The 144,179-nt window shown below is 39.8% G+C and overlaps 2 protein-coding genes and 2 non-coding genes across 4 annotated transcripts; 3 read left to right on the top strand and 1 right to left on the bottom strand.

The window, feature by feature from the left end:
- Positions 1 to 32,599: 32,599 nt before the first annotated feature.
- On the bottom strand, positions 32,600 to 57,675 carry GPALPP1 (GPALPP motifs containing 1). Its single transcript, XM_020290367.2, has 9 exons — positions 57,470 to 57,675; positions 53,374 to 53,506; positions 52,435 to 52,530; positions 48,943 to 49,027; positions 44,522 to 44,650; positions 43,929 to 44,093; positions 43,133 to 43,231; positions 36,547 to 36,765; positions 32,600 to 35,852 (listed from the first exon to the last, which is right to left on the bottom strand). The coding sequence occupies exons 1-8, from the start codon at positions 57,555 to 57,557 to the stop codon at positions 36,547 to 36,549; spliced, it is 1,014 nt and encodes a 337-aa protein (XP_020145956.1). The 5' UTR covers positions 57,558 to 57,675; the 3' UTR covers positions 32,600 to 35,852.
- Positions 57,676 to 57,742: 67 nt separating this feature from the next.
- Positions 57,743 to 104,385, top strand: NUFIP1 (nuclear FMR1 interacting protein 1). The gene is made up of 10 exons (XM_012782734.2): positions 57,743 to 58,183; positions 64,040 to 64,122; positions 65,103 to 65,201; positions 65,966 to 66,028; positions 66,675 to 66,751; positions 77,302 to 77,394; positions 82,778 to 82,971; positions 91,842 to 91,958; positions 98,892 to 99,124; positions 100,490 to 104,385. Exons 1-10 carry the CDS (start codon positions 57,778 to 57,780, stop codon positions 100,610 to 100,612), a joined length of 1,488 nt encoding a protein of 495 aa, XP_012638188.1. The 5' UTR covers positions 57,743 to 57,777; the 3' UTR covers positions 100,613 to 104,385.
- LOC142875268 (U5 spliceosomal RNA) lies at positions 94,725 to 94,835 on the top strand. The gene has a single exon (XR_012922664.1). It is a non-coding gene; the product is annotated as a U5 spliceosomal RNA (small nuclear RNA).
- A 21,422-nt stretch (positions 104,386 to 125,807) lies between the features above and the next one.
- TRNAE-UUC (transfer RNA glutamic acid (anticodon UUC)) lies at positions 125,808 to 125,879 on the top strand. Its single transcript has one exon. It is a non-coding gene; the product is annotated as a tRNA-Glu (tRNA).
- The last annotated feature ends 18,300 nt before the right edge of the window (positions 125,880 to 144,179 follow it).

Below are 144,179 nucleotides of genomic sequence, written 5' to 3'. Positions count from 1 at the left end.
ATAGATTTGTTCAATCATGATCATGTCTAGAACATTTTCATTACCCCCCAAACTTTCCTGTTCCTTTTTACCATTCATTTACACTCTACTATAGCCCTAGGCAACCATGAATTTGCTTCTATCTCTATAAATTTGGAAGATAGGGGTTTTGACTGTTTTGTTCGCTATTGTATGTCCAGCATCTAGAAAGCCCCTGGAATATAACAGACACTCAATAAATATTTGTTAAATGAATGTTTCATAACCTTTTTTTTTTTTGCCTGTATGAGCTATTAGTTTCTAGAGAGATTGTGTTAAAAATCTCCAAAAGTATTTATTGACTCATCTGTTCTCTCTGTGATTCTGTCTATTGATGTTTTACATATTTTAGAGTTGTTTTTGTTATAGACAATATGTTCATGATCATTATATCTTCTTGATCTATTGTTCCTTTGTTCACTATTTAATGTCCTCTTTATGACATTTTAACTTTGAATCCTATATTTTCCAATAGTAGAATTGCTGTCTTGGTTGACTTTTAGCTCCCATGTCTTCATCTTTTTCCACCTCTTCATGTTTTATTTGTCTATATTCTTTTTGTTTTAAGTGTGTCTCTTGTAATGTATACATTACTAGATTTTGTTAATTTAAAAAAACTCAAAGTCTTTATCTTCTGATTGATGAGTAGCTCTCAGAGCCTTTGTAGTTCTCTGGGTCCATACACTTCTTCTCTTGTGCATTTATTACCATCAAATGTACTATATATTTTACTTATTTATTATCTGTACCTCCCTGTTAGAATATAGGCTTTTAAAAATTTTAGGAAATTTATATAGAATCGTTCAATTACAATCCAGTTTTCTCAAGGTAAGTTTGGGTTGGGACAGGGAGCCAGTAGCCTTTGCTAGTTTGTCATCTTCTGAGTTTCCATCTTTTTGCTTAGGCTGGAGCTATGGTCTGCATGTTTATGTTCCCCCCAAATTCATATGTTGAAACCCCAATCCCCAATGTGATGCTATTTGGAGATGGGGTCTGTAGGAGGTGATTTTAGGTCATGAGGTTAGAGGCCTCATGATGGGTTTAGTGCTCTTATAAGAAGAGATACAAGAGAGCTTGCTTCTCGCTCTGCTCTCCACCATGTAAGGACACGGCAAGAAGGTGGCCATCTGCAGGCCAGCAAGCGAGCCCCCACTAGACACTGGATCTGCTGGTGCCTTGATCTTGGACTTTCCACCCTCCTGAACTGTGAGAAATAAATATTTGTCGTTTAAGCCATCTAGTCTATGGCAATTTTATATAGCAGCCAAAGCTAAAACAGCTAGCTTGAGTTGATTCTCGTTATTTTTAGCCACTGTCCTAAGATAACATGTCCATAATTGTGATTTAAGTTGAGGATTAAACTGCATATTTCAACAGGACAAACTATGTTTTTTAAAAAAGGATCCTCTTTAGAAATATGTAAAATACCACAATGAGGATGCAATGATCAAAAATCCATAATGTGGGAAACTCTACAGGATGAATGCTCCAGTTTTTTCAAAAAATAAATTGCATAAAGAAATAAGGAGAGTGAGAGGGAACCTATAGATTAAAAGAGACTTAGAAGCTATATGAACCAATTGCAATGATTTTATAAAAACTAAAAATGTTTATAAGCCAATTGAAGAAATTTGAACATTTGCTGGATAGTTGATGAGGTTAAGGAAGTAATTTTTAGTTTTTAATTTTTTAATCTTTTTTGGCCACATGAACAATCTTTGCAAAGGAATTAATTTTTAAAATATATGTTAACGGCATTGTGGTTATGTTTTTAAAAGGAGAATTATCTTTTTGAAACATTTCAGAAATGAAATGATATCATGCCTGTGATAAGCTTCAAAGAATCAGGGTGGGGGAGCGGGTGGGTGTATAGATGAGGGAAGAATGGCTATGAATTGATAAGCATTGAATCTGGGCGATGAGTAAGTACGTGAATGCTCATCATACTATTCACTCTGCTTTTGTATATATTTAAATTTTTCCATAATAAAAGTCCCCTCCCCTGATTCTTTTTTATAATTACTGGCTTGGAGATCTAAACAAAAAAAATAAGGAAGAAAAGAAAACTGCAAAAGCTGTTCATGTAAAGATTATACTAATTACTGTCATTGTCTAGTAGGGAAGAAAGGCAAGTAAATATGCAATTATAATACAATGCAATTAACTTCTGTAACAGAAGTATCACAGGGTGCTATGTGTATAGGCAAGGGTCGCTCAACCCAGCGTGGATTATTTGGGAAGGAGAAAGGGTTTGGAGGACAGCACTCTGCCAGGGTTGAAATGAATTACAGCTCTGTTTGGCGTCCATGGTGGCTGAGACCCAGATATATCCCCTACTATTCTTAGCCTTTGCTTAATCACTCTTTTTATGTCCTCCAAGATGCCTGTCCATTGGACAACAGTCTCTTGTTCCATGCCCCTCTGTACCTCCTTGCCTTAACTGAAGGCTGACTCTCTGGAGATACTGCCTCCCTGGTGGCCCTCCCAGCTGTCCACCCTCCCACACCTGACTCCATGTCAGGCAGGGGATTGGCTGTCTCGTTCCTCTGGAAACTACCCACCTCCTGGCCCCTCGGGTGCCCTGCTCGTCCTTCTCCTCTTACCCTCTCAGCCTTTCTTCTCCATTGGTCCTTTATTGTACAACCATGTTCAAATTTTCTCATCCTAAAAACAGGAACCCTGACTCTCTGTGGGCTACATCCCTGTTAGTAATCGCCTCTTTCTTTTCCTTCACAGCCAATCTTCTTCAAAGAAGATAACATAGATGAAATGGACAAAGAAGTATGCTCACTTCTCTTCCTTCTTGAATCAGTTTTGGTAGTTTCTGCATTTCTAGGAATTTGTCCATGTCATCTAAATCATTTAATTGGTTGACATATAGTTGTCCCATAGTATCCCCTTATAATTCTTTCATTTCTAGAAGGTCAGTAGCAATGTCCCCCTTTTCCCTTCTGATTCTAGTAATTTGAATCTCCTCTCTTTTTGTGTTGGTCAGTTAGCTACAGCTTTGCCTGTTTTACTGATCTTTTTAAAGAATCAACTTTTAGTTTCATTGATTTTTCTCTACTGTTTCTATTTTCTATTTCATCATTTCTGCTCTCATCCTTGTTACAGTTGACCCTTGAACAACATGGGTTTGAAATGCATAGGTTCACTTATATGTGAATTTTTAAAAAAAATAAATATATTGAAAATCTTTTTAGAGATTTGCAACAATTTAAAAAAAAACTTCCAGACAAACTCCATTGCCTAAAAATATGGAAAAAATTAAGGAAAAGTTAGATCTGTCATGAATGCATAAAATATATGTAGATACTAGTCTATGTGTAAACTGTTCATGTTATGAGTAAGGCTTCCAGTCAACAGTAGGCTATTAGTAGTTATGTTTTGGGGGGTCATAAGTTATACATGGGTTTGTGACTGCTGGGTGGTGGCATGTCAGTGCCCCTAAACCCTGAAGTGTTCAAGAGTCAATTGTATTTCCCTTTTCTGCTTGTTCTGGGTTTAGTTTGTCCTTATTTTTCCTCACATCATCAGGTGAAATCTTAGGTTATTAGTTTTCTTCTTTTTAAAAAGTGTTTACAGCTATAAATTTCCCTCTAAGGCAAGCTCACCTTTGTGTTTTCATTTTCATTTATCTCAATGTTTTTTCTGATTTCCCTGTGATTTCTTCTTACTGAAAGTAATGCTGCAATTTCCAAATGCCATGGACATATATCTCGCTTGTGCTCAATGCAGTATTTGACATTGTGATCACTTCCTCCTTAAAATACTCTCTTCTCCCAAAGCTTTTAAAAAATTTTAACTGCTTTCCCTCCAGCTGTTTTTGCTTACTCAGTGGTTTGCATGGACTTCTCTTCTTCCACTTACCCACTACATGTTAATGTTCTTCGTCACTCCTCTGCAGGACAGAAATAGACCCGAGTCCCCAGGTGAAACTGAAGATGTCCGGGTGGTTTCAGTCTGCTGTGAAGAGACATGAATGTGGTCCAGGCACAGCCTGAGGCCTGGTGCAAGGCAATGCCCAAGGAGCAGGAGATCGGGAGACCTGGGTCCAGCCCCAGTTGGGCCTCCGGCCTTTGTGGAAAGCACCAGGGGCTTCCAGTGCTACCTTTGTGACAGGAGGAAGTGGAACTAGTTTAGCATGACAGGTATGAAGGAGCATCATGAAGAGACCAAAGGCATGTGAGAGAGTGGAGACGGAAATCGGCTGTCTGGTTCAACATAGAAACTGAGCTTCAAGAACAACAGGGATCTACAGTTGTTGAAACCATAAGGGGCTTTTGGTCTACGCCCAGTTGCTCGTCACACAAAGATGCAATTATTGAGGCAACATAGATCGCCAAGAAAGAAAGAAATTTTTAATGTGACAGACATCTTTTCAGGAGAATGATAGAAGCTGCCTCAAATCTTCCCCAACTAAGGGAGATCATGAGCTTTTAAAAGAGGGTTCACATTTCTCCTTTGCCAGCAAAGAAAAAAAAAATAAAAAAAAAAAATAAAAGAGGGTTCACATGTCTTGAGATGAGTCGTGGTGTAACTACCAAGGGGCTACTTGTATTGGGGGCAGGCTGTGGGGGATGGTGAATGTAGGCATCTAGTAAACCAAACAATAACCTAGGTACTGCTGTGAAGGGATTTTGAAGATGTATTAGGGTCCCAAATCAGTTGGCTTTAAGATAGGGGGGAGTTTATCCAGATCTCCTAGGGTCTGACTAGTCACATGAGGCCTTTAAATCTGGGTCTATATGTCAGAGACAGGGGAAGTCAAAGCTTGAAAGCGTGAGAGGGATTTAATGGGAGGAAGATTCTTCATTGAAGATGGAGGGGCCACGTGGCCAGGAATGTGGGTGGCCTCTGGCTAACAGCTGGAGAGGAAGCAGGTCCTTCAACCTGTTTCCAGTTCTTCAACCACAAAAAACTGAATTTGGCCAACAAGTTGAATGAGCTTGGAAACAGATTTTTTTGAGCTTCTAGAAGAAACATGTCTTGGCCAACATCTCGCTATCAGCCAGATGAGACCCTGAGTGGAGAACACAGTCAAACATACCCAGACATCTGACTGATAGAACGGTGGGCTCATAAAGGACTGCTGCTTTAAGCCACTAAATTTGTGATAATTTGTTATGGTAATTGAAAACTACTATATGCATGAAAAGAAAATACTAATACAAGAAAACTTTCATGTCAGACCTACTACTGCATTGCCTGCGGAGCTGCCTGTGTCTCCATGGAAGATTATATGTGCAGATAGTATGGAAGATTCTGAAGAATTATTTTTTGAGATGGGGTGAGGAGAGGGGGGTGTCTACGGCATGTTGTCCAGTCTGGCCTTGAACTCCAGGCGTCCAGCTATCCTTCCTGGTAGCTGGGACTACAAGTGTGCCTCACTGCACCCTCTGGAGTATATTTTTGAGAATCTGTGTTGTTTCATAATTAAGAGCTCAGGATTTGCAGTCAAAATGGCCAGACTTAAACCCTGACTCCACCTCTTATAAACTGATAGTCTATAAACTATATCACATCTAGGAATATTATGAAAAGCAAATAAAATAATGTTTAAAAAGATTTAGTGACTACAGAGTATATATAAATATATATTTTGAAGGGAACATTTATTAAGTGCCAATTAATTGCTGTTTGCTAGAATTTCCCCATATGGTCCTCAGAACACTCATCTTCTAAGATACACAGCAAAATAAGGCTTCTATAATTTAACTCATTTGAGAAACATCACATTCATTTCCCCTCTGAGGTGCTGTATTCATAGTGTTTCTTACAAATTATAGGTTCTGAGGAATCTTGCAGTACAGAAGCCTATTTAACTCTGTTTAACTCAGTTACTTATTATATTTATTTGGCAACACAACGCTTCTGTCAAGAAACATACGTTATTACCCAGGAGAATTATTTCTGTGGCACTTACTTTAGGAAACACAGATACACACAATTCACTCATTCATCCAACAATTACCAAGCACCTACCACATGGCCAGCGCTCTGCTGGGCACAAACAGCAAGAGCCAGAATTCCTGTTTCTTCCCCTTTTCTGTGCCAGCTGGAGAGCCAGACAATACACAAATAACCATCTAACATACCATTAAAAACTGTGATAAGTGCTGTGAAGAAGTAGAGGCAACATGGAGCATATAATTTAGATAGGGAGGGCTTGGAGGAGTCCTCTTTGGTAGTGACATTGAAGCTGAAGATGGGTAGAAGAGTTGGACAAATGCATTGTAGGCAGGAGGACAGTGTGTGAATGTCTTGCAGAGTCTGCAAACAGCAAATGGTTGGGTACCAGGAATATTTATCCATGTAGGAAGATTGGCAGAAAAGCAGATTTGAAAAGTAAGATCAAGAATTCAGTTCTGGACATAAATACCTTGATATGCCCATGAAGAATTTTAAAGGAGATGACAGTAGGTAATTAGATTTATGAGTTTGGAGCTCAGAAAATAGATTTAGGCTAAATAGTTTAATTTTATTTTATTTTTTTTTTTTTTTTTTTTAGAAGCAAAGACCTCACTGGCATAGTTTAATTTTAATTTGCTTATATTTCAATAAAAATTTACTAAAATTACTGTAACTGAAAAAATCACCAGTTGGTATAGAGAAATTAATCACCAAATTTTGTGCCTATTCTAACCAGAGGAAAAATATCTGAGTGTGTCTTTAATTTAGTCTTATTTTCCTTAAGAAAAAAACAAAGCTTATTCTGGTGATTAATGCTCATAAAGCCCCTGGGAGTCCCGGCTGGCAGCCATAGTAGCTGTTCTAAAGCCAAAGAGGAAAAGTGTTTGTGTTTGCTTAAAAATGGAGTAATTAATGATGTGGGAAAATATTGTTCTTTTATTTGCTTCTCAATGTGAAGGAATGTTACAGTTGAATATGAATACCATGAGGGGGAAATCTATGAGTTTATATGTCTGTATTGTATGAAGAATGTTCAGATGTTTAGCAGGTATGCTGCAAAAATCAAGATGGCATTTAGACAATGCCATCCACAAGGAACTCTTGGCATCTAAGAGTTAAGAAACGGAGGTTATTGCAAAAGGATGTGGCTGAAGAAGTTTCCCTGGTAACAAAATGATGGTGGGAACATTTTTTTGGAGGGAAGAAGACATGAGGAAGTTGGAGCTAGCAGTATTGGCGATGAGGTAGGATTTCTTGGCCTGTGTTGTTCAACAACCACCCTTGAGATCTCAGCTGAAATGCAAGGAGGCCTAACCTATCACCTGCCACTTTCTTTTCTCCCAACAAGTTCAGATCCTCATGATAGGTTATCAAGAACCCCAATCATTCTTTCACAGTGTGCAATACAATTGTAATGAAATCATTAACTATGTGTAGGAGTAGGAATCTCAGGCCACACCTTGGGTGAGCAAGACAGATGACAATTTATATACTTCAAGATCCCATTCAACCATGGTGGTAGAAACATAGTTCAGTCAATTGGGGTTCCAAAGCATTTTGTAGTGCTATAGGACTGAGACTCCATGGTTGAAGGGAGGAAGAGAAGAAAGGAAGGCGCTGGGAGTGTCTTCAGTGTTGTCTGTCTGTGGAGATAACCCAAAGTCCCACTTGGTTCTATTTCCTGAAGTGCCAAGGCTATTGGATGACAACAACCAGAAAGACCCATGGGAAAATCTTTTTTTCCTACCGACACTTCAGGACGCAGTGAACATAGCCTCGCTATTAGAATAGGGAGAACACAGGGAGAGGAAAGGAAATAGCTAGATTAATATTTTAAAAATAGTATTATAGTTCAAGCATGTATTTATTCTGTCTGGAATGTGTAGTTAAAGTTATGTGGGGGAAATAATTTGCCAGTCTTTATTGGCTCTATGAGTCTAGTGTGGAAGCTTAAGCCTCTTTAAAAGAAAAACAAAAAAAAAATAGTTTAAAAATATTATCCAAAAGGTGGAAGCAACCCAAGTGTCCATTGATAGATGAATTAATAAACAAAATATGGTATATACACACAATGGGATAGTGTTCAGCCTTAAAGAGGAAGGACATTGTGACACAGGGTACAACATGGATGAACCTTGAGAACATTATGTTAAGTGAAATAAGCCAGTTGCAAAAAGACAAATACTATTTTATTCCACTTTTATGAGGTACCTAGAACTGTCAAATTCATAGACAGGAAAGAATAGTGGTTGCTGGTGGGTGGAGGGAGAGGGAAATGAAGAGTTGTTTTTCAATGAGTATAGAGTTTCAATTTTGAAAGATGAAAACAATTCTGTAGATGGATCAGAGGTTCCCAACCTTTTTGACACCAGGGACTGGTTTCACAGAACAAGGGTTGGCAGGGGGGAGGGGGAGGTTGGGATGATTCAAGTGCATTACATTTATTGTATACTTTATTTCTATTATTATTACATTGCAATAATGTAATAATTCTACATAATGAAATAATACATTCAACATAATGAAATAATTCTACAAGTCACTGTAATGCAGAATCAGTGGGAGCCATGAGGTTGTTTTTTTGCAACTAGACAGTCCCACCTGGGGGTGGTGGGAGCAATGACACCCAAAGTGTGTTGCTTATGTCCAGTCTATTCTGCAATCTTGTTTTGGTTGCTGTCACTGCAGAAAACCCTGCTTCACAAAGATAGGATGTTGGAAATGCAAGCAGGCTTTTCAGTGGCAATCTTAGAACATTCTGCTTTGACTTAAATCCAGAACATATGGAGACCTGAAGTTGTCTCAACCATACTTTTAAGGCCATTGTCATTTGAGATCTCAGTTGATCCCCTTCTAGCAGGGACAAAGTCGATTCACCTGGCTTATTCACAAATGGGTCACAAATACATTCCTTCCCAGTTTTGGGGTCTTTTGTGGTTGAGAAGTTATCCTCAAAGTCTTTTGAAAGCTGAGATAGATGATCGTGCATCAGCTGGAAGAAAGAAGGCCCTGGCTCAGTTTCTTTTAAAATCTCTGCTAATGTTTGAAACATGTCAAAACCCCAATGTTCCCTTGTTGCTCCTATAATTGGAGTTTAGCTTTGAATGCAGCCATTTCATCTGCCGACTTGAATACAGTTGTCGTTCTCCCCTGAAGTGACAGATTGAGTTCCTTGAACAGGTTGAATATATCACACAAGTAAGTTTTGTGACCCATTCAGTGTCACTGAAATGTGTTGCCAGTACTGGCTATTTTTCTAAAAGAAATCTCTGGAGTGGCTCTCATAAGTCTGGCCAGTGATCTACCTTTAGAAACCCATCAAACTTAGGTGTATAAGAGAAGACATGTGTGCTCTGTGTCCATCTCCTCATAGAGCTGCGTGGACAGACGTGAGTTAAGGGCATGTACTTCAATGTGGTTGATAATTTTAATCATATCCTGAAAAACGTTGTTTAGTTCAGGTGACATTTTTCAGCTGGCCATTTCTCTATGGATGACACAGCGCATAGACTCACATTCAGAAGTGACCTCCTTGACCCGAGTAGTGAAACCAGCAAGCCGTCCAGTCATGGCAGCTGCTCTGTTCGTGCATATACCAACACAAATGACCAATTCAGTTTTCCTGCTATGTAATCATTCAGAGACTTGAATAGTTCTGCAGCTGCGGTGTTGGTTGGCAACAGAAGTGCACATAACACATCCTCATGCACACCCTCCTGAAAAATATATTGAACAAAACAAGCATTGCTGCCTTGGTGTCAACAACAGTAGACTTGTCAACCTGGATTGCATACCACGGTGACTCATTAATCCTCTCTAACAATTGTGCGTCAGTATCCTCTGCTATTTCATCAGTTCGTCTAGTTGTGTTGCTAGCTGAAAGAGCAACATGTGCTTTTGAACTGCATCCTCTCCTAAAAGTTCATGGCAAGTGTCCTTAGCAGCAGGCAGGGTCAACTCTTCACCAATAGCAAAGGGCTTCTTAGCTTTAGCGATGTGGTTAGCCACTAAGAATGATGCTGTCAGTGCAGACACATTTGGTGAAGTGGTGGCCTTCAGTAATTGCTTCTGTTGTTGGTGTTCACATTTTTTTCTTTTGAAAAACTCCAAAGGCTTGTCTTTTAATGCAGGGTGCTTGATCTTCATGTGGCAAAGCAGTTTTGAAGGTTTCATGGCTTTGTTGGATAGCCAGTTGCCACATATCATATAAAGCCAGTTGCCACATATACAAAGCAAGAATGTGAATCACCTGTTGCACTGAACCCATAACTTAAATAGGACTGTTGATATTTCCTTTAAATGCAGCTCTCATTTTGTTGGCAGTTTCAGAGTCTTCTGCTGTCTCATCATTGGATCTTTCCCTTTTTCAAAGAAGCTCTCCAGTGACTTTTTTTTTTTTTTTTTACTGATTTTTGCCAGGGTTAGCTTGTGGGTATACTAAAATTGTGACTGAGACAAGTGTGCAGTGCAAGAAAGAGGCATGGACAGAAGTGGGGAATAAAATAATGGGCAGGCAGTGCACAGACTAAACCAAGTGTCAGGTTCTGACTTAAATCCTGCCACCAGATGCAGCTGTACAATTGAAGTAAGATGCTCACTTGCCACTATAAAGCCTGCCACTAGATGCAGTGTAACTGTCACCTGCCACTCACCGATCAGGTTTTGATATGAGTTTGCAAGCAATTGATTTATTATGGTCTCTGAGCAGTCAAACCTCTCTGCTAATGATAATCTGTATTTGCAGTTGCTCCCCAGCACTAGCATCACCGCCTCAGCTCCACCTCGGATGGTCAGGCGTTAGATTCTCATAAGGAGCACAACCTAGATCCCTCCCATGTGCAAGTTACAGTAGGGTTTGTGCTCCTATGAGAATCTAATGCCGCAGCTGATCTGAAGGAGGTGGAGCTTAGGCACTGATGTGAGCAATGGGAAGCGGCTGTAAATACAGATGAAGTTTTGCTTGCTCCCCTACTACTCACCTCCTGCTGTGCAGCCCAGTTCCTAATAGGCCACAGACTGGTACCTGGTTTGCAGCCTGGGGTTTGGGGACCACAGAGATGGATGGTGGTGATAGTTGAACAACAATGTGAATGCACTTAATGTCGCTGAACCATACCCTTAAAAATGGTTAAGATGGTAATTTTATATGTGTATTTTACTGTAGTAAAACAGCATAATCTCCAAACATGTGCAATTAGTTATTTAATGTATTTATCTTCTGCTAGACGATAAGTTCTGCGAGAGCAGGATCTTATCCATCTGATTCACTACTATATGCCTAACATCTAGTACAGTGCCTAGCACTTTGCAATTCTACAGATGTTTGTCAAATGAAGTCCTAGGAGTGGGATTTGTGGGCAGAGTATGCGCCAGGAAAACATATCTCATATAATCTCATATAATGAATCACCTGGGAAACATTGGCAGAGGATCGCACAATTTGTTACTGATAATATTCTGTTGCCATAGTGCTTTGGAGTTTGTGAACATGTATCTTGATTAAACATAGAAGGAGGAAAAATAGGTATCATGTTGCACAGATAGTCACATTCTTAATTATTCAGTCTGTTACAGAAGAAGACTTGTTTCTCTTAGCCTTTTAGAACAATGGCTATTTCTTTATTTTATGATATTTATTGTATTTTCTTATATTAGCACAATAACTTACATTTTAGTTTATAAGATTAGACTTAAAATAAATATTTCAGCCTTTTGATTATAGAAAACAGAAGAAAGAAAGGATGTAGAATGGAAGTGGGAAAAGAGTAGAATTATAGGGAGCTATGGAGAAAAAGTAATGACTCAAAGGAAGCATGCAATTGCAATTGTAGATAATATTTATTAAAATTAAAAATTCATATGCCTTTTGACCCAGCAAGTTGTTCCTGGGAATCTATCCCACAGAGATAAAACCACTAGTTCATATAGACAGTTGTTCATGGATGCTACGGCAACATTATTCATTGTGATAAAAAGCAGGAAACAAAGCCTATGGCTGAATAATTTATGGCATATCAGCATCATGAATTATTATTCAGCCATAAAAAGAATGAATTAAATCTAAATCAATTGATTGGGAGAGATGTCCCCATGGTATTGTTGAGTGAGAAAAGAAAGATGCAGAAAAGTATAAATAGTATGTTCTTACTTTTATAAAGCAAAAAATGATGCTCCCCAAAATCTCTACACACGATTTTGTAAATGGAGAAAAATATGGGAGAATGTATACTCGATTGGCGATCTGGCTCATATATGTTCGTGGAGCAATGGCTGGTGTTGGAGGGGAGGAAGAGGAGGAAAGGAAGGTGGGAAAGAAGCAGAAAAGAAAAATGAAAAGCATTGCACAGAAATAGCAAAAGCATATATTAATATGATGTGCATTTATGTAAAATTATCTGTGAAACAAAAACCTTTTAAGTAAAAATATTGTGCAGAAAAGTTAACTACTTTCTTCCTCAGATTAAAGAACTGTTCTTTAGCTTTGATTCCATCATCTCTGAAATGTACATGTTGATAGCAGAGATATGGGACAGTTTGCAGCCATATATATATATATATGTATATATATGTTTTAGATATATGAAATACAACTTTTTTCTGATTCTAAACAAAAAGCAATGGGAAGGACAGCTGAATATTGTGATGTGACTGTAGCAGTCTTATATTTGAAACTGAAGGAGGAATCAACTGTGTTCCAAAACAGCTAAATACGCAGGTCCAAACAATGAAGGTATTTTTTAAACTGCCATTCACTCCGAAGCCCATTCATCTCCTTCAGCTCGCCATATTGACCTTCAAGAAAGAAGAGGACTCTTGATCATGGTCAGTTTTCTTCCGAGTGTGATGGGGTGGGATGGGGGATACTGACTGGCATGTCGGGAACCAAGTTACTTACTACTAATCATAAAAAATGAAGGTGGTCCTGAGGACCTAAGGAGGGACTTTCAGAAGCAAAAAACAAATATGACAATTGAGCGAGAAGGGTAAAGTATAGAAAAAACTTTTGGAAAGTATTATATTTTATTCACCCTGGGACCTATCACAGATGCAGGAAGTGAGCCCCATCCCCATGGAAGTGGTCTGCTGTATGATCTGTGATACATCAGATGTATGACAGAGAACGTTACTGCCCAACCGGCTCCCTTGCCCACCTCCCAGACGAAGGCCAATATACTGAGACAGCAGGGGCTGCAGCAGAGAAAGAGTTTCATATTGCACGGCACCAGCAAGGAGATGGGAGTAATGTCACAAAACCATCTCCTCGAGAATTTGGGGTCTAAGATTTGTAAAGGTGGTTTGGCAAACAAAAGGCTGGGGAACTGGATCTGCTGATTGGCTAGGGCTGAACTCATAGGGTTGGGAAACAAATTATCTTATTGATAAACAGGAGTTCCTGGGTAGAGGGTCACAGGACTTGTTGGATGAGTTCCCATGCATGGCCCCCGGTCCGGTTGACGTCAGTTGTTTCCCCACAAATGCAGAGTCTGGATGATTCCAAAGGCCAGTCTTAGGTTTTATAATAGCATTGTTATCTACAGGAGCAGTTGGGAAAGCCACAAATCTTGCAGCCGTCAAGGATATGCGACACTTAAGCATTAAGCAGTTATGGTGGTAGGGAAGTTAGGGAACAATGGCTGCTTTACTTCTAGCTATATCTATACTTCTATAGAAATCAGACTTTTATCAGTATTCCTGTCTTATGGCCTTACATTATTTTAATATAGGCAGTTTCAAGAAGAGGTAATGGTGTGGAAAATATTATGTTGTGGTGGTTCAGAGCTTGGAATCTGGGGTCAAGTGGCCCTGGGTTCTGATCTGCATTTGCTGGACATAGGCTGCTTTTTTTTTTTTAGACAGAGTCTCACTGTGTTGCCTGGGCTGGAGTGCCCCAGCCATGGCATCAGCCTCTCTCACAGAAACCTCAAACTCCTGGGCTCAGGTGATCCTCCTGCCTCAGCCTCCCGAGTAGCTGGGACAACAGACATCTGCCACCATGCCCGGCTAATTTTTTCTATATATTTTTAAGTTGTCCAGCTAATATCTTTTTATTTTTTTTAGTAGAGATGGGATCTCACTCTTACTTAGGCTGGTCTGGAACTCCTGAGCTCAAACAATCTGCCTGCCTCAGCCTCCCAGAGTGCTAGGATTACAGGCACGAGCCACCGCACCCAGCCCTAGGCTGCTTTAATAAGAGACTCAACACAGTGGCTTAAATGAGAAAGTAATATAATTCTTTCTCAGGTTAACAATCAGAATAATGAGTGGAGAGCCAGTTCGGTGGCTCAATGGTGGTGGGCACCCAGGCTCCTCTTGTCCCTCCACTCTCCCATCCCTTCATGGGTTCAGCATTACATTTGCCTTGAGGCTGTTGGGGGGAGAAAGAGAAAAGAGGAGGGTGAGTTCCTTCCTGCCAAGGACCACACTCAGAAGTGAGCACATCCCACTGGCCAGGCTCCAGGCATACGGGCACACCCACCTGCAAGGAACGCTGGGACATGGGGTTTCTGGCAGGCAGGTCCCCAGCCAAAACTTCTGTTACTAAAGAAGACAGGGAGTTAGACGGTAATTCAAAAACGACAGGAAAATCAGGCAAGCATATCCTTATAGCCCTAAGAAGGAATGGTAGAATGAACTCTGACAGCATGTAACAGGGAGCAGTGATCCGGTCCTGGGCGGTGGGGGTGGGGAGCTTCAGGGAATTGACTTTTTCTTGAGGAAATGGTTTTGAGCAGAGATCTGAAACAAGGAAGAGGGTTCTAGGAGGGGGAACAGTGCACAAAGCCCCCAAAACGGGAGGGACAAGGCACGTTTGAGGAACTGAAAAGAGGTTTAAGGAAAAAAACACACAAAAAACCATATATCAGTTCTCCTCCCAAGGAACTGAGGCTGGCTGGTGAACGAACATGTGCACGAGTTCTAAAAGACACTGCTTGTTTTCTGTGGGTTGGAAATAACCCATGGTGGTTTGCCTGGCAGCCCAGCAAAAGCTGATGTTGGTTTGAGAAGGTCTAATTATTTGGGAAGGTCTCGCACAAGACCTGGGTGAATGAGTAAAGTCTCTGTGCAGGTTGCCTTAGAAGAATTTGGCAAAGTTGTGTGCGTTCTTTGTGTTACTTATGCTTTTAAGTAACCTTAGGAAAGAGTCCTATCATTTTGTCCACAGCATGTTGAAATATGGTAGCTTTGAAAATCATTTAGCGTTTAGCATTAAAGGAACAGATTGGCAATTGGGCGATGGATCCACCCTGAGATGTGGGAGGGCAACAGTAATCGTTGACTCATCGAGACTCATTTCCATATGTGTGGTAACACATGAAAATCAGTTTCATTACTTTATAGTTTCACCTCCTATTCCAGCCCTGTGAAGAGTGAGTCATAGAAAACTTAAGGTACTAGAATCTGAGATAGCCCGGTATAAAGAATTCATGAAATCTTTCTGCACCACTTATTCTACTTTTTCTTATTGCAACTGGGTAATCGTTTTTTTAAATTTTAATGTGCTTCTTTCCTTTGCTTTCCCAACGACACAACCTTTACCTTCGTTGGCTCTAGGCATCTGTCTGATTGGAAGAGATGAAAATCTGTTATGGAAGGAAAGTCGAGAGAACGATTGGGTAATTTCCAATTTTTGGCATTTAGAACTAGGCCTGGAGTTTGCACTTTAGCATCTTGAGCTATGCAGAGACCAGGCCCGGGCACCGTGTAGACCTGACACTGTGTGGCACAGTGTAGCATAGAGAAGAAAGCCCTAAGCAGTGTTGCCGGATAAGATACAAGATGCCCTGTTAACATTTGAATTTTAATAAACGAATACTTTTTTAGTAGAATTATGTTCTAAATGTTGCATAGGACATACTAAAAAAAATTGCTGTTTATCTGCAACTGAAGATTGCGGACTTCAAAAACACAAGACTGGGCATTTTGTATTTTTATTTTGAAACCTGTGACTCCCACCCCCAAGGTCTAGGACAGATGGGCAAGTACCACTCTATAGCAGGAAAACACAACAGAGCCTGCTCTCACTATGGGGTGAGAAAGTACCAGATCCTTGCTTTCTCAGCCTCCCATGAACAAAAGTGAGGGCACATGGCAGTCAGATTCATCTTCCCCAACCTTGACTAAGAATCAGGTGTTTGGAGGAAGCAGGTACAGCACAGAGCCCATGCGGGGGATGGGTGACAGCAGTGACCTTGGCTGCATCCTGAGTCTGGTATTGTCATTGGTGGAGCCTGGGGGCTCCAGGGCCCATAGCAACAACAGCGTTTCTAAGGCCTTATCATGGACAACTGTTCCTGGCTGCAGACCTGACTCTGGCCCTGACTCTGCAAGCTCCCCGATACCTTTCCTATGAATTCCTTCACTCCTTAACTCCAGCAGAGTCGGTTGTATTTCTTGCACCTGAAACTCTGAGTGATAAATTAAATAAAAGCCTTCTCAGGTGTGAGGAATTGTGGAGAGACGAACAAGAGGAGTGAGGACGGGGAACACAATGGGCAGAAACGTGCCTGGACAGGAGGTGGCATACAGTGAGTTGGGGGAGGATGGAAGCCTTCTTGGAGGACATTCTGGGAGGTTGCAACAGTGTCAACGACATGATGGAGTTCATAAGGACCAGTTTCCATTCTGTCTGCAAGGTGCTTGTGCTCTGCTGGCTTTGAAGTATTTTGAATCACTCCTGGGTGCACCCATTTCTTCTTAGTTGGGCAGAGGGGGTCTCTGAGAGTTAGCTGTCCAAAGCCTCCCTTGACTCCAGTGTGGTACAGGTAAAATCTAGAGTTTAGCTGGGGAGCTTGACATGGTTGAGGAGCAGTAGTTTCACAGCAAAGACCTGTGCAGGGAGAAGCACTCAAGCCTGGGCTGAGGGAGTCACAGACACTCCACAGCATTAAGGGGCCCAGTGAAGGCTCATAGTCTGGGCTGTGCCCTTGGGCCGGGTCAAGCTAAGTTAGACTAGGGCAGCCACGGACCTGGAGCCTCAAATGCTGCAATGGCCAGCAGCACCCCAGAGGAAAGACATACCACTTCGAGTTGGGTTCTCATAGTCCCCAAGTCTTCCTGGTCATCATGAGGTTGTGAAAACCACAATCCTCAACATTCCCTTAGGGAGAGAAGCAGAGGGCAAGGTGGGCTACCTGAGAGACACCACATGGATGGAGATTACTTACATGGATGGTCCAATTGTCGTGTTAGATTATTTGGCCACTTCTGTTCCTGGCAAAGGTGTGGGTAGGGGCAGAGAAGGAAGGTAGACCAGTGGTAGGCTGAATTAAATGACTAGTTTCCTTCTGCACACGATGTGGGTTAACTTTGTTGACCCTGCTGTCTTTCTCCACTTCCCAGCCCGCAGTCTTGTGCCCCAGCCGCAGGGCGCTGCTCTCCACTCGCCAGGCCACACGCTCGTCACCTGTCAGGCTTAGGAAGCCCACGTGCTCATGGGGAGCTCTGAGCAGTGGCTCAGCTGCTGCTGCTTGTGTCCTGGGGAAATCAATGGTTTCCAAGGCACCTGCGTACGCCTGTTCATTCCGTTCCCTCGGTCTGGAACTCTCCCTTCTACACTTGAAAAAAAACCCATTAGCCCTTCAAGAGCTAGGCAGAATGTCACGACTAAGGGATTTCTTGAGACCTGTGCTTCACTCTGCGCCCTCTCTAAGCAGAGTTAATTGCAGCACTCTTCCCCTGACCTTTGTGCTTGAAGGTTGTGTGTCTGTCTGCCTTACCGGGCCAGGAGCATACAGAAGACAGAGCCTGCATGGTTTTCATTGTCATACTCTTGCTCTTGACTTAGACCTTGGCAAAGAGCTGGGCCTTAACAAATGTCAGTGGACTGATTGAATGAGTACTCTCCTCTGTCTCCCCTGTTTACCTACCCCGGTCTCACATCTAAATGGTCTTTAATTGTATTTATCTATGATCTAAATGTTGGTAAGTGTTCATTGCTATCCATTCGTTACAGCATATGGGGCAATAGCTTGCACATCACAAGCATGCACGTGGCGGTTGATTTGATTGGATACCTTGGTTTAATGCCTCTGTTCACAGAATATCAGAGTTTGAAGAGAAATTAGAAGGCATCTTGTGCAACTCCTCACCTGGTGTTTGCATTGGTGAGGTCTGTATACCAGTGGGTTTATGTCACACACGTGGGATGTGTACAAATACACCCCTGGCTCTACGTTAGCTCATGGTCAGTTCTCTTTGTTCAGTTACCAACAGCATTTGGTAAGTGCTTTCTGATGTTGATGGTGGGGAGGGTGATGAAAGTATTAGCTACTGAGGCAATTTCTCTGCTATCCTCTTGACAACAAAACTAATAGCTAATATTTATTTAGTAAATATCTGCTGTTGTTGAGACATTTTGCTGGCCACTGGGGGGACGAAAAGTATGAGAACAACAAATAAATAATATTTGTTTTTAAGGAGCTAGTAAGTTTAGGAAGGGAAATTGATCAGCTCAACGATCATATAGTATAAAAAGAAAATTGCTGGACGAGAGCATGTGGAAAACACAAGGAAAGCCAGGCCGGTGAGAGGGTGGATGGTGGCAAAGAGGAAGTGGTGAATATGGACAGGGAAGTCACTGGGAAAGCAGTTCTAGAAAGGAGGAATGGAACGTGCCAAGTGGGGAGGTGGGGAAAATGCTGGGGCCATTCCATGGGCTCAGTATTGTAGCCGGTGGTAGGGGCGCAGAGGTTAGGGAGGGGAGAGGCAACTGCTGCTGCTGGAGACAGAGGCAGGAGTGAGATCATAAGAGGCCTTTCTTGTTATGCAAAGGAATCGGTTTGCATGATGTTGGCATTGAGGGTCTTTGGGGATTGTGTGCCATGGATTGGTATGCATATTAGAAAGACCTCACTGGTATCTTTACAGTTGAGGCGTAGGGAAGAAGGAGACAGGTAAGGAGGTGATTTTCATATTTAAGAGAGAAAGGATGACGAAAGCAGTGGTGGAGGGGACGGGACGAGGAACAGAAAGAAGAGACGTTGAGATGTCCACGCATGTAAGGGGTTGTGGGCCAGAAGGATGAAAGCCTGGAGGGTGACTTCAGTGTTGTGGCTTGGGCTCCCGAGTGGGTTCTGGAAGGAGCTGAGGATGAGGAGCCCACAGGTCACTGGGGTTGAGACGGTTAATTGCCGTTTGTATCTTTTGCTGTGGTGCTCAGAGGGGAGGTTTGGTTAAAGACACAGACGTGACACTGAGGGTCCCCAGAGCAAGGAGGAGTAGGTTAAGGATCCACAGGGACACCCTCGTGTAGGGAATGGGCAATGAGGGAGGAGCCAGTCAAGGAGACAGAGAGGAAAAGCCGGAGAGTGGAAGAACAGAAGGTCATGGAGGGGACAGTTTTAAAGGGGACAAAGTGATCGAGAGCATGAGATGCTGCCAAGAGGAACAGGACCAGGACTTTGGAAAGGCCATGGGTTTTAGCAACTTTGGGGGCCACCAGGAGAGCAGCTGCAGTGGGTGGGGAAGCCAGACTGTGGGGGCTGGAGAGCCATGGGAGGTGGGGGTGACGCCAAGCGTGGGGACCTCTGTCCAGGAGCTTGGCTGGGGAAAGGAGAGGAGATGGCAAGCAGAGAGAGTCAAGATGGTGTTTTTTTTTGTTTTTTTTTTAAAAAAAAAAAGTAGGGCAGACTTGGACCTGCTTCCATGCGGACAGGAAGGTGCCGAGTGAGAGGAGACTGAGGATCAGGAAGAAGCGGGTAACCGGGAGCACAAGGGACTTGAAGTCAGGATGGGGGCATTGAGGAAGGTGGGTCCATTTCTCTGAAACATGGAGGAGGCTCCTAGGACAGGGGCTGATGCAGATGTTGGTTAGTGGAGCAGACATAAGGGTTGAACAGAAGGCACCTGAGGGAGTCCACGCCCACTGGACTCCACATTCTCAGTGAGCTATGAAGCATTGTCCTTTGAGAGAGCCCAACTATTGCACAGTGGCTGAGAGCACAGGCTTCAGAGTCACCGTGCTGGGGTTCAAGTTCTCTTTCCGTCATTCTGTAGCCTCCAACCTTGGGAAATTTACCGAAACACCACGTGCCTCAGTTTCCTCATCTGTATAATGGACATGATAATGATCCTTGATGGAGTGTTGTACGAATTGAATGAGTTAAAATATGGGATGTACTTAGAACGGTGCCTGGTGTCTAATAAGCACCGAGTAACAACTGTGGTTGCCATCATCGTCTCCATCATCATTTTCTGCTGAGCCGGGGGGTTTGGGATGCATGGTTGGAAGCCGTAAACATTTGGGCTGAGTAAAACAGGAGAAAGGACTAAGGACAGGAAAGGTTGCTGGGTGATATTGGGGGATACAGATAAGACCAGAAGATGAAACTTTGCAGCAGTCTAAATCTTCATGGTTGTGTAAAGTTGCCACTGACTAGCCTAAAGCAATGCATTTTATTTCTCTTTTATAGATGAGGAACCAAGGTTCAGAGAGCTCCAATAGCTTGCCTAGGGGGACACACAGGTCAGTGCCAGGTACTAGCGATTCGACTCTCTGCTCTGCCTTTTAGCCACACTGGTGTTCAAAACACCCCACAGAGCAGCTCCCAAACCAGACAGTCATCCATGCCTTTGAAACTGTGGCTGCGGGGTGGGGGTGGGGGATGAAATGCACACAGGGAAAAAAGAAAATAAACGGCATAAAGAAAATGATCCGACTTCACGAAACACTTGTACCGCATGGAAATAGTGAAAATTTCCTTCAAAATGGAAAAAGGCTAGTTCACATCTCACTTATTGGGAGCACACAGCCAAGTTCTGACAGATTCTGGTAAAGGAGACTTTTTGATAAATGGACCCTTTATTCAAGGACTTGCCTGAGCATTAAAGCTGGTGGGACAGATAATGTATATTAATCAGCCGGGCGCGGTGGCTCACGCCTGTAATCCTAGCACTCTGGGAGGCTGAGGTGGGAAGATCACTCGAGGTCAGGAGTTCAAGACCACCCTGAGCAAGAGCGGGACACCATCTCTACTAAAAATAGAAAGAAATTAATTGGCCAACTAAAAATATATAGAAAAAATTAGCCATGCATGGTGGTGCATGCCTGTAGTCCCAGCTACTGGGGAGACTGAGGCAGAAGGATCGTTTGAGCCCAGGAGTTTGAGGTTGCTGTGAGCTAGGCTGACGCCATGGCACTCTAGCCCAGGCAACAGAGTAAGATAAGATAAGACTGTGTCTCAAAAAAAAAAAAAAAAAAAAAGGAAAAAGATAACATATATTATCTGAGATATATACAAAAACATGCGCACACATACACACATCTGGGATTTTATATATATGTATAGTGGGATGCAGCAGAGAGCTCAGCAGGGTGATTAGCATGCAGTTGCTCAATGACTGACTGATGAAGTGATGACTATGGAGGCATGTTTAAGAAGACAGGCGAGAAAGATTTGTGGGATCCTTTAGAAATTAGTCTAACAGAGGAAGTCCTATGGAAAAGCCTTCTCTCTAATATTTTAAAGAATTAGCAGTAACCAGAAATTACTTAAATGTCTGTAAAACAATTGACATCACCTGACCACATTAACTAGGCTAACTGTCCTTCTAACAGCCATAGAGCCCACCAGCTTCTAGACGGCGGAGATGGCCCAGCTGGTTTAAATGGGTCTCCATGGTTACACTCATGCTCTGGTTTCCATGGTTACATTTCCCAGTCCCTCACAGGAGTTAGATATATATTTGAAATTTAAAAGGATTTTTTTTTCTTTCTCGCCTGCCTACACAGAAATCCAGGGTTCAGAGGTCCTGGATGAAAGTTTCAGTGACCCCTTGGGGATTACCAAGGGGGAAATGATAGTAATATCTGTGACAGTTGTAATCTATCATGCAATGTGGAAGAGAGGGCTCAGTTGGGAAATATTCTCATGGTAGAATGATAACCCAATATTATGAGCCTGAGTATTTTGTTTAATTAGAGGAGAGGATAATAGGAGCAAAGAAGCAATATGCTGTCGTTTGGATGCATGGCTGCTGGGAGCAGGGCTGGGATGCTGTCCAGAGGGGGAGGAGGAGTTCTTCTATATTGGAATCCCTTAAAAGTGATTCTATATTGGGATTCTCTATTGGAATCCCTTTAAAGTGATCATTCCTCTCTTTATCAAAACAGTGCTGTGGCCTTCTTGCATTAGTGTCTCCCACAGTCCTCATTTCAATCATCTTTCTTGGTTTACCCGGCTCACTCAGGCATCTGTTACAAGGTACTAGCCCAGGTCAAGGCTCTTAGTTGGATCTGGCTTTTCTTGGCAGAGGGAACCAGGTGGAATTCTAGTGCCTCCTTGTGGTATCTCTAACATTTCCAGCTCTGCATCATCTTTTGGAAAAGAACTGAAGTTTGTACTGCTATTATTTAAGAAGCAAAATAATATTTGTCCATTTAGTAATGTATCCATCCCTCCCTCCCTCCCACAAACTTTACTGAGCATCTATTATATTTCGGCTAGGCCCTAGAAATAATACTAATTAAAAAGATAACGTATCACCTTCACAGAGTTCATAATTCGTTGCAAAATAAGTAAACAGCTCATGAGAGACCCAACAGCTAATGGGAAAATGACAAAGTGGGTGACCCACTGGCTGAGAAAGCTGTGTGATCTGTTGAGCTAGAGAACATTTTAAAGCTGATGTTCAAGGATTCTGTTCTTCAAGGCTGAGAGATGAAATAATGACAATATTTCATCAATAAGGGATACTGTCATCAAAATAAACCAGAGGATAAAATGTGGTAATGCCTGTCTCTGCTTGGGTTCGTATCCTTGCTACCTTCAAACAGCTCTGCAGTGAGAAGCAGGTGCAAGGACTCGGCACTGGTGGAAACACCTGAGAAGAAGCTATTAATATTGGACTAAATGCAACATGACATCCTCCGCTGACATTTACGGGCTTCCAGAGCAGGGGTGGAAGGCACCTCCTTGGAGGAACAGGCTGCTCCCTGGGCAGGAGGAGGGGAGGGGTGTGAGAACAGTAATAGAAATAGAGGCTGGGGGTGGGGGCAGGGAGGCAGAGACACCCCGACCCCAGCAGGGAGGGCTTTGTGAGCTAGTTGGAAGAGACCGCACTTTAATCTGAGGGGTATGGAGTCCTTGGAAGATTTTAAGTAGGGTATTATGTCAATCTCCTATGTAATGAAATTTGCATTTTACAAAGGTCATTTTTATGGCATTGCATAAAAACATTACGTTCATAACCAAGTTCAAGAATGAGTCCTGGGCTCTGCATCGGGTGACTTCTGTTGTCTGTGGTTCCCGTTCACAGCGGGAATATTAGGAGGAGACGTTGGAACATGGCAGCTACACTTACCCGTTTCTCATGCTTTCTCCCAGAGATATCCTTTGATTTAAAGCAAATATTGAATTCTCTTTTGGTCATGCTGCGTTTGAAGTATCTGTGGAACATTCTCGTGGAGAGTGCAGGTAAGCGGGTCTTCCCTTCCTTCCTTTTATTTATCTTTATTACACATTTTCCTGCACTTCAGTATTCCTACTGAATCTTGGAGATGAATATAGAGGACAAACTCTTTTTTTAAAACAGCAGTGTAGTATTCCATAGACGAGGTAGCAAGCTGTTTAACCATTGGTGGAGATGAAGAGGCTACACCAATTCATGCTCTTACCAGCAATGTAAGAGAGAAACAATGTCCCACCACCCTTTCCAACACAGGGCGTTCCAACAATTTTTTTGCTTCTGCTAAGCGATTAGGCGAATAATGATTTCTCATTGTAGTTTTATTATTTTATTTTATTTTGTTGCAATAACACTCTTGATATCATTGTAGTTTTAATTTGCATTTATTTTTTACGAGTAAGATGGAGTTTCTTTTCATATGATTTGAGAACCTTTTTGCTTCTGTGAATCATATGTTCATATCCCATTTATCTATTGGTTTTCTGACTTTTTTCTTGTTGAATTTTTCTTGATTTTCATCAGCTATTCAAATGCTAAGGAAATTAGGTTTTTATCTGTGATAGGAGTTGCAAATATTCATTCGTCTTGTGACTATGCTTTCTATGCAGATTCTTTTCTTTTCTTTTCTTTTTTTTTGACAATGAGTCCCGCTCTATTGCCCAGGCTGGAGTGCAGTGGCACCTATCACAGCTCACTACAAACTCCAACTCCTGGCCTCAAGTGATCCTCCCACCTCAGCCTCCCAAAGTGCTGGGATTACAGGTGTGAGGCACTGTGCCTGGCCCCAGAGTTTTTCTTTAGCAGAGACCAATTTATCAGTGTTTTATTTTAGGGCTTCTGGACGTTATATTATCCTTAGAAAGTTCTTGCCCATTCTAAGATTGCCAAAAATATTCATTTTATATTAAAAAATGTAAAAATATTAATTCTCTCATGTTGTCTTCCAAAACTTTAATGTTTTTCACTTTTTATATTTAAAAATATTGAATCTTTCTGGAGTTTATTTTGATCTACAGTGTGAGGCCAAGTTCTAACCAATTTTTCCCCCCACATCTACCTGGTAGTCTCAACACCATGTAGTGAGCAATCTGTGTTTCCTCCCACTGATTTGAAATGCCACCTTTGTGTTTGTGGCTGTTGCAGAACTTTCTAAGACAGATGAGCTTTAATTCCATCCCTGACCTTCCATCCCCCCCCGAAGGAAGGTTCATTGCTACTGTTGTTTTGTTTTTGAATAGGGGGGAGACTTGAGCCTGTCTGTATGTGGAGGGAGAAGAGCGCCGTGTCCCAGGAGCGGTGCACAGGGGCCCGGATGGGACCGTGAAGGGAAGATGGCTTACAGCAATTGTGACAGATCCAAAAGGTGAGTGAGCTGGTGTGCCGGTCTCAGCAAGGGAGTGTGTGCTCTGCATTTGTCAAGCAGTTTTTGCATAATGTGAGTATTATACCATCCTCCTCCCAGTTTGTTAGTCCCCTCCTGGCCTCTCTTCCTCCCTACACTCAGTCTGGAAAAATCATATTAATCACGTAAATGTTCCTTTGTAGTCATTCTACTTCTCTTACCACCCCAACCTGGATCAATACTGCAATTGGCCTTGACGCAGTTGTGCCAGTGGACATCTTACACCTCCGTTTCTAACCCATGCAGCACACGTAGCCTAGGCACCCTTGCATTCTGCGTGTCCTGGTTTAGGCCCCTCTTTCTTGACCTTCAGTGTTTATCCCAAACCTTCAAGCCCCTGATCCCTTTCTTTCAGCAAATGACCCAAGCTGGGTAGAATGCAGGTTCTCTACCTGGTGTCTGTGGTTAGGATTCAACTGGTTCAGAAACTGAAATTGTATGGAAAAACTTGATCGATGTGCCTTATTGAAAAGAAACCATCCACAGTTGTCATCAGATTCTTCAACAAATTCAGTATGCCAGGTTCGCTCTCCCTTAACTTTCTGCCCCTCTACCTACAGACTTATCTATACCCATAACCATCTTTACCTGCTTTCTCTGGGTTTGAAGAATGTTGGGCTCCTCCCCCTGTTTATTCAAGGACAATCTCTGCACATCACCCTGTAAGTCCAGCCTTCTGGCTAGATCTGTTTTCTTTCAGTTACTCCAACTCTCTCCTTCCATTTGCTCCTTCCTTTCAAACTGGTCTCCTCACTCTTAAACGCATACAAATAGCAGCGACAACCCCCCAAGCCTCTTTGTATCTCTCTCTCTCTCTCTCTGTTTCTGTTCTCAACTCATCCCTACACATTCCTGGCGCCTCCCTTCCACAACCTTGATCAGTGTAACGTGCATATCTCTGTCTTGTGCTCACTGCACTGCATAATTATAGCTATTTCTGTGTCTCTGTCTCCTCCACTAGACTGTGAAGTTGAAGACTATGTCTTATTTATTTTTTTATCTCCAGACCAGTGTCTCGCACATTGTGCAAGCTCGATAAATATTTGTGGACGGGCACTAATCAATGTAGTTGTTCTTCTCTAGACCTTCTTCTCTTATTATGTTTTTTCTTGAGGTACAGAAATCAGAAAACAGTCTTCTAGGTAGACACACCATAGGTTTCTCCAAGCATAGCACAATTTTTTCCCTTGTATTTCTTTTCTCTCTTCTGTAATCCAATATTCCACTAGCAGCTTTTTTTTTGGCTATAGCTACATACCAAGTTGGGATGAATGACTCCTGAGCCCTTTTTCTCATTAAAACTGAGATCTCAAAGCCCATACTCATTAATAAGTATAATTTATATTATTAATGTCTAAATTAATGTCATTAATGCCCACACCAAAGCTCAAATGCTTGCTAGGCTGTGTTGACAAAGCTCATTTAGGAATAGTTACCTATGTAAGAAAAAACCCACCTTTTATTCTCTTTAGAATGATCCATTTACAAATTATCTAACTGCCATGAATAGGAGGCCAGCAGCACTGTGGCTTCATATTTAATTGCTAATTGTAAACAACTATTTATTAAAGAAGTACCTCTACTTGGCATTTAAAAAAAAATCCCTTTCTAGCTACTCTATGTCAGACTTTTTCCTGATTGTAGTTATTAAAATTATTGCCTGCCCAGAATATGTTCTCTTCTTTTGCTAACAATACTGCCTGTTTCCTTTAGGGCAGTGGTGCCCAATCTTTTTGGCACCAGGGACTGGCTTCAAAGAAGACAATTTTTCTATGGACTAGGGGGAGAGGGGATGGTTTCGGGATGATTTGAGTGCATTACATTTATTGTGCAGCCAAACCTCTCTACTAATGATAATCTGTATTTGCAGCCACTACTCAGTGCTAGCATCACCTCCTCAGCTCCACCTCAGATCATCAGGCATTAGATTCTCATGAGGAGTGTGCAACCTAGATCCCTCGCATGCAGTTTACAGTAGGGTTCATGCTCCTGTAAGAATCTAATGCTGCCACTGATCTGGCAGGAGGCGGAGCTTATGCTGTGATGCCAGCTATGGGGAGCGGCTGTAAATACAGATGAAGCTTTGCTTGTTTTCCTGCTGCTCACCTCCTGCTGTGTGGCCAGGATCCTAACAGGCCACAGAGCAGTACTGGTCTGCGTGCCCTGGGTTTGGGGACGACAGCTTTAGGGAACCATTATAGCACACAGAGAGTAGGGATCTGCAGAGCATCTGGGGAATCCAGTGGCCCACTAGTGCCTTTGACACATTTGTTTACTCATGTAAACTTGAGTTTACCCATATGATGGGTAGCTGGAAGTTGCTTGAAGGAGTGAGGGGGAGTCTGGTTCTAACTTTGGCTAACCGCTCTCCAGGGCCCCCTCAGGCATTGGACACCTATCCAAGAGACACAATTAATTGGCAAAGTCAGGCAGGCTTGCTTGCTATTGATTAGGTTGGAGCTGGCAATCCTTCATATTCTTTCATTTCCTTTCTTCTTTTTTTAAAATCTTATTTGTAGATGGAAAGGTTAAATAAATCATCTTGAATTATACTGTGATTTATAAATTGCAGCAGAATGTGGTCTATAAGCTGTGACGGCCTCATTTCTCATCTACCTTGTTTGTGCTAAATGTGCTTCTTGATGTCAGAGGATTTGATGGAAGCAACAAGGAGAGGATGAGCAGGTGTTTTAGAAATAATTGGGCAGAACCTACCCCGGTTAAATCATCTCTAAAGCATGTCAGTGTGTGCGTCCCTCCCCCCACTTCCCCTGCACACAAAGATTCATAACCATCAGACTGGACTAGCAGACACCTAATAAAAAGGGGGTTCACAATGGCCAGATGTTAACACCGGTAAACCTGACATGAACATATTGGTGGGAATCAAATGTGAGATGGGGGCCACAGCAAGCATCAGATGTTTTTGCCTTTGTAGTATGTGCTACCCTTGTTTCCAATGATGGCATTCCACTTTGTTTTGGGGAACTACTCTGCCAAGTTCTAAGTCTGTGTAGCTTAGACAGAGCTTTGAGTTTAGTCCATCCTTTGGCTCTAGGGTGAGGATATCAATCAGCCTGGGCTACTGGTATCTCCTGACCACACGACTGATTTAGGCACAAACAAGTGACCAAAGCTGATCCCTAGAGCCAGTGGGCATCAGTTCTTGGACTTTGGCTGGAATTATTGGGAAAGAGCAGCTTTTCATTGGGTTGCTAAACTGGAAGGATGTCACTTCAGAGGTGCTGCTATCTGCATTTGTCACCATCCAGGAAGCCCACCAAGGATGAAGTCTACACAAAGGAAAGCAGGCAGAGGGATAGAGACAGAATCTTGGTGACATATTTTAGGCATCCAGATCCGGTTGTACCTAAAGCCAGGGCTACCATCTGGACTTTTTTTTTTACATGATTGAATAAATTATCTTTTTTTTTTTTTTTTTATTAAGCCAGTTTGAGTTGGGTTTCTATCACTTGCTGCCAAGAGTTCTGATACAGGAAATTTCTGAGGTCATAAGAAATGAGCGAGTCTCTCTACCAAAGTTGTCTGAGTGTGTTTATTATCCAGGGGATGACAATAATAATAACCATCATTTATTGCTGGATTTTGTGCTGTTTAAATATGTCATCTCATGTAATCCTTACAACATCCTGTGAGGTATTCTTGTCCCCATTTAAAAGATAAACTACATTTTGAGATAGGGTTAAGAAACATTCTCAAATTTACACAACTAGTGGCAGGAGCAGGGTTTGGTTCCAGGCTGCTGTCACCAAAGTTTATGCTCTTAACTAGCATGGTATGACTTCCTTATGTTAGCCAGGAATCTTACCTGAAAACAAAGTAATAAATGCTGGTTAGTTGAAGCAGACCCAGAAGTTACATAAGCAGGAATTTGTCCCTCCACACTGCAATGCTGCTCCAATGGAGCCCCGTTGTTACCACCATTCCATACCACACCCGAGGTCTCACAGGCACAGCAGCTGGCACCAGTGACATTTGGGACTGGGTGCTAGAAGTGCCAACTCTGTTGCTATTGAAGTTCTGGCTACTTCCATCACTAAGCCCCCCAGAAGATGATTCTGGGAATGCCCACTTCTTTCCTTTTCTCCCCTAAGAATACCAATCCTACATGGGTGCATCTGATTGGCAAAGCCCAGGCCACATACCTGTGCTCTAGCAGCAAGGGAGCCTGGAAAGTTACTTTTGTCTTCTATATTTTGAATCAAGAGGCTCAGTGGCCACAACATGACAATAATCTGACTCCTTTGGTTCTAGAAATCTTTTTTTTTTTTTTTTTTTGAGCCAGAGTCTTGCTTTGTTGCCCAGGCTAGAGTGAGTGCCATGGCGTCAGCCTAGCTCACAGCAACCTCAATCTCCTGGGTTCAAGCGATCCTGCCTCAGCCTCCCAAGTGATTGGGACTACAGGCATGCGCCACCATGCCTGGCTAATTTTTTCTATATATATTAGTTGGCCAATGAATTTCTTTCTATTTATAGTAGAGATGGGGTCTCGCTCTTGCTCAGGCTGGTTTCAAACTCCTGACCTCGAGCGATCCGCCCGCCTCAGCCTCCCAGAGAGCTAGGATTACAGGCGTGAGCCACCGCGCCCGGCTGGTTCTAGAAATCTTAATGTCATGTTTGGACCAAACCAAGTTTGGTTCTCAAACTTTGCAGTGCATTAGAATTACCTGGGAAGCTTGCCAAAAATAGATACTTGGGCCCAATCCCAAACCTGATAGAATGAAAACCTCTGGTAAGAAGGAAAAGGCATCTTTATTTTTAATAAGCTCCCAGGGGATTCTGATGAACATCAAAGTTTGAAAAATATTGATTTAGAGATTTTTGTTGACTAAACTGGTCCACACCATTTTTGTTCAACTATCATCTCCTGTGCCCCTAAGCCTAGGTGTTACTCAGTTCTGGAAAATGTTGAATAAAGATGTAGCCCTACTGGGTGCTGACATATGCTCACTGGAAAAGATAGAAGTGTGATTTTTAAAAAGCTCTTTATGATTTGCTGAAAGAAGCACTCTGAATTAATTTTTTCATGTCATTTTCTTAGAGGCAACACATATAATGGATTGACTAACATCTTATAAATGGATAGGTTGTGAGTTTTAATCTTGTCTTTATTGATAAACTGCAGTTTGCAAAATTTTAAACTCTAAGAACCTCAGTTTTATCAAATATGATAATTTTATTAACCAATATACAAAGCTGCTGGGGAAAAAAACTAATTAAGACCATAAATGTTCTTTTACTTACTGTTATCTTTCCTTTGTCAGCAAATGCAGAAACTGGTGTCTACAAGTAAACTTGCTTGTTTCTGAAGTTAATACTTTAGCTTTCAAAGCACAGTTACCTAAGACCGCCAAGTACTTTAGTAACAAAAACTGGTTAGTTCCCCCAAGGAAAACAGTTGTAAGGTAGTGACTGTCCTTTGCAGTTTATCTTCAGCACTTCAGCCTTTTCAATGCTCTGTATATATCAAGCGTTCAGTCATTTCATATGGTCCCAAATCAGCCAGGGACCAGGACCTTATAACTTAACTATTTCTCTTAGGTGCTGAAGAGAATGTAAAGTCCAATGAAACTGAATTACCATTGGGCAGTATATTCTTGAGCACTGTAGTAGCCGGCTGGTAGACGTTTGAAGAATGAAGGCTTTTAGGCATTAATTCACTCAACAGAAGTGACAATCCACTCTTCCTAAGGCATGTACTGTTAGTACTGGTGATTGTAGCTATGCAACATAAAATGATTATGTATTTAGGAATATATAACAGAAAAGTAGAACATATAACAAAGGAGAAAGGTTTGCTTATAGGAACATACCTAAGTGCAGTGGTTCTCCAGCTTGATTTTACAAAGAATCACCTGGGATAACTGTTAAAATGGAGATTCTCTGACCTCAAAGATTCCCATTCAATAGGGGTGGGCCTGGGAATCTGCATTTAAACATGCTCCCGGGTGATTCTGATCAAGGTGGTTCAAGGATTACAAATTAAGAAACAGACTGATCTACTGTATTTTCCAGTTCCTAAGTTAAAAAATTCTGCTGCGTCTTGGAATTCTAAAGATTGCTCAACTAATAACAGTCAACAGTTTCTCAAGTGATAACTGTTAAATTCATCAGGTGCTATTTAGCTCTTAAAAATAATGTAAAAATGGCTCATGCCTGTAATCCCAGCACTTTGGGAGGCTGAGGTGGGAAGATTGCTTGAGGTCAGGAGTTAAAGACCAGCCTGGGCAACATAGGAAGACATGTCTACAGACAATTAAAAAAAAAATCAGCCAGGTGTGGTAGCGTGGGCCTGTAGTCCTAGCTACTTGGGAGGCTGAGGCAGGAGGATTGCTTGATCTCAGGAGTTTGAGGTTGCAGTGCGCTATGACTGAGCCACTACACTCCATCCTGAGATTAAAAATAAATAAAACAGGAATGTAAATAATCCTTAATAATTGATTGGGGCCCAGGAGGAAAAGAATAATATAAAACTTCTGAAAAAAACAGCTGTTCTTAAATAATTATGGTTTTAGTGATAAAGTATAGACTCATTTTCAGTTCAATATATGAATACTCTGATAATTGATGACAGTTATTAGTGGAGTTATATACAGGTTTTCAGAGGAAGGGCCTAAGTCTGAATTTATATGTTAGGTTCTAAAGTGTGAATTCAGACATATTTGGGAAATTCTGGAAGGCTGGTAGAGCAGACCATTGGTGCCAGAGCCATTTGGCCAACTCCTTTGTGATGTTTATAACTTGGTTAGGAAGTATTCTCCTCTGGGAGGCTTCCTTTTATCTTCTAGTACTGGATTAGATGCCCTTACATGGGCTTCATATTATCAGTAGCAAGGCTCAACTCTGAGCCACGATATTCCATGCTATATACCAGCCACACTAGTACTGTTCTTTAAACACCACAGAACTAATGCTTCAGGCCCTTTACATATGTGGTCAGTTACTTTCTCATGCTAGCTTCTTTTTCAATTTTTACGTTTCAGCTTAAATGATACCTCTTTGAAACTTTTCATAAGAATCACCCTACTTACCAAATGTTTAGACTCATCCTCAACTACTTGTTCTAGTCTCTCACTACCATGTTTTTTTCCTCACACCTATCACAATTTGCAGTTACTTGATCTTTTTTTTACTCAAATTGTATTTTGCTCTCCCACTAGAATATAAAACCATGGGACAAGGAATCTGCTTTACTTACCTCTGACTACTCCACAGTGACCAGCACAGACTCTCTCGAAAGGACTATGTCTGTCTGGTTCACCAATGTGTTCTTAGCACCTACCACACACTGGGGCATTTAATAAATGTTTACTGAATAAATGAACTAACCTATGAATTCCTTAATAAATACATAGTATATAGAAGTGATCTGAGAAATCAAGGGCTCTCTTTTTGACCCCACGTGTTCCTATCACTCAATGCTTAGCTTTTATATTGCAAAGTATCTCTTTTGGTCACTTCCAATTTGGGAAGTAGAGAGACCAAATAAAACAAAAACAAAAAAACTCATAATAATCAAACAATACAGAAAAACCCACCCACTGTTACATGTCGTGTGATACGAGAACAATGGAATCTCGGTGCCAGATCTCTTATGCCACAGTGCTCTTAAGAGCATTTCCATTTCCACAAGCATTTCCATCTTGTGTTTGTAAGTAAATAGATATTACTTGTACTTATATCGGGATAATGAAAACCTGAAGTGAAAGACTTTTTTTCCCATAATAGCCCACAATGATGTGGTTGGCTAGAATAAACCTTTATGGAATATTCTTTTTACTGATATTGCCTGCTTCAGAAAAGCTAATATTAAAACAAAACAAAAATAAAAACTACAACTTATTAGATATAGATGAAACTTTATTTATACATAAAAAATTACATTTCAGGAATTCTCCTTTTCTAAAAACAGTCTTTTAATTGTGAAGCTCAAAATGAAAACAATGAAAGGGGCAATTAATAGCTTTTTAATTTTGTATATACCATGGTCACTGTTAAACAACTTTTTAAACTGCCAAAAATATACTCCTTCTGCAGTAGCATGAACTTTTGTAACTGCAGACTCAAATCTCAGGATGGCATCGAAAGCCAAAACAAAATAAATTAATATTCTGAAATAGAAGACATGGCTGTTGATGTTACATGGGTCCTATGTCTATCTACTTCCTCCCATGTTAATTTTCCTCTTAGGTATAACTTAAGAGAAAACTTTTTGCTAATAATACCTACCAGTGCTATAGAAAAAGTGAAAAGAGAAGTGATAAGGGCCTTGTGTAACTACAGTAGTTTAAAAACTCTCCTCCATGAGCCTACATTTCAGAATAATATTAAAATTATCTACCCTACATAAGAAACAAAAAATGCCATAATGTTGTGGGATCAATTTATACAATAACCATTAATCTAGTCTAGAGCATGTAAGCTTCAGCACTATGCAAATCTCAACCTCACTTCTAAAATTAAATGTTAGTGATAAATTAAATGTCAAATGGTTGCTACTTCTAAACAAGATTAAAATTAAAACCTCTCAGGAAGACCATGGCTTTTATTTTTATTTTTTGAAAGTAGGGCTTAATTTACTGTGTTTTGCTGAATACAAAAAAGGTTGAAGTTATCTGATAAGGCAGTCTTATCATGGGGGTAGCCAAGATCTCTCACCTTTCATTCCCCTTCCTATTTCCCCACCTGCTAAATGCCATAACCCCACCATTTACTTACCAGTAATGTGTTTACTATTTGAAGCATCTAAACCTATCTGAGATGGTAATTTAGAGAGCTGGACAAAATCATGTAACTTCAGGCACAATGAACTTAAATGTTACCTTCAAAGGTAAGAACGTTAAAGTATCAACTTAGTATTGCTTTTATTCCTCTTAATTTTTAAATTTTAAGAAAGGTCACATTCCTATGTAGGAAATTAAAAAGTTCTCATTATGAAAACATCCACAATCCCAGCTTTCTGCCCAATGCATGGGAGACTTGATTCAATTAGGCCTTTTGCAGCTGGAAGAGGGAAGGGGATGAAGTGAAGAGTGCCTTTCCATTCTGTGCAAATAGCTACTTTGCTCTTTTGTTGTCAGTGTTCTTGGATTGGGATTATTCTTTCCATGGGGCAAAAAAAAAAAAACTCTGGAGCTGGCCTTAAATTTTGTTAAAATTGTCTTCAGCTTGGCATAAAAGATCATTAGCTCTAAGGCAGTAGATCCTGCAAGTACCAGGAAGAAAGCAGAGATTTCTTTCCTTTATGCCAAGGTTATGGACACTACAAAGGTGAGGGAAGAAATGATAAATATGTAACACAGAAATATCCCTACCCTTTTCAGATGAGGAAATTAAAGCAAAAATAAGCATCCAAAGATGACATTTTTACTTTAAAAAAATACCAATTTCTCAAAAATATATGTTAGGAATTTATATAAGGATGATAAACTAGAAAACATTTTTTCCTTTCAGTGGAAAAAATTTATAGCAAAATTAAATGAACACAATGGAGATACTCTTGTACAAAGTTTTGTGGTCAGAAAATATTACCCATTAAAAATGACATCTTTAGTTAAAAGGTAGCTATATTCAATTCTGCTTAGACAAGAAGCTTTTCAATTTGCTTAAGAGAATTAATTATTCATCTTAATAGCAATGCTCCTTTAGTAGGCTACAGTTTATACTGATGTCATGAAAAAATACACTGCACTGCTATTATTAAAAGAAGAATAATTTGTACCATCATTTGAATGGGTTACTCACTTTCATAAAGTTTACATGAATTGGGAATCAGAATCTTTTTCCATTAAAACCTTGTGCTTCATCAAAACTAGAACACAGAACTAGCACTAATAATTGGGATTAATCTGAAAGAAAATGTAACTTACAGAATTTGCCTTTAGGCTTTATTTAACAATGGTTTAATAGTTTAAATAGAAGTTTCTGTTTGACATCTTAAGAGGCAGTGTTTTTTTTTTTTTTTTTTTTTGAGACAGAGTCTCACTTTTGTTGCCCAGGCTAGAGTGAGTGCCGTAGCGTCAGCCTAGCTCACAGCAACCTCAAACTCCTGGGCTCAAGCGATCCTCCTGAAGAGGCAGTGTTTATAGCCACACCTAGTTGCAAAAAAAAAAAATAAATAAAAAAATAAAAATTAAAAAAAAAAAAGAGGCAGTGTTTAAAACATTACAAACATAATGCTACCAATTAGGGTGGCTATGATGACAGATTTTCCATTTCCATTTCTGTATTCAGGGATTTATTAGTCTGATTTCTTAAAAAAGGCTGTTCATGATTGATATAAAAGACCTGACCCCAATAAATCAGCTACAAATTGTTAAGTACAGTATATAAATGGGTAAGTAAGACCATCTCAAAGCAAAGTTCTAGGACTTCAGAAAGCTTTGGTTGAGATCATAGAGACTGAGTCTTAAAAGATTTCATACTGTTAACAGTTAATGGCATTACCTTGTCCTTCAGATTGCCTCCCCTAGAAATACTTATCATTAAAGTTAGAAAAATCAAAAGCTTTTCCTTAGCATATGAGACATCCCAGAGAGCTCTCTTTTTGACTTAAAAAACCCCCCAAAAAACAAACAAATAAAAAGCCCTGAGTGCTAAAAACAAGCAAACTAATAACAAAAAAGACAAAACTCCACACCCTCTATTTTCACATAAATTTGTATTCACTGGCTGCAGTTTAGAGGGAAAAACCAACCAATCTGAAATTCAAGGACTTGACACACTTACTCTCAGACAGGTTAAGTATATTTGACGAGGAGGTCCAGGCTGTGATAGAGATTCAGAGGATAGTCCTGACCACATCTTAGAGGGCATTTGTGAGATACCACAAAGATCAGGGGGACCCTCAAAATAATTATTTGAAGGAAAGACCATACTTCCTCATAAGCCAAAGGCACACAAAATATCCTATTCTACATAACTAACATGAATTTTATGTTTCCACATGACCTTAAAGGACACATAGAGCAAGGTAAATTTGTATAGTTTTTAAGATTAAAGTAATCTCTAATCTTAAGAAACAAGGAATAAAGGTGGATAGACAGACAAAAGAGTATTCTTCAACTTTTCTTCATTGCACAGGGAAATCCCCCTGAGATAAGAATAAGAAAATTCAGTAAGTTGTAAAATATTTATAAATTTAACTATATTTTCCTTTAAAATCACATTTGAATATTGATATAGGTTTCATACAATTAAAAATCATAAAGATTTTAAGAGGCAACCTCAGGCCTTATGTAATTCCTTAATCATCATTACAAACCCTTGTCAGACTGGGCTATGAATGAACGATAGAATAGCTCTGACCCTTAACTTATAGGGGACCTTTCTAAGCAATGAACATTTTATTTTTTATTTTTTTTTTTTTACATAGTCGAAGAGGGACAGCAAGCAATGAACATTTTAAAATTGTGATCTTGTTTAACAAATTACCAGCAAATTTCCTTTCTTCATTCTTCAATAAAGCATGCATATATAGTGAAAGCTTTAAACCACACTTTCCTTTGTTATTTCTTATAAACTGAATTTTTATTTTAGCATTTTTAACAGCATCATTTTGTTAGGTAATTATGAAGGCAAGACCCTTTTTCCAGTAAACCATATTTTTTATTCCACAAGGCTGACTTTACAAAAATCAGTATACTTATAAAAAATTAAATTATAGGTTTAGAATCTATTTTCTAATAAAAGGAAATAGATTTTAGCAAATAATTATTAAAGACAAGGGTATTTAGAAAAGTTCAAACTGATCAGTATGAAAATATATCTCACTGAAGTATACTTACTTATAAAAACATATTGCCTTTGCCATGTGAAAATCTGGTGTTTAGTTCTCTAGATTTCTTTATTAGGGCTTTTTTCTGAGCTTCATCAAACCGATTAACCTTGAGATCCTTATCGCGGTCAAATGGTATTCTCTCTTGAGGCTTATTTTTATCTTCAGCAGCCTTACTCTTTAATTTTTTATGATGAATGTCCATAAGAGATTCTGATCTTTTTGATTCCTGGGGAGAGATGAAGAGCAGAAATAAAAACCTTAGCTTGTTTAGATTACTGACAGAATATGATTATGAAACAGAATAATTAGATAGTAACGCTGCACATTATGGAGAGCTATTTACAAGCCCCAATATATTTTTCCAAATCCAAGATAGCATCTATGAAGAAAATATGTATCAGAGGCAAATTCAATTCAATCAAAATGAAGACAGCTGCTAACTATAGGCCACACAATAAGAAAAGAACAAGATAGAGAGGAAACAAATTTTAAATAACCATAATGAAAAATATATGGTTATTCGAATACTAAAAATTAAGAGTACAAACCAAGAACGTGGGTGTGAAAGGAAGAGCAATTATATTCTCACTTCATGCACATACTGGTCCTTGAAGCGTACATGGGTAGGTAGGAAGGGAAGGCACTACCAGGCTGAAGCAAAAACAAAGGCAAAACAGAAAAACAAGAGCACAGAAGTAGCAAAATCCAAGCTCCCTGCAGGATATATTGACATGTTCCGTAAGCTAAGAGAATTTTTGTTCCTTTCCGTTTTCTGTTCTCTTTTTCCCTTACTTCTCTTATTTTTTCCTTTCTTAGCTAGGGTAGGTGTTCACATTTTTAGTTATATCTAGTAAGACAAGGTCTGGGTTAGGGATTCATTACAGAGCTCTGAGTACCAACTGAGGTAAAAGACAGAATGGCTCTGGATTGCAGGAGCAGGGAGGGATGGAGTAGACGCAGGCAGGATAGAGCAGAAGCCTGCAAGCTCGGACATATGTATCCCTGGGGGCTGCACAGAGTAGATTCCATGGGGTATGAAAGAATGGGCAATTTTAAGGTTACCTCAACTTCTTCATGTAGTCTTTCTGAAAATTATTTGGCCTATAATACATCTTGTGAAGTTGCCTCCCCTTTCATTTTAGCCCTTTCCCATTTAAAAAAGGACACTACAGAATATTGTCCAGGAGAGCAAAAGTCTTGAGGGCACCAAACAAAAAAGTCTGAAATACTGGCATGAATGAAACTTCCTTTAATCAGGAAACTGTAAAGCTGGGGGTGCTTTTTGTCCTTCTGTGTTTTATAACACATTTCTCGTAGGAGTATAGTGTCCTTTAGAAATGATTTTGGCTCTTGTTGGAATGTTATGAATTCAGATATACTGAAGTATGAGCAAAGGAACAAAGGACAGTTGTTACTTAACAACCACATCTTTTCCAGGTCCTGCCTACTGCCAAAGGATATGCTTGGAGCAAAGAAGTGAAGAAAGCTCAAATAACGAGCAAAATAACAAGGCACTAGTAAGAAATGTTGAAGGTGACAGCATCTTATTTCATCCAGAAGACAAGTTCATGGTACCTACCCACCTACGTTAGAATTCAGAAGTGTCATATGAATGGTTATTAACACATTTATTTAGTTGAATGGAAAAAAATGAAGTCACACTTTCCAACAGAGTGTAAGTCTAACTTGGCTGATTTGACAAGAAATGACTTTGTCAATTAGGTTATGTGGTAGATAAGTCATGTAAATTAAATGAACTCAATCTGGAGCTACAAGGTTTTAGCAGAATGTACAAAAGATACTACATCAGTAACCATGTATTTAAATTAGCACTATTCCCCTTTTCCCATTCCTGCTCAGTATACTGAGTTAAAGTACTTAGTCATTTCATAAATCTTGATAAAGTCTTAAAGAAACAAATTGATTTGCAAAATCAAGTGCTTTCCAATTCTTTATTTTCAATAAAGTGAAGGAGATAAGAAAATCATGAAATATTGCTACAGGAGACTATAGAATATAGTCTATAAAAATAGGCTATCAATACATAGAGCATGGATAAATAGTTAACAACTCAAGTTCCAACTTCAGAAAAATATGGGTTGCAATGATGGCCTGCTCCTTTCAACACTGGTAACCTTGGGCAAATAATCTGTCTCATTTCCTCATCTGTAAAATGGTACTAGTCATAGTAATAATTTCCAATTATTTGAATGAGGAAGGAGTTAAATTATCTAATGAATACAAAGGATTTAGTACAATGTTGTCTATACAAGAAACACTCAAATCTCAAGTGTTAGATTTATTGAGCATTTACTATATTGCAATCATCATACTCTCTATAAATTAAATGTTATTATTCCCATTACACAGATTTACAAGGAATGAGAAAACATACTAATAGGACCAAAAAAAAAAAAAAAATCAAAGGAGGTCCTAATGAGTTGACAGTTTAGAGGTAATTAGTAATAATTTTTGTTAGTAGATTGATATGACATTTAAGAAAATAACTCAAATTGTTCAAAGATGGGAGCATATATTCAGGGCAACTTGAATCTATGCTCTCAGGGAAAAGAAAAAATTGTTCAAAGAACTGAATGACATAATTATAATGAAATGTGTTCTATTATCATTTACTTCTTTATGTAAACTTGGTTTCTTATATAAGAAACTTGGCTTCTTTCTAACCAGAGTTATAAAATTAAACAAACAAAAGAATACAACTGATGCTGAAATCTGTCTTATTTAGGCAATAAGTAACATTCATCCGGTGACCAGGAACTGACTAGAAAAAATCTTTCATTAAGAGATTTAAATTTACATTCTATTCTTTATGCTTAATAATTATTTAATTAAATTATAATTTATAACATATTTTCATTATTTTGATCAACTAAAATTACAACTTAATCCTGAAGGAAAAAAAGTTAACATTTAAAGACATAGACACAAGAAATTAAAATTTTTCAACTTCAATTTATGCACATATTTTAGTTACAATAAAATATGCTTTATCAATATAATCATAAAAGACTTTCAAGCATAAAAGACAATTCCATTAGGGTAAGATTCTGTATTAGAAGAGAAATGAAATTATGAATTTGAGGAGAAGAAAGGATAAAATAAAATTTCCAACTGTTAAAGAAGTGCTTCTTGATATATATTTTTAAGTGGATTATAATAGATATCAAATTGCTATGGCATTTAAGATTCCATTTGGAACATTTAACAGAGTAATATAATATGGTATAAATTAAATCTCTGGTAACTATTGAAACTTATGATGAAAATTTTAGGATGTCAAGTAAAAAATACATAGTTTTAGGGAATACCAAGCAAAAATACTTGAAGATCACTGATCTCCACCCCTGACTGGTGAAAATGAAATACAGATTTTTCAGCCCCATCCTGGATTTAGTGAATCAACACTACCAACTGTGGGTCTCAGAATCCTGTTTCTTCTCTCACCCAAGTTCTGATATAGGTCACCCATCAGATGTGGAGCCCACCGTGTAGATCATCCTTTCTAGCAGTTTGGTATTAATAGAAGAGGAGATGCCGACACAAAGGGGAAGAGGAGGAGGGTTAATTCTAAGATGGGAAACCAGATGTGTAATATAAAGATAATGATACATATGTATAAATATAAAAAAGCTACACTATAAAAACTTGATCTTTTAGCACCATTTCTCCACATTTTCCTCCCTTTCCCTTGCATCCACGTCTTTCCCTGCTAATGAAATAAGGCCTTAATGAAGTAATAATGATGAAGGCTGACAAGCTAACAAGAGTTGGAAGGGGAGCTGAGAAAACAGAGAAGCAAGTTTGGAGCAGATGCCTGGAGATGTGAGGAAGAGTAGAGACGTGGGGGCCCTACTACTTCACCTAAAGCTACTACTGAGGAAAACGGTTTATGAAGATGAGCAAAATTGTATAAAAGGTAACAAAAAGCAAATAAAAATGGAGAAATAAAGATGGCAGTTTTTAATTTAAGGATTCATTTAGTAAATTAACATCAATAGAGACAAGAATACATTAAACCACTAGACAATTACAATCAATTCAAACAATCCAAGTGCTCAAACTTATGATGATAAAAGAAATAAATGTTTATATCAGTTGTTTCAGGTGTACTACTGTTGGTCTGATTTAGTGTAGTTTGCACATGGTGACACACAGGACCAAAGTAGTGCTAAACTATAAAAAAATCATAAAAACACCTAGAAGTCAATTTACTGAAAATCATAAACTGAAAGCCACTCCATCTAGAGATCAATTTTGCTGATTTATCGCATTTAACCACTGAACAAAAATGTTTGAGTTTCCCAACAGTTTATACAATTTAGAGCAATTTATTTTGAATGAGATGGTTTTTTTAACAGCTTTTGAAAACTCACGCTAAGTTTCTAGTTGATTGATTTTTGTCTTTTTTTTTTTTCTTTGAGATGGGGTCTCACTGTGTTGTCCAGGCTGGAGTATAGTGGCATAATCACAGGTCACTGCAGCCTCCAACTCCCAGGCTTAAGCAATCCTCCTGGCTCAGCCTCCTGAGTAGCTGGTACTATAGGTACATGCCCCCATCCCTGGCTAATTAAAAAAAAAATTTTTTTTGTACAGCTGGGAGTCTTGCTATATTGCCTAGGCTGGTCTTGAACTCCTGGCCTCAAGTGATCCTTCTACCTCAGCCTCCCAAAGTGCTAGGATGACAGGCATAAGCCACTGCACCTGGTCTTATTTTGTCTTTATTGTAGTATTTTAAAGAGTGTTCAATTTATCAAAAGCTAAGGGTTACAAAGAGGTTTAATCTTGAGACTATATTAATATTTTGAAAAGTAAATTTCATAGTAAGCAATCAACATTTCAGCATAAGATTAGAACTCTAATATTTTGGATGCAGTTTAAAGTAAATTGTAGACATCACTACATGTCCTCCTCATCAGGATGTATTTCATTAACTCGAGTTCAATACTTGTTTACAATTTTTTTCTTTTAAGATAAATTCACATACAATGAAATATACAAATATTAGATGTACATTCACTGAGTTTTATAATTCAAGATCTGGAGCATCTCCATCACTCCAGAAAACTCTGCATGTCATTTTCTAGTCCAACCCACATCCCTACTCCAACAACCGCCACTCTGACTTTTTCCCTCACCAAAGATTCATTTTGCTTCTTGTAGAGCTCCGTATAAACAGAATAGTAAGTGTCCACTTGCTTATGTAAGACTTCTTTCACTTGGCATAATGACACTGAGATTCATCCATGCTGTTGTATTTATTTGTGATTTGTTTCTTTTTTATTGATGAGTAGTGTTTCATTTTAAACCATAGTTTGGTTTATATTCTCTTATTGATAAACACCTGGGCTGCTTTTAGTATCTAGCTATTATAAATAAAGCATCTGTGAATATTTTTACGTAAGCCTTTTTGAGGCTATAATAAATAAAGTATGTTAAAGCATTATTTCAAGGTAAAAGGCTTACCTTACTAATTTTCAGGCATTCTTTTTTATATGTAATTCACTATGGATTTAAATTTTGCCTCTAAGTATTGACACCACTTCATATGGCATCCCACACATTTTGATGTTGTATTGTTATTATTCAGGTCTAGGTATTTTCTAATTTCTATTATCATTTCTTCTTTGATGCTAACTTAAATTTTGAGTTTTTCTGTTTCCAGTTGCATAAAGTTTTTAAGTTTTTCTTAATTTTAAATTCCTTGTGTTCAGAGAATATAGTTTGAATGATAGTGATTCTTTCAATTTTCTTGATTCTTGATTTTTGCGCTGGTCAGTTTTCATAAATGTTCCATCTGGGTTGTGTTTTCAGGTCAGTTTCCAAAAATGTTTCATGTATGCTTTACTGTTTGTGGTAATAGTCAACATATGGTCAATAAATCAAGCTAACTATATTTTAATATTTATGGAAATTTTTATTAACTAATGCATTAGGAACAGAAAGTAATTTTCCTGAACACCTTTCAGGGACCAGTGGGTTCAGTAATTTACATTTATTCTCTGAGCTGGAACATTTACCAGTTTTTCCTTCTTTCTTTTTTTTTTTTTTTTTAAGAGAGAATATAACAAAAAATGATATGCCAAATGAATACTGACCTGTTTAGTTTATTTAGTTAAAATATGTTTAAAAAACATTTTTCTCCCATATTTAAATCTTTACATCAAACATTCCAGATCTGCTTATAATTTAAAAACTTTTTATTTCCCCTTGGACCACACCCAAGAAGCCTTGAGCAAGTGGACTCATAATTTAAAAACTTATAAACTGATGATCTCTATGATGGCAGAACTCTTGCTTTCTCATCAAGTGCTGCCTATCTTTAGTAATTAAGCTTCTGATAATACAACAAGTAAAATACAAATTGAAAACATTACATGAAGGAATTTATGTAAATATATATATATACACACACATGGAATAGAGCTGAGTATTTTTCAGGACAGATGTATAAGGAAAAGTCTGAGGTAAAGAGGCAGACACTTAAGAGAAAGAGAAATAAGGAAGAGAAGAAATGAATGAGAACGAAAAGACAGAAAAAAATAAAAGCCTATATATTTTATTTTCTTACTTACATTATATGAGGATATCTGCTCAGCCAATCTCTTATCTCTTCCTGACAATATATGTTCTTCATCCTTCTTATTGAATGACTTCCGTGCTTCTTGTGTTTCCTGAGGAATGAACACACATAATACATTACTGAACCATATAATTAAGATAAAATAAAAAAGAAACACCAGTATTTTTACTTAGATTAAGTAACAAGAGACTAAACTAAGTCAGGCTTGTTGAATCCCTTCCAGTCAGAAATATTAATGCACTTGATAAAGGATGTTAGTATTTTAGGCCATGATTTTCCTGAAAACAAGAAAAAGAAAAAAGAAAACCTTACTCAATCAACCAACTGGAAGAAATTACCCATTTATTGAATTCAGGATGAGCTTGACTAATTAGGATGAAATGTAAAAAGAAATTTTACATTATTTGTTTTCAAAAATAGTAAAATCACTCGAGGGTGGAAAAACAAGAAAAAAAATTCTTTGTCATCACTTACTAGCTTTGTGACCCTAGAAAAGTTGACCTCCTAGAAGTTAGTTCCTCTCTCTGTAAAATAAGGTCAATAAACCTATGTCTGAGGTCTTTCTTGAGGTTTAAATGAGAAAGTTTATTGGGAAATAGTAACTCAACAGCAAGCAATTAGTGTCACTTTCCTTCCTCATAACTCTCCTTCAGGAAAAATTTGTATTTTCCCTTTGGAATCTTAATTTTGAAAAATAGTACCTATAAATAATTTTGCCTTGTATCTTTTCTAAATCGAGCCAACATGGGCAGAAATATAAGAACCAGCAAACAAACAATACCTCTCACCTTAGCTTTCCTTTCCCTGTCAGCTGGAGTGTCTGTCCAGATTGAGCGATCTCCAGATTTGTCATCAGCTCTTCTCTTAAAAGTTCTTGGCCCAAGACCAAAGTCTTTCATTTCTGGAGGAAGCTCTGTCATCCATGACTCTCTTACAATTGGTTTAGATGAATCCTTTAAGAGAAGTAAAAAGTTTAAAAAATATATAGCATGGAAAGTATATATACAATATTGTACAACTGAATGTTGTTTCTCAATTGAGGTTTTAAAGTTACTTAACAGACTCTAATAGAAAAAAATTGGTATTTAGTCACATATATTTATTGTAGTCACATATATTTGTTGTATACATTCCAAATACTTTCATCCAATTTGTTACTCTTTTGACTTTGTTATCTTTTGCCATATAGAACATTTTTAGTACACAAATTTGCCAATCTTTTCCTTTATAGTTTCTGGATTATCTAGCTCCTAAGTTTTCTTTATATATATGTTATATATGAAAAGAATATATCAAAAGATATATATATTTTGTGTTTATTTCTAAAATTTGGATTTCTAATCTAGTTTATTTCTTAGAGTAAAATGGCTTTAAAACTTACATTATCTCCTTTAGTCAGTTTTTCTTTCATTCTCTGGGCCCTTTTTTCAAACTCTGTTGTTACACTGTAGTTAACTGGTCCTTTTGCAGGCATTGGTCCAACAATGTCCTCATCTTCACTATCTGTTTCCTTTTAAAATAAGACATTACCTTTAAACCAAGAGCAGAGCTATAGGTTATAGAAAATAATCCTAAATCACCTGAATTTAGCTAGAACTTATTATTCATTGAAAATAAAACAAAAACACAAACAACATATTGCCAGCTCATTAATGAACAATGAGGACCTCTTCTTTGCCTTCCTCAAGTGCACAGTCTAGAAATGATAAGTCCATGGCAAGTGGACTGTGTCCCACCTCTCCTCTTGTGTCCACAGTAAACTTCACTGTCTTCCTGATGGACATAGATGTGGTCTCAGAGTTCTTCTCAACATTTTCAGAATTACAATAGAAATGTATTGTACAAACTGTACCCTAATGGTTTACAGTTTGGGCTGCAGAGTTAGAGAGACCTAGTTTAAGGCCTCATTTGCCACTGTAATAGCCCCATGACCTCAGGCATATTATTTAACCTTTCTAAACCTTGGTTTTCCTCTCTTTTAGACAAGACAACAGCTCCTACCAATAACTGCTCTTCTGTCAAGAGAACTCTGCATTTTGTTCATCCTCTTTGGAGCAATACCCTTCTCAGGAAACTCGGACTTCCTCTATTGCCTGGGGGAATATGACGATAACTCTAAACTAATCACTCTGGTCTCATTCTTCTTGCCCGCCTGACTGGTTTAGGCATGGACACATGATACAATTTTGGTCAAACAAGCATGAGGGGAAGTCTATAGGAAACCTTCCAGAAAGGTATTACTCCCTCTAAAAAGAAGTACAGGAAAAGAATCATTCCTCTCAGTGTCTGAACACTGCCCACTGCCTGTGAATATTAGAACACTGGCAGGCTTCTTGGTGTGATAAAGGCAGTCAGCCTAAGAGGAATTAACATACTGTGCATGACAGAGTAGAAAGAGAAAATTGGAATACTTGATGATGTCATCAGGCTATTGAATTAACCAACCCTGGAATGATCTTACCTCTAGACCTCTTTTTTTTTTTTTTTTTTTTTTTTTTTTTTTTTTTGAGACAGAGTCTCACTCTGTTGTCTGGGGCTAGAGTACTGTGGCATCAACCTAGCTCACAGCAATCTCAAACTCCTGGGCTCAAGCAATCCTACTGCCTCAGCCTACCGAGTTGCTGGGACTACAGGCATGTGCCACCATGTCTGGCTAATTTTTTATATATACACTTTGAGTTGTCCAGCTAATTTCTTTCTATTTTTTTAGTAGAGATGGGGTAGAGCAAGAGCTGAGCTCTTGCTCAGGCTGGACTCGAACTCCTGAGCTCAAACGATCCGCCCACCTTGGCCTCCCAGAATGCTAGGAATACAGGAATGAGCCACCACACCTGGCCTTTTGTATGTGTGTGTGTGTTTTTAAGAGACAGGTCTCGCTTTGTAACCCAGGCTAGAGTGCAGTGGTGTAATCATGGCTCACTGTAACCTCTAACTTCTGGGTTCAAGCAGTCTTCCTGCCTCAGCCTCTTGAGTAGTTGGGACTATAGGCATGTGTTACCACAACCAACCAATTAAAAAAAAAAAATTCTGTAGAGACAGAGTCTCTGTTACCCAGGCTGGTCTTGAGCTCTTGACCTCAAGCAATCCTCCCACCTCAGCCTCTTAAAGTGCTGGGATTACAGGTGTGAGCCACTGTACCTGGCCTATCCTTTTGTTTTCTACCTTCCCACTCCCTCCATGAGACAGACAGGTTCTTTCTTTCTGAACCATTTGAAAATAGGTTACAGATAGCATGACAAGGCTCCAGAGTGAAGCAAACTTCCTTGCCACTTTCCTAGGAACAGCGGGTTATATTTCTCTGGTCCTCTAGTCCTCTTTCTATAGAGCAGAACTTTGAGGCTGTGGGTTTATGCAGGGGGCTCAATTCAACTTCCTGTGGCTGAGTTAGCCAGAAGCTAAGGCTCCTGTCCCTAGATCCAAATCCTCTAGGGTTTATGACTGGGTTCTCTAAAACTACTGTGGTCCTCTGCTGTATAAACTTGTGCTCTGGCTTTGAATTTCTTCAATGATATCATACCTGTGGATTTCCCTATCTTCTTTTTGAGCTTGGGTCTAACTTGGTTGCTATTTCCCCCTCAGCACTCCTTTGTGTTTCTACAGCGAGAACTTAGCCTAACATGTCAGCTCAGTCCTCCATATGGCTGGAAGTCCCTCTTCTGGTAATTTATTCCTGTATTTAACACCCTTTTCAGAAAGGGTTCCTCATACTTAGCCTATGGCATTCATAGGAGGCAACAAGAATAATGATGATAATAGTACTACGAAAGCTATTTTAAGTTAAATACATACTATTTTGATTTAATCCTTACAACAACCTTACAAGGTAAGTATAACAACCTGCACGTTACTGATAATGAAACTAAGCTCACTAAGAACGCAAAGTTTGGAGTGGCTCCTGTCTATCTCCCTCACCTTCTCTCTCACCATTCTCCTTGCTAACCACACTGGACTTCTTTAACCCTTTCTTCCTTTCCACATTCTCTCTTGCTCTTAAATAAGCTATTTGCACTCTCTAGAACAACGTTTCCTGCCCACTTTGCTGAGCTATTTCCAACTCATCAATCTTTAGCTTAGACATATTTTTCAGGAAAAAAGTCCTTTTCTCATTTCTTCAGATTAGTTTAGATTCCTCTGTCATGGTTTTATGTATACTTTGTCTTGCCTTTTGAATCATTCACATTAGGAATGACTTAAAGTTTGTATTCCCCACTACCTAGTAAGTGTGACGAGGGCAGAGACTATGCCATGACTTTATTTATTCAACAAATATTTCTGGATGTCCACTATGTATTAGGCACTGGTGATAAGACAAAAACCTCTGTTTTCATGGACCCACATTCTAGTGGAGAGAGGCCAACAATAAACAAAAAGCAGTAAAATCAATGGTATCTTTGGTGGTTATAACACTATGGAAAATTTAAAAGAAGGAAGAGGATAAAAGTAAAGGGTTAGCAAATTTAAATTTGGAGGCCAGAGATGACCACATTGGGAAGATGACAGCTCTGCAAAAAACTGAAGCTCTTGGAGGTCAGGTGCATTATATCTAGGGGAAGACCGTTTGGGATAGACTTGGACGGCACGATAAATGCTCAGGGGTAGAAGCCAGCCTGGGATGTTTGAGGAGGAACAGTAAGGAGCCCAGTGTGATCACATCAAAGCAAAAGATAATATTGGAGTGCTAACAGGGGCCAGATTGTACAGGGTCCTGAAAGGACTCTGGCTTTTACTCAGAAAGAGGAGGAGCAGTTCAATGGCTTTGAGTGTTAGTGACATGATCTGACTTCATTTCACCTGGACCCCTCTAGCAGCTATTGAGAAGAGGTAGGTAGAGGAATAAGGGCTAAATAAAACATGAAGATCAGTAAGAGAGGTGAAATATGATGATCACTTAGACCAGGGTGGGAGCAAAAGTGGTTGGATTCTGCATGTCTTCTGAAGGTATGAATGACAGAATTTGTCAACAGATTCATTTCTGTGACTATATGCCTGACACAATGCAAGTGTTCATGATCTTAACCACTGCATTATTCTTCCTTTCAGTGACAACAGCAGTCTAAGTGTTGAATTCTTAGTGGAAATGAATAGGAGTCTCTTGATTATATGAATTCATATGTAGGAAGGTACCACAGTAGACTAGACTGAACAAGTGATTTAAAGTCATAAGAACTGAATCTGAGTCCTGGCTTTGATAAATAAAATCTGCGTAATCTTGGGTAAGTTACCCTATTTCTTTGGTCTTTAGCATCTGTGCAATGCAGACACTATCTATTTCACAAGGCTATGGGGGAAATGAATTACAAATTATAAAGTATTTTACAAATACCAACTATTGTTAAGGAGAAAAATAGCTTTCATACTTCAAAATCATTGGATCTATCTTTTCATAAATTCACTTATGCACCAGTGCATTTGTTATTACAGCTACCGGAGCTGGACAGAAGAGACTTAATTTCAAAGTAAATTTTTTAATTAAAAAGCTTGTGAGTTTTCTCTCCTCCAGGCAAAATCATAACAATTCCTTAAACTCTTTCAACATGTTCTATTTCTCTAACACTTTAAAGCTGCCCTTCAAAGATAAGAAGCATGAACAAATAACACCCTGTCAACCTTGTTATTTTTCTAACAAGACCTCAGGTTTATGAACAGCTTTTGATTTCATCTACTTAAATTACAATCTTAAATCAATCTCAATATAATTGAGTCTTGCATTTAAGTCAAATGCTTATAGTAACTACATTTATAAAGCTTGGAGTTTGTTGCATCTTATTCTTTAAATGAAAACTTAGAGTTGAAATATGATACCTGTTGTCCTGGATCATCTCTGCCCTTGTCACTTTTCTGTGTAGATTTAAGGAAACCAGGTGGCAATGCAGGGCCTATTATAGGCCTGAAAAAGAAAATGTTAACTTTATCATTCTCTCTGACTTTAAAAAGCAATTTTCAGAACAAAAGTTCACAAAAATAATAAAGCCAGATAGTAACAAATATTAAAAATAAGAATTTTATCTAACACATTATTTTTACTAGTATTACCTAGTATTTTTCTCTAGGAGTCTTTAAAAAACCTAATTTTTACATTTTAACTTTTTACTTGTTAGTCAATAATTAGATACTAAGCCAATAATTCTCAATCTTTGTGACACTAGCATATACCCACTTCTTAAATAAAACTACATTAAATAAATATGATCATGTTTATAAAAAAGTCCTTTTGATGTACTAAAACCTGTACAATTCTTTTTCTATTTTGTGCACTGGCTTCTCTTCAGTTTTGATATACACTGTCCACTGAAAAATACTTTGGGGGTATTGTAATTACAGTTGGAATTACTAAAGTAGAAATTAAGGTCTTCCAAGGACATATTATAGCATGTGCATACAACATCAGCAATCTATGGTACATGTATCACGGAAGCATAAAAGTCTATATTTTGTCCTCACCAATAATTCAATCATGATGTGGATGTGCAGAAGAATGCAGCTAGTTCTTTGAGACCCATAGAAAGAGGAAAAGGTGCTATTCTAACCACATTTCAACCAGTGCAACCTTCTGTTTCTTTAAAACAACCCTGGTTGGTATAAGTTACTCCACCTTCTAGGCGAGCAAAATAAAATAATGCCCAAGGTTGGCCGGGCGCGGTGGCTCACGCCTATAATCCTAGTGCTCTGGGAGGCCGAGGCAGAAGGATTGCTTGAGCTCACGAGTTCGAGACCAGCCTGAGCAAGAACAAGACCGTCTGTACTATAAATAGAAAAGAAATTGGCCAAACAACTAAAAATAGAAAAAAATTAGCTGGGCATGGTGGCGCATGCTTGTAGTCCCAGCTACCCGGGAGGCTGAGGCAGCAGGATTGCTTGAGCCCAGGAGTTTGAGGTTGCTGTGAGCTAGGTTGATGCCACGGCACTCTAGCCTGGGCAACAGAGTGAGACTCTGTCTCAAAATAAATAAATAAATAAATAATGCCCAAGGTTAACACAACTAGTAAGTGGCCAAGCTGGAGTTTGGACCCTCGTCCACTTGATGTCAAAGTTCATTTTCTTTCGAGCTATCCTATTGCCACATTATGAGACAACTGTCATCAGTTCCAAAGAGAGAATTGTCTCCTTACTGGGTCTTAAAAAGAGACAGCCTTACTTTATGGAGAGAAAAAATAAAAACATATTTTCCACTCTCTTTCATACTTTTAAGTTTCTTCATCCTTGCTTTTGCACCAGTGTTTTTTCCATAGCTGTCACTGTGCCAGTGTTGCCAACCCAGATGGCACTGAAGTCCTAAGCTGAATTTTCCAGGTTGCACCGTGTTCTATTAGAGCTCACAGACAGGCCTCCTGGCAGGGAAGAACAGGACTGACAGTCAGAAAGTCTGGGTTCTGATCCAGACCATTTAGCAACCTCTTGTCTTGTTTCATAAAACCTTTTTGAACAGAACAATTTTTCCTCTGAAGGATGGGGAAGTATGGCTTTGTTAGATCAAAGTTTGGCTTTGTTAATTATGATTTATAAGCTATAAGCAAGTGCAGCATAGGTTTTTTCTGAATATAGTTTTTAGCAGATCTACAAATACAATTATAGCTCAATTATCTGGCCTCCAGGGATTTGCAGGGGTCCTCAAACTTTTTAAACAGGGGGCTAGTTCACTGTCCCTCAGACCGTTGGAGAGTGTGCACTGTGGGCCCACGACGAGTCGGCTGCTAAGCAGGACAGGCAGTGGTGGGAAAAACACCCGGAGGGCCGGATAAATGTGCTAGGCGGCCCGCATATGGCCCATGGGCCATAGTTTGAGGATGCCTGATTTAAGGAGACAAAATTACTGGTACATAACATCTTAAAATATAGTAAAGGAATATAACCATAACATGCTATGGTTGCATAAAAGGTTTCTGACTCCAATACATGATACCAGCTGTTTATCTTGCACTTATATTTTATTATTGCCAAAACACAGAAAGAAAGAAAAACATCAAGAAAGAAATTACCAGGCATTTAAGAAATGTGTTTTCTTGAAAGGAATGTTACATCCCAAGGGTCAGCAAGCTCTCTATAAAGGACCAGATAGTAAATTTTAACCTTTGAGGGCCACATTTGAGCCTCTGTGGCACATTTGTCTTTGCTTTTTTAGCTACTCTTTAATAATGTAAAAATCATTCTTAGCTTGGGGACTATACAAAAACAGGCAGATTGCCTATCTCTGTTATATCTAAAAGGTCCAAAGTTATATGGAAATTGGAAGCTGCCAAATGTGATTATAAACTTTGAACATAAAACAAACAATCTTTTCTGCTTGTTCTTGCATATTGGCATATAGTATTAATATTATGAATTATAAACAATTTAGTGTACAATTTTATATTCAGCATTTAAAAATTTTATAATTCTGGGAAGAAGATAAGAATCAATATTTACTATATAGTTAATCGATGCCAGGCACCATAAGTTACACACACGTATGTCTATGTATAATATAAAATCTTAATCATCACAATTCTGTAAGGTATGTGTTGTTATCCTATTTATAGGTAAATAGGATGAGATTCAGAGAAGTTAGTCTAATTGTTTAATTTGGCCAATAGGGATTTATTTCTTCTATTAATAAATAGTTAAGAAAACAACTGAATTAGAAGTCGGAGCATCAGGATTCTAGTCTCAGGTCTACCATACTATGTGTGCAACCTTGCCTTTTCAAAAATTGGTGGAATAATGTTCTACCCAGCCTAACACAAAACACTTCTGTGAGTACCAAATAAGAGATGTGGAAATTTTTTATAAACTACAGAAGTATCATAAACAAGTAAATTATTTTTATTATAAGGGAACAACTACTTTTCCCTATAAATGACCCATTTCAAATGTTGTCATAAATATATAAGTTAAAAAACAATTTCAGGGCCGGGCATGGTGGCTCATGCCTGTAATCCTAGCACTCTGGGAGGCCAAGGCGGGCAGATCGCTCGAGGTCAGGAGTTTGAAACCAGCCTGAGCGAGACCCCGCCTCTACTAAAAATAGAAAGAAATCAATTGGCCACCTAAAAATATATATACAAAAAATTAGCTGGGCATGGTGGCGCATGCCTGTAGTCCCAGCTACTCGAGAGGCTGAGGCAGTAGGATTGCTTGAGCCTAGGAGTTTGAGGTTGCTGTGAGCTAGGCTGATGCCAGGGCACTCACTCTAGCCTGGGCACAAAGTGAAACTCTGTCTCAAAAAAAAAAAAAAATTTCAGACAACTCTTTAATGAATTAACAGACACTAGTTGAAATATTTAGAAAAGACTGGCCTGAAATAGTACACATTATCACCTTGGAGGAGAATCATCCTGCTTCTTAAATCCTGGAGGAAGGGCTGGTCCAAAAAACCCATCATCGTCATCGTCATCCTGATTTCTTCTCTGCTTTCTGAAAACACAGTAGTATAATTTTATCTATGCGCATACGTCAAATTTTCACAAAGAGAAATTTTAATTTTTAAAGGAAGCATTAATTTTAACTAGTTGTGTAGACACTGAAACAATACATTAATCTTACCAAATAAGAAAAAAATGGACACCACAAAAGTTCTTATCTTTTCTTGGAACTTATTTTTGGCTTAAAATTGTTAGAGATTAGTTACTTCTTCACAGCAGTAATATAGCTTTATGATTTATTTAGGCTCTTTATTTTTTTTTGAGATGAGTCTCGCTTTGTTGCCCAGGCTAGTGAGTGCTGTGGTTGGCCTAGCTCACAGCAACCTCAAACTCCTGGGCTCCAGCAATTCCCCTGCCTCCGCCTCCCGAGTACTGGGACTACAGGCATGCACCACCATGCCCGGCTAATTTTTTCTATATATATTAGTTGGCCAATTAATTTCTTTCTATTTATAGTAGAGACAGGGTCTTGCTCTTGCTCAGGCTGGTTTTGAATTCCTGACCTTGAGCAATCCGCCCGCCTCCACTTCCCAGAGTGCTAGGATTATAGTCATGAGCCAGAGGGCCCAGCCTATTTAGGCTCTTTAGTCACTTCAATAATACCTTAAGGAAAAATCTTTTATAAAAGAATTTTATTGAAATTCTGGTTATCACCACAGCTATACACTACTAGAATATCTTTTTTTGTAAAGCTCATGATAAAATGCCATATGAAATGATTTCTTCTTGTGCTGTATAAATGCAAGTATGATATCCCCTCATTAGCTATATGTTCCAGCCAGCCTGTACTAGATTTGAAGCTTGATTTATTATTTGATTTAATTAAGTGACTGACCTTGCAGTTGGACCAGGGTCATCTTCTTCAGATTCTTGATTTCCTTCTTCATATAAAGAACTACTGTCCTCATCGCTGTCTGATGAGTCTGAACTACTACTTTTATAATTAGGGGGCAGAGCTGGTCCTGCAACTACAGAAGAGATGTTGTGTACATCATAACTAGCCACAACTATTTCAATGAACCCTCCTGTCTAATATTTTTTACTTTCTTTTTGAAATTCACAATACTGCCAGTCTATCATTTATTATGGACTTTAATCTCATTTGCTCCTGTTTTACGTACAGTGGTTTTTCGTCTTTTCAGCTCCAGGAAGGCAGAAATCATGTCTTATACAATCTCTTTTATGAATGCACAAAAGCTTTGTTAATACCCAAACTTATAACAATAGTATATAATTTCCCTGATAATATGCAATTTTTGCATTTGTTGGTGCACCTGTCAAAACAGCTTCATAACTTTTTTTCCTTATAGACAGCATGTGGGAGACAATATTTATATCACAGACAGAACCAAACAACAAATTTGCTACTCTATGACATATTAAAAATCAAAACGATATATTCTGATTTCTAAAAACCACCACATTAAAAAAATAATCTTTACCAGCATCAATGTATCATATTTCTCAGTTTTCGAGATGATTTTTCAAGCAGAAACAAAATTAGAATCACTCTAAGTTTTCCTGCTCGCTGGTAGAGATACACAGAATAATGCTGCACTGAGATGGGGATGCTGGGGAGAAGATAAGGGTCTTCTGGGCCCATTCATCCAAGCGACTTGCTCTCACTTTACATCTCAGCAGAATTACAATTCCTGCATGATGTCACTGCATGATGTCACATAGACACCACTGTCCATGTTGATCCTGAGTAGTGATGCTAAATGGCTACAGCCATAGTTCCCAAGCTTGGATGTTTACCAGACTCAACAAAATATTTTTCTAAAAAACAATTCCTAGGCCGGGCGTGGTGGCTCACGCCTGTAATCCTAGCTCTCTGGGAGGCCGAGGCGGGTGGATCGTTTGAGCTCAGAAGTTCAAGACCAGCCTGAGCAAGAGCGAGACCCCGTCTCTACTAAAAAAAAAAAAAGTTAATTGGCCAACTGAAAATGGAAAACAAAAAACAAAAAACAAACGATTCCTGAGCCCTTTCCTCAGAGATTCTGATTCAGTAGGCTGGCCTAGAGGAGGGCCTAGAAATATGATTTTCCAAAGAGCATCCCAGGTATGCCATTCATTCAATATTAAATAACAAAAACTCAAATATGATTAAAAAAATAACATGTTTTGAGTTCTTGTTTTAAAAGATTCACATGTATTAACCTTTTAAATTCTAATAACCCTATGAGGAAGGTATTAACACTATTTCTACTTTCCAGATGAGAAAACTTAGGCACAGAAAGGTTAAATAACTTGCCTAAGTTCACACAACTAAACAGTGCAGCTGGAATATGAACCCAGGAGTCTGATTTCAGAGCCTCAGCTGCTATCCTATATTATATCTGATCTCTAATCTCAATGAATAATGTGACCCCATAGAAGACTGGGGGATTACAGTTGACAGTAAACATCTGTCCATCCAACGAGTACTTATTAAGTAAATACTTCTAGAGAAACAAACATAAGAAGAGACAAATAAGATCAATTCAGATAGTCAGAGTGCTGCTATGGAAATAGGAAAAAAGTGACATTGAATATGTGGGAGGTAATTTTAGACAGCAGTAAGGTAAAGTCCTTTCTGAGAAGACATTTGGATAGAGACTTAAATGATAAGATGACAGTGGCCATGGGAAAAACATTCTAGACAGAGGAATAGCCTGTGCAAAAGTCCTACAGAGACAACAAGCTTGGTATGTTTGAGGGACAAAAAGGCCAGTGTGGCTAAAGCAAAGCAAAGTGACTAGATGAAGCTGGATGGTATAAAGGGGTTAGATTCTGTGCTTTGGAGTCAAACTCCTTAGTTTTGAATCCAACACAGCCACTTATTAGCTGTGTGATTTGGATAGGTTACTTAACCTTCCTGTGTTACACTCTTGCTTTATAAAATGAGGTTAATGATACATAGTTTCAGCTTCACAGGGCTGTTGTGAGATTACATTAGTCAGTTTATACAAAGCACCTAACAGTGTCTAGCATATAGAAGTGCCCAATAAATGCTAGTATAGGCTACAATAAAGAGTTTGGATTTTAATTACAACAGGCAGTCATTGGGAGGTTTTGGGTCAGGAGAGATGTGATCTGAATTACCTTAAAAACAAAAACAAGACTGTCTACTTGTAGACAACAGACAAGGGGATCAGGAATAGAGAATACTCATTAAAAAGCTGATAAGAAATTGTTTGATTTGCAACATAGTTTGAAGGAAGGGCAAAGAGGATTTACTAATGGTTTGGATGTGAGAGATATGGGCAAAAATCTATAGCGTGGTATAGTGAATATGAGGGCTATTGGTACTGACAAACTTCTTAAAAGTCCAGGCAGAAGAATAACGAGATAAAGAATGTTACGTGTAGATTATTTGGCAACTGTTTTAGAATTAGCTACCTAGGAGGTTCTGAAGTAATGGAATTATAGCAGGTGGGATTTTGTGTTTAAAATTGGCATACTATGTGTAACACACTGTGATTAATGAAGAGGCAAAGTCATTCAACAAATATCTACCAAGGATCTTGTATGTGCCAGGCAGGTTGGGACAATATTCCGACAAGCTAGAGGGGAACACACATAACACACATGTACATTGTTAAGTGTTGGGGGTGGGAGCAGAATGAACACACAAAAGAAACAGAGAGTAGATAAATAAAGGAGTACCTGAAATCAATGTTGGTAATGATGGAAGCAAGTCACAATAGAAGTATCTATCTGGGAGATAATGGTTGATTATCTGATAATCCTGCCTTGGTTTAAAATCAGAGAATATGGTAAACCAGAAACACTATATACATGTAAGGAACCCAACTAGATAACTTGATTAACAACACTTTTCTTCAACCTTAGTTAAAGGGAATGTTTCTTGCTAAAATGAAAGCAGAGCTTTTTAAAGGCAATAAAAGAAATGAGATCTGGAAGAAAATCTGTAGTAGAAACATGGCCTTCAGGTAGTCAAAGAAGGAAAATTAGATTCAGAAATGGTAGGGTTACTCTTTCAGCTTTACTATTCTCCAACTATAGTGTCGGTCCCAGTTGATAAATTAGAACAAACATTAAAGGAGATAGATATAAAAGGAGGAATCTGCGAAGCATTTGTTTGGTATATATTACACCAAGTGCCTATTATGCATTAAGGTATAAGACCATAGTGCACTGGTGGAGACAGATATGCTGTCAAATTACTCAAATACAGTGTATTAAATATGCAATGTAATTAAATTAAAAAAAACCCGCAGGTAAAAAGAAAGGCTTGACAATGCTTGGGAAAGTTTGTAAAGGTTTCGTTGAGGTGACATTTAAGTTGGGCTTTGAAGGATAAATAGGAGTTTGTCAGTTATGTCTAGAAGTTCAAACAGAGGGAAGTCGGAAGAAGTCTAGAGCACTGAGGAACCGCAGAGACACTCTCACTGGTTTGGTACTGGGCTGTGCAATGGCAGAACGAGAAGCTAGGAAGGCATGTCAGGGGCTGGAGACCACAAGGTGTGCAAGAATCTTGTATGTCACAAGACAAAGGGTTAGGAGACCTGCTTCGTTCTAATTCGGGCTCCACCACTTACAAGCTGTGCGATCTGGGCACCTGCACAGGCCTCAGCGTATCCATTTGTAACAGGGGAATAATAGTTTGTTCCTTAAACAGATGCTGGAAGGATTAAATGACTGAATGTGTATCAATCAATGAGCACAGCGTCCGGCTCATATTAGGTGCTAAATGGGAATGTACCGTCATTGCAATGATTGCCAGTCCAAAGCTCGGTTTCTGAGGAGTTCCCAGCGACCTCCTCCCAACTCCTACGGCTTGGGAAGAAAAGTTAGTTCGGGTGTGGGGTGCGCCCCATTCCCCACTGCTCCGCCCTCCCAGGCCTCAGACCTTTCCGTACAGAGCAGGGAACGGGCCAGAGAAGGGGTGGACGGGCCTGGCGGGCAGAGGACACGCCGCCGCTTACCTGGGCTGGGGTCCCGCTCCTCGTCCTCTGCTGTCCCGCGGGCCTTGAAGCCAGGCGGCAGCGCCGGTCCAATCAGGTCCCTTGCCATCCGCGGAGGCGGACGCTGGTCACGGATACAAATCTCTCCACGCACGTCAAATTTACTCTGAAACCATCCCGCGATCCGCCGCGAGGGCGGGAAGTTTTTCCGGCGCCGGTCAATGACGCAGCAGCCTGTGGTTGGCTGAGCCGGGTGGTTCGCGGGAGCGGAAGTGACGCCTAAGGCTTGCTCCACAGTCGCATGCTCGCCTCCGGACTTAGTGGATGGCATGGCTCAGCCGGCTAGTGGTTTCGTGAGTCCTACGGGATGGCTTCCGGCTCCCGAGCTGACTCCCACGTTAGGACCCCTGAGCAACACTGCCCAGCTGCCGAATACCTGGATGCTCTGGGGCATGCTGCCGCCACCGCCGCCGTCGTCGACTCCTGGAGCCGGGTCAGAGCCTTCCTCGGAGACACAGCCCCGCAGGGATGCCCAGTCTCTCTCTGGAGCGCCAGCCCCCTTCGACGCCCAGATTCTTTCTGGGGCGCAGCCCACCTTTGACGCCCAGTCCCGCCTTGATTCTCAGCCTCAAGTCAACGGCCAGTCTTCCTGGAATTTCCAGGCTTTGACATCGTGGTACTGGAGACAGTCTCCTAATGTTTTTCCGCAGCATCAGAAGTCCTACAACCTTCCCGGTAGGCTATTTTTCCTTGTCGTAGCACCCTTTACTTCGTTACCCGCGTTCTTCCTTCTCCCATTTCTCCCTTCCCTCTCTTCTCTCTGCCTTGCATTCTTGGAGTCTGGTCATTCGTGTCTCAAAATATGTTCAACTAGAATATTTTTCCCACCTGTTTATTCAGTTTAGCAGTTATTTATTGAATTTAAATTTTGTACCAGGAACTGGGAATATAGCAGTGAACAAAATATACAAAAGTCCTTATCATTATGGAGCTTGATATCTCTGTAGTGTAGGAAGACAGACAATAAACAAAACAAAACATTATGTAATAGAAGGTAATGAGTGCTGTGGAGAGAGTTAAATCAAGAATGATAGGTAATGTAGTTTTAAATGTCACTGTTAGTCATAAGGAAGATGACATTTGAGCAAAGACATCAGAGAGGTAAGGGGTCGGAGCCATGCATACTTGTGGGAGAGTACGGATACAAGGAGAAGGAACTGCAAGTGCAGAGGCCTAGGGGCAGGATCTGTACATCAGAATGGGAGCCATTGTAGCTAGAGAGGACTGAGCCCTGGGTACAGTTGTAGAAGAATGGGGAAGTGGGTAAACCTGGTAAGTCCTTATAGCTAGATCTTGGGACTTTGACTGTTCTGTTGTGAGATGAGTAGTACAGGAGAGTGGCATGACCTGTTTTATGAGGATTAAGAGGATTAATGTGGCTGCCAATGGGAATTGGCAGAAAGGGAGACCAGTTAGGAAACTATTGCATTTGGCCAAGTGAGAAATAGTGGGGACTTGGACCTGGTGGAGCTAAGGGATGGTGAGAAGTAGTTGGATTCTATCATAGATGCAGGTATACCTTAGAGATATTGTGGGTTTGGTTCCAGACCACTCCAATAAAGCAAGTCACAAATTTTTTGGTTTTCCAGTGCATATCAAAGTTTATACTGGAGTCTGTTAAGTGTACAGTAGCATGTCTAAAAAATGTATGTACCTTGACTAAAAAATACTTGATTGCTGCAAAATGCTAACGCTCATCTGAGCCTTCAGCAAATCATAATCTTTTGCTTCCATGTTGATGGCTGCTGATTGATCAGGGTGGTGGTTGCTGAAGGTTGGGGTGGGTGTGACAGTTTCTTAGATGGCAAGGAAGTTTGCCTCTATTCCTTTCACAAAAGATTTCTCTGTAGCATGCAATGCTGTTTAATAGCATTTTATCAACAGTAGAACTTCTTTCAAAATTGAAGTCAGTCCTCTCAAACCTTGCCATTGGTTTATCAACTAAATTGTGGAATATTCTAATATCAACTAAATTTATGGAATATTCTAAATTCTTTGTTGTTATTTCAGCATTATAGCAACTTCACCAGTAGTAGATTCTTTCTCAAGAAAATTTTCTTTCCTTATGCATAAGAAGCAACTCCTCAGTCACTAAAGTATTATCATGAGGTACAACAATTCAGTCATATCTTCAGACTCCACTTCTAATTCTCTTGCTATTTCCACCACATCTGCAATTACTTCCTTAACTGAAGTCTTGAACCCTTCAATATCATCCACGAGGGTTGGAATCACCTTCTTCCAAACTCCTGTTAGTGTTGATATTTTGACCTCCTTCTGTGAGTCCTGAATGTTCTTAATGGCATCTGGAAGGGTGAATCCTTTCTAGAAAGTTTTCCATTTACTTTGCCCAGGTCCATCAGATGAACAACTGTCTATGGCAGTTGTGGTCTCATGAAGTATGTTTCTTAAATAATAAGACTTGAAAGTCCAAATTACTCCTTGATCCATGGGCTACAGAATGGATGTTTTGTTAGCAGTCATGAAAACATTAATCTTGTACATCTCATCAGAGCCCTTGGGTGACCAGGTACATTTTCAATGAATGGTGGTATTTTGAAAAGAATCTTTTTTTTTTTTTTTGAGCAGTTCTCAACAGTGGGCTTAAAATACTCAGTAAACCACGTCATCCAAGCTTTGTTGTTCCATTTATAGAGCACAGGTAGAGTAGATTTAGCCTTATTCTTAAGGGCCCTACTAAATAAGCATTGGCTTAAACTTAAAGTCCCCAGAATCACAAGTCCCTGATAATAGGCTAGTGGCCTCTTATCAGAGGGCCTGTCCTTTGAAGCTTTTTTTTTGCACTCTGTTGCCCAGGCTAGAATGCCGTGGCATCAGCCTAGCTCACAGCAACCTCAAACTCCTGGGCTCAAGCAATCCTTCTGCCTCAGCGTCCCAGGTGGGACTACAGGCATGTGCCACCATGCCCGGCGGATTTTTTTCTATATATTTTTAGTTGGCCAATTAATTTCTTTCTATTTTTAGTACAGATGGGGTTGAGGTCTCGCTCTTGCTCAGGCTGGTTTCGAACTCCTGACCTTGAGCCATCCACCCGCCTGGCCTCCCGGAGTGCTAGGATTAATGGTGTGAGCCACCATGCCCAGCCTCCTTTGAAGCTTTGAAGCCAGGCATTGACTTCTCTCTTGCTATGAAAGTCCTAGTTTACATTTTCCAACAGAAGGCTGTTTCATCTACATTGAAAATCTGTTGTTTATGTAATCACCTTAATTATCTTAGCTAGATCTTCTGGATAAAATGCAGCAGCTTCTTTGTCAGCACTTGTTGCATCACCCTGTACTTATTATATGTTAGGAGATGGCTTCTTTCCTTAAACCTCATGCTAGCTTTTGTTTATTTATTTATTTTTTTGAGGTGGTATCTCTGTTGCCCAGGCTGGAGTGCAGTGGTATGATCGTAGCTCACTGATCAAACTCCTGGGCTCTATTGGTACCCCCACCTCAGCCTCCCTAGGAGCTGGGGCTACAGGTGTGGGACTACCACTCCCAGCTAATTTGCTAGCTTCTAACTTTTCTTATGCAGCTTCCACACCTCTCTCAGCCTTCACATTATAGAATTAAAGAGAGTTAGGGCCTTGATCGGGAATAGGTTTTGGCTTATCAGCAAAGCCTTTCTTATGATTGTGTATTCAATGGAGTAGTGCTTTTGATTTCCTTCGAGAACTTTTTCTTTTATTCACAACTTGACTAACTTTGGTGCAAGAGACCTACTTTCTGGCCTGTTTCAGCTTTTGACATACCTTCCTCACTAAACTTAATCATTTCTAGCTTTTGGCTTAAGATGAGATATGTATGACTCTTCCTTTTACTAGAACATTTAGAAGCCATGGTAGGGTTATCAGTTGGCCTAATTTCAATATTGTTGTGACTCGGAATAGGGAGGCTATAAGAGAGGGAGCGATGGGGGAATGACTGGTTGGTGGAGCAGTCAGAAAACAGACACACTTATTGATTAAGTTGAGGTGTGGTTTGTGACATCCCAAAACAATTACAGTGGTAACATCAAAGATCACTGATCACAAATTACCATAGTAGATATAATAATTATGAAAAAGTTTGACATACTGAGAGAATTACCAAAGTGTGCCGCAGTGACATGAAGTGAGCACATGCTCTTGGAAAAATTGTGCTGATAGACATGCTTGATGCAGGGTGGCCACAAACCTTCAATTTGTAAAAAGTGCGATAAAGCAAAACATAATGAAATGTGGTGTACTAGTGAATTTTAAAGGTAGGGCCAACATGATTTGCTGAAAGATAGGCTATGGGATGTGAGATAAAGAGGAGAGAGGGATAATTTAAAGTGTTTTGCCAAACAACTGGAAGGGTGGAATTGCTGTTAACTGAGGTAGGGAAAAATGGATGGAGCAAATTTGGAAGGAAGACCAGGAGTTGAGTTTGGAATATGTTTGTGTCAAGTAGAGATGTTGAATAGGCTTTTAGCTATTAGTCTGTACTTTCAGTGGAGATTTGTGGCTGGAGCTATAAATTTGGATGTCATGAGAATATAGATCATATATACAGCTGTGAGATTATTCATTTAAAACCATTCTCTAAATCTGCATGAGATTCAGTTTACATTAAATTGAATCCAAGCAATCATTTACTTTGTGCCTGATGCTGGGAATATCAGCATCAGCTAAGTCAGGTGAGATAGGTTCATAAACATAAATCACAGTACAATGTGACTGGTGATAGAGGCATATATATAATAGGTAATTACAGAGTGCAGAGCAAATTGGGAAAAGCTTTTGTAAGAAGTGCCTTGGGAGATGTGTAGGATTTGGGAAGAGATTATTTTTTAGGTAGAGGCAAAAAGGTGTCAGTACAGGGCAAGTTCTAGAGATTGCATTGTTCTGGTGTAACTAAAGCAGAGTATATGGAAGGCATGAGGAAGAGTAGGGTAAGAAAATAAACTGAAATCTTGTGGAAGGACTCTAGGAAGCTGTCCTAGTCCATTTTGTTCTTTTATAACAGAATACCACCTACTAAGTAATTTATAATGAACAGGAATTTATTTGACATATGGTTCAGGAGGTTGGGAAGTCCAAGATTGAGGGGCCACTCTGGGGAAGGCCTTCTTACTGGAAGGTATCACATGGTGAGAGAGTAAGAAAAGGAGCCGAACATGTCCTTTTATCAAGAATCTATTCCTGAGATAATTATTCCCACTCTCATAATAATGACATTAATCCATTCAATGAGAACAGAGTGCTAGTGACCTAATCACTTCTCAACACTGCTGCATTGGGGTTTAAGTTTCCCACACATGAACTTTTGAGGACATGTTCAAACCATAGCAGCAGCCATTTGAAGATTTTTGAGCCAGGTTGTTTGACTGGAGAGTTATTTCTGTGGTGTCAGTATGCAAGGTCTGTTGGAAGAGAGGACTTAGGGACTGGAAGACAATCTGAAAGGCTGGTATGGTAATCTAGGTGAAAGATCAAGATTTCTAAATTGGGTCATGGCAATAAGAATGGAAAGGTGCAAGGGGATTTGAGAGGAGATGTATTTCCCAAGGTTTTCCTTGTGTGAAATTCATGCTGAAGGAGCTGTATTAGGGATTTTACTGGTTACATTTCTAATATTTGAAATAACTGAAGGAATTTCATCAGGTTAGATTGTCTATTCCTGTACTTAGATGTTGAAAGCATCTATGGACGTGTAATCTCAACAGTCTTTCTTTATTTGGAAAATATTTATTGGGGCCAGGTGCAGTGGCTCACAAATGTAATTCCAATGCATTGAGAGGCTGAGACTGGAGCATTGCTTGAGGCCAGGAGTTTCAGACCAGCCTGGGCAACATAGTGAGACCTTCATCTCTACGAAAAAAAAATTAGCCAGGTGTGATGGCATGTGCCTCTAGTCCTAGCTACTCTGGAGGCTGAGGCTGTGATTGTGCCATTGTATTCCAGCATGAGGAATAAAGTGAGACCCTGTCTCTAAAAAAAAAGTAAGATATTTATTTGGTAGACTAGTCTTTATCTTTTTTTTTTTAGAGACAGGGTCTCACTCTATTCCTCGGGCTGTTTTTGAGACAGAGTCTCCCTTTGTTGCACAGGCTAGAGTGAGTGCCATGGCTGTCAGCCTAGCTCACAGCAACCTGAAACTCCTGGGCTCAAGCAATCCTCCTGCCTCAGCCTCCCAAGTAGCTGGGACTACAGGCATGTGCCACCATGCGCAGCTAATTTTTTTCTATTTATATTATATTAGTTGGCCAATTAATTTCTTTCTATTTATAGTAGAGACGGGTCTCGCTCTGGCTCAGGCTGGTTTCGAACTCCTGACCTCGAGCAATCCACCCGCCTCGGCCTCCCAGAGTGCTAGGATTACAGGCGTGAGCCACTGCGCCTGGGCAAGTCTTTATCTTTGTTAACTTGTTTGTGCTACTATTATTCCTGAAAGGAGTCTTTGACCACAGTTTTTACTTGAATATTTGTGATATGTTAAGGTAAATAAAATTTGAAATAGTTGTATAGTTGTAAACATTCATGGATCTCTTTTTGTTTTTTAGTTAAACATTCTTATTTTCCACAAAAACATGATGCAAAGTTCACTGCCTTCAACTCACCTCCCAGTAGAAAACAGAAGAGAAAGGTATTTTTAAGATGTTCTTGCATTTGACACTTTGGTCCCTAGGTCACTGTTTCATATCTTGCATTTCTGTCTTAACTGTCTCAGTGTTTTGTGTCCATTATTGACATAGTGAAGCCTTGATAAAAACAGAATTTTTTAAGAATCTTAGCTATAAGTAAAAACTTCAAGCAGAATCTTTTTGAGAAATGATGTAAAAAGAAAACATTAAATCTATTTCAATACGGTATCAGGAGTGAAAATAATTGAGAATTATGGTTACAGATAAATGTAAATGTTATTAAACCTTGATAAAGTAGAAAAAATAATATTACTAGCAGATTGGGAGGGAAGGGATGGAATTTAGGGAGAAGGATAAAAGTCCAAACTTTTTCTATTATAAAGTTGAGAGCATGGAATTAAGAACAAACTATAATGACACAAACCTTTTGATTTTCATGATTTTTTTTTTTAACATAGAAGGATCTTTTAGGAACAGATAGTTCTGTGATTAAAAAAAAAGCAATTCCTGAGACCATTTTCTATATGATCTATTGTTGTAATTATCTTTTTGTTTTATGTTTAAGTGTGAAAATAGCAGGTTGGAAATCAAAAATAGCTAATCTTTACCTAAAGGATTCTTTTTCTCCCCCATGATCTAAAAAATACATATCATTATTTTTCCTAAAAAATGAAATGCTGTTTTTACTGTAAAGATTTATTTTTAGATCATCTTGACATATGTCAATTTGAAATCTATTCATAGTTTATATTAGCCCTACTTAGTTTAAAATTTTTTAAAATCATGGCTGGTGCTCTTGCTAATATATTTGCTAAAAGTAAACAGAATCATCCCTTCATTAGAAATATATTCAGAAGTTTCTCCCACATCTTAGGGTAATGTGAAAAGTCAAAGTATATATTACTGGAAAGATAGCTATATTTTTATTATTGATTAGAGATTTTTCATCAATAGTCTGATTTCTCTTTGTTTTTGTTTGCAGAGAAGAAAGGAACCCGTTTTTCACATTTTTTGTGATACCTGTGATCGTGGTTTTAAAAATCAAGAAAAGTATGACAGACACATGTCTGAACATATAAAAGTAGGTTTTCTTGGTTGTTATGAAATTTATGTAGGAAAATGGCCTTCTCTTTGTATATTTGGTAGAAATTCCAAGTTTGTTTTCCTTAAAAGTTTATAGTTTCATAGAAATATAGTTTGATAACTTGACAAATGGAGACAGTGACCCTGGGATTTGCAGTTTGAGGGTGGGGAACCCACTGCTTCTGGAAGAGGTGAGGTGGCAGCAAAGATGAGTGATTTGGCAGCTTTCTGTACCTCCACTGCTTGGTAAGAGGCTGGGCCTCCGCTACAGTTGTCCTGTGCAGTCTATGTGTTCTTTTCCTTTGAAGGTCACCCTTGACCATTAAACTACACTATGTAATTTGGCCATGTCTATAAGGACGGTCCAGACCTTATTAAGTACTTTTAAAAAGAATTAACCAGAATGTTTAAAAAGTTAAAAAGAAAGTCATTGGGGTATGGAAAATTTCTCTTTCTGTTTATGAGAATGTTCCCCATTCCCATAAAATTCAGAACATTTTACATCATTGCTGATGTCATGCTTTCAATCAAGTAGAGAAGTAAATAAGATATATTATTATACCATGCACTTTGAGAGTGTCATTCCTTTTTAAATGCTGCTCTGTTTTGGAATGATCTTTGTTTTGCTACTGACAAAAGTATGTAGAGATAATGCCACATGGATGGGATAACTATGTAATAGGGCCAGAATATGTTTGTGTATGTGTATTAGGGTAAATTTAATATGTAAAGCATTAGTCTTTTTTTTTAAACTCTTAATAGTGTCCTGAAGTAGATTGCTCTTTTAGTGCTCATGAGAAGATTGTCCAGTTCCACTGGAGAAATGTAAGTTCTCATGTTTTTTTTTAAACCCTATCTTTCTTTGGTACGTGTTCCTTTTATTGATCTGTTATCATCATAGCTCTTCATTTACATAGTCTAGTATTAAGTAACATTTGTGGAGTACTTTGTAAAGAATTTTTACTTCTCTTATTCAATTTTTATCTTCATGAACAACTATGTGAAGTAAGTAAATATTGGCCTCATTTAACAGATTTAAACAAAAAATGACTTGCCCGAGGCCTCAGGACTAATTCTTGCACTTGAGTTTCTTGATTCCAAATTTTATGCTCTTTTACTACACCATGCTGCTTCAAATTGTCATATCTACTCATTTCTTTAGCTGTCTCCATCAGTTTTGATTGGTAAGTCATTCATTTGAGTATTTAATGTCATTTGAGAAAATGGGTGGCATAGCTTTGGATCTAAAATTATGTTACTCCTTTCTTCCCGTATCAATAGCATGAATCTAAATACATGAGAAATTGTTCTTTTTCCTTTAGAGGAAAAGTCATAAGATAAATAGATAAAACCTGCATACTTAATTTTAAAATTGTATCTAAAATTAAATTTGCTAGTAGAAACAAACTGTCTAAATTAATCAAAAGTATATGATGTGCTTCCTGATGTTCAACAGGCTTTTTCTCCCTAGATGCATGCTCCTGGTATGAAGAAGATCAAGTTAGACACTCCAGAGGAGATTGCAAGATGGAGGGAAGAAAGAAGGAAGTGAGTAAAGGGTTCGGAACTAGTGAAAATAACTAGTGGCAAGGCTTGGTAGTGTAGTTAAATTCATTGAGTTCCTTTATAATGTTGGGACTAGGGAGCAGGACTGTAAATTGTATCATATGAGATTATTGCTGAATGTAGTTTTGGGGATACCTAGTAGGAACTCCTGATTTAAATAACAAATGTGTTATAATGGGACTGTATGCTAGTCTTTGAAGGGAGCTACCACGTGTCATCTGTTAGATGTTTAGTGACTGAAGCAATAATGAGTGGGAGCTCTTATTTTAAATTGAAATGTACTCTGCAGGTGAATATTCAGCAGTACTATCTGACTGACGGAACTGACTTGACCAGTGAAAAGTTTAGGATTTTTTTGGTATTTGTTCTTTGTTCAAAATTAGATGTTCAATATATATATATTTCTTAGTTGTATAGATGACTGTGTAGTATAAAATATAATAGTTTAATAAACTGATTTTATTTTAATCATTTAAAATGCCAATGAAAACAAAACTTAGAACTGGTAGTCGGGATTCTATAATGTGGGTTTAACTTACCTCTTCTGGTTATTTCCACATTATTTATTTATAGGAGCTTTTTCTGTCAACAAGACTTGTTATTTATCATATCTCATACAGCATGTGACCTTTTGCCCTCTTAGTTTTGCTCATGCTGCTGCTTCTAGAAACTTTTACCTTCTCTATTTTTGAAGTTCTGCTCACTGCTCTTAGCCCAGCTGAAATCCTGCCTCCTTTGGGGATATTTTTCCTCATCACCGTAGAAGAATTGCTTGCTATTCTTTGAATACTATATCCCCTCTCTGCCTCTTTAGGATAGATGTCTTTTATTATGGCTCTCTTGGTGAACTTCTTTGCATATATATTCTTTTGTTCTTGAATTAAGTGTAATCTTTAGAAATGTAAGAACCATCTTTACATGGCTGTTTATATTCCATGTTGCCAAAGATATAGGGGATGCTTGTAAATGTTCATATATATAAATGGGGCTTTAAAATATTTTTATTATAGTTGTAATTCTATTTTGGTACACACAAGTAAGTGGTTGGAGAAATCGTGCTGAGACTTGTATTTTTAAGTCATGTTTTCAACTCTACCTTTGTTTTCAGAGAAATTCTGTAGAAATGTGTTGATCTGATTCATAATTATCATTGGAAATCAGTAGTGTAAATAATAGTACTTAAACTCCTGTGGTTTTGAACATCAAATTCTCACCACGCAGGACAGACCATCACCAAGACAAACCAAATTGATGTGTTTGAATGCGTTACTTTCTAAATCAGCTTTTCCCTATACCAATGTGAACTATGCCACCTTGTGGTTTTGTGCAACAAGTGATTAAAGGGAAAACTTTCCACTGGCTAGAGAAGCTTGAAGAATCTTAGTATTTGAAGATGAAAACTAGCTTAGGTAGTGTGTATTTACATAAAGTCTTTGGTAGAAAACTAGTTTAATTTTCTAATATTAGCAAATAATCTCAGCAGCCTTTGAATATATGTTAACAGACATAATGATATCTTTGAGTACCTTCTTGGCAGCGGTTTAGTTTGAAAATTAGAGCTAAACATTATGCATTTCAAAAGGCAGATTTTGCTATATGTGGCTGATGTCACCAAAAACAGACAAGAATAAACTCTTGCCATTAAGATTCTCACTTTAATATGAGATGTAGGATAAATGTACATGAGGTGGCCATAAGACCACAGGCAACTGATAATTGTAGCCATGTAGGAGGAATTTTTGGTCAAGAGGTACTTGGAGTCTTTGGGGAGGGTAGGACCATCAATTTGTTTTATGATTTCCTATAAAAGGTGAAGTGCTCCCCTCTCCCCATTTATTTTAAGGTATATTAGGCATACAGTAAAATTTACCCTTTTTAATGGATAGTTCTGACAAATATATACAGTCCTATAAATACTACTACAATCAAGATACAGAACAGTGTTTCATCATTCCCAAAAATTCCCTTATGCCCTTTATGGGCAAGCTCTCCCCTACCCCCTGGCAACCACTGATCTGTTTTCTGTTCCTGTATTCATACCTTTGCAGAAGATCACATAAATGAAGTCATACAGTATGTGGCTTTTGAGTCTGACTCTTGCACTTACTATAGTGCATTTGAGATTCATCCATGTCGTTGAATTTTTGGTTTTTTTTTTGTTGTTGTTGTTTTTTTGAGACAGAGTCTTATTCTGTTGCACAGCCTAAAGTGTCGTGGTGTCAGCCTAGCTCACAGCAACCTCAAACTCCTGGGCTCAAGCAATCCTCCTGCTTTAGCCTTCCGAGTAGCTGGGACTACAGGCATGTGCCACCATGCCTGGCTAATTTTTTCTATATATTTTTAGTTGGTCAATTAATTTCTTTCTATTTTTAGTAGAGATGGGGTTTCACTCTTGCTCAGGCTGGTTTTGAACTCCTGACCTTGTGCGATACTCCCACCTTGGCCTCTCAGATTGTTAGGATAATAGGCATGAGCCACCGCACCCAACCTGTTTTTTATTACTGAGTTTTGTTTCTCCATTTCCCAGTTGGGGATTTTTTTCTAGTATTCTGCCTTTATAAAGTCTTCATAAACATTCATGTATGAGTTTTTATTTTGAATATATGTTTTATTTCATTTGGACAAATACCTGGGCATGGGATTGGTTGATCATATGGTAAGCATATGTTTAACTTTATAAGAAATTGCTAAACCTTTTAGGATGAGAGTTTTTAAATCAAGATATAACTGTTTGAGCATGAAAAGTATCCAGATTAAAGGGGATGGCTCTATCACTTCTCGGCCTTTTGGCTAAGATCAAGTGTAAAGGGGATGGCTTGGTGCAGTGGCGCTTGCATCGGTTAGGATCCTGCTCCAGAAAATGCAACAGCACTCTTACTACCATGGCTTAGCACAAAAAGGTTTCTTTTTCTCAAGTTAAAATAATCCTGGGCTGCAGTTGCTGCTTGACAGTATTATTGGGTACAGGCTGTCTCTTGTTGCTCCCTAGTAGGTGGTTTTCATCTTGCCAGAAGGTTCCTGCATATGCAGATATTAAGCTCACATTCTAGGCAGGAAGAAGAAAAAAAGTCAAAAGGCACACATAGCCTAGTTTTTCTCTTTTCATTGGGAAAACAATAATTTGTTTTTAGCTCCAAGTAGGACATTATCATATAGATCTTACTGGCTAAAAGTGGTTTGCATGACCACTTTAGCAGCAGTGGGGTTGATGGAACCACCCCCAAACAAAATTGTTAAGGAAGAGGGAGGAGAATAGCAGTTAGGAGTGTTTGCCTCAGTGCTTGGTGACATAGTTTGAAGCTTGTCAAATTTCAAAACTATAAGTGGAAATTGGAAACAGTTCTATCCTTCTGAATAAAGGATTGACTTGAGCAAGTGTTTAATATGCTTATTGGTGATTCTTTTCATGAAGGACAGGCGGAGAGCATTGGGGATAGAGTCTAGCTCTGGCTTCTAGACTAGAGTATAGGCTAAAGGGAGGCTATCATAGTGGTCAGAGTGCCTTGGAAGAGGAATGGGCAAAATGTTGAGTGGGTAAGGTTACAGATTTGTGAAATTTAGAAGTGTTTAAAGAGAATGAGGAAATTTGGTGAGGATGACAATTTTGGATGTTTATTTGTGCCTGTGATGTTGCCTTATTAACAAGCTCTCTGAAATTATCTTTTGGTACTTGCTGAGTTCTTCTGAGGTTCTTCTGTGTCTTCTGTCTCAAATTCTTGCTCTTTAACATATTCCAAAGTGTTCATACATTTTCTTTTCTACATATATTTTACTAATAGATGATATGGGGCATATTGCTGTTTTGGTATATTTGATAGATTCCTCAAAAATACACTAATAATTTCCCCAATCGTAGTTTTTAAAAAACATAGTATGAAAACATATTTACTTTCTAAGTTTCTATCATTCTCAATTTTTAAAAATATTACTTGAACTCCTTAAAAAAGTGAATTCCATGTTGGTATGGCAGAATAGTTTCTATTTCTTGAATTTTATCTTTCTTGTGAGAGCTATATTCTTTCTGAGGAAGCCACTGTATTCTTTCACATGCAGGAAAAATAAAGTCTTTGTGTAATTGCTATGTTAGAAAATCCTTATGAAAGATTTCAGAGTAAGAATAATAAAGCTAAAAGAAGACTGTAAAGTCTTGCTTGGCATATTACTCCTTTATCTTTAAAAAAAGTACATCTTTGTCTTTATTCATTTTTATTTTTTTCATGAATAACCTTCCCCCATCCCCCCAAAAAGAAAACACATACATGCAAAAAAATGATTGTTTCTTAATTCCTGACCTGTGAGGTACAGAGGCTGTATGATTTGGTATTAGGGAAACTGAGTGGTAGAGATTTGTTTCCAAAACTGCTTTTAGAAACAGTGGAGCATTTTCCACAGCAGACTGAGAGTCCACTAGGTGGAGTAGTTTTGTAATATTTATTGCAATACTTAACTGTGGCTTTGAGGAAATCCTTTTCATTTGTGTCTCCAGTTCATTCAGAATTCCAACAGAGGGGATCTGTTCCTATAGAATGCTACATCTTTTTGATGTTCTGAAAGAAATAAAAATGTAGTAGTATAGCTTATGTTGAAGCAATGAGTGGTTGTGTTTCATAGAGAAGAGGGGTAGGGCAAAAGTCAATAAATGGATAGTGATTCGCAAATAAGGAGAAACTTGGAAAGAATAAGGTGGCTGGAAGGAAATGTGCTAAGAAAATGATTGGCACAGTTTTGCCCATTTATTGGCTCTGTAATGCTTAAAGATTGTCACTGGAAGCATAAAGTATAGGCAAGGGTAAAAGTGAAGAGGAGGTAAGAAATGAAAGAGGGAAAAGAGAGAAAGAAAAAGCACACATGGTTTCAGGACCATTTCCTCCTGGGGTATGGGGAAAGTGAGAAGTACAAGAAGAAAAGTGATCAGCAGATAAAAGAAAAGAGAAACCAACTGTGAAAATATCCTTGTCACAGTCTTTATAACTTCATAATATCCATTCTCTAACATGAGATATTATACTAAGTTTTATCTGTATATAACTGTGCAGTGTAAGACATGATTTATTCTTTTTTGAATGTCTTTGGATTTGTTATTTTAAGTACACTTTAGGAACTTCAGCTGTCTTCCTTCATCAAAGCTCTTTACTACTTTTCCTTATTCTTGTATCTCAGTTTTATGTTAGGGGAATGGGGCTTCCTACTGGTGTTTGTGTGTGTAACTACATCTTCTGTTTCTGGTTTCCCTTTTTTGGGATAGTTTGCTTTCTATCACCCTTATTTTCCTTAGTTTTTAAGTCTCTGGGTTCTGTGTAAATAAGAATGGAATAAATTTTAGAGGAGGATTTTATTTCAGTACTGAAAAATAGAATCTTATAACTTTGAAAATGATATTGAAAATGCTTTACCTTTAGGAACATGATACAATAATTTGCCAGAAAAATAAGTTTTAAAAGGCTTCCACCAAAGGGATTTCCATATATCTTTGATTTCTCATTTAGGGAATTTTTTCTTATATCACACCTAACATCCGTTTGCTACAACAAATGTTGAAATTCTTTACCATAGAAAAGTACTTACCTAGCATCTGCTTACTTGTATTAGTACATTGTACACCCTAGTACCAAATCAAATGTTTAATGTATGGCCAACATGTTAAAGCAGCAGTCCTAACCTTTCTGGCACCGGGGACCAATTTCATGGAAGACAGTTTTTCCACAGACTTGGGGAGGGGTTGGGGGAGTGTTTTCAGGATGATTCAAGTGCATTATATTTGTTGTACATTTCATTTCTATTATTATTACATTGTAATATATAATGAAATAATTATACAACTCACCATAATGCAGAATCAGTGGGAGCCGTGAGGTTGTTTGTCTGCAACTAGACAGTCCCATCCAGGGGGTAATGGGAGACAATGATCCCTGAAGTGTGTTGCTTATGTCCAGTCTGCTCTGTAATCTCATTTTGGTTACTGTCACTGCAGAAAACCCTGCTTCACAAAGATAGGATGTTGGAAATGCAAGCAGGCTTGGCAATCTCAGCATATTCCACCTTGACTTTAATTGAGAAGATATGGAGATTTGAAATTGTCTTAAACATACTTTTTAATTGTCATTTGCCATCTCAAGCAATTGGTCCACTTCTAGCATGGACAGGGTGCTAGCTTATTCACAGATGGGTCACAGATCCATTCCTTCCCAGTTTAGGAGTCTTTTGTAGTTGGGAAGTAAAGCTCAAAGTCTTTTGAAAGCTGAGATGGTTGATCATATACCATCTGGAAGAAAGAAGGCCCTGGCTCAGTTACTTTTAAAATCTCTACTAATGTTTGAAACATGTCAAAAATCCCAATGTTCACTCGTCGCCCCCATAATTCCTGTTTGGCTTCAAATGCAGCCACTTTATCTGTTGACTTGAACACAGTTGTCATTTTCCCCTGAAGTGACAGATTGAGTTTGTTGAGCAGGTTGAATATGTCACACAAGTAAGCAAGTTTTGTGACCCATTCTGTGTCACTGAAATGTGCTGCCAGTGGTGACTGTTTTCCTAAAAGAAATCTCTGGAGTGGGTCTCGTAACTCAAAAAATCTGGCCAGTGATCTACCTTTAGAAAGCCATCTCACTTCTGTGTATAAGAGAAGACATGTGTGCTCTGTGTCCATCTCCTCACAGAGCTGCGTGAACAGGCATGAGTTAAGAGCATGTACTTTACTGTGGTTGATCATTTTAATCACACCCTGAAAAACATTGTTTAGTTCAGGTGACATTTTTCAGCTAGCCAGCATTTCTCTATGGATGACACAGCACATAGACTCACATTCAGAAGTGACCTCCTTGACCCGAGTAGTGAAACCAGCAAGCCGTCCAGTCATGGCAGCTGCTCCATCCGTGCATGTACAGACACAAAATGACCAATTCAGTTTCTCTGATACGTAATCATTCAGAGACTTGAATAGTTCTGCAGCTGCGGTGTTGGTTGGCAACAGAAGTGCACATAACATATCCTCATGCACACCCTCTTGAAAAATATATTGAACAAAACAAGCATTGCTGCCTTGGTGTCAACAACAGTAGACTTGTCAACCTGGATTGCATACCACGGTGACTCATTAATCCTCTCTAACAATTGTGCCTCAGTATCCTCTGCTATTTCATCAGTTCGTCTAGTTGTGTTGCTAGCTGAAAGAGCAACATGTGCCGCCTTTTGAACTGCAGCCTCTCCTAAAAGTTCATGGCAAGTGTCCTTAGCAGCAGGCAGGGTCAACTCTTCACCAATAATAGCAAAGGGCTTCTTAGCTTTAGCGATGTGGTTAGCCACTAAGAATGATGCTGTCAGTGCAGATACATTTGGTGAAGTGGTGGCCTTCAATAATTCCTTCTGTTGTTGGTTTTCACATTTTTTTCTTTTGAAAAACTCCAAAGGCTTGTCTTTTAATGCAGGGTGCTTGATCTTCATGTGGCGAAGCAGTTTTGAAGGTTTTATGGCTTTGTGGGATAGCCAGTTGCCACATATACAAAGTGAGCTTGGAGAATGTGAATCACCTGTTGCAGTGAACCCATAATTTAAATAGGACTCTTGGTATTTTCTTTTAAATGCAGCTTTCATTTTGTTGGCAGTCTCAGAGTCTTCTGCTGTCTCCAATCATTGGGTCTTTCCCCTTTTCAAAGAAGCCCTCCAGTGACATTTGTTTTTTACTGATTTTTGCTGGGGTTAGCTTGTGGACTTACCCAAACTGTGACTGAGACAAGTGTGTAGTGCAGGAAAGAGGCGTGGACAGAAGTGGTGAATAAAATAATGGATGGGCCTTCCGTGGACTAAAGTGTTGGATTCTGATTTAAAGCCTGCTACCAGATGCAGCTGTACAATTGGAGTACATCAACTCACTGGCCACTATATAAAGCCTGCCACTAGATGCAGCTTAATTGTCATTTACCACTCACCGATAGGGTTTTGATATGAGTCTGCAAGCAGTTGACTTATTATGTTCTCTGTGCAGTCAAACCTCTCTGCTAATGATAATCTGTATTTGCAGCCTCTCCCCTGTGCTAGCATTACTTCCTCAGCTCCAACTCAGATCATCAGGCATTAAATTCTCACAAGGATGGCACAACCTAGATCCCTCGCATGCATAGTTTAGTGCATGCATAGTAGGGGTCGTGCTCCTCTGAGAATCTAATGCCACCACTGATATGACGGGAGGTGGAGCTCAGGCCGTGATGTGAGCGATGGGGAGCAGCTGTCAATACAGATGAAGCCTCGCTGGCTTGCTGCTGCTCACCTCCTGCTGTGCGGCCCAGTTCCTAACAGGCGATGGACTAGTACTGGCTTTAGTATTGGGGACTGCCGTGTTAAAGGTCTACAATACTCAGAACAAAATTGTTGCTGAAACACAAATAGTGAAGTGAATTTGGGAGTTGTGAAGGGTGTTGAGTAGCTGTGAGGTACATATCCAGCCGCTGCAGGGCCTGTGGAAGTCATCACTGTCTTATCATAACTGCTTCTGCCTATTCTGACTTAAGCTTGAAAATGACTACCTGTCATCCTCCCTGTAAGACTATTTTATTGTCACTTCTCATCTTCTTTTAAAGGCTGCAATAGTTCTCTTTTCTTTGGAGGTTTCATTTTTCATCCTATTAATCATTTTTTCGTCTCTTCTGAATCCCTTCCAGGTTTCAGTTTTCCTCAGTGTTCCTTTTCAGTTTAGAAATACAAAACCAGATACCGTGCTCTGAGAGTATCTGACTACTTCTGAGTATCCTGGGAGGAAGATTTTACTCATACTGGTGCAAGTGCCAGAGTCCACTTCTTATAACCTTAGATTACGTTTGCTTTCTAAAAATGTAGTCATATGTTGCTGACTGACTGTCAGATTTTTATCTCCTATGACCTTGATCTTTTCCTCTTATGTTTATTTATAGCTTGTACAGTCATCATCTTTTATTTATGGAGTTTATTTTTCTTGGCTGGATATATTGCTTTGCACTGTCCTCATTGAAATTCATTGTTTTTTTTTTTTTTTCTGATTACTTCACCACTTAATGTCATTTCCATTCCTGTCTTTCAATATGGCCAACCCATAGACTTCATTTTGTCTGTGCTAGTCAAGTCAGTAATGCAAATGTTAAAAAAGAGAAGGTGGAAAAGTGTCCTGGAAACAATGGTAGAGCACAATTTGTTGATGTTTCTCAAAATTGACTCTGATGAGTGGCCAGCCTAAGTAGTAAAGAGGGTCTGTGTTCCCCTACCTCTGTGTTTATTACCCTCCTATCTGCCTTTCCATACAGCTGTGCCAAGAAACAACACAGTTCGTCTTGCCCACTGTTGTCAGATTTAATCTTAATGAATGCCTTGTACATACCACTCCCTGTTCATAACTTTTTGTGACTCCCTGTCACCTGCTGAATTAAATATCAATCTTCTAGTCTGGTATTCAAGGCACATTTTGGCCTGAGTTGCCCTTTCCAGTTTGATTGCTTGTAACTATATTATGTTTCATAGAAAATTAACCACTTGCCATTGCCTGGATATCTCCTACAGTGTCAGAGGCCTTGATTTGTTTGTAGTATTTGCTCTATTTTGAATAATCTGAAGCTTTTCCATGTGATTTCTGTTAACATCATTTAAGAACAATTTCTTTCATGTTCTGTTCTTTCTGGATTTTTCCAGTTATCTGATATCATCTTTCCTTCCCACCCCTTGAAGCTTTATACTCTTTTGGGTTCTTATTATATTTTGTCTTCTGTTATATCTGTTTGTGTGCTTTTCTTACCCTTCCTGGTAGTCTGTATGTTTTTTTTTTTTTCATTTTTTTTTCGAGACAGAGTCTTACTCTGTTGCCCAGCCTAGAGTGCCATGGCATCAGCCTAGCTCACAGCAACCTCAAACTATCCTCCTGCCTCAGCCTCCCGAGTAGCTGGGACTACAGGCATGTGCCACGATTCTATATAGAAAAACATTTTATTATGTTTTTAGTTGGCCAATTAATTTCTCTCTATATTAGAGATGGGTTCTCGCTCTTGCTCAGGTTGGTTTCGAACTCCTGACCTTGAGTGATCCACCCGCCTCGGCCTCCCAGAGTGCCAGGATTACAGGCATGAGCCACCGTGCCTGGCCAACTGTATGTTTTTTAAGAACTGTGTCTTCCTCATCTTAGTAACTTTGAGTATACCTAGCATGTTTCTGTGTAAAATTTAATAGACTTAAGTTTCTTCTTACAGTATTTATGGGTGTATGCCAAATAGATGAATTAGATCAGTTTGAGTACATTATATGATATATTTGATTTAAATTCTAGGGCAAACTCCTTATCTAGTTGTAAACTGCTAGTAAAGTTTGTGGACCAGCAACTGATCTACACTTTAAGTAGCATTGTTATAGTCTACCTTTTTTTTCTCCCTTAAAGAGTTCTAAAGTTAAAGGTTAAAGGTTTATAGTTATTTACTGTGTTGTTAGTTAAACAAAAATTGCTAAATTCGGCAGTTACTTGATTGCTTATTTAAAGTTATACTCCAAAAGCCCTTTTATAATTAACTTTTATTATTTTCTAGAAACTATCCAACTCTGGCCAATATTGAAAGGAAGAAAAAGTTAAAACTTGAAAAGGAAAAGAGAGGAGCAGTATTGACAACAACACAGTATGGGTAAGTTCCTTAAAATTGCTTGCATTCTCAATGCTCATTTTAACTGGGCGCACTTACAAATAATAAAAAGGAGTATAAACCAAGATCTTAACATCTCTATGATCTCAACACTGAAATCTTTGCTTTTGTAACTTTTTTACTTGAAAAATTGTTTATTATATCTAAAATACATATTGCCCTATATTCATATGGTTTTCAAAAAGATACATAGTGAACAAGACATTTCAATCTTTGTCTCCCAAGCTATATAGTCTCCTTCCCAGAGGCAACCCATTTACCCTTCCAGAGATACTTTGTGTTTATATGCTGCACATAGATTATAGATACAGTTTCCTCCCACTCCGCTTTTTTGCAGTAGTACCTTGCTTTCTTAGCCAAATAATTTGCCTAGAGATTGTTCCATATTAATATATAACAAACCTCATTCTCTAAGGATGTGTAGGAGCCCTCAAGGTTGTCCCACAGTGTTGTTGTTTTTAAACCAATTTCCTATTAATGGACATTTAAGTTTTTACCAACCTTTTACTAATAAAAAGTTTCTGTTATTGTCTTTATTAATGCAATATTTTACACATGAGCAGGAATTTCTGAAAGTAGATTTCTAAAAATGGATATGCTGAGTCAAAAAGGTATGTGGGCTGGGTGTGGTGGCTCACACCTGTAATTGTAGCACTCTGGGAGGACAGGGTGGGAGGATTGCTTGAGCTCAGGAATTCAAGACCAGCCTGAGCAATAGCAAGACCTCATCCCTGCTAAATATAAACAAATTAGCTGGGCATCATGGTGCACACGTTTAGTCCCAGCTACTTGGGAGGCTGAGGCAGGAGGATTGCTTGAGTGCAGGAGTTTGAGTCTGCAGTGAGCTGTGATGACGCCACTGCACTCTAGTCCAAGTGACAGAGCAAGACTCTGTCTCAAAAAAAACAAAAAGGTAATGTTAATAGACACTGCCAAATATCTATAATAGGAGCTGGACTACTTTACTGTCCCACCAGCAATGTATGAGATACCTCTTTCTCCTACCCCTACTCTCTCACTTTCATAGAATTTTTTTCAGAATTTTTTCCATTTCATTTACTTTTTATTGAAGTACATTGTAATATAAGTAAAATATGTAAATCTTATGTGCCCAACTTGAATTTTTACATATGTACACACACCTTTTACTACATATCTGTGTAACCTCTACACAGATTAATGTACAGAACATCTTCACCTCCTGAAGCTCTGTTAAGCCCTCCCCTGTTCAGTGGATACAAGTATTTGTTTTTGTTGGTCATATAAATACACTAGGTCATAGGGTATCCATATGTTTAGCTTTAATAGATATGGCCAGTTTTCCAAAGTGGTCGCACCAATTTAACACTCTACTGATCCCATCTCATTGCTGCTGGTCAGTGCTTGGTAATCTTTTACCTTTTACTCATGTCATACCATTTCCCTCCCGACTAATGGTGTTAACCCCTTTTCATATGCTTATTGGCTGTTTGAATATTCTTTTGTGAATTACCAGTTCAAGTCTTTGACCAATTTTTAATTGGGGTTGCTTTTCTTGATTTGTAGGAGTTAAGTATTTATTAATACTTAGATATAAATCCTTTTTTGAAATATTTGTATTACAGATATATCTCATAATCTGTGGCTTGCCTTTTTACTGTCTTTATGGGTGCCCTTGTTATTCTTACAATCAGTGTTAATTGTCCAGACATCTGGGGTCAGCTGTAAGTCAGGCATATCTGCTGATCTTGACAAGTTCAGTCACAGCTGGGGTTTTATTGCCTGGTGGTCAGGATGCTTATGTAGTGAGTATTTGTGATGCTCTTCATTCTTTTGTGTAGATTCATCTTTCCATCTAATGTCATTTTCCTTCTGTCCTCAAGGACATCCTTTAATATTTATAGTAGTAAGAGTCTACTGGAAATGACTTTTTTCAGCCTTGTGTATCTGAAAAAAAAATCTGCCTTCTTTTTTGAAAGATATTTTTGCTGGATATATACAATTCTTGATTAACAGTTTTTTAAATTTATAGTACTTTACAGATGTTGCTCCATTGTCTTCTCATTTGCATTGTTTCCAAAGAGAAATCTTCTATTATTATTACTGTAAAGGAAAAATAAAAATCTCCCCCCTCAAAATTCATTACATCAAAAGGGAGAGTTGAGCCTGAGAACTGAGTCACCCAAGCACTGCCATTGTCTGCCCAGTGAGGTATAGGGTCCTCTTTTAAGAATTGAGGGGGCTTAGAAAATGACTAACAGGGTTTGTTTGTTTGTTTTTGGTGGATTGAGTATGGGAGGGAGAAAGGAAGTTTGGCTGGAAGGTGGTCTTGTTATACAGATAAGCCTCATGATAACAGACCTCAAAGAAATGATTTGATTCAGACCTTTAAGGGTGTCAGTTTCTCAGCAAACCTGTGTCAGGTTAAATAGGCAGAACCTGGCTGCATTTAACAGATTCTTTACAGATGACAATCTCTCCCCCTGCCTCCCACCTAGACAGCCTTACAGCATTATTCCTGTTTGCCTGCAGCCATCTTAAAATATGTCAAGAAATGTATTTGGGGTTAAAATATTTATTTCCTTCAGCCCTAACAAAACCCCTTTAAGATATATATCCCCTATAAAATGAGTGCATTTCAATTATAACCTTAGGACTGTAGCCTAAATACTACAGAGCTGTGGTAACCAAAACAGCATGGCACTGCCATAAAAACAGACACATAGACCAATGGAACAGAATAGAGAACCCAGAAATAAATCCACACATCTGTAGTGAACTTATCCTCAACAAATGTGCCAAGAACATACAGTGGGGAAAGGACAGTCTATTCAATAAATGGTGCTGGGAAAACAGGATATCCATATGCAGAAGACTGAAACTAAACCCTTTTCTCTCACTATATACAAAAAATCAAATCAAAATGGATTAAAGACTTAAAGCTAAGACCTGAAACTATGAAAGCACTAAAAGAAAACATGGAGGAAAATCTTCAGAACATTGTTCTGGGTAAGGACTTCTTGAGTAATACCCCCAAAAGCACAGACAACCAAAGCAAAATTGTACGAACAGGATAACTCAAGCTAAAAAGCTTCTGTGCAGCAAAGGAAACGGTCTGTAAAGGGAAGAGAAAACCCACAGAATGGGAGAAAATATTTGCAAGCTACCCATGTGACAAGGGACTAATAGCTAGAATATATAAGGAGGTCTAACAACTCAGTAGGAAAAAATAAAATAATCTGATTTAAAAATGGGCAAAGATCCAAATAGACATTTCTCAAAAGAAGACATACAAATAGCCAGTAAGTATATGAAAAAATGCTCAACATCATTAGTCATCAGAGAAGTGCAAATCAAAACTACTTGAGATATCATCTCACCCCAATTAAAATGGCTTTTATCAAAAAGGCAGTAACAAGGCCGGGCGCTGTGGCTCACGCCTGTAATCCTAGCTCTTGGGAGGCCGAGGCGGGCGGATTGCTCAAGGTCAGGAGTTCAAAACCAGCCTGAGCAAGAGCGAGACCCCGTCTCTACTATAAATAGAAAGAAATCAATTGGCCAACTGATATATATATAAAAAAAAAAAAAATTAGCCGGGCATGGTGGCACATGCCTGTAGTCCCAGCTACCAGGGAGGCTGAGGCAGAAGGATCGCTCGAGCCCAGGAGTTTGAGGTTGCTGTGAGCTAGGCTGACGCCACGGCACTCACTCTAGCCTGGGCAACAAAGCGAGACTCTGTCTCAAAAAAAAAAAAAAAAAAGGCAGTAACAAATGATGGCAAGGATGTAGAGAAAGGGGAACCCTAATACACTTTTGAGGGGAATGTAAATTAGTATAACCACTATGGACAACAGTACAGAGTTTCCTCAGAAAACTGAAAATAGAATTACCACATAACCCAGCAATTCCACTGCTGGGTATATAGCCAAAGGAGGGGAAATCAGTATATCGAAAATATACCTCCCCTCCCATGTTTATTGCAGCACTATTCACAATAGCCAAGGTTTGAAATCAACCTAAGTGGCTATTGGTAGATGAATGGATAAAGACATTGTGCTACATATACACAATGGAATATTATATAGCCACAAAAAGAATGAAATCCTGCTGTTTGCAACAATATGGATGGAACTAGAGAACATTATGTTAAGTGAAATAAGCCAAGCACAGAAAGACAAATCTTGCATGTTCTTACTCCTGTGTGGGAACTAAGTATTAAAAACAATTGATCTCATGGAGACAGACAGTAGAATGATTACGAGAGGCTGGGAAAGGGTAGCTGGGAGAGGGTGATAAATGGGGATGATTAATGGGTGCAAAAATATAGTGAGATAGGGTGAACAATACTTGATAGCACAACAAAGTAACTATAATCAACAATAATTTAGGGTATATTTTAAAACATTAATAACTAAAAGAATGGAATTGGAATGTTCCCAACACAAAAAAATGATAAATGCCTGAGGTGATGGATACCCCAATTACCTTTATTTGATTAATTCACATTGTATGCCTGTGTCAAAACATCACATGTACTCTATAAAGATATACAACTATTATATACTCATAAATAAATAAATAAATAAACTAAAGGACGTTATGAAGGTCAAAGAAGGCAACATATTTGTAAATGTTTCAGAAACATTAAGCCTCCTTATAAATGAGTAGACAAGAGTTAACATACTTTATAAACTCTAAGAAATACTTTTTTTTATGTACAATAGGAAAGAAAGAATGCTGCCAATTAAGTTGACCTGTTGATTGCACAGCAGCATAATTTCAGAGGAGTAAAAATATGTGTGCGGCTTAGAATCAATAAAGTGCAGTATATTGTGGGGTATTGTCCTTTTAAATGTTACAGACTTCTCTGCCTTTGGAAGCCACTGAATTTCTGCTATTTTGGTCTATTTAATGTGCTAGGCTACAAGTGATTGATTTGACATCTAGGTTTCTTTTTGCATCCAGTAGTCTGTTTCAGATTTTTCTTGAAAGCTAAGTGCCTTTTTTTTTTTTTTTTTTTTTTTTGAGACAGAGTCTCGCTTTCTTGCCTAGGCTAGAGTGAGTGCCGTGGCGTCAGCCTAGCTCACAGCAACCTCAAACTCCTGGGCTCAAGCAATCCTACTGCCTCAGCCTCCCGAGTCGCTGGGACTACAGGCACGAGCCACCATGCCCGGCTAATTTTTTATATATATATGTGTTAGTTGGCCAATTAATTTCTTTCTATTTTTATAGTAGAGACGGGGTCTCGCTCAGGCTGGTTTTGAACTCCTTACCTTGAGCAATCCGCCCGCCTCGGCCTCCCAGAGTGCTAGGATTACAAGCGTGAGCCACCGCGCCCGGCCCGCTAAGTGCCTTTTATATTAATAATTGCATTTTTCTTTTCCAGCAAGATGAAGGGGATGTCCAGACATTCACAGATGGCAAAGATCCGAAGTCCTGGCAAACACCACAGATGGAAAAATGGTGGTGCTAGACAGAGAGCAGTCACTGGAGCAGGAAATCACTTGTGTGATTCGAAGCCCAAAGGTCTACCGAAGGCAATTCCAGACCCTCTGGGTGTTTTGATAAACAGTGATTCTGGTAAGCTGAACAGGAAATAACATGTCCATAAGTGTATAGACGATGATGCTGAAGTTGATTATTCACAGCCTTGTTTGTGGGAATATTAATGGCAAATATATAAAAATGTAGAATGATGCTTTTGTTCATTTTTGTTTTTAATAGGAGTGTTTTGTCTAAAACCTCATTTCAGAACATTTATTGTGAGTCTTCGGGGTGGGTGCATGGGGCAGGCAGGCTATGGGAGAAGGACTATATTTGCTGGATAATTTCCATAGTATGATGTAATTTTGGGAATTTTCTTAAGATTTCTTTGAATGTAGAAATGTTGTAGATTGAAATTTTCCCAATTATGTGGATTTTTTTCCCTCCTGTAAAGCAGTAATTCTAATGGAAGTCAGTATTATTTATGCTACTGAACATGAACATGATCTTGGACAAATAATATTAATTCACTGTAATAGAGTAATAATACCTTTCTTTCCTAGAGCATAGAATATATTTATATATATTTATAGTGTATCCTTGAATTTTCTCTAGAGTTTATAGGGCACATTACACTTGCTTATAAGTTGAAAAACCGAAGCACCAAAATACTGCTGGCGCATACAGATACCATTCAACCTCTGAGACTCCATTTCACCTTCTGAAAAATGAAAATATATATGTAAATATTTGCACCACCTTTTCCTCCAGTAACATTGTGAGGCTTTATCTAATTGTATAATGTTACTACTGCAAAGGAGTATCCAAAGATTATTTGTGAGTGGGCTGATGTCACATTGTAGGTTTGATTGTAGGCTCTGTTTAGCTTAGATGATAGTGGCTTCTATGATAATCAGATGCAAGTTTTTGAACTTGTGAATGGCAAGGGAGAATAATTCATTGGCTAAATTAGGATGGAAAAGGACCTTGGCATAAGGGAATGTTGGGCTAAGTATAAGAAGATAACATTTAATAGGACTAATAATAATAAACTATCTTAATACCAACTAACATTTATGTATGGTACTTACTGTGCTCTGTCTGATATATATATATATATATATATATATAAATTGTTCTGCTCATAACAACCTTTTACATATGTGCTATTGCTACTCCTGTTTTAGAAACAAGGAATACAGAGACTAGTTTACCTTAGTTAGTGACAGAACCAGATTTTGAATTTAGGATTCTGACTTCACTAGTTCACCACATGTCCTCTAAATATGAAGTCTGAATTTGTCTAAAGTAATATTTTATGAGTCTAGATAGTTGAGATATGGAAGAGAGTTTAGAAAAGGCATTTTCTTAGCCTTGCAGAGAGCAAGGAATTTACTTGGTTTGTATTCAAGCAAGGTTTGAATTTACTCTTGGGCACTGATTTTTTTTCCCTCAAAAAATTTTAGAGAGAGCCCATATACTTCTTCTGACTTAGAATATGTGACCTTGATGATAAAATACCATCTTTACTGAAACATAAACTTTCATGTCATTAAAATACCTTAAAACACAAATGTTAAGACTACCATTATAATTAGTAAGTCACTGATTTGAAAATTATGCAATTCTTTACATTGTGCAGTTTTCTAAATGAACATTTGAAGGACTCTTATGTTGAATAGTCTTTGTTGGTTTTGTTAACTTAGTTTTTTTTTTTTTTTTTTTTTGAGACAGAGTCTCGCTTGTTGCCCAGGCTAGAGTGAGTGCTGTGGCGTCAGCCTAGCTCACAGCAACCTCAAACTCCTGGGCTCAAGCAATCCTTCTGCCTCAGCCTCCCGAGTAGCTGGGACTACAGGCGTGCACCACCATGCCCGGCTAATTTTTATATATATATATTAGTTGGCCAATTAATTTCTTTCTATTTATAGTAGAGACGGGGTCTTGCTCTTGCTCAGGCTGGTTTCGAACTCCTGACCTCGAGCAATCCGCCCGCCTCAGCCTCCCAGAGTGCTAGGATTACAGGCGTGAGCCACCACGCCCGGCTAACTTAGTTTTGATAGATGGTGAATTCTGTTTTCTTTTTTTAAAGAAATATTTCAGTACCAATCTGGTAAAACATCAACTAAAAGATGATTGTCATCTTGCTTCTGTTTAATCCTGTGTCTAAGTGCTCAACAGACATTCTAAACATGAGAAACAGGGATAAATCTCTCTCATCCTCGTTGGTAGAAGGAATTCACTTGGACTCCTAGGAACAGTTGAATGAGAGATCTCACATAATTTTGTTTTGGTTTAAATATAGGATCCCTTACCTCTACTGAGGGTTAGGGATGGGAACAGACTTGTTTTAAGGGTCAGAGATGAGAACATAATTCTTAATTATAAAAATTATCTATCTAGGTTATAAATTTATAATTTAGCAACTCTGCCCTTGGGTAGTAAAAGAGAAAAAAATAATTTAAAAAATTTATAATTAAAAAAATTTTTAATTTAATTTATAATACTCTTCTCCAAGGAAATGACAATACCAATGATCAAATTATGGTAGCTAATTTTGTAGGAAAGATGTCATTTAAATTCATATTATTCTTTACCTGAGATTTCCTTTGGATTTGGACATTTTCCAAATCAATGTGTTAGCCCAGAGATTCTTCAGCTTTTCATTTCAGGTATAACTATAGTAAACCATATATTAATACCACTTTTTCATATGCCCTAAATATTCTCAACAACTTTACAGTATATGTCTTCTACTTGTTTGGAGGCAGCTTCTCTTACCTTGGGCCAGAGGCAGCCAACCTTAAGATCTAGTTACTCAAGTTGTCAGTGGTGAGTTAGCATTGTGATAAGGTGACCCAGTGCTCTCATGTGGTAGTTGACACTTGTCAGCACTAAGCTCACTTTAAAGTTCTTCCTTCTATTTTTTAGGCTCAGAACTTAATTGAGAAATCAGCACTCATATTTTAGATAAGACAGTAATTCTGGAGGATCTTTACAAACCTCAGATCATGCTTAGAAAATCATTGCCTGAGCTCACAGGTTTTTTTTTTTTTTTTTTTTTTTTGAGACAGGGTCTTGTTCTGTTGCCCTGGCCAGAGTGCAATGGCTTGATCATAGCTCCAGCTCCTGGGCTCAAGATATCCTTCTGCCTCAGTCTCCCAAATAGCTGAGACTATAGGCACGTAACACCATGCCTGGCTAGTTTTTCTATTTTTATAGATATTGGGTCTTGCTGTGTTACCCAGGCTGGTCTCCAACTCCTGGGCTGAAGCGATCCTCCTACCTCAGTTTCCCAAAGTACTAGGATTACAGGCTGAGCCACCACACCTGCCCCTCACCTTCTCTTTTTTTTTTTTTTTTTTTTGAGACAGAGTCTCGCTTTGTTGCCCAGGCTAGAGTGAGTGCCGTGGCGTCAGCCTAGCTCACAGCAACCTCAAACTCCTGGGCTCGAGCGATCCTTCTGCCTCAGCCTCCCTGGTAGCTGGGACTACAGGCATGTGCCACCATGCCCGGCTAATTTTTTATATATATATATCAGTTGGCCAATTGATTTCTTTCTATTTATAGTAGAGACGGGGTCTCGCTCTTGCTCAGGCTGGTTTTGAACTCCTGACCTTGAGCAATCCGCCCGCCTCGGCCTCCCAAGAGCTAGGATTACAGGCGTGAGCCACAGCGCCCGGCCTCTCACCTTCTCTTTATCATAGTTGGTGGCATATGTACTCTGTTCTGTGTAGCTGCTTTGAATTGGGAATTGACATTTTGAAGGGAAAGCCTTTTATTTGGAGTCTTTCAATTTATCAGTTTTGAGTATGGCTTGTACTCAGATTTTCTTACTGGTGCAATATTTTTAATTTTCTTGTATATTCTGCTGACTAGCCTAGTAGCCTAACTTGTGGAAGTTTTTGTTTGTTTGTTTTAATCTTTTTTGTTTGTTTGTTTTGATATCTCATTAGTTAGGACCCAGTTTATTTTATTGCTATTGTTGTTTAAATATATATGTGACAAGTTTATGGCTTTCCTAGCCCTTAGTCTTAAACAATAAGTCTTTTGTCTGAGCTAGAAAGAAAGCAGCTGGTCAGTAATGTGGCATTGAACATCTGCAACTGAAGTACCTCAGCATCCACAAGACAAAGACAATCCAATTTGTTAATCATATGTTATAACATAAATATAGCTATTGTCATAGAACACTGGGATATAATTCTAACTCTGCAGTGACATGAGCTAGGTTGTTGAGAAGGTAGATGTTAAAGTAAGAAAATAAGCTGGCGTAGCACATCTGCTATCCTGAATGCCCGTCACTGTCTTCTCTGAGAGCTGGAGACTGTAAAGCAAAGTTCCCATTTTGGGGAGTGGCTTATTCAGTCTGTGGCATTTTTTCAGGAGGCTTAATTATAATCTTCTTGGGCTAGAACATATACTTGTGTTTTGCTCCATAAAGACAATAGGAAATAGTCTGTGGGAGGGGTGGGGCGAGGGCAAGTGATAAGTTGTAGAAAGAGCCAGATGGGAAGCTTCTACAGCTAGGGTTTAGAGTGGACAAGACATTCAAAGGGCAATGTTATTTTCTGTTTTCATTTCAGTAGGGATTTACAAGGTCCTACATTTTGCTTACCCAGCACTGTAATTCACTATAATGCTGGGGATTTCAAAGAAGCCTCTCCCTGCCTTTGGGAAACTCATAGTGTAATGATAATTTTTAGATCATAGCATTAGATTAATTTTGGGGGAGGTAGGAACATGATGTGTATATATGAGAGAGAAAAGTAAGATTTACCTTTAGAAAAGTGTCACTAATGTTTTAACAGTGAGAGAAATTATTTGAGATGGTATTTTCTAATAATTCTAAAGTTCAGTTTTAGGTTGATTGCTACTATCTTTATACTGGTATTTTTAGTTTAGAAAGATTTTTTTTCTTTAGAAAGATGTTTTAGCTACTTTTATAAAATGAAGTTTCCTGAGAACTATTTTGTCAGCCAGTATAGTACCTTCGGCATAGTCTTTCCAGTTAGTTGGTAAAAATGCCTGTGTTACAACTGCTAGATAAATCCCAGGGACTTTGGGAGCAGTCTTTTTCTTTTCTTAGCTGAAAAGTCATTGTAAAAGATGTTTTGATAGTGCCAAAGGGCAGTACTCCTTTTCAAAGTGTTATTATACATGGTGGGTCCCTTAAACATATAACTAAGGGGAGAAGTAGGGGAAGAAGTGTGACGTCCTAACTCTTACACTTTGGGAAAGCAGTCAAGTATAGTGAGCTTGAGTATTGTGACACCCTGGTAACTTAGCACTAAAATTGTAATTTCCAAATACCGTTCTCCAATTACAGAAACTAGGGCCTCTCAGAGCAATGGCTGATTCTAGGGTTGGGACAGGGAAAATACAAGGTGAGCCTAGAATATCTCATAGTGCCAGAAAGTAAGAAAATGCTCAAAAAACACAATGTGGGGAAGTCAGAGGGATTCTAGTAGAGTTCCCAATAACCAAAGTTGGAACAATTTGACCCTCAACATAACAACAAATTATAACCCTCCAAATAAAATAAATACCCATGAGTCCACACTGATATAAGGGCTTGAATAAATAAATATGAGATAGGAATCTTTGTTACAGAAAAATTCCAATTAATATATGTAGAAGAAATGAGAGAAATAGAAAGTAACCATTAGAATACCATAGCAATAAATTTTTCAGGCAGGATCCACTGACGGATGGTGAAATTAGTGGTGAAACTTTAAGATGAAACAGTATTTGCATAACCTCAAAATATCTTCCCCTTCAAATATTTATTAATTGCTGTGATGGTTTTTAACATATATTCAAAATTCTTTGATACTCCTTGAGTTGGAGCTTAATTTTTCTCCCCTGAGTGTGGGCTAGACGTACTAACTCATTTCAAAAAATAGAATAATGAAAGACAAAAATAGTAACTTTGTAGTGGAGAAATAAGGCAGACCACCAAGTGATCAAGGTTAACGTCACTCATAGTAAGTGATGTCACTTGTAATGATGTGATAGAAGGGCACATCGCCTCTGTAGTATTCTTCCCCAAAATCCATAATGTCAGTCTAATCACCAAAAATGTCAGACAAACTCAGACTGAGGGACATGCTACAAATGCTTGACCAATAGTCTCCAGAAGTGTCAAGTTCATGAAAGACAAGGAAAGTCAAGAAACCGTCATATTTACTAAGGTGTCATGACTACCTAAATCAAGGTGGTATGCCAGATTGGATCCTGAAACAGAAAACAGGACTTTAGTGGAAAAACTGGTGAAATTTCCATAGAGTCTGTAGTTGAGGTAGTTGTATTGTACAATGTTAACTTGTTAGCTATGATAAATGTACTTTGGTTGTATAAGATGGTAACATTAGGAAGCTGGGTGAAGGTATAGGAAACTCTACCATATTCGTAACACTTGTGTAAATTCAAAATTGTTTCAAAATATAAAGTATTTTTCTTAAAGGGAGGAGGGAAAAGGGACTAGGTGTCAGCCAATTAAAACCTTTTCTTCTGCTTCTTGAATTGTGTAGAACACTATCCTTCAAGGTTTATTTTCCTTTGTTTTTATTTTTTCTATTATTTTTGATTATAAAAGTAGTGCAGGAAATGTGGGAAAAGACTGAAAAAGTGCACACAGACACAAAAAACCTACTTTGTTATAGAGATGGCCACTGCTCATATTTTGTTGTATATCCTTCAATATTTTTCCTATAGCATGTGTATATGATTTTTTAGATAAAAATGGAGTTACGTTATTTTGTTTTAAAAATGGAGTGAGCTTTGGATCCATGGAGAACTAGGTTTTATCCTGGCTCCACCTCCTACTAGTTCTATGATTCTATGCTAGTTAACTGTTTTGAACTTAACTCATTCATGTAACAATTTGTCCTCCAAATATTCATTGAGTACATATGTACTGTTCTGGGCTCTGAGGATACAGCATTGAACAAAGCAAAACCCCTCCTGTCCTGTAGCTTATGTTCTGATTGGGGAAGTCACAGTAAACAAATATGTGACATGTTGGAGTGCTGTAAGCATCGTGAAGCTGAGAAAAGGGTAGCTAATGGTGGTTGGGGAGAGGGTGCGTTGTTTTGTCTGGAGTGATCAGTAAAGGCCTCTCTGATGAGATGACATTAAGACATCTGAATGAAGTGAGGGGTTGATACCAGCAGGGATAACAGTCAGGGTGGGGAGATTGCCACAGCCCCCAGCTTTGGTAGCCACCACCCTGAGGAGTCAGCAGCCATCAACATCAAGGCAAGACTCACCACCAGCCAAAAGATTACTACTCATCGAAGGCTCATTAGGATTTTTTAAGAATAAAGTATTTTTAAATTCAGATATGTATTTCTTTCTAGACATAATGCTATCGCATACTTAATAGGTTGCAGTATAGTGTAAACATAACTTTTACATGTACTGGGAAACCAAAAAATTTATGTGACTCACTCTATGGCAGTGGTCTGGAACTGAACCTGTGATATCTCTAACATATGCTTCTATGTCAGATAGCTGTTTGTGGTGTTGCTATAAAAGGGAACAAAGAAATAGAGCTATAGCTGGAAGATATTATTAACATTATCATTGATCATAAAAGCACTTTGATAGGATGGCTTTGTTTTAAGAAGACTGTATATATCTGCAGGAGGCATTCTTGCTCACTAGTTAAGAATTGGGATTTAGAGTCAGATAGCTAGGATTTAAATTTGACCCAACTGTTTTAAAGTTATGTTACCTGAAGGAAAAGTTACTCAAATTCTCTGAATTTTTATTTCATTACCTATAATTAATGTGGAAGTCATATGGTACCTCATAAAGATTAAATTGGACCATGCTTTTAAAGAGTATAACATCCAAATGGTGCTTTTTGGTATCTCTCTTTCGATCTTGGAAAGATACGTTACAGTTTGGTCTTTCATCATTCAAACAATAGATGAAAAGTCTTCATATGAACATTATGGTAGATAACCTGCTTAATCTATTAGTAATTTATATATATAAACTGCATATTTCCCTTTACCTTTATTAATCCAGGAGAAAAGGTAACAATTTAGCTTTAAATTGACAAGGAGCAGTTTTGGGGGGTTGTGGTGCTGGGTAGAGTGGGTGGGTGGAGGAGAGAGGATTTAACTTCATCCAGCAGAAGGTGGCAGTTCAACATTCACATAAAAGGACACTCCCATTTCCTGTTGGCATGTTTTGATTTCTCCTAGACTGACTTGGTGAACATTAAGTGCTCAGTCATAAAACATTTCATAGTGGTTGTGGGTTGAGTTGGTTCATTAAATAGACAAGTTACTTACTGTCTTTAGTGAGACTTTATTTTTATTGGCTGTCTAGAAGAGAGTTAATATATTTTTAGAGCTGCCAAAAAGAAATGTAATAGGTGATGTCCTGAGGCTACAACCAGCTTTGCTGGGCCCTGATCAAACACTTTACCTCTGGTAGTCTCTTTAGTACTTGCTAAATTCTCATGATTGGCTTATTTATTTAAGTTCTTACAAGTTCTAAATAATAAAAACTTGGGAAGGATTCATTTCAGCATAACTGTTTGACCAAGCCTTTATTCAAAGTCAGTAATCCTAATCTACTAAAGTTAAATAAAATTTTGGCCTTCCTACTAACTGTTAATTAATAGCAAAGAGCTGTGTAATTAAATTAATTTGGAGAACACCCAAATTCCATAACCTGTGAAGCATGGTAAGTAACTGAGCTGTGTATAACTTCCATTTTCCCCTCTCTCCCCTCTGGGGCAAATAGCTTCTCTGCCCATGAAGATTTAAACCAAGGGGAAAGTTTTCAGGTCTCCTGGAATTAGGTTTTTGGGAAGATTAAAGAAATGATCAGAAATTACTTTCTTTTAACTAAGAGATGAGAGAGTAAAGAGTGATCAGCTTTCTTTTGTATGGTGGTAGTTGTTTGGAGGCATGCTGTTTGAATGTCAGTTCTTTACCCTTTTATTTCAGAGTCTGATAAGGAGGAGAAACCACAACGTACTGTCGTGCCCAAGGAGGTGACACCAGCCTTGTGCTCACTAATGAGCAGCTATGGCAATGTTTCAGGGTCAGAGAGTGAGCCAGAAGGTAAGTTCTGATGTCCGTTGTTACAGTGAAGTGTGTTTTGTTTACTTGCTTTTTGCTTTTGTTGTATGCTGCACATTAATGGCATCCATAAATAACATTCTTTATTTGATCTTCAAATTCCTTTTTCATTTGATTCAGAAGGAAAGTTAACATGGGGTAAAGGAAGGCTGGCATGATGAAAAAATCTGTTGCTACTGTGGGAGAAAATGGCAAAAATAATACAATATAATGAAAAAATAAGAAGGAGAAAAGAAAATATCCACTAATAGAATTGAAAAAGATTCTAAAAGAAATAGCAAAAAAGAAAGTTAATTTCTTCTCTCTGCTCTAAGAACCCTTGTCATAACATGTTTATAGCACTTTAAATAGATGAAGAGAGGTTCATGACAAAGAGCATGATAAAATTTTTTAAATGTATATAGGGCATTACTCTTGATAGAGTACATTTACATAAATTATCTCATTTGGAAAACATAACAGCCCTATACTTGTGGTTGCATTAGCCTGTGTTTTAAGGGTTGGAAGAAATGGAATCCTTTCAATAGTCTTTCTGAGAAGTAAGCAATGTTCAGGATACATATCTTACCTTTAAAGATGATGTTACAGGCTAGGTGCTGTGGTTCATGCCTATAATTCTAGCACTTTGGGAGGCTGAGGTAGGAGAATCGCTTGAGGCTAGGAGTTTAAGAGGAGCCTGGGCATCATAGTGAGACCCCTGTCTCTACAAAAAATAAAAACAAAATTAGCTGGGCATGGTGGTGCCAGCTGTAGTCCCACCTACTCAGAAGACAAAGGCCGAGGCAAGAGGATCACTTGAGCCCAGGAGTTTGAGGATGCAGTGAGCTGTGATCCTACCATTGTACTCCAGCCAGAGCAACAGAGCAAGACCCCGTCTCTGAAAATAAAACTAAGATGATGTCACAGTTGATACTGCATGAGGCCTTATTGTGAAATTTGGGATAAACCAGTTTAATTCCTACAGCATCTCTTTTAGGGCCTCCTTTTAGAGCTGTGAGGAGGCTGTTGATATGATGCATTGTGGCAATTCTTTCTTTCTTTTTTTTTTTTTTTTTTGAAACAGGGTCTCACTCTGTTGCCCTGGATAGAGTATGCTGGCATGGTCATAGGTCACAGCAACTTCACACTCCTGGGCTCAAGCCATCCTCCTGCCTCAGCCTCCCAAGCAGCTGGGACTATAGGCATATGTCACTGTGCCCGGCTAATTTTTCTATTTTTTGTAGAGATGGGGTCTTGCTCTTGCTCAGTCTGGTCTTGAACTCCTGAGCTCAAGTGATCCTCCCGCCTTGGCCTCCCAGAGGGCTAGGATTACAGGTGTGAGCCACTTCTCCTGGCCTGTGGCAATTCTTAATCCAAGGTTTTTATTAATAGTCCAGCATATGTTTAATGAATAAGCCTATGTCCTGCTGTTGTGGAAACGTGGTGGCCCTGCATGGTAATTTTACTAGGCTTTATCAACTGTGAGAATTCTTACGTATGTATCTTAGGACAAGATGTGTAATCAAAGTAGGAGGTGTACTGAGGATAAGAATACAGGATCTAAAAGTGTTTATTATGTAGAGTGAAGGGAAGATTTGAATGTAATTGGATGAAGATGGCGGCACTTTTAATGTTAACTAGGCTAGAGATAATCAATGTTTGTGTAGCTAGAAGATGTTGAATAAGGAAGAGTTGGGCTTTAATATGAAAGATGATGTTTATATCTATCTGTAACATGAGAATTTTTTTCATTTTTAATGGGCCCTGGCTTACTCTGGTAGCTTGTTAAAAGCTACTTGGATTTTGAAACATAAACTACTTTGGCTTTATCAGAGTATTTCTTAACAGATGGTTGCCTCTTTTTTTTTTTTTAATTTTAAGAAAAACAGTATTTATTTCTTACTCTTGTTTCCAATACACTGATATGAAGATGGAGTTGTTCTTTAAACACATATTACATTTCCCACTTAGCAGTTGTATATATAACAGGTGATAACAAAGAAAACTATTACCAGATTACTGAATCCCATAAAAACAAGCTAGACAAATGCTTTCTTCTCTCTCTCAGAAGGTAAAACATTTAATACTTTTTATATTCATGTCTTCATTCTGAGACTGCCACTATTTTTAATTTGGAAGGATCTTTGAGGTCTCACCCCTTCATTTTATAGAACCTTAAGCTTAGAGAGTATAAATTTGGCAAACTAATATGTAGCAGAGCCAATGTAAAATCTAGGTTTGGGGGTTTAAAAGTCTAACAGTGCCAACTATATTGCCTTCCAACACAGTCTTTCTCTGTGTGGCATTTGCTGTCTACCTGCACAATAAATGCATGGCCTTTTCTTTTATAGATCACAGGATTATTACCTATTAAAAGATATATTTGATTTTGTGTGAATTCATTTTGACAACTTATTTGAAATGCATTAAGGAGAGAGCCCTTTTCTTTGTATTCCAAAGTCTTAAGAATTATTTTATGTAGTTTGTATTCAGCTTTATTAAGCCATCCAAGTCACTGGCAAATTTCTAGCTTTCAGTATTCTGGGCTCTAAGATGGGATATTGACACAGGGAGTTTGGAATAAATAAACTAAGGAAATAAACTGGGCCTTCTCTGTACCACAAAATAGCATCTAGGAGGCTGCTTATTTAAGTGGATTCTAAATGGTTAGGATCAGTCTGATTCTTTCTAACAGATTTTAACAATTGTGTCTTCATAATTAAGATCTGTCTCAAATTAAGAATTAACATAAAAGTAAGTGCAGTACATACTCTGGTTTTTCTTCAGATGTATAAATCTTTTGCCTTTTAATAAAGATTTCCGTGGAGAGGAGCAAAAGAAAAAACAGAATTACAGAATTAACATAAAACTACATAGGATCTGAAATATGAGTAGTGTTTTTCTGGTAAGAGTTTTAAACAAGGGAAGGGTCCCTCAATTAAATCTGAAGCAAAGGAAGATGTTATACTCACATCTGGGGCTGTAAAAATCATTAAGATCTAAAAATTCATGAGAAATACTTCCAAATGGGTTGGTTTGATATCAGTTCTTCATGTTACCATTTTGGCACTTTTTTTTTTTATCGTATTGGAATTTAAGCTCAGTTTTACAACTCCCCCAAATATATGTTTCTTCAAACGGTTTTGGCTATGATGGGGAGACCTCCAAATTGGACTGTTTGAAAAGACCACAAACCAAAAAAGTGGCTTAAGTTTGAAAGAGCTGAATGGCTGGCTGGGCACATTGGCTCACACCGAAATCCCAGCACTCTGGGAGGATGAGGTGGGAGAATCAGTTGAACCCAGGAATTCAAGAGTGGCATGAACCACATAGTGAGACTCCGTCTCTACGGAAAAAAAAAAAAGAAAAAAAATTTAGCAGGGTGTGGTGTTGTGCACCTGTGGTCCCAGCTACTCTAGAGGCTGTGGCAGGAGGATTGCTTTAGCCCAGGAGTTGAAGGCTGCAGTGAGCTATGATGATCCACTGCACTCCAGCTTGGGTGACGGAGCGAGACCCCATCTCTTAAAAAAAACAAAAGAAAACACTATAGAATTGAATAGCAATGTTTAAAATTTGTTTGATGAACATTACACTAATATATGGTACTTAGCTGGGAAATGTTGTAAACCTCAAGAAAGAGAAAAATATAAATAGTACTAGTTCTTCATTCCTTAGCAGAAATAAGTTTTGATCCATTTGACTTTTGTGTTCCTGAACTGAGTGAGTGATCAATATTTGAAGGAAAAAGGAATAATAGAAAACATTGTCCTAGTTTTTTGTTTTTTGTGGGGGTTTTTGCCTTTAATTATTATTTCCATAGTTTTGAACACTACAAGCCACTTTGGAAATTCTTAGCTCTGTTCTTTTATGAGAACATCTCTCTTCTTTTTCTCTTTTCCCCCATGACTTTGAAGACACATCATCACTAGTATCATTACAGCAAATTCTTATATAGAGCTTACTCTATGGGAGGCACTCTTTTATGTCCTTTACATTTAATTATCGCAACAACCGCATGAAGTAGATACCATTATTTGTTAATATCTGTATTCTGTAGATGAAGAAATTTAGGCAGACACAAGTAGCTTGACCCAAGTTCACACAGCTAATAAGTAATGGAACTTGGACTTGAACCTAGTGGTCGGGCACCAGAGTTTGTGCTTCTAACGCTTACCCTACACTTCTTTTCTTTTTCTTTTCTTTTTTTATGAGTCAGGGTCTTGCTCCATCACCCAGACTAGAGTGCAGTGGCACAATCATAGCTCACTGCAGCCTCCAACTCCTGGGCTCAAGAGATCCTTCTGGCTCAGCCTCCCATGTAGATAGGACTGCAGGCATGCATCACCATACCCAGCTTATACTTACCTTCAAATGTAATTTCTGTATTCATTCCTATGTAATGCTTAAGTGTTTAGGGTTTTGCCACTCTTGTCTGAGCAATTGAACCCAGTTTTCCACTTCTAGAATAGAACTCTTTTATATTACAACACATTGATTCATGGTCAAAGTAAATAGAATAACTGTTTGTGGGGAAGGGGCAGAGGTTTCTTAAGAGTTAAGAGTTTTCAACTTTTCAGATGGTTTTTCTCCTTCATTAATATGGTGAAGTATACTGATTTTCAAATGTACCAGCCTGTGTTCTTGGAATAAAATCTACTTGGTCATGGTGTATTACCTTTTTAATACATTGATGAATTTCATTTGCTAATATTTTATTAAGGATTGTTATATCTGTGTTTATAAGGGATACAGATCTATTGTTTTGTTTTATTGTAATGGATTTGGTAGGTATTAGCATCTGTTTCCTTCTCTTTTTTTAAGGATTTGTGTAGGATTTCTACCATTTTTTCTTATTTGTAGAATTCAGTAGTGAAGCCATCTAAACCTAAGCCATCGGAACCTGGCATTTTTGGGAAAAGTTTTAAATTATAAATTAAATTTCCTTAATAGGTATAGTACTAATCAAGTATAAGACTCTTTCTTCTTGAGTGAATTTTGGTCATTTGTGTTTTTCAAAAGAATTTGCTTCATCTAAGTTGTTGAATTTATTGGCATATAGTTCATAATATTCCATGTAATACCTGTAGGATCTATAGTGATGTCCTCTCTTTTATTTCTCATATTATTAATTGATATATTTTCTTTTTCTCAGTCTTACTAAGTATTAATTTTATTAATCTTTTCAAGGAACCAACTTCTGGCTTCATTGGTATTTCTTTATTATTTGTCATTGATTTTCACTCTAATTCACTGTTTTTCACTCTTTAGTATCTCCTCTCTTCTCAGTCTCTTCTCATTACAGTACAAGCTTACATAATTGATTTTAGACTTAATTTCTCAAATAAGCATTCAAAGCCATAAATGTGCCTTCATGCACTGCTTTAGCTGTATCCCGCAAACTTGATGATTTTATTTATTTCAAAATATTTCCTAATCTCTCTTGTGATTTGTTCTTTAACTCATGGGTTATTTAGAAGTATGTTGTTTAGTTTCCAAATATTTGGTGGCTTTCTAGCTAGTTTTCTGTTAATAATTTTCATTTAATTCTGTGAGGATCAGAGGACATAGTCTGTATGCTTTCAGTTTTTTCAATTTATTGAAACTTGTTTTATGACCCAACACCAGGTGAATGAATGTTCATGTGAACTTGACAAAAATATGTATATGACTATGAATGTTCTTTGTCAATTTGAGTTAATTGTTTGTGGTATTAAGATCTTCTATATCCCTGCTCATTTTCTGTCTAGTTTTTCTTCAATTACTGAGATTGGAGTGTTTAAGGCTCCAATCATAATAATGGATTTGTCTCTTTCTCCTCTCAGTTCCACCAGGTTTTACTGCATGTATATTGAAAATCTGTTATTAGGTGTTATTGTTTTGTCTTCTTAATGAATTGACCCCTTTAGCTTTATAAACTGTACCTTTTATCCCTAATAATTTTCACTGTTCTGAGTCTTTTTGTTTGATATTGATATAGGCATTCTAGCTTTCTTGTGATTGGTGTATGCAAGGTATCTTTTTCCATCCTTTTTTTACTTTCAACCTTTGGCTTTATATAGGCAGTCCGTACTTTGCACAGTTCCTTTGTAGCTGAGATTACTTTTAGTTCAAACTCTGTAAAGCAAGGACTGCCTGCATTTAAAGTCAGTGTCTTTTATAGACATCATATTGTTGAATCTTATTCTTTTTCCATTCTGACCATCTCTGCCGTTAAGTGGGATGTTTAGACCATTTCCATGTAATGTACTTATTGATATAATTTGTTTGTATTTGTCTCATCTATTTTTTGTTCCATTCTTTTCTTGCATTTTTTGGGTTATTCATATTTTTAGGGCATTGCAAGTATTGGTTTATTAGCTATACCTCTTTGTTATATTTTTTAGGAGTTGGTCTAGAGTTAATAGTATGCCACTTTAACTTATTACTTTCAAATGATATTGTCCATTTCACATAAAATTAAAGAATATTACAGTAATATACTACTTAAATATTTCACCTCCCTTTATTTGTGCTAGTTATCATAGATTTTATTTCTATAGATGTTATAAATATATACTGTTTGCTTTAAATATATTATCTTGTAAAATTTTTTTTTCAAATGAGAAAAAATATCTTTTGTACTTCTTTGCATATTTACTGTTTCTGGCACTCATCATTCCTTTGTGTAACTCCAAATTTCCATCTGCTATCATTTCCTTCATAGGGATCACTTTCTATAGCTCTTTGTGGTAGTCTCCTCAATTCTTGGCTATAGCTCCTAATTTGAAAAATGTTAGAGTACATTTAAATGTCTTGCAAAATCTTTCATAGTTTTAAGTTATTAAGTAGCCAGTATTATGGCTGGGGGGATTATTATGGATGTTTTGGTTATTTTGACAGGTCTGTTTTTTTGTTTGTTTTTTATTTTTGTGTTTTTGTGGTTTTCATCACACTTAGAAACTCCCATCAAGACTGAAGCGGACATTCTGGCAGAAAACCAGGTTCTTCATAGCAATACTCCCAAGAGTCCAAGTCAAGATGTTAAAGCAACTGTTAGAAATTTCTCAGAAGCCAAGTGTGAGAATCAAAAGAAAAGTTTTAAACAGACAAACACTAAGAGGAAAAAAGATTATCACAACTATCAAACGTTATTTGAACCAAGAACACACCACCCATATCTCTTGGAAATGGTAAATTATTTTTCTTTATAATCTTTGTGTTCTCCTATCATAAAAATAGAGCCACTGGGGTGTGTGTTTGTGTGTAAGGTTCTCAGAGACACATGATCCTTGGAGACTTGTCTGTGTATCTTAATTCTGAGGCTACATTTGGCATATAGCTTGTGTTCAGTTAATGTGGAATAGTACAATTTCAAAATTGCGTCAAGTAAAGAATGTAGATTTGACTGGTTGGTAAGGAAATATGTATTGAGGTTTATTGGCATTTTAAAATTTTCATTGAAAGCACAGCTAAAAGCACAGTGGCAGGCTGAAGGAAAAATGATTTTTCATATAAATATCTGTTGTAAACAACAAACTAATGGAAAGAAAAGACCTAGGTTTCCTGACAATTCTCATTTCTTAGGGACTATCTTCACTTTTTCTTTTTCTATACTTTTATTTATTTGTATTTATTTTGTATATTCTTGGCTTTATTCTCAGAATTATATGTGTTAAAAAATCTAATATCTGTCTTCAAATTGTAAAGAAGAAGCAATGAATCTTTGATTCTAATAGACATGAAGCTATCCAAAAATCAAAGATTTTCATGGCTAAAAATAATAGAAATCTACATTTTTTTAGTGGAATTGTAAAACTGTTGACATTCTATGAAAAATGTTTGGTTTCGACTTCTTAGATAAGTACTTATGCTGTACCTAAAGTGTTCTGTGGCGACACTCTGAGATGCCACGTGTAAACACACTGCTGCTTATTAAGATGGATATGAAATTTTGTAAATGTCAGTGCTATATATAGTAAATTACATTGCAAGTGGTGAATTGAATCATCTTTCTACTAAAAGTTCCTTTGTGATGTTTTCTGAACTATATTAATGACATCAGAAAATAAATCAAAAATAAAATAAATTCCTTTTTGCAGATTATATATAATTCCTTGGTGATGTACTTATTCTAAATACCAAGGATCTTTAGCTTTCTTTTAATTACAATAAGTACAAAAATGAGAAGTTATGAAAGTCAAGGAATATTGAGATTTTTTTATTGCCAATTTCATTGTTACTATATGTCATATATCTATATCTATTTGTCACTTTTTAGGTTATAGAATTGCATACTTTTAAACCTATTTTCCTATCCTTTGCTAGATACTCCTAGGGAGGACTCCAAATGCCAACGTTAGTTCTGTTTAAAAGGCTAATCTTGGTGTAAAATGACATATTTTTTGCATTGTTCTTTAGCAAAATAATAAGTAAATATAATACACTTCTTATTGTTCTGTGTTCTTTATATGAGGAAGACACATGCAATATTTTAGAATGTGTTTCCTGAATATATTTTATTTACCAGCTAATGTGTTTATTTGTTTGTTTTTTAGCTTTTAGCTCCAGATGTTCGACATGAAAGAAATGTGATCTTGCAGTGTGTTCGGTATATCATCAAAAAAGACTTTTTTGGACTTGATACTAGTTCTGTGAAGCCTAAAGATGTATGTGTCTGATGTTTCAGCATACGTAACTGAAGCATGTAAAATAGTACCATGATTTATTTTTCCACAACTGGATTAGTGATTAAATTGTAAGCCTCATAAGACATTATGTTGGAGTCTCAAGTCTTTCCTTTGGTTATATGCAAATAAATACATAACTGATTTTTAAGACTGTGTCTATATTGTTGGCATTGTGTAGAATACTTGTTGGGAGAATTTTTCTTTTTAGTTGTATTTATTTTTAGGTATTGCTCTCATGTAAGGAAGGAAAAGTGTTGGGCTAGTTAAGAATTGAAGACTCATTTAGTAGCAAAGAAGAAAACTTTTAAAGTGTTTGATTCAGCTAAGCAAAATTAGGCAGAGAAATAGAGCCATTTTGTTTTTAATGCAAAAGAGGAAGATGTTCTTCAATTGTAGCAAGGGGGAATATTTTTAAAATAACCCAGATCAAATTAATACAATCAGAAGGTTGTATGAAATTTAAATTTTCTGTGTTTATTTTAAAAGACATGTTTAAATTCACCTATATGGACCACTCACATAGCTCAATTATTCAGTGTTTGAAATATTAATACAGATATGGCCTCTGTATATTTAGATTCAATTTTATATGTCCTTGTGTATATTTAGATACAAGTGAAGTGGTTTAATTAAAATTTGGCCTATGAAAGTAGTCATTGAACCCTTTTTAAATTTTTTAAGTAAATAAAAGCTACTGAGATCTTTTTTGTTTCCTGTAACACCAGGGAGTTTGATCTGGGGTTCTGGTTACTGTGCCCCTATAGGTATAGCTCTGCCCTTGTAACATACAGCTAAAAGAGGCTAGGATTTAAACAAATTAGTCTGTTATTATAGTTTAAAAATTAATTTTGTCTGACATTGTGATTTTTGAAGTCTATGTATCTTGCCTGCAAGAAGAAAGGTAAGAAAGCTGATAGCAGCTCTCAGGAACGATCTCTTGCTCTTGAGCATTAGTAAAATCCTCTGCAGAATCCTGGAACACCTGGCATGTAACACTAGTGACGTCACAGACTTGAGATTAAGATTCATGTTAAGTCAGTGTTTTCCAACCTTATAACCACCATACAGACCTTTGTATTCTGTTTCACCTCCCCCTCCCCCCGCTCCAGTGAACCCCATATTTTGGATAATTATCTCCTTAGTACATTAATTAATTCAGTTCTTATAACACTGTTGAGTACTTTTGTGCCTTCACTGTGCCTGTAGTAAAGGTATAAAATTGAATAAGGCCATGCCTGATGTCAAAGAACTCAGTTTAATTGTTACATATTTAGAGATGTGATTCCCAACCAATTCATCTCATCAGGAAGAAGTAACTAATGTTACAAACTGAGTTGATATTCTAAAATACAATGCAGTCTGCACTTTTATCACTGGTTAGCATACAAATTCCGTAGGCTTCAAGTTCATAAATGGATTCACAGATTCTTGAACTACTTTCATTGGGCCACCATGTCTCCAGGGATGTTGACAGTCAGTGCCTTAGGATGCACTGTGTAAACGATTTTATTTTTAATTTTTCTTGTTTTCTAATAAATACTGAATAAATACTGAAAACACTCCTTTGAATACTCCCTTGTCTATGTCTAACAGTCTTTAGCTGTGGTGACTATTGTTTATTTCTAATGGGTAATTTCAGATTTAGTTGCCTTTATATTTAACCCAGGAATTACTTTAAAAAGTGTGTTTAGGCCGGGCGCTGTGGCTCACGCCTGTAATCCTAGCTCTTGGGAGGCCGAGGCGGGCGGATTGCTCAAGGTCAGGAGTTCAAAACCAGCCTGAGCAAGAGCGAGACCCCGTCTCTACTATAAATAGAAAGAAATTAATTGGCCAACTGATATATATATAAAAAATTAGCCGGGCATGGTGGCACATGCCTGTAGTCCCAGCTACTCGGGAGGCTGAGGCAGAAGGATCACTCAAGCCCAGGAGTTTGAGGTTGCTGTGAGCTAGGCTGACGCCACGGCACTCACTCTAGCCTGGACAACAAAGTGAGACTCTGTCTCAAAAAAAAAAAAAAAAAAAGTGTGTTTAAATTTTCCAAGCTAATGGAATATAGCCTAAATCATTACTTTATGAAATTACATGGTCAATATTTGTAAATATTGTATGAATTTTGGAGGGTGGAGTGGTACTTTGCCTGTTTTTGGATACAAGGTTTTCTGGATTTAGCTTGGTAACTGTTAAAACCTACATTCCTATTTTATTGCCCATTTAATCAATTGATTTCCAAGATGTGAAAGCATTATATGACTATTGATGAGTTGTGCCTTTTGTAACTATGAAATACTCTTCTTTGTTCTAAATATCTTTTGTAATTGACTTCTATTTTCCTCAGTGTAGTCAAAACAGCTCAGAGAAATTTAATCCATTCATATTAATTGAGATTATTAAAATATTTGGACTACTCTTGGCCGTCTTATTTTGTGTTTTCTGTATATCATGCCTTCTTGTTTTTAATTCATTATCTTGTTGGCTGGATTGTTATTTATTTTTTTTGCCTTGTTTTTCCTCCTAGTTGTTTGGAAATAATTAAACCCATTGCTGTTCCTTTAGTGGTTACCCTTTTTCTTTATGTTTAGAGTTCATTAGTAGCCATTATCTTATATCCATCTCCCAAGTAAATCAGTACCTTAGCATTCTTTCACTTCCCTAGTGGACCTGTTCTCCTGGTGTAATCAGGTGTGATCTTAGTTGCAGGTTAATCTCTCTTGGTGTGTGTATGTGTTTCAACATTTTGCATAAATAGTTATTAGACAACTAGGAGATTTACTTTTTTCCTTCTGATTGCTTTTTCTTGCATCCCAGGATTAGTTTTCTGGTATACTGCAGCAGATCTTCAAGCAATTAAATGCTGAATACTCAGTTTGAGTTTTTTTAAAATTGAGTTACGGTTTTAGACTCAATCATTTTCCTTCAGAATTTTGAAACCATAATACCATTGTTTGCTAGCATCCATATTGCTGATTAAAGTCAGACACCAATCTGGTTCTCTTTTCTCTTTTTACTTATTGATAAATAACCTGTTTTTTGCTCATGAAAAACTTTTATGATTTTCTTTTTATGCTTGGAATCCTAAAATTTTACGAATTTGTGTCTAGGTTGATGAGGCATGTGTCATTCATTCTGCTTACCTCACAGTCCTTTCATCCGAAGAATTGTACCATTCTTGGACTAAGGGCCATTTTTAAAATTGTTTCTTTATTTTCTTTCCATTTTGTGTTTCATTTTTCTGGGACTCTTGGATGTTAGACCTCCTAACTTATTCTCTGTTGCTGTACTTTTATATTTTGTCTTGTTCTTTTTATTCTGAAACATTTCTTCAAATATCATGTTCCACACCACTAATCGACTCTTTAGACATATCCATTTCAAGTTTAGTAATTGGTTTCTAAATATTCGAGATAGCTTTCTTTTTCTAATTCTGTTTTCATAACGTAAGTACCCTTACATCTCAGAGGCTGCCAGTCAATTTCACATGATTTTCTGTTTCAGAGTTGTTTCTGTTTTTCCAAGTGTCAAGTTGTTCAGTTTGCTCAATTTACTAAGTATCTTCACTGCTATCTGTTGTCCTTAAATGTTCCCTCCTAGCTAGGAAAGAGGAATTCAGTTGATTTATATATTGGTAGTTGGTGTGCATTTTTCCTCAATTTGTGTAAGCTTTCTTTCCCCAAAACGCATTTACTCAGTCAAGCCCCCTTGACTGAGAAGGGGGCTTGTTACCTGGCTGGCTGTTCAGAATACCTGGATTAGAAGTGGACTCTTGTCCCTTCCTCACTCTCATCTCTTTGCCAAAATACAAAGAGCTTCATTCTGAGCTCTTCTCTCCTTGGCAGATCTGTCTCCAGCTTCCTGTCACTGACAGAGCGAGTCTCCCTGGGCTTGCTCTGAGCTTTCTGATCCTTGTCTCCCAGGCTAGTTTGGGCTGAGGCTTTCCTCCCTTGTTTCTTGTCGGTTGGATTGGTTTTACAGTGGCTCTAGTGTGCATCAGAATCACCCGGAAGGTTTAAGACCCGGCTTGCAGGGCCCCACTCCCGGAGTAAGTGATTCAGGAGGGTGGGGATGTGGTCCGAGAGTCTACATTTCTAACAGGTTTCCAGGTGAGGCCTATGCAGGCCATCTTGGGGACCAACATTTTGAGAACCGCTCTTTAAGGAACTTATGAGAAGTTTCTCAAAATCACTGGTGTTCTGATATTGCCCTTTCTTATACTCCTTGGTTGTTGTGATTCTTTAGCTCTTTTTAAATATATTCAAGGGAGTTGAAGACTAAGGAGAGAGGTAGTCAACTGTTTTAATCCATATTTTTAACTGATCTCTTCATATATTCCTCAGTTTTTTGAACAAGCAGCTTTGTTTAAGTTTTTCTATCATTTTTATGGCTTTTAAAAAAGAATTTTATTTTGTAAACTATCAAGCATATATGAAAGCGTAGGGTAGTGTAATGACACTCCTCTTTCCAACCATCACGCAGCTTCAGCACATCAGTCTGGTCAGTCTTGTTTTCATCTGTAACTACCCATTCCTCCCCACCTACCCCACCCCACCCGAAATTATTTTGCCAGCAAATGCCCAGGCACTGTATTATTTTATTCTTATATATTTTAGTATATATCTCTAGAAGAGACTTTTTTCCAAAAAACACCGTATCTTTAAGAATTAACAATTCCTTAATATTAACTATCTAGTCAGACAAATTAACCTGTAACTTTTTTTTATGGTGGTAAAACTTTGTTACTTTCTCTTAGAGAAAGCTAGAAATCTATCTTATATGTAATTGATCAAATAATCTTTTGTCTCTGATCTGACATTTCACATTTTATTAAACCAGCCAGGATTTTCTCCCTGGTCTCTCCTAAAAGGACAAGAGGATACCATCCCCATACCTTAGACTTTTCACTCTATGAACACTGCATGTAGGCAGTTATGTGGAAAAGCTGGTTTAAGTTCAGATGTTCCCATGGGAAGATAAATAAATTAAAAAGCACATGATTTTAGTTTTGTAAGTATAGAATTCTATTGTTCTTTGCTTTCCATCATCATTCCAACAGCACACTGATGAATGTTCCTCTTTGCTTCCTGAAATTCCCAACTAAACTATAATCTCTTTTTAAAAGTATCCCAGGTGATTCTAACATGGAAGCACCTATAACTTTTTTTTTGAGACAGGGTTCTGCTCCGTTGCCCGGGCTAGAGTGCAGTGGCATCGTCATAGCTCACTACAACCTCAACCTCCTGAGCTCAAGCGACGACAGGTATTCACCACCACACCTGGCTAACTTTAAAATTTTCTTGTACAAATTGGGTCTCGCTATTGCCCAGGCTGGTCTTGAACTCTTGGCCTAAAGTGATCCTCCCACCTCAGCCTCCCCAAATGCTGGGATTACAGGCATGAGCCACTGGGCCCAGTCTCCTATAACTTTTTAAGTTATGATCTCAACATAGTTGAGATCGTTCTGTAATATTCCACCTTGTGCCTTGATTTGTATATCAAAAGTGTCACATTGGAAAACTACATTTTGGACGTGTTTAAAAGCACAGCTCATTTATTTTATTTACTATTATTGCCATTCTCTTTTTCATTAAAAAAAATGGACATTTAAATTCTGAAATGAAGTGGGAGAGGCTGAGAAGTTTTGATTTAAATGTGAAAATGGTGGCGCCAGGTGCTGTGGAGTTTACTAGCTACTGCTAGGTGGTCAGTAAGTTCTTGAGGGGAGAGGAGCAGAAGCCACACTGATGGAACAGGTCAGGGCAGTTTTCCTTGTTTGTGATGGTCTTTGAACCTCCACAGCCCATGCTTTTTATTAGCCTTTGGAAGCTACCCCATCCACTTCCTTTGTTCAATAATTATCTGCCTGATATACAAGGCTGGCGCAGGGGTGGGGAACCTGCGGCCTTAAGGCCACATGTGTGGCCTTTTGACTGAATCCAAATTTCGCAGAACAAATCTTTAAAAGGGGTGCAGCAGAGAAAGATGAAGCTTTTCCGGCTTCCTTTGGTGCTTAAAAAAGAACAATCTTGAAATCAGAAGGCTGCAGCTTCCCCACCCCTGCACGGGCACTCTGGGAGAAAGGCAGACACTGGAAGAAGCAGGTGCTTCCGAGGGCAGATTTGTTCTAGAACAGCCCCCTTTAGCATAGCTGGAGACTTTTTAGGGTGGTGGGACAGGGAACAAATGATTATTTCATCCTCAAAACTGGGAGAGGAGAAAATCGGTAAGTGTGAATAAATGGAATCATGAAGACGACATATTCAGAATGCTCAGAAAGCCCCTGGGAAAGACCCCAAATTGAAATTCCATAGAGCTGTTGCAGTGAGAGTGCGCTGCCGGCAGGGCATCCTGTGAGACGCCAGTTGCTAATGTCTACAACATTCCGGGTCTTCTCCTAGAGACAATTGTCTTCTATCGATCTTTTGTACCCAGTCAACTTAAATCAGCTTTTGTACACACCCAGGAAAAACCATCGTGTCCTCATTTTTCTTTTGTAGGCTGTGTGAAGGTTTCCACGTTCCGGTTTCTGGCCAGGCTCATCTCTGTTTATTAGTGGGCACTGCCACCATTTCCTGACTCACAACGTATTTGCAGTTTAGTGTCTATAAGTTTTTCTGATTCTTTTTATGCTTTTATTTATTTGGTAAAGCTAAACTACAGACTTTATTTGGATTTCATCAGTTTTCTACGAATGTCCTTTTTGAGATTCAATCTGGGATACCACATTGCATTTAGTAATTATGCCTCGTTTTACCTTGTTTATAATTTAGGATTTTTTTTTTTTTTTTTGAGACAGAGTCTCACTTTGTTGCCCGGGCTAGGGCTAGAGTGAGTGCCGTGGCGTCAGCCTAGCTCACAGCAACCTCAAACTCCTAGGCTCGAGTGATCCTTCTGCCTCAGCCTCCCAGGTAGCTGGGACTACAGGCATGCGCCACCATGCCCGGCTAATTTTTTTATACATATATATATATATATCAGTTGGCCAATTAATTTCTTTCTATTTATAGTAGAGACGGGGTCTCACTCAGGCTGGTTTTGAACTCCTGACCTTGAGCAATCCGCCCGCCTCGGCCTCCCAAGAGCTAGGATTACAGGCGTGAGCCACAGCGCCCGGCCTATAATTTAGGATTTTTTTTAATGGCGAAAGTATTATAACATGCTCCTTGTAAAAATTCAAATAATCTATTAGTATATAAAATGAAAAGTGAGGTTTGTTCTCCCCTATTTCCTTCTCATCATATTTCCCAGAGATATCATTGTTAAGAATTTGGTGTACCAGCCTGAGCAAGAGCGAGACCCTATCTCTAATAAAAAAAAAATAGAAATTAGCTGGACAACTAAAATATATATATATATTAAAAAAAATTTAGCCGGGCATGGTGGCACACGCCTGTAGTCCCAGCTACTCGGGAGGCCGAGGCAGGAGGATCTCTTGAGCTCAGGAGTTTGAGGTTGCTGTGAGCGAGGCTGATACCACCGCACTCTAGGCTGGCAACAGAGCAAGATTCTCTGGCAACAGAGCAAGATGCTCTCAAAAGAAAAAAAAAAGAATTTGGTGTGTATTTCCAGGCTTAAAAAAAATACATGTATTTACAAGTATCTAAATATACATGGGTAAATCTTCCTTTTAAGTAGTAAAATGATCCTAGATGTTACTTTGCAATTTTTTCACTTGACAATATGTCATGAAAACTTATGCATGTTTATATAAATATACACAGTATATGCTTTTACTTTTTAAATCATTCTCCTATGGAGAAATCTACTTACAGTTTTTCTCTAATGTTAATTATACAGCAGTGAACACTGCTGAATGTACAGCGAGACACATGTTCTGTGTGTGTGTGTGCACGTGTACCTATTTGAATATTTCTGTAGGAGTTTTAAGATCAAAGGTCAAGTGGACTTTAAAAGGCTCTCATTAAAAATATGTTTAAAAAACTTACTGAAACTTGAAATAAGGAAAATAGGCTACCACATGCCCTTTCAATGTTACACTAGGGAGCGGTTCTCAAAGGGTGGTCCGGGGACCTCTGGGGGTGTCCAAGACCCTTTCATGGAGTCTGCAAAATTAAAACTCTTCTCATAATTCTAAGATATTATTTGCCTTTTTCACTTTCATTCTTTTGTGAGAGTACAGTGGAGTTTTCCAAAGACTACGTGATATGTGATTGTCATTACTATGTAATAGCTAATGGAAAATGTCCTTGACTATTTTTGCATTTTCTAGAATTTTCTAAGGTGGTAGATTGAAGATATACATTTGTGAGATTTTAGAGATTAACTCAGTATTTTTACTGTACTCTTACTAGCTATCTTTGGTTATCCCTGCTATAGTTTCTCAGCTCTGTAGTTATTGGCATCAGTAAGTTGTTATTTTGAAATCCCAATGATTTGTAAATTTCTAAAATGATGTCATTAATTTTTTTTTGTATTGAAAAATACGATTTTTGTAAATGTTATTTATGTTAATATGTTAATGGGTTTATTGTGGCTTCTAAGTGAATTTTTATATTTAAATTTTCTGCTTTAATTTCTAATGCTATAAATACTAATAGATATGACCCATATAAACAAAAGCTCTTACATATCCTTTATAATTTTTAAAAGAGTGAAGGAGTCCTAAAACCAAAATGTTTGAGAAACCATGTACTGAAACATTGTCCAACAAACCCACCTAAGGGTAGCTAACACATTTTGACTGCGATTTACTGTTGATTAGGGGCCAGACTTTGTAAGTCTAGATGTTAACTTATACAATATTGATAAGCTGCAAGTGATTATCTGGTAGAGTGATATGTTATTTTTCTCTGGTAGAAACAAGGTCACAGTTTTTTAGCTCTGTAGGATATTAACAACTTTAGCATCTAACATTGTAATCTTATTCCAGCATTCTTTTATGGTAACCTCTTTTGTCATCCTGTGGTGTCCTTTGGTAATAGGTTAAATAAAGATTTTGACCTGTGCTTACTAGCTTATGTTTTTAACTTTTTGAAAATTATTCTTTGATGAGTACATGAGAATTTCTTTTTACCCATGCTCTTACCAGTGTATTACAAACCTTTGTGCTGGTTTTGCTGATGCATGATATATGCCAGTGTGTAAGATGTATTCTAATTTTCTAAAAAGTAAATATTTCTTCAGTTCATTTGGGGGCTGCTTACCATTCATGTGAGGATGTGAGCCTGGAAGAACCAGGTAGGGTCCAAGCTTCCCTTTCCGTACCCCACATGGCATTGGCTGGGGAGGCGTTTTTCCTTCCAGAACATCCCCTACCCTGAGAGCTTGTCTAAGTGGTCAGCACCCCCTGTCCAGAGCAGTAGTATAGGGATCCCAGTATTGTACTACTCAAATGTAACACAGGTTGCATTTAGATAGCTTTGTTGAGGAACAAAAACATCCTACAACAGCAAATATAGTAATGTTACTCTGTTAAGTGAGAGGATGGCATCTTTTCTTTTGCATTTCCTGATACTAGTTAAGGCTAAACATTTCTTCATATATATATATGCATATATATTTTTTAATTTTTTTATTTTTTGAGATGGAAGTCTCTGTCATCTGGGCTAGAGTGCAGTGGTACAGCTTACTGTGACCTTGAATTCCTGGGCTCAAGGAATCCTCCTGCCTTAGCCTCCCCAGTAACTGGGGCTACAGGCATGTGCCATACCTGGCTAATTTTTCTTTTTTGTAGAGACAAGGTTTTGCTCTTACTGAGGCTGTCCTCTAACTTCTGGCCTCAAGCAATCCTTTTGCCTCAGCCTCCCGAAGTGCTAGGATTACAAATGTGAGCCACTGCTCCCAGCCATACACACACACACACACACACACACACACACACACACACACACACATATATTTTGACCATTGAATTCTGTGAATTGTCCATTCTAATCCTTTGTTTTCCTATTGTTTTGCTTATCTTTTTCTTTTTGATTTGTATGAACACTTTGTTATAGATTTCAATCTTTGACTAAATATTTTAATCTCTTACAAGTATTTTAACTTTGGGGGAGGTTAGAATGATTACTTTTTCTTTGATGGCTTTGGGGCTTTGCGTCATCCCTAAATATTTACTACATACTTTTTTTTTCTAATACTTTTGTGATGATTACATTTCAGTCTTTATTTTGCATGTGGTATGAGATAGGGTTCTGCTATCCTTTTTTTAAAATTCCCTATTCTATAGAACTATAGAAAAGGACCTTCAACATTTTTTTTCTTTTTTTTCTCTAATTCCCTTATTTTTACAGGTAAAGTGGTTTATCTTCTTGATAATGCCCTCTAGGTTTTATACTCTGTAGAAAGATTTCTGGGGTTTTTTTTCCCCTTAAGATGATAATACCGTACCATAGGAAATAATCCATTATTATCCAATTTTGCAGTTAGTGATTTCTTTCTGATATCTTCAGGGGCAGAGTAATTTACTCAAGCCTACCTTTTCTTCCTTCCTATGCTCTTTTCTATTTTCTTGAAACTTCTCAATTGCTTCCTTGTCTTATTGAAGTGGTAGCAGGAGCCACTTCACAAATTCTGATTTTATGTAGTCAAAGATTGCTGGTCCTAACCACTAAAGTGTCTGAGAATGTCCTAACCAATAATTGGACATATTTGAAATGTTAAAGTGACCATTCATCTTCTTTTCTCTTCTCATTGGGGCTGTGGACTTGTTAAATCTTGAGGGAAGTAAGTTATATATTGTTATCTTGTTTAAGAGCTTCTGAGAAATGTAAAATTACCTATGAGAGACCAGTCAATATTATTTGCAGATGAGCTGCATAAATCCCAGGATATGTGAAAATTCTTAAAAATGCTGTTGCTTGAAAATGAATCTAGGATAATATCTGTTTTTTTTTTTTTTTTTTTTAGCTCTGGAAGGTTTTGTTTTTAAACATAATATTTTAATTTCCCCCTTATTTATTTGTATGTTTATTTAAAACAATGTTGAATCACAATAATAGAAAATCCATTTCCTTGAAGAGGCAGGAAATAGAAAAAGTTGTGAATTGCATGCATATTTGTATTACAAAGCTAGGTATTTTCCTTTTTGAAACTTGAGAATATTTTCCAGAACAAATTTTTAGACTGCAACTAAAATAATGAGGCCTGAATTTGGTAAGTGCTTCCTAAGTCTCATACCGTTTGTTGTGGCTATGATAATATGAGACTGTGAAACAAGGAGACATTTACCAATAAATGTCAAAATAGGAAAATAGGAAATCTCTGAAAGCTACTTTTTCAAAATTGAAGCTCTAAGAGGATGGAAGATATTAGTCAAATAATGTACTGAGTCTGACTTGTACTGCCTGAGGTACTTATTACCCTTAATTACTTGGCAGAGACAAATGGCACTGGAAAATTAATTGCTCACCATGTCAGACACTGTGTTACTTTAGTATTAGACCAAGGATTCCCAAACTAGGCTGATCATCTGAATTTAGGTTCCCAAGACCTACCCTGAGATTCTGATTTTTGTAGATATTGGTGTGGCCCAGGAATATTTTAACAAGCTCCCCATGTGATTAGGATGATCAGACATTTGGGAACCACTGATTTAGACCATAGGTAGGTGTCCTCAAACTACAGCCCGTGGGCCACATGCGGCCACCTAGCACATTTATCCGCCCTTCCGGGTGTTTTTGCCACCGCTGCCTGTCCTGCTTAGCAGCCAACTCATCCCGGGCCCACAGTGTGTACTCTCCAATGGTCTGAGGGACAGTGAACTGGCCCCCTGTTTAAAAAGTTTGAGGACCCCTGCCATAGTGTGTGCATCAGGAGCCTCTGCGAGCTTCTTGCTTGTTAAAATACACACTTCTGGGCCCACCTCCCAAGTTTCTGATTCATAGGTTTTGGGTAGGACCTGAGAATTTGCATTTCTAAGAAGTTCTCAGGACAAGCTGACACGACTGGTCCAGGGACCACACTTTGAGTACCACTGACACAGCCCATACCCAGGACTCCTGGGCATACTCAACAAAGAAACAACAAATGCAGTTTCATGGCAAGATTCTTCAGTTTCTGTGGCTCTTTGCATTTCTTTGTCATGTTCTACTTTGTGATTTCTTTTTTCCTCTGGAGTGAGCATTGATTGACGGACCTCTGTTCCAACAGATAGTTTTGAGTGGAAAGAAGATGATGTTTTCTGACTAGGAAGGTTGAAAGTATAATGAGAGTAGCCCAAAAGTTGTGCGGATTGGGTAAAATCCACGTTCTTTGACCTTGTTTTAGTTGTGATCTTGGGTAGGTTATTTAATCTTCCTGAGCTCCAGCCATGGGTCCCTGCTATGCTTCCTCCTGCCAGGAGACGTTTGTTCTTCTCTGCCTGGAAAGCTTTTTCCTTTTCCCTGTTGTCCTGTTGCTTGCTTAAACTGGGGTCTCTGCTTTCTCAGGAACGCCTTTCCTGACCTCCCTAAGTGGGTCAGGCCCTCCTTTCACACACACTCAGCACCGCGTACTTGCCCTTCTCACAGTTACCACAGTTGCAGCTTTGTATTTACTTGTGTGATAATTTAATTTGTCCCTCTACACTAGCTTGTAATCTCTGTGCCTTAAAGTGTAAAAAACGGTATCTCTTTGTATGTGGCTGCCACATAGTAGTTGGATGAGCAGCTACAAATGAGGTCACATTATACAAGCAGAGCTGGACGGGCAGGGCAGGTATTCCAAAATTGGCTGCTTTCCTGCCTTTGTGTTTCTAGAAGACATTCTGTCATTCTCATAATTTCCTGTTTTGCACAATTGTGCTCAAATTCATTTCTGTTATTTGCCAGAGCCCTGACAGTTTGCCACTACTACTTATTGAGTGCTTACTATATATATGTCTGTCAGGCATTGGCTATTATCTCACATTTAACATTGATCTACGAGGTCAATAATCTTAGTCTACTAATATTAGGGCAGTATTTTTTCCTAAGGTTCAAAAAACCAATGTTTATTGCAAAAATATAATCTATGGATAGAAGATGTATTTTCTTAGTTTTATATTAAGGAAAAACAGCCGAAAGCAATTTTATGCTCAAACTAGATCTCTAAGATTGTTTATTGGAATTGGCAATTGGCAATTGCCAAGAGATAGTAAAATAATTTCCAACTACTTACAAATATGACTACCAGCTAAATCTTGTAATCGGCAACATCCAAAAAATGCACTCACTTTATAGAGACAGGGTAGTTTAGTTACTGGCCAGAACAAGATTTGACTAACAATATATACAAACCATATCTATGACAATAAGAAAGGGATCTAAATCCTGCAATTTAGAAGAATCTAGATTCAGAGAGACACAGTGGCACTAAATAAGAAAGAGGGGGACCCTGGCTCCCAAACTCAACTATTCTAGGTCCTAAAGGTAGATCTCTGGTGTTGAAACATAAGCAATTGAATTATCTAATTATCCTTACTCTATGTTTACAGGCAAGCTCTAGAAGCATGTTGGGAGATATTTCTCCAGCAACCCTTCTTTTCCTTTGTGCTGGACTACCTTTTCAAGGATGTTTGCATAGCAACGTCTCTCTCTTACAAAAAGAGAGATAGTGGCTGTCTCTGAAGCATACAGCAGTCATGCTTACTGCCCATTATAAAAGATCTGGGTTCCCAAAGATCAGGGTTTCTCTCCTGTAACTCAGTCCACTGCATCTACAGGTGTCACCTAGTCCTCTTCATGGTATCATGTGGCAATTGTGGCTTAAGGAACCAGTGCAAATGGTGGCACCAGGGCTACTGCTGTTGCCATGAAGAAAAACTCCTTGGTCTGAGATTTCGTGTCTTCCAGCATCCATGAAGTTGTGGCAGGCTACCTTTTGATCATGCTGGCCCAGATGTTTCTTTCCTCATGACAGTGACATGAGGGTCAGATTTCCTTTTGTTATTTGCTGACACAGTCATTTTCTGAGCCTAACAGATTGAGGACCAGTCCCAGGAGCATGAATTAATAAAGACAAATACAGACCTCCTGGAAGATAGCAACTAGCACCTGTGTTCTTGAAGAACTGAAAGAGTTTCTTTACTGGAATTGTATCAGTTTGAGTCCAGTCAGGAGACGGAAACCACAACAGGTATTTTGACAAAGAACTTACTATAGAGAATTGTTAGCCAGGTATTGGGGAAGAGAAAAGGCAAAGAAGGGACACTTGGCTGTCACAGAGGTTAAGGATGATAGGAAAGAGTGATCACTCCTAGGGCTGAGTGAATAAAAGTAAGAGGCTGGGATTTTTTGAAACTTAGAATCTTGGAGCAGAGCCCTGCAGGGCAAGGACTCAGACCTCTGGTGAGCGGATGGCAGCCCCTCAGTGCTGGCATCTCTGGGTAGGGGGAAAGTGAGGGGAGATGGTGAGGCTGGTTCTGGAAGTGCTGGAAAACCTGGAAGCAGCTGCTGCTGCTAGCTGCATTGTCATGGTCATGGTCACCCTCTCAGGAACAGGAAGCCAACAGCTTCCCAGTCTTCCACTAGTGTCCCCTCCTAGCACAGCTAAGCAGGGAGCCGGGTGGCAAAGGGACCCCGAACTGCAGGGTCCCTGCCTCAGCATCCCAAAGGATAGAAACAACCAGTGCAGGATTTAAAAAGCACGTCTGACTGTGGATTAGAAAGTGGAAGGAGGGAATGACTCATTACCTGGGATGCAGTTAGGCAGTTGCCTGAGGGGTCTCCAGCATTAATTAACTTGAACTTAATACCTTTCTTTAGGTTAGGGAAGGGAGTAGCCATGGGCAACTGACTTGGTAGCATGGGTGATTGCCTGGCCTGTTTTGTGGGGTGTGCTGCCCGGAGGCAGGAAGGCACATGCTCACATGATGCAGGCAGGTAGGCCTGTTGGCAGCTTTATTGCGTGCACACAATTTTATAGGCTTGTCATGGAGCGTGTGCAAATTCCTGTCTGTTCTCCACCCTAATAATGACTGACATCTTTTTTTAATTGTTTAACATATTTAACTTATCTTTATCTCAATATATTTTTCATTATATTTTTCTGTATTTTATAATGTGTATGCTATACAAGTACAAGTACAACAAAGACATATTTTCCTTGCAAATAATAATATAATTATGTTAGTGATTATTGTATGAAAATTTTTACATAGAGAGGTGAATTATCAGAACATTTTGAGGCCAATGACCTACAGTATAAAATCAAGTATCTTTAATAAAGCGTTCAAGATCCTTCATGAGATAGTCTATTTTCTATTCCAGCCACAGTTTCTATTACATGTGCCTTAAATCTAGCATTTCTGAACTTTTTTACATTTCTCAGGATATGTTATATATGACATGATGTTTTTCCTTATAAGTCCATCCAGTTCATGGATCCCCTTCAATTTACTGCCTGGTTAACTTGGATGTGACCATTAGAACTAAGCTCAGCCATCTGTTCCCCAGTAAAACCTTCATTAGTACTTCCCACATGTCCATTTAAGTTTTTTATTATTAATTTTATAATTATTAGTATATAATCTTGTTCTCTCCACCTGGAATACCTCTTCCCTGGAACACCTTTTCCCCATAACCATTCTCTGCCTAGGAACTTCTATTTGATCTTTAAGAACTGGACTCAGATGTCACCTCCTCTGAGGAGCCTTCCCACATCCCATCTCCCCAAACCTCCAACCCTCTGGAATCCCACAAAAATTTGCTTAGATTTCTATTACAGCCCAAGTTATATTATAAAGTGTTCATTTTCATACCTTCTCCTTGTACTAAATTCAGAACTCCTCAAGGGCAAGGACTATGTCTAATTATTCTTTGTGGTTCCAGTGCTTAGCTCAGCTCAGGGAAATTGAGATTGAATGAATCAATCATCACACTTCGAGGACCTTCTGTCTTACCAGGTACCATGCTAAGAGATGTAAAGTTAAAAAGATCAGGCCTTTGGCCCCTTAAAGTTCATAAACAAGTTGAGGATGCATTCCAATCTTTCAAATCTACATTATAGAAACCCAGCACAAACTAGCTTAAAGGGAAAAAAAAGAACGTGGGCAGGGGACAGAATTTATTTGTCCTAGGCAGGTTACTTCTATTAATAGTTTCAGGAATAGCTGAATCTAAGATCCAAGGGTTTCCAATAATGTTATCCTCCAGATTAGGTCTCTTTCTATAACCTGCTCTTGGGTGGCTTCATCCTCAGGGATTTTTTTTTTTTCTCATGTGAAAGCCCCTCACAGTTCCATGTTTATTTACATCCAATTGTAGCGAAAAAGAGAACTTGTTATGCCAGTGGTCCTAGCAAAAGTCCTAGGAGTAATTCTCAGTGCTTTTAATTGAGTCACCTGCCCTTCACTGAACCCATTATAGTAATCTGAATAGGCCTACGTCGCATGCCTACCTCTGGATTTGGAAGTGGGGTTGACCCCATCCAAATCTTATGGATTAAAGGCAAGGTAAGGTTGTTCACCTGAGGGAAATCAAGTTGCTGTTACTAAAAGATATTAGGCAAGCAAAATCCAACACCTGTCCTCCATAGAGGAGATGTCCTGTACATCAGTAATCATATGGTAAGGCTAGGAGTGATGCCTGTGTTAAGTGCTGACAGCCAAAGACTAAGTAGGAGAAATGGATCACTCCAAGGACAGCTGTCCACAAACACCTTCTAGGAGGAAGCCTAGAAGGCTAGAACTAGGCCTTTTGGATAGGCAGGATTATGGTAGCCAGACCCACACACAGGGCATGCCTGAACCCTCCCTTTTTTCCACTGTAAATTTCTCCCATTCTTCTGCCTGCCTTTGAGCCTCTGCCAAAACACAAGTGATGGTGGCCAACTCTCTTGCTATAGCAAGCTCTGCGTAAACTGCTTTCGACTTTTCTCATTTGGTTGGTCTTCATTTATTTCCCCTTACCATCTGAACAGGGTATTCCCCCTGCTGCTGGTGCTGATTCATATGCTGCCTGGCTTCTCCCTGGCATTTCTGCTTCTACTTTTCCTTCTGGCTTATGTCTTCTTTTATTAAGGTAAAAAAAAATACGTATATATAATTTACCAACTTTACCATTTCTCATTTTCAAGTGTACTGTTCAGTGGGAAGAAATACATTTATATCCTGTTTTTCCCCTTCATCCCCCTCCTATCCTTCCCAGCCTCTGGCAAGCACCATTCTAATCTCTGCCTCCATGTGATCCACTTTTTTTTTAGCTCCCGCATATGAGCAACAACATGCTATATTCTCTTTCTGTGCCTGGCTTATTTCACTTAACATTGTGGTCTCCAGTTCCATCCATGTTGCTGCAAATGACACGGTTTCATTCTTTTTATGGATGAATAATATTCCATTGTGTATATACCACATTTTCTTTATCCATTCATCCATCGATGGCCACATGGGTTGATTTCATATACTGGCTATTATGAATAGTGCTCCAGAAAACATGGGGGTGCAGATATCTCTTCAATATACTGATTTCCTTTCTTTTGGATATATACCCAAATCCGGTGGGATTGCTGGATCATATAGTTCTATTTTTAGTTTTTTGAGAAACCTCCATACTGTTCTCCATAGTGGCTGTACTAATTTACATTCCCACCAATGGCGTTTTCTACATCCTCACCAGCATGTGTTATTGCTGTCTTTTTGATAAAAACCATTTTAACTGGGGTCTGCCTCTACTTTAACAAGCATTGTTTGTCCCTTGCTTGATGTGTTGCCCAGAGAAATAATGGGAAAAGATAGATTAACAGCAATGCTTTTTGAAGGGCAGTAGGAAATGCTGTTGATTGTTTACTTGTAGGTAGAGTGGAAAGACCATGGACTCCAATAGAACAGGCAATGGGAGGGAGTGCTGTTTTGCTGTAGTCTCAATAGTCTTCATTTTAAAAGACTGCTTATTGCCGATTGATATTCAGCTCCTCTTGGACCGGTAATCAGAAGTAGACCTACCCTGTATTCAGTAGTACATTCTAGTCGCCTTTATAAAATTATTATCCTGAGAATAGCTCCAAAGAAAGGCATTATTGTTCAACAGTTTTTAATGGTAGGGAACTATCTACTGGCTGTTTGGAAGTTAAACCCGTGTTCTAGTGAATGGCCTCCTCCCCAAATCACATTTGCTCAAAGGTTTGAGGCAACACTTACTTAGTCTACTTCCTAATTTGATAAGTCTCAGTCATATACACTTAATGGTAGTAGAAGGGAAATCACAATATACTGATAGTAAGAGGAAGTCCAAGTTATCCTTGAATTTTCTTTTTACAACTTTATTGTGTGCATTGCTGAAAGTCCTCGCTGCCAGATGTTTGGGTCCAAGCTGCCTTTCTGTTCTTGGGAAGCAGTAAGTTAGCTGGTAACACAGGTTCTCTGAATAGTGAATGGTCAGTAAATATTACTGACTGATGAGAAATCCTGGTATTTACTTTCCTTATGATCTATCATCACATCAGGTATTTTCTACTCTGTGGTTGTGGAATACTCTGCGATTATGGCGTGGACAAAGTGGGTGGGAAGTAGGATCTGATGGGGAATCCCAATCCACAATGTCTGAGCTCCTTGGATTGCTTGGGAATCCTCCTCATTGCCCCAGCCTAACTCTGAGCATCATCTTCCCCTAGAAACCTACACTCCAGCCACACTGGCCTGTGCACCAGCTCTCTCCAGCCACATCTCGGACTTGCCTGCTTCCCGAGTTTTGCTCGTGTTACACCCCACAGGCTCTCCTTGCCACCTACACCTACCCAAAGGCTCATTCTTAAAAGCCCCACTCAAATGCTACCTTCTTTTTGACAGTTTTATGATTGCCCTGCCAGAATCCACCACTTAATTCTCATAGTGGTTACTGTTTATACTACCGAGCATATTCTTGAATGCAGTCATCTGCATGACTGTCTTCATTCATTTGTTCTATAAATATTTATTGAATGGTAGCTAAATTTCCAGTTTTGTTCAAGTTTCGTAGCAGTGAACCAAGCAGCAAAACTGTTTGCACTCTGGTAGAAAAGAAAGACAATGAGCAAGATAAGCATGTAGAACACACAGTATGCCACAAATCGGTAAGTGCTAATGAGAAAGCATAAAGCCGGAAAAGGCAGGTTACTGACATGTCAGGGTGAACAAGGAAGCTCTCACTGAGAAGGAAAGTTCTAAAGAACCCAAGGAAGGTGAGGGAGAAAGTCTTGAAGAAGGTCTCTCAATCTGGAAAGTTCTTTCTTCCCCACATAAGAGCAAAGGCCCTGAGGTGAGGACATCCCCAGAGGATTCGAAGAATGACAAAGAGGGGACTGTGGCTGGAACCATGTGCTTAGGGAGGAGGGTAGAAGGAATGGGAGGGAAGTAGTTGTCACATAGGGCCTTGTAGATAATAGTCAGGATTTTGACTTTTGAGTGAGATGAAATCCACTGGAGGGATTTGAGGAGAGAAGTGACACGATCTGATTTAAGAGTCCCTCTGCTTGCACTGTTGAGAATTGGCTGCGGGGGTGGGGAGCTGGTGAGCAGAGCAGGAGTTAGGCTATTTCAGTTACCCAGGGGAGAGATGCTGGTGATGGTGGCTCAGGCCAGGTGAATGGGGGGAAGTGATCACATTCTGCATAGACTTTCATGACGGAGCCAGTAGGATATTCTGAGAGATTGGATGTAGAGGGAGAGAAAGAAAATGGAATCCAGTGTAAATCCAGGGGTTTTGGTTGGAGAAGTGGGAGAATGGAGCTGCCATTAACTGCGATGGGGAGACAGTAGAAGGAGCTGGCTTGGAAAGGGGATGGCAGTGGACTCTGAGGAGCTCAGCTTTAGACTTGTGAGTCTTGAGCTGTGCGTCAGTTGTCCACGTGCAAATGTCAAGAAGTAGATTGTAGCTTCAGAAGAAAGGGATGTCTTATGCCTTATGCAAGAGTCTTTGGGCCTGGTTTTTTCATTGCATGAATCAATTACCCAATCAGTGAATAAAGCGAAGTCCTTTCTAACAAGAGGTTGGGGAGAAAATTGTGAGATTTCTATCTCTACATCGCATTGAGAGAGGGAAACATTAATTTATTTTTGAACAGTGATGGAGGAGGTGACATTTCTGAAAATGGATAGATGATGAGGGAGAAGGGACCGGGGGCAGATGCCTTCTCCATGCCAATGTCAGCATCTGTGAAGTCTTAGATCACAGAATGTGTACTTTCATTGGTTTCAGAAGAGCCCATAACATCTTCCTCACTGAGCTGCAAAGATGTCCTCAGGTTTCAGAATGTACACAGTCATTATCATTATTATTATTAGTGAAAGTCCTCATTTTATGCAATACTCTCATAATAGTACAGGCAGATTTATTAAGGTATATGAAGATATATTAAGAGTTCAGATTCCAGAGATGAACCACCTGGATTTGAATCCTGCTTCTACTATTTATGTTGTCAGACTTTCAGCAAATTCCTCAACCTCTCTCTGTTTCAGGTTTTTAATCTATAAAATGGCAATAATATCAGTACCTATCTTATCGGATCATTGTGAGAATTAAATTGTTACTATATTAAAGTGTTTAGAATGGTCTGGCACATAGTGAACCTTATACACAATAGCTATTATTTTTATGTCAAGCACTGCCAAATGCATACTGGGTGCTGTGATGAACATTGAACTTGACATAATCCCTGGCCATGGACCTACTGATGATTACTGAGCTCGATAATCTCACAAGGAAAGAAGAACATGAATTTAGAAAGCTCATTCAACTCAGAACTGCTGTTAGAAAGTCCAGAAATGAAACAGAAATAGTTTTAACCTTCCATACAAGGTCCAACTTGGTTTCTGCCTTCCACCTCAGGAGCAAAGCAAATTAATTGAGGGTCTCAGAGGGCCATAATTTCAATATTTGAGCAACTGCAACATGGAACAAGAAACTATCGTGGTGGGCAAGTTTTCAAGATGCCAGGCCATGGAGTACCTGGACTCACAATTCCTGAGTGTGTTCTTCCAGAAAAACAAGAAAGCAGCTCTTGCCCCAGGTCTGAGCCCAGGTAGGAACAAACAGATGGAGGAGGGTATGATGATTGTCTAGCAAAGCTGCCCCTGCCTTGTGCTATCAGATCAGATGAAGGCAAGGGAGGAGAAAAAAAGAGTGTGTGTGTCAGGGATATTAGGAGACAGCAATGTGGTTTCTTCTTTTATTTTATAGTTACTCAAATATTAAAATATGGCCCTCTGAGACCCTCAACTACTTTGCTTTGCCATTTAGGTGTTGGTGGAAACCAAGACTTTTCCTTGGAGACTGATTGATTATTGAATGAATGAATCAAGTGATCAATCACTCAAACATGTACTGAGTGCTAGCAATGTATAAAGAAATATACCATGCTCTAGTGATGTCTTTACCCAACTGAAGAATAGTTCACTCTTCTTATATGCTGATTTAAGGGAAAAAGGTGACTTTTATAGGAGGGTCCCTAAAGAAACAAAGATACTTTAAGAGACGGATTCATGAAGTAATTACATGTGCCAAGCACTGCACTAGAACTAGGGCTATGACTGAGCAAGACCCAGAGTCTGCCATGCGGGAGCTCATAGTCTGCCACGGAGAGGGAGGCAGGGAACTACGTTGAGTTGGACCATTGAAGGGACGAGCCCACAGGATGAGCACCTAACCCAGCACTGGGAGTTCAAGGATGTTTGCCCTGAGTCATAGGGCAAGTAGGAACTGCTAGATCTGGAGCAGAGGGGAGAGGCAGAGTTATATGATATAAGCAAGCCCTTGAGGAAGCTCTGTCATTCCAGTGGCCTCCTGAGATCAAGCCCTATTTTAGAGACTGAACCTAGTGTCAGGCCATGAAGATGAACTCACACTGGTCAGCAAGGACAACAAGTCAGTGTGTCATCCCTGCTGGCCAGAGCTCTCCTTGGGAGAGTGGAATTTAATTGGTGCTTATTTTTGATGGCCTTTTAAAGGATGACTCCTGGGCCCACTAAAATGGAAACCATCCTGACTCCTAAAGGACTGGCAAGCACGAACTGGAATCACACCCCACCTCACTTTGGCTAATGTAGATGCCTGGCAAGTACAATATGTTTGGGGCTTTTTTCCAGTATCAAATGGTGGATAAAAAGGGAGAGCTGCCCGGTGAGAGCCAGCCCTAGATGCATGGGAACAGGAATAGCTGTTCCTTGTGTCAACAAGAAGGCTTTTGTGTGTGTGTGTGTGTGTGTGTGTGTGTGTGTGTGTGTGTGTGTAACTAAAGAAATGCAGCTCACTTACAGGTCTGGCCAAACTTCAAATATTCATGTTTTTTTTTCCCTCCTCCCAGGAACATTTTGTTCATGCTGGTTGTTAAAACGCGGCAGCTTTCACATAGAAGTACAGCAGGAAGTACTTAAGTTAGATAAAAGGAAGGACTACTTGGCAGAATGATTGAGTGCAGGACTGGGTTCCCAGGGGGATTATGGAATCTGATTTTTATTCATGGATTTTCTTATTAAATAACTTAAATAATAAGGGTGGCAAGGCATAAGCCTATGTCACTATTAAAAGCCTGTGCTTTAGGACTCAGAGGAAATGGGAGTGCCTTGTGACCTGAGGTGGTTTCGTGGGGCTGAACTGGCCTTGGGCTTGGGGACAGATGTGGAAAGAAGAGTTGGAAGGCTGGTGCAGAGTGAGCGGGGCGACGGGCCAGGTGAGACAGAGCAGGTGATGTGATCTGGTATGTGGCCTCTCTGAAGAAGGGCACGGGGGATAATATTAGCAGGCTATGTCAGGGATGGATTATGGGAAGCCTGGAAGGCTTGGCCAGGAAATTTAGAATTTACTCAACAGGCAACCAGATGCCATTTTTTCAGGCTTTTGAGCAGGAAAGGGAAATGATAGAAGCTGTGTTTCAGGGATCATGGGCTTTTAGAGATTGAAAGGGATTTGCAGGCATGTGGTTCAGTGTCTCTCAAACTCTAGTGATATCAAGAATCATTGATTCAGATTTCCAGGCCCATTCCGAGAAGGTCTCATTTGAAGTCCCAGGTGGGTGGGGCTGGGAGTCTGCAGTTAAACCAAGCCACATGTGACCCTGGTGGCCCTGGTCTGAGGCCCACTCTGGGTGGACCCTGCTGGCCTCCCTGCCAGGTCCCGTACATGGGGCCCACGCAGGGAAGCCTCTGATGAGCTCACAGAGTATCACTGAGAAAAAGAGTCGGCCCTAAAATGAGCACAGGCCCAGAAAGCAGGAAGCAAAATTAGATAGTACCAGTGGAGTAGGAACTTCTCTCCCCTCCCTACACTCAAATCTTGGAGGCTCTGGAGAACTCAAAAGGAGAAAGGCCAAAGAAAGAATGAGAAGTGGATCACACCTGGTGTGATAAATATTTAACGAGCACACCACTAGTTTTTAACCAGCACACCAGCTCTCCAAGGAAGAAAGCCCAGCCCTGTAGCATCTGCCTGCTTCCTTAACGTAAATACACCTGGCGTGGCCATCTCAGGCTATCCACCTGATGTCACTGAACGCAGAGTTAGGAAGAGAAGTCTACAAGGGGCTCTTGTGAGCCATTAAGAGCCAGATCCAGCAATCACTAATTATAGCCTGAAATCATGCCCAAGCTGGGGCTGGGAGAGAACTATCTAGAATAAAGATTGAATTGTTAAATAGTATGTTGTCCTGGACTGTGTTTTATTACCTAAAGTGACCACGGGCTTTCTGCAACTGCCCAAGTTTTCATCCACTGGCATGAGAAAAATGGAACAATTTTCAATTTAGGGATAGTTGAGAAATAAAAGTAAACTTGCATTTTGATTACATCCTAAAAATGGTACCTATCCAATGTATGGGTAACATTAAGAAATTTTATCTTTAAAACTGGTAAGATACTTTTTTAAAAAAGAACTACCAACGAATAGAAATACAAAACTGAAAAGCACATATGAAATCTCTGGGTCCCCAAATTGAGAACCACGGATGTCAGGTCTTCTGTAGGTGACGGACGCGGTTTGTTTTGCAGAGTTTTCTCTGGTGTTCCAAAGCAGATATCCCCAAAAGGAGAGCAGCTGTCTCACTGACTTAGAAAACAGACTGTATTCAAAGCCAGTACTGGAAGAACCACCTAAAACGTGGGTAAGACCTGCCGCCTAGGTGTACTGTGAGGATTAAATGAACACCTTTGAATGGGGCACACATAGTAGGTCTGCTGTCAGTGCTTCTGTTTTTTTCTTCAGAGCCTCATTACGTTTTCATTATGTTGGATTGTGTTCCCTCAGGGAACTTCATCCGTGGTAACGAGCGCCAGGCAGGGGAGTTTCAATTTTCAGAGTGTTCCCCCCGTCCCCTGCACTGAACCTTCCAGAGCCTCAGGGAGGGCCTCCTCAGTCCCCGCGGCAGGTGGGGAGCGAGGAGGGAGCTTGGCTTTCACGCGGGCTCCAAAGTGTCCGCCGCTGGTGAAAACAGCCTGTGTGTGGCCGAGGCCGCCACGAGGGCACCAGAACCGCGGCTGCCCCGCGCCGCCGTCGCGAAGAAGCGGCGCTTTGTGCTCCGCGAAGCCGCAGGCGGGCTGCAGGGCAGGGCCCGCCCCGGGGCGGCGCTGCTCGGGCGCAGCAGGCCTCTGGAAGCCACGAGCAATTTCCACCGCTCGTGAATGCCCGCAGCAAGGGGCTTTCTCCAGTTTTCTGGGCCACATTTACAGACCACCACTGCCCGCCTGCAGGGACACACACCCCGCCTTCAGCCGTTGGGCCAACAGCACCTGGAACGTTCCAGGCGCCCAGGCCGGCCTCACGGCCGTCTCTGTGTCTCCGGAGGGAAAGACCACCTCTCTGGGGACGGGATGGTGCCAGGGGGCCGCCCGCACCGCCGCAGCGAGGGGAGAGCGGGGCAGATTCGCGGTCGTGGCTCGGCCGGAGCCGTGGCACCGGTGCGGTCAGGGGACACCGGCCGGGCCCGCTGTGGCGTCCGCGGCGGCGGGCGTGCGACTCTCCGCGGCTCTTGCTCCTGCTTAACGAGCTCCTGCCAGTCCTTTCGCATGTTGCAGGAGCTCTTGTGAGGAATTATAAACAATGACTCGTCCAGGCTAGTGTCTACATCGGTGTCGACGACCAGAAGCCAGAATGAGATCGCAAAAGGCGCGAGTGTAGACAAAAGGGAGATTCAGCGGCTCTTGGCAAGGGGGGAACGAGTAGAGTCACGGGGCCGAGGGGGTTAAGTGGCTTCGGAGCACGCGCAGGCGCAGAAGCAGATTAGACGCCCGCCGCTGAGTGGAGGTGGGGCTGGCGGAAGCTGATAGAAAAGACTCAATTTATCTAGTTTTGCACCTTTACTCGTCGTCTCCCACATGGTCTAGCGGTTAGGATTCCTGGTTTTCACCCAGGCGGCCCGGGTTCGACTCCCGGTGTGGGAACATCAACCTTTTAGAAGAGGTAAAAAAAATCAATTTAGATCCTCTTAAATGCTGAAGAGACAAGTTTTTAGTGAAGGTTATAAAACCTGTTAGAGCAGACGGGGCTCAAGGGGAGTGGGACCTACCCCCCAGCAGCGGGTGTGATCATGAAGCCTACCGAAACCCGCGCCACTGTCAGCAGGCGGCGGGAAGGACGTACCTGGCGGCAGTGCGAAGTTGGCTTTTGAATTAAGGGATTAGGTCTCCGGTGGAGGAAAGCGGGAACCAAGCCGTCACGTGCTAATTTTTCTGCGGTAATTTCTTTTTGTACTGTGGATATGGAGGAAATTACCAAACAGTGCTTTTCTTTGAAAGAAAAATAAAAGACGGAATTTTAGGACACTATAGGTCTTTTAAGTTGCCTAAAACCATTCCTTTGAGGACAGCAAGATTTCCTGGAAAAGACATATTACCAAGGGCAGTGTAATTCTGTGTTCATTCTATCGTGTTTGCAATTCAAAGAGCTCACTTAACCAGTTGTGGGGGGAAGAGGAAGGAAGAAAGAAAATTAGGTTATTACAAATATTGAGCAGCGAGGCGATGGCAAAAAAATAACACTTTCTTCTCACTTCCTATTTATTTGACACATTGTGTTAAACAAAAAAAAACTTGGGGAATTTATGATATGCTCAACTAGAATTAGAAATCTTAGCATTGCCATGACAGTTTCCAACTGTTCTGCAAATAAGTGCATCCTCTCCTATAATGGTTTATCTTGATTACCTCTCCAAAACTTTGCCATCGGGAAAAACCTCAAGGCCCTTAGAGCCACATTTTTCCTCCGCTGGTGTTGATCTCTTTGAAGCGTCCTCAATTTGTGCCCAGACTTCCATTAACACTGAGAAATGACTGTGAAAATGACTTTGCATCCATGTGACTTTGAAGTTTGCTCTTTTTAAAAGTCCTTTGGGATTTCAAGGGACACAAAAACAAGTGTCATCCTTCATGAGAAAAGTAGTAGGCTAAATATATGCTTACTCAAAATTCCTAATAAAGAGTTTAGAGGAAAAACTGACCAATCAGCAGGTATTCTGTATTTATTGAACAAAGTAGGGCAATTGATAGGCAACTAAAAATCCTAATAATAGGCAATATTTATTGAGCACTTACTATGAACCAGGTTAAATATTTTTTCAATTTAGCCCTTATTTTATTTTAGATCATTTCATTTATTTTTATTATTAATTTGATTTTTTTTTTTAAAAAAAGAGACAAGGCTCTTGCTATATCACCCAGGCTGTTCTCCAATTACTGGCCTCGAGGGATACCTCCCTCCTCAGCTTCCCCAGTAGCTGGAACTGCAGGTATTAGCTACTGTGCCCAGCTCATTTTATTGTCAGATAATATTATTATCCTTGTATCAGCCGTGGGCCCTGTAGAAAACTGATGACATTCTTAGCAGAGTGTTCAATAAGGTACTATTTAGGGTTTAGGGAAACAGGAAGGGTGATGCAGTGCTTGGAGCTCCTGGGCCTAAGGGGCAAAGGCTGCCAGGTAGGAGCTGTGTGCTTTTTTGTTTTAAAACTTGCTTCCAGGTGACAAGTGAGTTCCATTCATATGAAGGCTGTCAAATCTACTCATCCTATTAATCATTCATTTTCATAAAGTAGATTTTTGGCCTCACAGATTTGACAAAAGCTTTTTTTTAGATACCTGTAGTATTTATTAATAGTAGACTCAAGAGCATAGCAGATATTTCTAAAGACAGGTACTTAATAAAATGAAACGGTTTAACTTTGTGGAGAGATGGTTACTTAAGTCATATTTGGCATTTTTATGGCCTTGCATTTTTGCGAAACATTTTGCCATAATTATCATTCATCATACTCATGATCCATCAGTCTTTAGATTCATAGACTATTCGAGCTGGAAAAGCCTGTAGCAGTTGTTTAACTGAGCCCCTCAATTCATTCCCCCATGAAATGTCTATTCTGGGATTTTATTCCTCTGATTCTCTGGTATTGGACTTTAAATTATATCCGCAAAAAATTGAATTCCTGCATGGTGTCCTAGCCAGACACCACTCCCTTCAAATCCTGGCTTCAGGGAAGGGGGTTGAGTGCAGAGAAGATACATTTTAAAATTTTTTTTGTATCTTTCTTTTGGTCAGTGTTCACAGTACATGAACACGGGAGTAATTTTTGTTTGAAGTTTTTTGGGTTTTAAAAAAATTCATCATATAAACATTTCTAGAAAGTGATGAATATAATTTATTTGGGATATTTGAACTAACCATATATTCTCAATATGTTTTCATTTTTGCAGTCATAAACTCTGAGAGACTGCAGGAATATTGCTTTATGCCTCTCAACAAATATATTTATCATCATATAGCTTTGTATGTATGTGTACTCAGAGTATGTCTGATGCCATATGCAAAAACATCCTAAATAATTACATTAACACTCCATATTAATACAGAAAAGGGAGGCAAATATGAATTTTAATTCACCCACATTTCCAAGCTGAGTAACTTGGAAAAACACTGACTACTTGGAAAATCACTGGAACAAATAATCAAAAAATCAATTTGCAAACACCTAGAAGACCACAGGGTACTGGGTAATCATCCCACATTATTTTGTGAAAAACAAGGCTTATCAGATGAATCTAATTTCCTTTTGTAGCAGAGTGACAGCCATGGTGGATGGGGGAACAGTCACGATAATCTATCCTGATTTAAGAAAGTTTGGGATTTTGCACTTTGTTGTGCACGCATTAGGAAAGTGTAGCTAAGACTATTCCTGTTTGATAGGGACACATGAGAACTAAAGTTGGGGGCTCAGCTCCGCACAAATAGGCAACTTTAACTCAGGATGTGCAAAAGCGACCTCTTCCTCCTTCCAGCATCTCCTCTGCCTGGATTCCTTATTTAATTTTTAAAAGTATCATCCAGGTTTTCCTTGTGCAAGTTACTTCATCTCTCTGTTCCTCAGTTTCCCAGACTCTAAAATGAGGGCAATAATAGGACCTATTTCCTAAGGTCGTGAAGAGTAAATGAGTAACGCATATGAAGTTCTTGGCCCAGTTTAACGCCAAGGAAAGCAGGTTGCTATCACCATCACTATCGTTGTCATGCTTTGTTCCTCTTTCTCCTCTACTCTCACCCTGTCTAATCACAACATTTAAAAATCTTATCATTTCTACCTCTTCGGTGGAGCTCATGTAAGGGCCCTGCAGGACAAGGACTTTATTGATTGGAACACCTTGAGTTCCAAGTTACAGAAAGCCACTGGAATGCCAGAGAATCATCAGCTGGGAAGTGGAATGGGGTGGCTGGCCTTGGGGACAACCAAAACCAGTGTTCCTTTTCTCTGTTTCTCCGTGTGTCAGATTTATTGTCACCCACTACAGGCCAGTGTCTTCCACATGGCCAGGGATCTGGGCACTGCTGGCTCCTACTCATTCCTCATAGCTTTCCCATCCTAGAGGGAAGGTCTTTCTTTTCTTGGTGTCTATTGGAAAGTGCTAGGAAGAATGTGGCACCTCACCTGGGCTCTGGGCCCTTCCTATGGCTGATGCACGTGGTGGGTTATGATTGGCAGCCCCCATTAGAGCCACATGGTAGAAGAGGAAGGAAGAACTGGGATAAAAATTAAGCTGGAGAAATTAAGTAGTGGTGATGTAATATAAATGGTGGTGATTTAGTATTCTCACAAGGTTGCACAACCTTGTAAATATATTAAAATCCCTGAATGTAAAAGACTAAACTTTATGGTATGCAAACTATATCTGAATAAAAAATAATTTGAAAAATTGAGCCAGAGATAAAATCTTGCCAGCAAAAATAGGCATCATTATATGGTTTATATTTGGGCTATTCATTTATTTAGCAGACATTTATAATGTATCTAATATGTGCTGGCACTAATGTAGATTTACTCTGTAGTGGGGGAATCACACACAAACACGTGGATAGGGTGAGAAGTTTGGATTTCATTCTAAATGCGATGGGAAACCTCTGGAGTTTTAGATATGGAAACAGTCCCCACCCTCCTGCCCCCAGGATGAGATTCCCTGGAAAGGAGGGTCTCTGAGGGTCTTCTGGCTGGTCCTCTGCTGTAATGAGCACAAACTACACTTTGGCAGGAAGATGCAACTGTTTTAACAGGTCTCTTGAGATGGATTCCATAACCCTCGTTTCAGAATTTGGCAGCCTTTTTGTAAAAGAAAGTTTTCCCTGTGGACTCACCTAGATCACATTATGCTTTGCCCAGAGTTAGCCAAACTGCAAAATTTGAGGGCACAGTTTCAACACTGCCCTCACTTCTGATACCAATTGCAAATTCAGGGGGTTCCCAAAACTACCTTCAGGTTTGATGATGTTCTAGAAGGGCTCCCAGGACTCACTGAAAGCTATAATATTCACAGTTATGGCTCGTTCCAGGGAAAGGATACAAACTGAAATCAAACAAAGGGAGAGTCACACAGGACAGAGTCTCAGAGGATTCCAAATGCAAACACGTTATTGTCTTCTCTCCCCGTGGAGTCGGGACCCTCCTGGTATTGTAGTGTGATGAAATGCATGGAGTTCTGGCAACCAGAGAAGCTCAGCTGAACTTCTAGAGTTTTTATTGGGACTTTTCTAGAGTTTTTATTGGGACTTCACGATGTTGGGATGATTGATTGGTTATCCAAGGAATTGAACTCAGTCTCCAGGTTGACTGATACCATGTGACCCAAAGCCCCCACACTAAGTCCCATGGTTGCCCTTTTCACATGGAAATTTCCCATGCTAAGACTATTGAGTATAGCCAGCCCCACCCCAGGATCCAAAGTGGTCAGCCACTGCCCTCAACAAAGACACTCCTGCCAAGTACAACACAGATTACTTCCCAGAGAAGCCAAGGGCAAAGGCCAGAGATCTCTTCGGGCAAAACCAACTAACTCCTCTACCACCCACCATTTCTTCTAGTTTTCTTCTTAATGGAGAGGAAGGCAAGAGGCATTGCTATTGCCACAAACTCTTTGCCAAAAGATAAGTTGGTGCTCAGAGCAGCAGCTCAAGGGAAATATGGGACATGCTGGCTCTGACCTCTCTCCTGTCTCGTCTCCAGAACTTTCTCAGGGAAGTCCCCCAAAAAGCAGCAAGGGAGGGGGCCTGGGAGGAACAGCAGGTTGTATCTGAGACCCACCCTGTGTGCCTGGCCACCCCACAACATCCTCTGAATCTTTAAATGGAAACAGGGGCTCCTTGGGGAGTGTCTGATACTGGAGATTTCTGACTCATCAGAACTGCACGTTCGTTTGAGAGATGAACCTGCTTTAGGTTTTGCACCGGAAGCTTAGAAGCAGTTAACAAGTTGGAATTCTGCTGCAGGAGGCAAATGGGGGCCTGTCAGGATTTTGTCTGGATCTTGCAGCCTCTGACAGTGGCCCTGGGGAGCTCACTGTGCTGTCATCAGGGGATCGATCCTGTTAGCGGGTTTTAGCTATGCTAGCCCAACACCTGCAGCCAGTCCAGATGCATCACCTTCTACCCGGACTCTCTCATTGTGCATGAACGTAGCAAGCCTATGCACTGGCCTCACCACTCATTTCTTGCATCGGGGTGCTTCTCCATCCAGTGCTGTTCTCCATTCTCAGCTCTCATACAGGGGGGTTGTGCCCAGTATGTTCATTGAGTCCGAGGTAGAAACAGTAGACCTGACAGTCATCGGAAGCTGGAGTAATTTTCCATAACCTGTGCTCATTAATGTCCTGATTGGGGTTAATGGATTCAAGGGAGGCGAAGAGAGCAATGCACCAAGGGAAGTGAAGGAGGAATAATCAGAATTTGGCAACGGCGTGGTGGTGGGGTGTGAAGGGAGGGGATGATTTGTTGACAGCCCCAAGATGAAAAGCATCCCCAGAGAGACCGAGAAGTGGGGCAGGGAGAATGAGATCTGTCTCCTCTGACAAATTGGAGGTACTGCTGGGATATCTAAATGGAGCAACCTGAGAGGCAGGAAATACAGGCTGGAACACCTGCGAACGCAGCGCCTATGAGGGCAGCTGTAATTTCCAGGCAATTGGGAGGCTTTGGGGTTTTTGTCTGCACAGTGCCCGGCTGTTGCAGGCAGCGGGTGGTGGGAGAGGAGTGGGACCGCTGTGTGTGCCCGCAGGTGCGAGAGGTTCTGTCGTGCATCTGGCCTGCTGTGCCAGAGACAAATTCTGTATAGAAACCTCTGGACCTGCAGAGCATCTCAGGAGTACCAAACGCGCACCGCACCACTCGGAGGGCCTCCGTTCCCACCGCAGTCATCATAGGTTTGATGTTTATTATGATCATTTTCTGGCAGATGGAGTAAAGTGCCTTGAGGAAGGTGTGACTTTCTCTAATTTGTGCGAATGTACTGTATGAGCTAGCAGGGGCTCTGGGATGCTTGTTAGGCTTTTTTTTTTTTTTATAAGTCTTGGTCAATAAAGCCTGCACATTTTCCAATCCCTTCTGATCTTGCTACAGTAAGTGAAGAATCAGTCAAAGACCCTGTAATAATTTTGTAAACTGGGCATCATGATGTTGGCACGTAGCTTCTTGCATGTTCTGTACGTGACCATAGGGCCCACGGGGAAGGTGAATTGGTGCAAAGTTCATGGAAAGCTGTTAAGCATATATGTCAAGAGCCATGACCATGTTTTTCCCTTTCATGTGGTAATTCTACTTCCAGAAATCTACATTTTTGATACATCAAGTGTCAAAGAAGGGCAAAGATACAGATTTAGAAACAAGGATCTTTTTCCTTACAGCATTTTTTTTTTTTTTTGAGACAGGATCTTGCTCTGTCACCCAGGCTGGAGTGCAGTGGCAGTGATCATAGCTCACTGTAACCTCCAACTCCTGGGCTCCAGCAATCCTCCTGCCTCAGCCTCCCTGGTAGCTGGGAGTACAGGAGTGCACCACCACCCCAGGACTTACAGCATCTTTATAATTACAAATATCTGAACAGATAAAAAGGCCCTGCAACAGGTGAATGAATGAACAAATAATACTTTCATATGATAGAATATTGTACAGCCAGTGTTATTTACCACTGATTTCCAATGTTATTTACCATTCATTATTCAATGACACAGAAAAAAGCAGTTTGAGTCCAACTTTCTATTACCTGTTAGTATGTTTATGTAAGTAAACACACATATACATAAAAACAGGAAGAGAATATACCAAAATGTCAACAGTGGCTATTTCTAGATGGTAGAATTATAAGCAATTATATTTTTTTCTCATACTTATTTAATTTTTCAACTTTTTTGAAATGCTATATAATTGCATTTATAATCAGAAACTTTTTTCCTCTGAAATAAATCCATACAGCTCAGAGTCTGTGTGGGGTGGGAAAGGTATTCTAGTGTCCTCTCAACTACTCCCAAGCACAAGAATATTTCAGAGGTGTCAAACTTCTGTTGGCCTTCATTTGTTGCTCTCCCCACTTAGACTTGAGTGGCTGGGCTGACCCCTTCGGTGGGCAGGGTTGACAGAGAAAGGACAAGGCTCCAGGCCAGCTATGCCACCAGTTCCTCCCCACCACCAGACTGGGGTGGGTAGTTCCTCTTCTGGTTCTAAAACAAAACCTGCATGCCCCAGCCTTGCGCAGGAAATGCCATTTTAGTTGTAAATGACGTTCTTTTAGTAAACCAAGACTGTCTGTCAACAATTCACAAAACACTATTCTCTATCATTTGAAGACTTTTTAACCTAGATCTTGTTAGATCTTTTTCAGTGGGATAACTTCCGTTTTGCCTTTTCTTATTGTTCTGTTGCAAATGAAAATCAAAAAAAATTTTTTTTTACTCTTTTTTTTTTTAGTTTATTTTTATTTTCAAAATTTATTTTATTTTTTTTTGAGACAGAGTCTCACTCTGTTGCTCAGGTTAAAGTGCCATGGCATCAGCCTAGCTCACAGCAACCTCAAACTCCTGGGCTCAGGAGATCCTCTTGCCTCAGCCTCCTGAGTAGCTGGGACTACAGGCATGTGCCACCAGCCCGGCTAATTTTTTCTATATATTTTTAGTTGGCCAATTAATTTCTTTCTATTTTTAGTTGAGATGGGGCCTCGCTCTTGCTCAGGCTGGTTTCGAACTCCTCACCTCCAGCAATCCACCTGCCTCGGCCTCCCAGAGTGCTAGGATTACAGGCGTGAGCCACAGCGCCCGGCCTTAATTCTTCTAAGGTGGAGTTTTGATCTGCTACTCCTTAGCCAGGTATGGAAGGATTTATCAATATGAATTTCTATATAGAGAATTATGATAATTTGAGCTTTTATTTAAGGGTTAGCAGAAACAACAGGTATGTTCACAAGCTGGAAAGAGGCCGATGTCAGATATGATAAATAAAATAACGAAAAAAAAAAAGAAAATTCATTTCACGGGAGGCTCAGCAATAGTAAAAACATAATGAGAAGCTTGGGTATTTAGAGAGCGCTCACCTCTCAAACACGATCTGAAGACAAGATATCATCATTCTGCCTACAAGAAAGTTAGACCCCAGCAGTTCCTGAATGTCTAGTCTATTCAATCACACCGCTCCCATGCTGTGTCCCTCCCAGGGCAAATAGACCTACAGGAAGACAGGATGCAGCAAGTGAGACCACAGCTCTTCTCTCAGGCAATTTTAAGTGTTTTGCAACTTCTTGTGGGTCTATCATTATTTCAAGATAGAAAGTTAAAGAAAGTTAAGTGAGAAGGATAAACATAAGAAGCCTATGGATATGTGGATTCGATATACCGGCGACCACGATCTGCCAGCACCCCTGTGTGCAGGACACGAAGGTCAGGGTGGGTCACTGGGGAATGAGGGTGACTGGCCTGGGCCAGGCGGTAGAGGGCATGGAAGAGAAAATCTGGGCTTCCGCTGTTCCATCAGCAGCAGCAGTCGTATTTTCTTGGTCATCTAGTTTTAAATGATGAGTTGTAGCTGTGGGCCATGGAATCGCAGTTGAATTCCAGTGTAGACCCCAGGTTCTCTGTTCCTTTCCCCTCCACTGATTGCTTATTTTTTTGGCCCAAGGCTGAGTTGGGTGGAACAAGTTCAACCACCCTTGGGGATGTTTTGGGGGATCAAGTGCGCAGCCAATGAATGCAAAGATTCTTTTATAAGTTCCTGTCATGGATTCATTCTCCAGCTTCCACTTGGGCCTTTATGAGCCACCAGGCGAGTAACATGAGTTCAAGGACTAGACGCTGCGCAGAAACCATGACTCTCGGGGCACCGTTACTTCCCTGGTACTGTCCTCCCTGACGCTCCAGCTACACTCAACCTTCTCCCGTGAGATTCCCAACCAGCTGAAATTTTTAAAAAGCCAGGCGATGCGATCAGAGAAGCTTGGCTACCTTCACTCGCCTTTTTGAGCACAAAAGCTGGCTCCCCGCTGTAAGTGGTTGCCCAGCACACGGCTCTGAATGGAAACCTTTTCGCAAATCCTTTTCACTTGGCCCCGTAACCTGAGCTCACGCTCCCTTTCTGGCAAAGACACTGTGGAAAATTCCCCGTACATAGAGAGCTGGCTCCCTTTCCTAGCAATTCTACGAAGTTCCGTCTCTAGGATGGTGAAAAACGAAGCAGCGTAAACATCTCCGGAGCATGAGAGATCTAAAACAAAGAGCACCTCGGGCACCCATGATGAGAAACAGAGTCCCGCTTTTCAGCGCGGAGCTTTTAGAATTCGGAATAAATCTGGCATTGAAGGTGTAGTCACAGTGACGGCTTCGTCTTGGAGCCTGCTGGCACAGTAGCAGACCCCAGATATTTCCAATTTCTCGGCAGAGCCGTCCCAGCTCATGTCACCTTTCTTTATGTTACTTTTATGATTATTCCTGTTCATATACAAACAGCCACCAGTTTTAGAGAGAAATAAAGCTGGGGGGGGGTGGTGGTGGAGGGAATCAGATATCCCTGGGAGCAGCTTGGGATGACTCTGCCAACTGTGACCTCGGAGGAAGTTCTGCATTTTCTCCAAATCCCAGTTTCACCATCTGTAAAAACAGGAGAGAGCGCCAGGCCTCCCGGTGAGGTGATGCGGGAGGACTGCTGAGCCGGGCACGCATGGAGCACCTGCCCGCAGACGCGCCCGTGTCTTCCTCTCCCTCTCCCTCCTCCGCTGCCACTTCCTTTTCCTTTCTCCAGCTGTGCTTTGCAGACTGTTTTTAACCGCTGGAACTTTTAAAAAATTCAAACATATGTGTGTGTAAAGCCAGATACAGAAAACAGATAAAAACCCAAGTGGCTACAAACGAAGCTCTGATTTTGTTTCTTCTTCCTCCTGGTGGTGGCCTCCACAGTTTAAGTCCCTTAAGGGTGGCCTTTCTCAGGCACTGGGAGACCCTGAGGCGCTGGCATGTGTGATGGGGTTGCTGGCTCCCTGGCTGTCCCCACCTTCCATGGCCTCTGCTTTCCAGGCTTGGCAACAGAAACCTTCCCATGGAAGGCTCGGGTGTGTTTTGGGTTTAAATAAAAGCCCTTTGGACTAGAGTTCTTTCCGTTCTGGTGTTCTCTCTGGTGAACTCACTTACTTTCCAGAGGAACAGCTGGACTAGCTGCCTGAGAGCTCTTCCCAAGCCCGAGACTCGATTGTTCTTGTTTAGCAGTTGGATGAGTGAATTGTAGGTTCTCGTTTTGTGTTTCTGTGTTAGGAAGCTTGGTGCACACAGCCCTTTACCTGGGTTTGTGTGTTTCCTAGGTTTTTATTGGCACATGGGAAAGACTGATGGAATGAGTCCGGCTGATGCAAGAAAGAGTCAAGGGTAAATCACAAAGCACTTGGACGTGAACTTGGCTCTCGCAGGGCTGCACCTGCTGTCTGTGCCTCTCAGGGTCTGTGGGCCCGTGTCCGGAGCATGGTTTCAGCGAGAGGCTGTTTCTGCAGGGACAGCCTCAGAGGGCAGCTGCCCACAGCTGGAATTAGGCAGGACACTCCCAGGGCGGGGGGGGGGGGGGCTCCAGCATCCTGGCATGATTAGTCCCTATTCCAGCTTCCCACTTATTTTGGCTTGCTATTTCCCGCAACCTTGGAAGAAAGGGCATGTCCTTCACCCCCAAAGAGGAGCAGCCAAGGGCTGGGAAAAGGGCATCTCTCCCTTTCTGCGGCCCTGATTATAGATGCTGGACCTGGAGGATGAGGACAGGCTGGAGTCTTGCCCGAGCTGGCAGTCGGAATGTACAGTAGTGCTTTCGAGACCTCTGTCATCAGTAAACAGAGCTATTATGCTCTGTGTCTGGATGTGTGCTCTCTTCTGCTGGGTGGCCTGTGGTTGCCATGGATATGGCTTTGTCTTTGGAGGCCCATAACCAAGGAGGATTTAAGTAAATCCTGATGGGTCAATATTTCCATAAAATAATAATTAAAAAAGGCACACTTTCTTAAATAATGCCAAGAAAATCCTTAAGCAGGTCTGAAATCATGACCAAAACAACAACAAAAACTTCTGGCTTTAATTGCCAAAACCTAAAAGGGCACACATTTTTTAAAGTTCTCAGAATTAAAAAAAATGAGGTCTATCGATGGCTCTGATTGCAACAAGCGAAAATGATGGTATTTCCCATTGAGTGTTTGGGACAATATAAAGTTACTTTTTTCTTTTTTCTAGCCAGTGCTTATTTTTCAGAATGCTTCTCAATTTGTCGTTTGTAAGATGTGTCATATTCCAGCATATAAACGAACCTGTGTTTCAAGCAAACAATAGTTGTTTCTGTCTGACATGGGGATTCAGTGACATTTGGTAATGAGTATGGAAGATGGGTAGATTGAATTGAGAAGGCTAAAAAAAAAAAAAAAGGAAAGAAAGAAAAAAGATTTGTTCCTGTGCAGTAACCAAATGGCTCCCAGGATTCCTCATAAGTCACCCCAAAGAAAGGTGCTGTCATTCACAAAGGTCAGGGGCTGGGAGCTGGGATGCAGCCACTGCTCTGCTAGGCTTTGGCTCTTTGCTGGAGAGCAGCACCCTTTTAAATGGTCTCCCATCCAAGTACTAACCAGGCCCAACCCTGCTTAGCTTCCAAGATCAGACAAGATCAGGCATGTTCAGGGTGTTATGGCCATAGATATCCTTTTTAATGGGATGCTCTTCGGGTGGGTTTGTCTGTGTTTCCAGGAATCATACTGCTCTGGCCAGGAAAGAAAGCTGTAGATTCTGGGATGAGGACTCCAGCCGAGGAGTGCTGGGTCCCTGGCTTGTTTGCCCACAGTTTGGAAGGGGCTGCTTTTAGCATTCCTGCCCGCGTCACTAGGCTGTTCCCTCCCTTCCCCTCATCACCCCAGCGTTTTGTCATTCCTCCTGCTTGCTTTCCTGGTCACTGTCACTGGCAGCAAGACAATTCCAATGGAGAAGTTGCATCTGAACTGCAATTACCCAGCAACCTCTTTAACTGAGGTGGAAAAAGAGTGACGTTCATTTCCTTTCCGTATGCTTGAGTTTTCACGTGTTTGTACTTAAACACTGGATTAACCCCCAGCCTCTGCTTGCCTGCCTGCCTCAGGACTTCTCCCCAACCCCCTCCTGTGACGTGACCTGGCAACCGCTGGAACTTCCCAAGTGGAGGATTATGACATTCTTGCTGTGACTCCAAGTGCTCCAATGTAAAGCCCTCTGCGAATGTGAGGAACAGAGAGGCCAGTGACACTGCTGGCCGCTGGCCACAGGGGTGAGGGGTGGCCAGCCTGGATGAAGGAGGGAATTCCTGCTCAAGCTGCCTCTGGTAGGTCCTGGAAGAAAGGACCCGGCTCCTAGACCAGATGTACGTGGATTCCCAGCTTGCCCCATCTGTCGCAAACCGCCTGGGAGGCCGAGGTCGCGCTCTGTGCTGGTGGTCAGTGGACAGACACTTGGCACCCAGCAAGGCCACACCGAGCAAAGCTTCTTGGTTTGCCTAGATCCGTTTCAGGGCAGGTCTGGGGGCGCAAAGAAAACTTTGGAGTGTGAGGACGAGGCTCCTGGTGAATAGCTGTGGGGGCTGCGAACCATCAGACCCCCATGGCTTCCATATGGCTCCTCCAGGGCCTCCAGCACATGGGACAGATTTCATGGAGAAGCTGAGGGCTAGACTGACCTTTATTCGCCCCTGCCTGAGAAAGACAATTTTGATCTGGATTAAAAGGACTTTCTGATTTTCCAAGTGGATAAAACAGAATAGTGGGGGTGTCTGGAATTTGGATTCGAGGATGACTCCTGAAAGGTCCCCGGGAAAGTCTCAAAGCTTTCAGTGACATCCCATCTGTGCCGTTACAGAGGAGGCCACAAGGAGGAAGGAAGAGGCAGCTAAAGGAACCAGCATGGCGGTGAGGGAAAGCCATCAGAGCTCGGATTTTAAATGAACCCACACAAAAGGCGGAAGGAGGGGCGCGTAATGAAGGGTGTCACAGAAGAATAGCGGGAATCTGTGTATTAGTGTCGGGGAAAAGCTGAAGTCCAGAATATGCAGAGACTTGTGAAATAGCAGCTGACGTGAGAATAATGCGGCATGGTCTGCAAAGCATTTTCATGTAAATGACCACACTGGGCCCCACAGTGATCCTGTGAGTGGGGTGGGAGCCGTCCTCAGCACGTGCAGGCACTTCTCAGAGGCAAAGCTGGGATTTGAGCCCAGATCATCTCAGGCCAAATGCAGGGCTTTATCCTCCATCCCACATCATTGTCTATGTTGCGTTGCTCACAAGTATATTTTGACTGTGTTTGGAGTACGCAAAAATGGGATGGGGCCATGCTTAGGGAGAGAGCGTGATGCAGGCAGCTGAGAGAAAGCGAAAGTAGTTGCTCCTATTTTTTCCTTCGGTATTCATCACGAAGCAAAACAGTCTTCAAAGGATAGAACAAATTTCCCAAGATGGCCGAGACCTTTAGGGAGAGTTGAGCTCTGCAGGCCCAGGGCTGGACGCTGCGGATGGCTGTTTCCAACCAGACCTGATTTTCTCTCTGTGGTGCTCATCAGCCTGGAAGCGACTTGCTCAGTGTCTGTGTTCCCCACATGACAAGCTTTTCGCAGAGGGGACCAGAGCCTGAACATCGCAGCATCCCTGTCGACAGCACAGGCAACGAATAAATAATTGGCACTCACCTGCCTGCAGTGATCTCTGTGAAATTACAGAGGATGGAATAAATTACTGTGATATACAAAAAAAGTGAAAAAGTAGATTCTACAGTCTACGTACCAATTAGCTGACATTAGTCTGTGGGATATTCATGTTCATTTCAAAGGTGAAACTGAAGCCCGAAGACACTTATGTGACTTTAGAGAGTCACATGAGCCCATCTCAGTCATCCCAGAGGCTGGACTGGAAGGAACCCAGGTCTTGGGTGGCTTAAAGCTGAGATGGGGCCATCTTGTCCTAAGTGCAGGAGGAAGGCGCTTAAGGCAAGAATTTTCTTTTTCAGACTTTCAGCCCGCTTTTGGGGCGGATTCTTCCATTAAGCCTTCAGGCTTAGTAAAAAGGGAAGTTTTTACAATTTGCATATGGTTGACGGTACATATTTTAGAGGAGATGGAAGAGGAGACATTCAACCTGGAAGCTTAGCAATGCTGTCAATTGCCAACACTTACTGTCATTATCATAATTGTCACACGTATAAGTGTAAACACTGCAGGCACAGCACTCTCTAAAGGACATTGGGATGGCAAGGGACTGGGCTCAGGAACCCAAATTTCCAGAAGTTTCTTCAGCTCTTCTCTTCCTGTTGGGAAGAATATTAGTTAAAGGCAGGTTTCTCATTTCCTCTTTTCCTGACCTTCCCATGTGTGAGCTTTTGAGGGGTTTCCTGTGGCCCTACAGGTCTTTGGATTGCCCCTCAACACACCCAGTGTGTTCCCACCCCAGGACACTGGCACCCGCTGCTCCCTTCCCCAGACCATCGTCTTCATTCATTCGAGCCTCAGATCAGTCAGTGTCTCCTGAGCGAGGCCTGCCTTGCCCCACTACTCCTGCAATTTCTCTCCAGCAATCTCGTCACAACCTGCAATTGCTGAGTGTTTCTTCTTCCTGTTCTCCCTCGTCTTCTCCTTTTCCAGCCTCTGTTCCTCCTTCTCTTCTTCCCTGTCTGTCTCCCCCCAACTGAAATGGGAGCTCTGTGTCCTCATCTGTCTGGTCCCCAGTGTATCCTCAGGGCCTGGGTTGGCACCTGAGCAGGTGCTGAACATACATTTGTTGCAAGGATGAGTCGAGACTCACTGCACTTTCTGTCTCGGCTGCTCCATATAGAGTGCTTGGGGACACTGCAGCCATCTATAGTCAACAAACGGTGGAGGGACAGGTAAATAGAGAGCACTTGAAAGCACTTCGATATCAGCAAAGAGTATTAATGTTTGAGGGGTCTATAATAACCTGAAAACTATCCACAGGAACAAGCTCAGATTGCACATTCTGGAAGCATCTCTAAGGTGAAAGGAACTGTGCCTCCATCTTGGAGCAGTAAATGAAACCTCAGGGGAAGCTGAGAAAAAGGAATGGGGCAAATTCCATGTAAAAAATGTTGCCTGCGAGAGGTAAGCAGCCTGTGTAGGGCCTCTCAAAACGTCCATTATTGAGATCGTGTTGTGCAGTCTGATCCATGCCCATGCGAGGTCGAGGTTGGAGCAGAAAGAAAGCCAAGGAGAGGTCAAGAAGAGAAGCTGGGGTGGCCAAAGGGCTGAGGGAAATACTCTCTAGGGGCTGCTGGCTCGTTTTATTGAGCCATTTTACTGAGCAATGTAGGCACAGCCCTTTCTGACTTCTGTTTGGCAAAATGGAAATGGTACTGCTCACTTTTCTTAGTGGGGAAGGTAGGAAAGCGTGAGGCTGCAAGGTCCTCTTTTTGAACAAGACCCTACATAACAGTCAATTAAACACGATAGAAAGTTCTCTCTCTCGTGGGACCTTCTGACCCCTCGTCAGGACTGCACGGCAGCTAATGAGGCTGTTGGCCCGGTCGCCTTCTACCCTGTTGGTCTGCTGTCTTTGGACATTGTCCTCACCTGCCTGGTGGACACTTCCATGTGCACATTTAAGAAGAGGGAAAGAAAGAGAAGGCACTCGGCTTTCCAGCACAAGGTCAGGAAGCTGCGCACACACCTTCTGTTCACATCCCACGGCCACTTCTCTCCTGGCCCTACCTAAGTGCAAAGGAGTCTGGGAAATGTGGTCTTTAACTGGGTGGCTTTGTCCCAACTAAAAGTTCTATCACCATGAAAGAAGAGGAAAAGGGCTGTAAGGAGACAGCCTCTTGGCCGCAGGTGACTGGAGGGGATTATGGCACAATGCCTTGTAAGTACAGTGACAGTTCTCCTTGGCAGCTGCTCCAGAAGAGGGTCCAATGGGAGTGGAGAGGCTCTCTGCCAGATCTTTGCAGAACAAGGAACTAGACAGATTTTGATACACAGACCAGTGGAAATTTATTCCTGGAAAGAGTGATAATAAGTGAAGTATATTAGTGACATAAAATAGTACAAGTATAGCAATTTTGAAATCTTCATCAGAATGTAGCACTTACCAGGCAATTTACTTAATCAGTCAGAATTCTGCTTCCTGCTTCCAACATCAACTTTCTTGAATGAAATAAAATAAAGCAGGCTTGCTGTGGAGTAGAAATCTAGAACTACTCAAACAGAAGCTCTGTGCGTATTAAATTTGTGACGGACACTTATGCATCCAATGAGTAATTGCTGGATACCTACCTAACGCGTAGTGCTGCCCTAGCAGGTGGCGCGGCTCTGCTCTTGACACGAGAGAAATGTACCCCGAGAGTTTAGCAACAAATCGCCCGCATATGAGTGTGCTCATTCATTCATTCATTTAACAAACTGAATGCTCATTGTGAGTCAGACTCATGGTATTTTGAAGGGGCTGGGATATATTGCTGAATAAGCTGGACAAGGTTCCTCTTCTCAGGACATTCTAGTGTGAGGGGAAAAGGCAGGAAAAAACAAGTTAAGGCTGGGCGCTGTGGTTCACACCTGTAATCCTAGCACTCTGGGACGCTGAGGTGGGAGGATCGCTTGAGCTCAGGAGTTCGAGGCCAGCCTCAGCAAGAGCAAGACCCCGTCTCTACTAAAAATGGAAAGAAATTCGCAGGACAACTAAAAATATATAGAAAAACTCAGCCGGGCATAGTGGTGCATGCCTGTAGTCCCAGCTATTCGGGAGGCTGAGGAGGGAGGACCCCTTGAGCTCAGGAGTTTTGACACCAGCCTGAGCAAAAGTAAGACCCCCCTCTCTAATAAAAATAGAAAAAATTAGCCAGGCATGGTGGTATGTGCCCATAGTCTCAGCTATTGGGGAGGCTGAGGCAGGAGGATTGCTTGAGCCCAGGAGTTTGAGGTTGCTGTGAGCTAGGCTGACGCCATGGCACTCTAGCCCGGACCACAGAGTAAGACTCTGACTCAAAAAAAGAAAGAAAAAGAATAAGTTAAGTACATGAATAGACAGGATACTCTACAGTGCTAGGTATGATGCAGGAATCAAATAGAGTGATGACAGAGAAGTTGGAGAGTGAATAGGTCAGTGAGCGCCACTCTGAGGTGATGACATTTAAGCTGAAACCTAAAGGCTAAGAAGTCACCAGTCATGGAGGAGCCAGAAGAGAGGTGGCTGAGGCCTTGGTGTATTAGCGGGACAGTGAGGAGACCCCCAGGGCTGCAGTGGACTGAGGACAAGGGAGGGGGTTCAAGACGAGACTGAGAGGGCTGGTCCCAGACACTTCCTGGAAAGGGTGGAGCTTGTGCTGGTCCTCGAGGGGACAGGTAAGGTGTGGGATTGAAAGATGAGGCTGGAAGGAAACATTTTCAAAGTAGGGTGAGCCGTGAAAGGCTCGAGCGGTGCGTGTGGGGGCCCGGGGTGGTGGACAGGAAGGGTTCACACTAGAGAGCAGTGAGAAGGCAGGAAAGGGAACCCTGGGGAAAGTCCTGGAGGGTCTGAAAGGCCAAGGAGCTTGAATTCTCACAGATAATGTGCAGCCATTTGAGCAGGAGAGAAACATGATCAAAGTGTGGTTTTAAGGAGATTTTCTTACGTGCTAGATCAGGGCTTCTCAACCCCGGCTCTATTGATGTTTCAGGCTACATAATTCTTTGTTGTGAGGGGCTGTCCTGTGCGTTGCAGGTGTTTGGCGGTGTCCCTGGTCTCTGGGTGCCAGCAAGGTGCACCCAGTCATGACAACCAAAAATCTCTCCAGACATTGCCCAATGTTTCCTTCCACTCCTGGTTGAGAATCAGTGTTGTTATTGTTTTTCTTTAATTTGATTTAGTTTATTTTTAACACCAAGGAACTAAAATGTATCCTTTCATGGCTTCGTTTCTGCCCTAGAGGATATTTGAAGAG

This window comes from Microcebus murinus, chromosome 13, assembly GCF_040939455.1.
Source record: "Microcebus murinus isolate Inina chromosome 13, M.murinus_Inina_mat1.0, whole genome shotgun sequence".
Taxonomy (NCBI): Eukaryota; Metazoa; Chordata; class Mammalia; order Primates; family Cheirogaleidae; genus Microcebus; species Microcebus murinus.
The sequence above is the reverse complement of the archived record's forward strand: the minus strand, read 5'-3'. Positions and strand labels throughout refer to the sequence as shown.

Bases quoted from the DNA above. Each gene is read 5' to 3' on its own strand.
- GPALPP1 (XM_020290367.2), bottom strand. From the start codon at position 57,557: ATGGCAAGGGACCTGATTGGACCGGCGCTGCCGCCTGGCTTCAAGGCC. The intron at 49,028-52,434 runs GTGATAATGTGT...TTTCTTTTTCAG, and splicing joins CAGGATGATTCTCCTCCAAG to GCCTATAATAGGCCCTGCAT. The intron at 44,651-48,942 runs GTATCATATTTC...TTATTTTAAAAG, and splicing joins GAGATGATCCAGGACAACAG to GAAACAGATAGTGAAGATGA.
- NUFIP1 (XM_012782734.2), top strand. From the start codon at position 57,778: ATGGCTCAGCCGGCTAGTGGTTTCGTGAGTCCTACGGGATGGCTTCCG. The intron at 77,395-82,777 runs GTAAGTTCCTTA...TTTCTTTTCCAG, and splicing joins TTGACAACAACACAGTATGG to CAAGATGAAGGGGATGTCCA. The intron at 91,959-98,891 runs GTAAGTTCTGAT...CATCACACTTAG, and splicing joins GTCAGAGAGTGAGCCAGAAG to AAACTCCCATCAAGACTGAA.